At 47.0% G+C, this 144,179-nt stretch overlaps 1 protein-coding gene across 1 annotated transcript; it reads left to right on the top strand.

Moving 5' to 3' along the window:
* The first annotated feature begins 14,468 nt into the window (after positions 1–14,468).
* Positions 14,469–72,208, top strand: LOC129384730 (uncharacterized). Its single transcript, XM_055070337.2, has 4 exons — positions 14,469–14,660; positions 15,193–15,959; positions 17,754–17,910; positions 71,667–72,208. The coding sequence occupies exons 1-4, from the start codon at positions 14,524–14,526 to the stop codon at positions 72,061–72,063; spliced, it is 1,458 nt and encodes a 485-aa protein (XP_054926312.1). The 5' UTR covers positions 14,469–14,523; the 3' UTR covers positions 72,064–72,208.
* Positions 72,209–144,179: the final 71,971 nt, after the last annotated feature.

Below are 144,179 nucleotides of genomic sequence, written 5' to 3' on the forward strand. Positions count from 1 at the left end.
ACGGTAAGCAATATCCGAGTCCTGGGCATGACGATCAAATCGCTCGGCACGAACGGAGACATCGTCACCCGCATCACGGGTAGGACGGCCAACGCGACCAGACTGCTCAAGCGCGTTACCACCAGAAAGGGAGGCATGAAGGAGGAAAACCTCATCAGACTTATACACTCCTTCGTACTCTGCCAGTGTACGTGGCAGCCTTCCACAAGTGGGTGAAAAGCGAAAAGAACAAGCTAGACATCCTAATCCGGAGGGCTTACAAGACACCCCTCGGTCTACCTGCAACTACCAACACGAAACTTCTCCTCCATCTGGGCATACACAGCACGCTCGACGAGATCGCCGAAACGCAAAGAGCCGCTCAGTTGGAAAGATTGTCATCAACAAAGGCCGGCAGAAAGATCCTGTGCAGTCTAGGCATCGCTTATCACGAACAGCAGGGACCAAAATGCCCCGTCCCCGACCACGTACGATGGAACGTGCGGGTTGACCCCTTGCCGAGGAACATGCACCCGGAATTCAACGAAGGCAGAAGACGCGCTAGAGCCAAGGCACTGACGGGTCTGCACGCGGAAGACACCGATGCCAGATACGTGGATGCAGCCGAATATGCCAGCCGCAACTGCTTCGCGATCGCGGTGGTCAACTCAGGAGGCAACGTGCGGGCGACCGCTGTCGCACCTCAGGGCGATCCCTCCGTTAGCAACCAGTTTGTTGCAGCTGTAGGCGATCCCACTGCTAGCGATCTGTCTCTCAAAGCTCCACCGACATTACTTATTGGGTAGCGTGGCGTTGTCGGCGAGCTGCAGGCATCCGGTGGACCATGGCGACCGAGCAAGGGCGAGACGATTTGCTAGTGCGAAACTTGCACTTTTTAATCAAAGGTAGTTGAAAGAAAATAAGAAGAGAATAAAGTATGAAGTATGAAGTATATTTCGGAGCCCCTTATATAGGCTCTCTACAATCGTGTGGGCGGGATCTTGCTTTCGTCGATGACACGTGACAGGCACAGAGAGAAGGCCCCTCCTCCTGCAATACCAAGCGCGGGAAGGAGAAGTCGATCCTCTTTTCGACGAATCTGGGGGGAGCGTCGGGTGAGTGACCTCTCCGGTAGCGTGGGGATGAGGCAGCACCCACAGGCCCCGAGCAAGTTGAGAGGGGAAGGGGATGTCGATCCTCTTTTCGACGGATCCGGGGAGAGGGTTCGGGTGAATGATCTCTCTTCGACGAATCCGGGGAGTGCGTCGGGTGAGTGCGTCTCTCTTCGACGAATCCGGGGAGAGCATCGGGTGAGTGACCTCTCCGGTAGCGTGGGGATGACGCAGCACCCACGGGCCCCGACCATGAGAGGGGAAGGGGATGACGTAGCACGCACGGGGCCCTTGGCGTCCGGCCATACCTAACACCGCCAGCACATCGAGCAAGCAAGGGGAGGAAGCAGAAGAAATAGCCATCGCCCTGGCCATCGTAGACCGAGAATGCCACATGATCCTCAGCGACTCCAGACAAGCGGTGAGAAACTACGCCAAAGGAAGAATTGCCCCAATGGCCTCACGCGTCCTGCTCCGACAGGCATACCGCGACAAGAGGACTCGAATCAAGTGGTTCCCGGCGCACGCAGGACAAGCGTCGGAGAAGCATGCCAATCGCAACGAAACGGTACACGCCAGAGCACGAGGATTAGCCGACCGCGCCCAAGGCAACGGCTTCCCGCTGTGTTTCAGCGCCAAAGACCGGATGACCACCTATAACGAACTGACCAAGGCTTTCGGCTGGCTCGCAGTCTTCTCCCGCCGCCCTGCCAAGGGCTGAGCAGGTCGCAGGCCGTGCTGTTCGGGCAACTACAAAGAGAACGCTTCCAAGCCCGGCGCTATTGCACAGGATGTACCCAGAATCGCCCCCCCCCATGACAAGTGCAGAGTGTGCTGCAGGGAGAAGGCCACATTCGACACATGCTATAGGATTGCTCCAAACATCCAAGCCAAGCTAACTCAGGACGTATACCGCCGCAGCTTGAGGAAGCATCGTGGAGCGAAGACCAAGAAAAACAACTACAGGCTGTCCAGCAGGTCACCGAGGCGCTGGCTAGGCAGGAGCCTGGAGAGCCGGCAACGGCGAGCGGGGATCCTCGCAGAGCACCCGCCACGATGACGACGTAGGCCACGTCCGAAGCGCGCCTTCGCGCTTTACTGCAGGCTCAATAAACGTTTTCCCAATCCAATCCAGTTACTTATCCGCGTTTGTCCTGCATGCGTGTGCGATAGAAACAAGAAGCAGGTATGCATAGAAAATCGGAGGTGGCGGCGGCAGGTCGTAGCGCAGAAGTTAGCATGCCCAGCCCCTCCACGTACTTACATCTGCATTGACATGGGTTCGTGGTAGTGATAGCGACCACAGCTCTACTTTTTCTGCGCGCGCTAGCCATTGTGAAACTAAGGATGTAGTTAGCATGCCCAGCCACTTAATGCAAATTGCAGCAGTTACGAGTGGTGGAACCCCGCTGGAGCTCATTGTGAAGAAAGCTTCCTTTCTCTGTCCACTCTCGCGATGGTGAAGCTAAAATGAGGAGGAAGCCTGACGGACACAACGTTGTTGGCCACCATAACAGAATGGATGGACAACCTGCGGAAAGGACGAAGCACACCAAGTTTTTAGCACTTGGCCTAGAGTAAAGCGCTACAATGGCTAGTATGGCCTCATGGGGATGATATAGACCGAATTGCTCCTCACTGCTAACACTGGACTGATAGTAATACTCCGTTCGCAGATACCACGCTACACTGAAATTAGCAAAACAATATCACTTTATAAACTCATAGTGTCAATTATCTGGTGTCCTTCTTGTGTGTGTGAAGGGCATGAAGGTCCTCGCAATGAAATGGTAGTATCTTTGTTTTTGCATCAGTTGCACACAAACAAAATTTGTTGAAGTGATCGGACAGCGATCTACCAGCAGAGAAGACCAACCCGCAAATTAAAAATAATTGCTGGTTTCAGATGTTAAAATGTACTTTGCGCTCATCTGCTATCTGTAATATTTTTTTTTTCTTTTTGTGCTCTTATGAAGAGGAAAACTCCACATTACTACAATATCAACAACAGTACACAAAATGGACTGGCTTTGAAGCTGTGACCACGAACCGCACTTTTGAACATTCAGCACATGTAGTATTGGGGCAACGCGTTTGAGCAAAATGATTAGGTTTTCAGTCAAAGCACTGTGACAGGCGGGAGGAAATCGTTGTCATGCCCGGTCGAAACAATATCATCTGAAATCTTATTTACCTATACATATTTTTTTGAAAAATCACTATAACTCTTTATACATTTCCTTCGTATGAGTAATATACTAGCTTGCCTCGTCAATCTCAATAATGCATTCTCTTTGTGGGAGAAGGCTTTCGTGAAAAACGACCCAACATAACAGTAAAACATCCAGCATGGTTCCTATCCAGATGATTGACGAAATTGTGCACTGAGAACGTGTCGACTAGCGTGCGATTGAAAGTTGAATTATGATCGTTGTAAGCTTGTGTTCCGTCTAGCACGAGCGAGTAGTGTTAACGATGACATTGGTGTGAAAATGGTCAGCTCTGTCTGCGATTTGTTTTTGTTGATCTACACATTGAACGTCGCAGTCGTCACGATGAGAGCACTCCTGTGACATTATTAGCTCAGTGGGCTGGGAAGGCTCGAGTGGTAGCTCACTTTGAGGGGTATTGGCTAACAATTATTAATGTACGTACTTTTGCGATCATGAAAAAGATGCAGAAACACCGCTGGTGTTGTCTAACTATTCGTAAACAGGCCCCCAAATTTCAATTGGCCCACCCCAAACATTAAGTAGGCTCACCCCCAAATTTCAAGTTGGCACACCCTCAAATTTAAATTGGCCCACCCCCCAAATTTAAATTCGGCCACGCCCGATTTTCTTTTCGCCCAGCCTTAAACTCAAATCCCAATCCCAAATTTCAATTGGGCCACCCCTAATTTTCAAGTTGGTGCATGCACGCACGAATTTCCATAAATTGACGTCCAAATTTCGAGTCGGCGCACCCCAAAATTTAGGCTGGCCCACCCCCATATCGCCCCCAAATTCAGATTGGCCGACCCCGAGGTTGCCCCTACATTTAGGTAGGACCAACCCCATATCATCCCCGAATACAAATTGGGCTGCCTCCACAACACCACAAAATTTAGGTTGGCCCACTCCAATACCACCTGCAAATCGAGGTTGGCTCACCCCCATATCCGCCCCAAACTAGCGCTGGCCCACCCCTCGATCACCTCAAATTTAGGATGGCCCACTGCAAATCACACACCAATTAATGTTAGTCCATTCATATATCACCCCCCCCCCCCCAATTCAGCTTGGCGCAGCCGCACATCACCCCCATGGTTAGGTTAGCCCGTCCCAATGTCACCCCAAATTTAGGTTGGCCCACCCCATATCATCCCCAAATCCAGGTTGGCCCACTCCCATATCAGCCCCAAACTTAGCCTGGCCCACCCCTCTACCACCTCAAATTTAGGATGGCCCACCTCAAATCACTCCCACATTTAGGTTAGCCCATCCCCATTACACCCCCGATTCAGCTTCGCCCAGCCCCATGTAACCCCCATGCTTAGGGTGTCCCACTACCCATATCCCACCAAATTTAGGTTCTCCCACCCCCGTATCATCCCCAAATCCAGGGTGGCCCACCCCCCATATTCCCAAAAAATTAGGCTTACCCACCCATATATCACCTCAAATTTAGGTTGGGCCACCCCCATATCACTACCAAATTCAGCTTGGCCCATCCCTGTATCACGCCCAAATTTATGCTGATGGCACTTCCAATTTCAGGTTGGCCACCCCAACCCTTATTATGAAGACCTATGTATTCATATGGGAAATGCGTCAAGTTTTTTGGCGTTACAGACACGATTTTGCACGATTTTGCTACCAAATTGCTGGGGTACTCGCCAACGAATGCTGCGCAATAAAAGCAACTGCACCGAACGAGCGACGCCATGTGTTGATCCTAAATACTGACGGCTAGCCAAGCTAGCTTCTCTGTAGAGCGACCGGGGCAGCCACAGCACGGGACATTTATTTAAATGGATTTTTTACGGGCACACCTACAGATTCATACCACTTGGCTGTAGGGAACACATTAGCAGTAGCTATTAATCCACACGCTGCACGTCTTCTCCTAGCTGGTGCATTTCTTATTTGGATGAATATTTAGAAATAGTTAACGTTCGGGCAGCGACTCAGCTTAGCAGACCCTTTGTTCCGCACGAATGTTGCATAGGAATAGCACTGGCCACCGGGTGGCATTGTGGCCCACGTGGACCTGATTCGCTCGGAGTATCTGCCATTAAGGACAGGCGAAAGTCGTGAAAACGGACCTTCCAGAAGAACGTAATAAGAATAGCCATTTTGTTCTCCCAGGTTCCACGCTACAAAGCACTAAACAATTTTTTTTTGCATAACACAAAGCTATGCGCAAGCTTCTAGTTATGATGTCCAATGAATAAAATATTCATAAATGCGATGACCTAACTAATGAACACGACACTGCTATGTTTTAGGAAGGAAAAATAGAAAACATAATATTTCAATAGAACCACTGCAAAACCAGAACCGAAAGCAAATCATCAGTTTTGTGTTTCTGCCATCTGGTGGGAGGCTGTGAAACTATGTCCTATGCGGCTTCTAAAAAAAAAAAAAAGAACTGCGCCGCTGCAAAACCAGAACCGAAAGCAAATATCGGATTTTGTGTTTCTGCCATCTAGTGACAGACTGTAAAACTACGCCCTATACGGCTTAAAAAAAAAGTGCGAAGCGGGAATCGAACCGCGGCAACCGCGACGGGAGACGAAAGGTGCGCGCGATTCTACCACTCCGCCACGGCTTCCGAGGCTCCGCCCAGGGGTACGTTTATGTTTTTATAGATACCACGTGAATTTTCACGACAGTGTTACAAAAAACGCTTTTGGGAACAGTGTTGCGCCATGTGTGGAGAGTCGAGATAGGCATCAATGGAAAGCTGAGTCTCCGGACTACATACGCTGCACTGCGTATTACGATAGACGTCGTAGGTTAATTACAGGCACCGTTCGTGCCTCGAAAATCGAGTACAAATTTTCGTCGTTTCCATAGGCTTCCATCGCTAAACCTTTAACCGCTGTGGGAACAAAATTCTTACGTGCCATAGCGTGATCACTGCATTTGGATCGTGTGAATTGTCTTCCAGAACACGTCTGTCGCCTGCGTTTTTCGATAATCGACCTGCAGCTTTTGTTATTCGCGAAAAACTCGCTCGTTCCATTGAAAACGCGCTAGCTTCGTGCCGGGGCCGCTTGGGGGCGCTAGTTGGTACGTGTCCAGGAAAGCTGGATATGATCCGCCAATGCTGCCGTAATCCTTTCATTCGCAAGCACATCGGGTTTTTCGTATGCCGACTGCGATGTGGGCGGCGGGCATACCTTTTGTGGGGATGGGTTTGGAGGAGCAGAGGTCTTATCCGGCATTGGAGGAGTAGAAGGGCTGGTCAGGGGGTTCTCGGCCCAGAATCTAGCTGATGCCTTCTGAAACTTCTCTGCGCTTTCAACTTTTTTCTTTTCTTCTAGTAACTCATTGAAAGCACGTTGTGTCGTAATCATCAAGGACCGTGCCTTCTCTAGATCGGCTTGCGCTTTGGCTATAGCTTGGTGAAGCTTAGATAGTGACTGGCGAGGTTGCTTCGGTTGACTTGACGGGCTGCGGGGCCTACTCGGTGTTTTGTGTGGATGGTGCTTGGATTGACCGCTTGCTTCCTGTTGTGGTGCTGGTGACTTCGATTCCTGTCTGTGCATAGCTGGGGTGATTGACCTTTTGTTATTACGTCTAGCGGCCTCATATCGTCGCGTTGGGCTTCTTGACCGTACTGATCGAGGCGAAGGCGCCTGGGATGCTCTGTACGGACACGTGGGGCTTGTTGCCATATGGCCTTCTTCTTGGCATCTGACACAAAAAGGCACTCCGCACTAGGCGTCTTGGTCATGGTCGACTCCACACTGGGAACACACCGGTTGATTTGGACAAAATGTTTGCATGTGGCCACTTTTGTGACAAGAAAGGCATAATACTGGCCTGTTCTTGAATGGGTGGGTCTTGAGCGGGCAGTTATAATAATAGACCCTTTGCGGAATGCTAGGTGCCTCTAACGTGACGAGGGCTGTGCTGGTTTTGCCTAACATCCTCGCTGTAAGAACTGTGCCATGTGGGGAGAAAATGTGTTCCATGAGATCCCGGTTGGTGCTACCAGGCTCAACCTGGTGTATTACAAACCGCACGGTGTTCTTTAGAGGTGCCATGTAGCTAGTGACATTGACAGTACCCCACTGCGGGTCGGATTGCGTCTTGACTTGCCTCTAAATGTTCACAGCATGCTGCTGTGCTTTCACAATAGCCGTGATCGTGTTGCTTCTGCTGTCAGGTTTGTAGACCGCTAGCTTAGCTAAATGTGCGTCAACCGCAAGTTTGTTCACTGCAGTGGCTAGTGTGGCGCGGGGAAATGACGAAATGTTGCGCCTCTCCGTGGGCCTAAGGACTACTACATGGTATGGTAATTCTTTAAGGTACTTGAAGTTTTCTGCCTTCCGTTCCTTAATAGCCTGCTGCTTGCCTGGTACAGTTTGCCATTGGGTCGCATTGACTGCCTGCGTCTCGGCTGCGTCTGGGGTCTCGGTGTCATTTGCTACTTGCGTCTCGGGTGCCGCCGTGGTGTCTCTGGCCAACGCTGCTCCGGCGCTGGCTGCCTGCGTCTCGGCTGCGTCCGCGCCTGGGGCGAGTTTCGCTTGCTTAGCTTGCGGCTGGTCAACACAAGAAACGGTGGGGTCATCTTCTCTTTGCGCGGCCTTGCTTTTCAGAACGTCAATTTCCATGCGTTCTAAGGATGCGTCGACTTGCGATGGTGGCCCCATGACGACGGTGTCACGTCGAGCAGCCAAGGCCAAGATTAGGCCTAGCGTTAGACCTATCGCTAGGCCCAGCTCTAATAATCACGTGTATAGTGAAGGCGGCGTTGAAATCACAATGTGAAAAGGGCGTAGAACTTACAACTTGCTGTCGAAGTACGCATGAGGTGACAGTCACCGCGTTTGGGTTGGTCAGGTCGAAAGTAGATGCCGTGGGAAGCCGCACTGTCAAGAAGTCTTCGCGCGCGCCGGCGCGTGAGTCCCTTCTGGCGTGGTGCCAGCGACAGTCGGTCTGCTTGAAGCGCAGTACGAGAGATGGCGCGAGTGTTGCCCTGCTAACGCCACCTAACGGCGGAGTTACTTAAGCGCAAAAAGGAGAAGGCTCTTCTCTTTGGCTCGGGCTCGGAAAGAGGCGCGGACGTTCTACGCGTGCGCCGATCCATGCTTCTGCGAGACCGTCTGGCGAGGCCAACCCCGGAATGGACGAACACGATCGTTCGAACGCGCCACCATTCGCGTGACCATACGCACGAACGACCAGGCGTTGGTGTACAGCATGGGGCAAACATATTCGCTCATTATCCGGTCGCGGCGAGTTGGACTTCCGCGATTTGTCGCGCGCCCATCGGCATATTTTGTAGATAGCAACTCGGCTAGCAGGCCTTAGTCATAAAGTGCAATAAATGCCCTTGTGATTGTTTGCACTACTGTGTTGTCGTTCCTTTGTCCCAAGAGCACGGGTGAGAAGCCCACAACATGAACACATCTCGCTCGATGAGCGTGGAAACTCGCTGTCAAAATGCTGGAGTAAGGAATCGCGGCAGCAGCAAGCGAATTGACCTTCATGCATCTATCGCTTCAGCGCGAACGAAATGTTGAAAGCACAGCGCATACGAAGCTACTGGAACTGCGCGGACTCACGGCAGATCGCTTTGAAGATGAGGCCCGCGCGGGCGCGCACTTTGGCGACGTCCCAGATCGCTTTCAAGACACACGAGCGCTGACAACGCTTCCCTACGGCGTCCGCGAAAAGGTTTCACATGGCGCGACTGGGGCGAAAAAAAAAATCATTCTGTCGCGCACTTCGCAGAGCGCTTTCGCTGATAGCTTTCGCATGCCTTTGCGGCAGCGCGAATTCAGTCGCAGCAATGCGCAATGTTACCCCCTGTTCACGAAGTATCCATGTATGCATCGTTATACAAGAACAACATGGAAACTAGTCAAATATTAGAATTCTCCTATGATTATTCGATAACAGAATAAGTACACCATTTTTTAACATTTAAAAGCGTTGAGTCTTTATGACAGCTTACAGATCCGGTGAGTGAGACGCTGCATAACACTGGAAGTATGAGCGTGCGGCTTGTGCAGCGTCGGTCGGCTGGTTCCGTTTAGTACTCTAGTTTCATTGTTACTATGGAATCCACAACTTTTTCCTTGAGAAATATTTGCTTTGGCAGAAGAACAAGCTACTATTGCGTGTGCATGAAAAGCAGCTAGCACAATTCGTAGCGATGAAGAGGTTGACGACGGTGGCGATCAAGTGGATGGTGGAGATCAAGTGGTTACGAGCAGACGCTGCCTTATGTTGAGGTGGCGTCTGTTCCCGGCCCGAATAGCGTGCACCTTGTCATATGAAACGAATTGTGGAAGCGGAAGAAAAAATATATTGATGAAGTTTCTAAGCCACAGGCGCTGGTGGGTATGCCCTAATAAAACATAAGAGGTGCGCGACATTGCACCACAGAGCTACCAATGCATGGTAAAACAGCAAAGCGCCTATTTTGATGGCGCTTTGTTTCGTCATACACATTGCCTCTCCCACATCGCGCCAATCGCTGCGACTCAGCTACGGCGCGACCAACTTGTTGGAATCCAGTCGCGCAGAGCCCACTAAGTCACGGCGGTCGCCGAGGGACGGAATTCGCTGTGTCGCTGTGTAAAAATCGCACCGTGTGAAGCGGCCTGAAGGTGTCATCTGCGGCGTCCGCGATTCGCGTGGCCAACGCCGTAGTAGACGCCGCTCTTGTCTCTAGTCTGTACGGAGCAGCGGGCGAGGAGGACATCGAGGCACCCTAGCAGCCGCCCGAGAAGAACGCCCCTCCTCCCTTGCGTGACCCCCCAGCCTCGCGCGCGACAGGAGAGGGCACGCATCCGGGCCGCGTTTCTCTCTCGCGCACGCGAGACACTCATACGGAACCTCACACCGACGGCAGAAATGCGCCTGGAGTGTCCATATAACTGCTATCGCGATAAAAGTCTTTAAAGTTTCTTCGGTGCTGGGAAGAGTCGAACCTGCGCCACGGAGGTTCTTCAAGCACAACCCGACGCTTTATAGTGCACTGCGTCTCCAACGCAGAGCCGGCAGCAATGGAATAATTCTCGGCATTCCCATTCCCACGCACTGGTGCGCCACGCATCTTGGAAGACCCTCGTAACTTCGCACTGACACCGCTAGACGCCGTGGCGTGTCCAGAGGAATTAAACCCCCTCAATTTTTCAAAAGTAGCGCCATTTTCAGACCTTTCCGCCATCCCACTCTCCCCAGCTTTTCCTCCTCCACTCCTCCATTGGCCAGTCTCTGTCACGTGGAAGCACGCGACGCGCTTTTGTATAAAACAACGTTAAAGAACCCAGCTGGCGGAATCGCCCATTACGGCGTGCCTTATAATCAGATTGTGGTTTTGGCACCTAAACCCCAAGAATCATTTTTTTCTCTCTGTCTTGTGTGCTTTGAGTGTCCCAGTTAAAGCAACACTGCTTCCCTGCGAAAACTTACAACGCAAAAAATAGAGACGCACGTAGTATACACATAGAAAATTGGCGCTTCAACAAAAGTGTTACTGGTGCTAATGAGGGTGGAGGATAATTATTTTCGGAACCTCTGTCCATGTCGTCCGACGAAGTTCATTCTTGCTGTCAAATTCCAACCACTTGCACTGTAATAAATAAGTAAAAAACTAATTCATATGCTGGTACGATGTTCAAATTATCAATACTGTCTACATGCGCAAACATTTCTCATTGCTACCACAACCCGTGCATGAGCTACACACATCTGTAAAAGGCATGGAGCAGAAGCGACACTGTTGCTAGGCATTGCTGGTCCCAGACAGCTGGAATCTCTCACACGCCAGCCGAGGAAAAGTATCCTGCAGGTGCGTAAATGAACATACGAAATCACGTACACATACTTTGACGCAGTCAAAATCTGAAACTATGGTAGTTAGGCGCGTGTTTGAACCCACCGTGTGCATGAGTCGTGTTTTAGCAAACTCTCAATGTGCGGGCGCTTTACACCTTAAATAATGGTCCTTTTCTCTATTTTTTTGCGCAATTCCAACGCGACATTATTAAGGCCAGAAGAAGCGAAATCGCGCCTCAAAAACTGCTCCGCAGGGCTCGAACGAAGTTCTCGGCGGATTTCCTCCGGTAGCGTATTAGCTGTCGTCAGCTACGGCAGGGCCAGGATAGGCGGCGCAACTGTCGAGGCCGCACCGAACGCGGGAGTGGAGCGGTGGCGGAGCGGAGTGGTTGGCGCTACTTTTGCAGATTGAGGTGTTTTAAGAGGGACGCGCCAGAGAGGAGCCTGGGTGCTGTATATTTCTCATACATGATGCGTTTCTGCCGTGGCAATGTGGTGTGTCCCGGGTTCATCATCATCATCATCGTCAGCCGGGTTACTCCCACTGCAGGACAAAGGCCTCTCCCATACTTCTCCAACTACCCCGGTCATGTACTAATTGCGGCCATGTCGTCCCTGCAAACTTCTTAATCTCATCCGCCCATATAATTTTCTGCCGCCCCCTGCTACGCTTCCCTTCCCTTGGAATCCAGTCCGTAACCCTTAATGACCATCGGTTATCCCCTCCTCATTACATGTCCTGCCCGTGCCCATTTCTTTTTCTTGATTTCAACTAAGATGTCATTACCTCGCGTTTGTTCCCTCACCCAATCTGCTCTTTTCTTATCCCTTAACGTTACACCCATCGTTCTTCTTTCCATAGCTCGTTGCGTCGTCCTCAATTTAAGTAGAACCCTTTTCGTAAGCCTCCAGGTTTCTGCCCCGTACGTGAGCACTGGTAAAACACAGCTGTTCTACATTTTTCTCTTGAGGGATAATGGGAACCTGCTGTTCATGATCTGAGAATGCCTGCCAAACGCCCCCAGCCCATTCTTATTCTTCTGATTATTTCAGTCTCATGATCCGGATCCGCGGTCACTACCTGCCCTAAGTGGATGAATTCGCTTACCACTTCCAATGCCTCCCTACCTATCGTAAACTGCTGTTCTCTTCCGAGACTGTTAAACTTTACTTTAGTTCTCTGCAGATTCATTTTTAGACCCACCCTTCTGCTTTGCCTCTCCAGGTCAGTGAGCATGCATTGCAATTGGTCCCATGAGTTACTAAGCAAGGCAATATCATCAGCGAATCGCAAGTTACTAAGGTATTCTCCATTAACTCTTATCCCCAATTCTTCCCGATCCAGGTTTCTGAATACCTCCTGTAAACACGCTGTGAATAGCATTGGAGAGATCGTATTTCCCTGCCTGACGCCCTTCTTTATTGGGATTTTGTTGCTTTCTTTATGGATGACTACTGCGGCTGTGGAGCTTCCATATATATCTTTCAGTATTTTTACATACGGCTCGTCTACACCCTGATTGTGCAATGCCTCCATGACTGCTGAGGTTTAGACTGAATCAAACGCTTTCTCGTAATCAATGAGAGCTATATATAAGGGTTGGTTATATTCCACACATTTCTCTTATCACCTGATTGATAGTGTGAATGTGGTCTATTGTTGAGTAGCCTTTACGGAATCCTGCCTGCCCGTTTGGTTGACAGAAGTCTAAGGTGTTGATTTTATTTGCGATTACCTTAGTAAATACTTTGTAGGCAACGGGCAGTAAGCTGATCGGTCTATAATTTTTGAAGTCTTTGGCGTTCCCTTTCTATGAATTAGGAATATGTTAGCGTTCTTCCAAGATTCCGGTACGCTCGAGGTCATGAGGCATTGCATATACAGGGTGGCCAGTTTTTCTAGAACAATCTGCCCACCATCCTTCAACAAATCTGCCGTTACCTGATCCTCCCCAGCCAGATTCCCCCTTTTTTCACTGCTAATCGCATTAACGTCGATATTCATTGTGAGATCAGTTCTGTATTTTTTCCCTAGAAAGCAACACTGCCTCACGCAGTCAAAAGACAAAAGGCATCGGTGTGCAGCCGTTCGCTTTCCTTTAATTTGCCTTACACGAGCCCGTTCCCATGATGGCTACATCGTCACTCATTCAGTGATTCTGACTCGAGGTACCTAAGCTCCAGTGTTCCTGGCAACAAAGCTGAGAGAACCGTTAATTCCAAACTACACGTACGCGTCTCGGCGCGCGAAAGCACGCGCCTTGTGTTTGCCGCGCGTCGGGAGTAATGCCGGTTTGAACCTACAAAATGCGCGCCAGCGTGCGCCAAGTTGGCTCACTATTTTCGCCTTAGTAGACACCGTTTTGTACTTTTGTGAGGCAGCCAGAGTGCCGATACTTGTCTCGAGAAGATATCTGTGCTTGAGCCGCGCTTCGACGCGTGCTATCTGTCCTGCACTATCTACGCATGCATCGTGCGCAGTCGGAGGGCCAAGCAGCTTTTGTAAGTTCAGAGTGTCGCCCAGGGCTTCACAGCTGTTGAGAGTCCTAACACTGCCAAAGAGAAGAAGCCGCAAAGACGACGACAAAGTTGAGAATCTGTAACACCACGTGCCGTTGCGGACCGCTACAAGACTAGAAGAAGAAGATCTGCTTTGCAGCGCACACGCATCGCCGCAGGTAACGCCCAGTCTATATAGCTTCCGACCTGTTTAGGAGTGGACGAGCCGGCGCGACCTTTCGAAGCTCACGGACATGCACTCGAACGCTGATCCGCCGTCGCCGCGGCGCCGATGCGGCACCGACGTCCAGCGAGGTGGGCGCGAAGGCCGCGCACCGGCGGCATCCGACGGGAGCTCCGGTGTACGGCACAGCAAGACGCGCGTAGCCAGCACCATCTCTCGTGGACCGAGCAGACCACAAGAGCAGGTCTCAAGTCCAGATGGGTGAGTGGCGGAAACGAAGTTCGTTAGCACTCAAAATGATGCTGTGTTACGCACTGCGACAGCAGTATTCAATATTGCCCGCCCAAGCTTGCAGCAAACGTGTACTCCTCTTAGAAGGTTTACACAAATAATTACGGTCGGCGCACGATAAATACAATGTACTCCACCAGTATTCATGATATCAGTGGGAGGGGCCTAGAGGCAGCGATTTCAGATTGAAATTTCGCTTCATATGGCGAGGAGGGGGTTCCGGGTTGTTGGAGTCTATACGATAGCAGTGCTCCTACTCCCACTTGCTATGATAAAGTGGGAATACTCGGACGAACATGTAGTGAGTGATGATCTGTATTATGTTACAGGTTTACTGTATCTAACAGTCACCCGAATGCACTTTTTCTAAAACAGTGCTCCAGTCACCAGTCCCGGTCACGTATCACCTCGGCAACCGCATTCCCCCGGTCAGGCGACGGACAGAGGCCAGGTGATGGACGTCAACGACCAGCGCCACATGCAACTATCCGTGTCCAAATCAGGGCCGAAGAAGAGCGGCGCTAAACAGCGACATAAGCAGCGTAGGGTGGCCGCCAGTTCTCCGCGTCCAGATAGCACCCGCAACCACAGGTATTCGAACACACTGCGCAAACAGTTAGGCCCATTTTTGTCAGAATATCAGCGTACTCGCATAGAAAATAGGAATGCTCTCAACGCTGGCGAAGTTCAAGCTTTTAAATCTACTACGTGGAATGAATGTAAACGTCGACGCAGTAAGTAGTATAAGCAACAGACGTGTAAAAGCTTCAAATTGGCGTTAGTGACAAGTGACGTCATAAAAATTCTGTTTCATCACTAGATATTGTGTAAGCGTATAAAAGATAATGCGTTATTAGCCTTATTACTAGTTTTCCTTACCCTAAAATATTTGCGCTCATCCGCTGCTTGAGTTGTCGTAATTATATAGTAGCTCGCATAGGCCGCTGCCTAGAGAAGCATCAAGGAGCCACAAGGAAGGGCATTCACGCGATTCCCACCACTGTATATCATCCCAAACTTCTCGAGTTTACTGGCATGTGAGGCTCCAGTGATCGCATATTAATACATCGTCGCTGCCGTCACTAATGTGTGGCTCAATGGCAGCTGCATGAACATCTTCCAGGTCACCGCAGCCGATCACCGCAAACAAAGCTGCCGCGAACGAGCTTCTGTCCGACGCCAGCTCACCGCCACAAGCAGCACCAAGTGCCGGTGCTGTTCTCTCATCGCCGTCAGAGAATGTTGGAAGTTCTTCGCCTACCGAGTCGCCGCATCTCGCTGACACCCACGTGACATCACCTCCGGCACCTGCCGAGGATGTCGCCAGTCCCACCAAGCAGTCAGGCCGCCGCAGAAGGGGAAGCGACAAGGACCGCAATAAGCACGAGGTCAGGACATCGGCAGCACCGAGGTCCGGTCCGGCGTCAAGCTCAAAGGCTGCCAAAGCGACCGGAAGGTTTGCAGCGCCGGGGTTTTTTGAGGTTCCAGCGGCGAAGACGTCACAGGGAGCTGCAGAACAGATCACCTCTGCCCCTCTGTCCAGCGACGAGCGTCAGAGCCGAGACGAGCCAGAGAAACGCCGCAGAGCCGACGCGGGAAACGATCTGATGTCGCCGCCCACTCAAGGGTTGCCTGAGGCGATGGGAGAAACCGTGCCCACCAAGTCCACGCTTAAAGGCCCGGTGAGGCGCGTGTCAATTTGGGGCGGAGATTTCAGAAAGGAAAGCGGCTCGGGCCAAGAAGAAGCACGGAACGCTATGAAGAAGCGGCGATTGAGCCGGGCCTCTTTCAAGGACCCCATGGCCACCGAGGACATTGGCACCTCACGCACAACCCGCAGCTCGATGGCGTCGATTATCGCGAGAATGAATCGCAAGATGTCCATGCGCTGTAAGTAGTGGTGCGAGCTCCACAGATGTTACTGCAAAAGATTAGTGAAAGAAATTCTGGCACAGCGATCGTTCAACACCATGGGAATGAAGCTGAAGTTTATTCGAATGTGGCAGTTTACCACTTAGGAGGAGGACAAAGGGCGACTATGCCTGAGTAGACCTGCTCTTCCAATAAAATATGTGTTGCACTTGATAGTTTGCACATGAAATGTAATCCTCGCACTTCTCACTAGAATTTATTGACGTCCAATCAGCGTAGATGATGCACATTTGACAGCATGATTGACTGCGCACAAAACTTGAACCACACGAGGACACATTGAAAGGGCACGCGCTATCCTGTTAGTTATATTTTTGTGTTTTTGTAGCGCAGACAAATATGCTGTCGAATATTCGTGCATGGGGCTTAAAATGGTTCTGTCATGCCATGTTTTAAGCTTAGTCATTTTACGTTTCAACGCACTTGTAGTTTATTTACAAACAATGGAAAGCAGTTTAGTCTCCTGGCACGTTCGTAATCATTGTGAAATATTTCTTTTTCTAATGAAATGTGGAAAACAATTGGTTCGTAAAATTGCGAAGTCGTTTGAAGCCACGAAGAGCAAGTGTAGGCAAATGCATCGTTCCCATGCTGTCTGAAATGCTTTAATTGCAGCTCTTATAAACCCTAAAGCCAGGGGTCCGTCTAGTGAGTTTTGTAGGAAACTATATGGTCAGCTCGACATCGCTGTCCTTCTTGCTCATGTTTATAGGTTCGGAAGAGCGACCGCTAAGCTATGACAAGCTCATAACCAAATCTTACCTGTTGTTTAACGCTAATTAAACTTGTGAGGCATTGTGTTCGCCGAAGGATTACAGGTATCAGGCCGCGGCTTCTAGGTCTAGACATACTTAGTACTGTTTATGAGAAACGTAACTAAATTTTTCTGTTGATCAACTTGGTCTTTCGCCAAAATGTTCGTTTAAGTTATGTATCTAACTAGCGTTTAGTGTCACATAGTGAACTCCCAGATCAGTACCTTGGCTTGTAAGAGACGCACCACTCCTTATATATGATTATTTTCCTAAATCTTCGCCGTCAACATAATCATTAATGGTCGTCAAAGTAAAGAGCACAAAAAGCTTAGCTTACATTCATTCGGTCAGTGCTTGGGATTGGCATATATATATATATTTTTTAATGCGTCAATGCTCATTGATTTCAGTGCTCTAGATGTCAGGTAAAACTGTTTTTCCCGTCCCAATTACTTGGAGCTCCTGAGGTAAATGTTTACTCCTCAGTGTGATTTGCAAAGTTTGAATGTCATGCAGACTTATTAGCTAGGAAGCAATAAAATACGGAAACCGATCAACCAGCGTGATTGTTAAGGGGTTAGGGCGTTGCGTGTGTAAGCCGCTGTGTCCAGTTACGCACAAATGACGTAACAGCAACACATTACGGTTACAGTGACCAAGATATACACACCACCTTATGATCCATCACCATTATGATCCACGTTAATTTAATCAGTATATATATATATCATATATGCGAACAGTAGCAGGTGGCGACTTTCTCACGAGACAGTTGCCGTCTGGCACTCGAGTAGGCTTGTTATTCACCAATCATTTCCGTGTCTTCTGGATGGGTGTGCATGTTTTACGTGCAAATTCGAAGTGTTCTTTTAAGCTTATTCGAGTATAAGTGGGAGCCAACTCAACGATGGTCTTATGCCGTTTGAGTCGGTGTGTGCATCCTGTGCGATATTCAAGTGAGAGCCTAGGTTGTAAGCTGCCCTATTGTTCCTCACAGCTACCTTGGACACCACTGCGCGTTCGTTTATTCCGGAGGACAAGAGCACGCTGTTCATGGCCAGCGTCGTGTTCATGGCCATCCTGTGCAGCGTGACCGCTGCCGCCCTCCTGTTCTTCGTCACGCGCAGTGATCCTGCTGCCCAGGTTGCCTGCAGGTGCGACACTTACAAGGGGGGTCTAGGCTAGCACTTAGCACCGCGAACTCTCTAAATATGTGATAGCTATTGTGATGATTATGCCGCATCGACAGCTGCGCGCGCGTGCGTCAGGGTCGACTTTCAGGGTCGTTAGAGTCGATGCACACTTTTAGGTATCAGTCGTACCTGTGACTAAGTTACGATTACGTGTACAATGGGACGCGTTCGCATACGCTCAACATACCTCGAGTTTTCTTTTACTACCTCGTATATATATATATATGTGTGTGTGTATGTTGCATTGCGGATGTCGCTAAACAATATGGCTGTCGAGACCGATTGCACCTCTGCACACCAAATCATCGTCTTCTCACTGGCGTCACTCTTGCGCCATACCGTAACCCCCCGCCTGTAAAGGAGCTGTCTCGGCGGTAATTATAAGCGAAGTGAACTCGCGGCGAAGTAAGGCTTCAGCCAAGACACACGTAGAACGTCAGCGGCGACAGGCCAGTTCAGTGGAGCGATCTCGTAGTTAATATCGCCAAGCTGACGCAATAGAGCCCCGCGTAGCGCGGCAGCAGCTTTTCAGGCAAGCGGATGCGGCGACGTGGTTTCCATAGGAGGACAACGGAGCCTGGAGGAAATCGAACGTATCGATGTTGGCTGTCGTACCGGATCTTCTGCGCGGCCTGAGACTCAGTTAGCAAGAAGCCGGTAATATGGCGGGCCGTGCGGCCCCGGTCGAAGGCGTCTTGAGCCTATTCAGTGGGAATGTCTATCGAGGAAGGAATCAATGTGTCAAAGGGCAAAGAAAGGTGGCGGCCGGACAGAAGCTAAAGGATGAAAATCCAGCGCGCTTATGACAAGACGAATTATAGGCGAAGGTCACGAAGGGTGACATGCTGTCCCACTGTGGTTGTCAGAAACGTACACTTATTTATTTTTTATTGAGGTGTATCACAGGTTCCTGTTGAAACATTATGTGAAGGGGTATATACTAAAATCTGTAAGATCAATAACATCGAGCGAATGTTTTCGCGTTTTGCAATACAAGTAATCAGTACATTGTCAACACAACAAAATTATTGAATGCACTGGTCATGTTGGGTTAGTATTGATTAGGGCAGTAAATGCAGATACTAAAATTTTGCTCAGTGCGAGTGCTAAAGTAAGGCCAGCAAAAGCGAGACCTTTAGTGCCAATCAAACACGTTATCCAATGGCTATATAGTTCATTAGAAAAAAACGAGATAAGCTATGAAAACAGGGCGTGCAGTTCCTTCTTGAATGGGGTTGTTACGATCTCGACCGAGTGAGGTGGGCCTTCACCGCAAGAACCAGAAAACGACGACGAAGCCGGGCATAGTGATGATGAAAAAAAGTTAAAAAGATTGTATTCACTTCATTGGTACATGGATGTGACCCTAATCTGATCCTGAGCAGTTCTGATTAACACGGGGACCAGCACGGCATTAAATAACCCCTGGCGGTCCTGTGGTTGCTGATGTCTTTTTCGGGGGCCTATGGTAGTATTAGTGCTTTCGCCATCCATCCTTTTGCGTCATCTCGGGGACAACGGGGTGGCGCCTTTGCGATTTTATGGTCGGTGACCTCTTGATCTTCTCTTTGCCTTCCCTTCGACCAACGCCGTTTCGGAGACGAGGGCAATTATGTTGACAAGGCAACGCCCGCTTGAAGGTCTCTCACACGGGACATGTCGATAATAACAGCCCGTCTGCCGGCACAGGAGGTCTCGGAGGGGTTGCAGTATGCAAGCACGTCGAAGAGACCGGAAGACCTCGTGCCTCTTGCACGAGGTCTACCGTGCCGGTGTTTGACCGATCGTTCCAAGGCCTGCCTGGTGACACCTTCTGGAAATAAACCACGCCAAGCCCAAAGTACAACAAACAGAAAACACTCAACCAACCACGGGTTTGCCAACTTCATACGTTCTTCACCTAAAACCCTGTCGTAATCGTAGCTGCAGCCCTCATTCGAGATTTATGAAAACATAACAATGGAGAAAACGGGATTTCAGTGCGTACTTCAACCAGCCTAATGCCTAACGTTTTTTTCTTGTTTCGTTTTTCCGAGAAAGCCACGGTTGTCGAGGGACAGAGAATGTATTCACACCCAGCAATAATGGCGTTAATCATAAATTTACGATTGACAAACAAAACGAATTTGAAGAAAAACAAAGAACAAAAAGGTGACCCTCACAACAAACAAGAAACTTATGGATGCACCTAATTTGGCAATTATTAACTATTAATGCGCACTCGAATGGATCGCTGTCGGAAGGCTTTCGGGCCTCGCCGAAGGCAACAAAGGGCGCCAGGCATACGCTGCCCTCTGTCGTCGTCGGCTACTTTGTGTGCCCACGGCTTGCTTTTTTGTCCCTCAGAAGGAGGCCCTAAACGCGGGAAGAATTGCCCGCCTGCTTTCTTCACTTTGGCGGCGCATTCTACTGAAGTGATAGTCTGACTGGACCTGTTCGTACACGCATGTCTCCGCCCCGTTGAGCCTTTCAACCGCACCCATACTCGCAGAGGCGCTTTCTGATTTGTTGTTAGGTGACGCCTTCGCTTGCTCACCCGCCAGAACGAGCACTCTGAAGTTCTGCGTAATGGCCTGCTCCCTTGTCTTACGGGCTGTGATGTGGCGACTTTCTCTATTCTTCGTTGAGGCGAATACTTGGCCCGCTTGATCTTGCGCTGTTTAACAAACTTCTGCCATGCCAGGCGGTCGCCTAATGCGCCTCTGAAGTTCCTGAACGATGGGTTCCTGCCCTGCTGCACCACCCTGGCATTCTCCTCCCATTTTGACGATTCCGAAAGTCGCTCAAGTGCGGAGGTACGAGGGAGTTTTTCAGTGCCTCCTCGAACGTTTTGGAGCTGTTTAAACTTGTCTCGTCTCCGCAAGGAACGTTCTCCGGAATAGTCCTTGTTTCTACATTGGCGACGTAATTGCTCGCTTCTTCCGTCGCGATTCCTTCTTTAACAAAGTGCAGTAGGTTTAGAGAGCTTTCGGAATGTGTCAGTGCCAAATTAGTCTCTAATTCCTCTGCTAGCCCTTCCTGCGGTATTCTCACTGACCCGGACGCCTCCCCGCCAGCGCTTCTTTCACTGATTTCACTGGATATATGCTGTGCTTCATGAGTGTCTCTGTCACAAGGCATATTTATGGGTTCGTTGGTGCGATTTATCTCTGCCGCGATCTCTTGAGCGTTGAAGGCTTGATAGCTTCGAGCGTATGGCCGCCAAAGCTCCGGCCCTTTTTCTTCAAGATCATTTCCGAGTGATTAGAAAATAAGTATGGACTGGCTGTAGGCAAGCAAACACTGCTATTCTCGACTACCCGCCCGATCCACGCATATTCCCCGGCGAAATTCTCAGGTTTCACAAACGGAGGCTGGACAATGTCCACTGTCGCAGCCGAGTCCCTATGTACTGTATACGGCATTCATTGACTACTAGGTTTCAAAGGTAGGGTCCTAAGAGGGCCAAGTTGTCATCACCGTCTATCACAAAAGAATTGCTATCAATTGCTACGAACGGCGGGTGGATGTCTGATTTTCCCTTTAGTCATTACTTCTCTCCACCTTGCGGGTTTCCGCTGAGCTACTAAGTCAAACACTTGCCTTTGCTTCGTGTTGTCGACAAATTCGACTTCGCCCTGCCATCTGCTAGCCACCTCGTTAGCTCAGATGGTAGAGTGGCTGCCCCGGAAATGCGGTGGTCCCGCGTTCGCGTCCCGGACCAGGACGAATTTTTCTTCAACTCTGAGGCTTTTCCTTCCAGGAACCCGTATGGGTTTCCGTTGTATCAATTCCTACGAACGGGTGGATGTCTGATTTTCCCTTTATTCATTACTTCTCTCCACCTTGCGGGTTTCCGCACAACTACTAAGTCAAAAGAAAAACCAATTCTAGGCTTCAGACAGGCAATCGCAAGGTGTCCAGGCTCCTGGAAACGGAAACAGACGACCGATTTTCTAGCCTGAAATGTTTTTTCTATTTTTCTTTGGTCTTCTACTGCGGTATTATTCTCTCCTGAATTAACGGGCTGCACTTCCTTTGTCCCTCCTCCAGCCTTGTCGTGGTAAATAGGGCGCCTGTTTTCCTCTTTGCTAAGTTAATGAATGGCCAGACACGCGTTTTCTCGGATTCGCGACGTGCGGCGAGTTCATCTACTAGCGCTGCAGCATGTTCCAAGCCCTTTTCTCCCGACCTATCTTGAATCCACAGGCGCATCTCTTCGCTTAAGTACCTATAGAACTGCTCCATGCAGATTAACTCAACAACCTTCTCGTGACAACCGAACGCTTCTTCCTCTTTTAGCCACTCAGTTAACCCTCTATTGCATGGCGTCCCATATTTGGCACATACCGGTTACCATTTTTTTTCGCGTGTGTGAGATTCCCAGTTGAGAATGTGATACTGTTAGAGTAATTCTCATAGTTATGCGCACTTATTATGGGCAAGTGCTGCCACCTCTTGTGCGATACGCAAAACAGCGGTGAAGTAGATTTTGGGAAGCGACGTGAAACTCGGAGGGGGCAAACACGAGCAATTTGGTATTTTCTTTCTCTGAAAATTTCCACCGCAGAAACATAGAAAAATTATTCTGGCATATTTTTTGGTCTCACCAATTCAAGCCAGTTATTAGTTTTCTCAATTTCGTCTGCAATTACAGCAGAGAACCCGAAGTCGGTGTGTGCCATATTTGGCACAGTATGAAATTGAAAGACAAAATATGGTAACGTCCTGCCATCTGTTCAATAGCCCGAAGCTGCAGGTTACTCTATTACACGATGAAATTTTGTCAATCGGTACAGTGAGGGCGAATCGTCTACCAAACTGCCTCCTGAAAAGCGAAAAGGAACTGAAATGTAAAGGACGTGGTGCCTCAGAGGCACTCACAAGCGCGGTAGATGATGTGGAGTTATCGTGTGTGCGGTGGTACGATAGCCGCGCCGTGATATTTCTGTCGAGCTTTGTTGAGAGAGATCCAGTCCAAAAGACTAAGCGCTGGTTTACCTCCGCCAAGGAGTTTCGCGAAATTGATTGCCCCAGCGTAGTAAAGGTCCCCAAGAGGCACATGGGCGGAGTCGACCTGCTGGACTCACTGCTTGGACTTTGCCGCATACATATCAGGTCGAAGAAATGGCACTTTCGAATTTTTACGCATATGCTAGACTTATCCGTAGTAGCAGCATGGCTGTTGTACATGTACATGAGGGTGCAGGAGCAGCTTGGGAAGAAACAAGTACTACCGCTGGCTCAATTCAAAGCAGAAATTGCAGAATGCCTTACCTCGCATAACAAGTGCCTACCCAACAAGCGACCAAGAAGGCCTTCTAGTCAAGAGATCGAATTCCAGGTTCAACTCAAAAAAGCACAGGGACAAGTGGCCGCAATGCCATCCAAAGACGACCGATCTGACCAAGTCGGCCACTGGCCAGAATTTGATGAGAAGAAACAAAGATGTAAGCGGCCATCTTGCACAAGCAAGTCGTCGGTGAGATAGAGGAAGTGCAACATTCATCTCTGCCTGAACGCAGAAAACGACTGTTTCATTTCATTCCACACATCGCGATAAAAAGACCGCCGTCCGTAAAGCTTTGTTTTTCGCCCATGGCAGCAAGAGCGCTCGGCCATCTTCATGGTGGGCCATATTTGGCACAAAGCTTTATCTTTATTAATACAGTCGTTATAACTTTGAAACATTTTGTATATGTGTTTGTTCATTCAATCAATAATAAAAGCTGAAAAAATAATTGTTAAAATGACTTTTTCATAATTCATGCAAAAGAGGGTTAAACTGGCTTTCAGCTTGTAAGTGAAATCTTGAAAAAATTCACCCTTTGTTCTAGCTGCCTCACGAAAACGCCGACGGAAAGCCTCCGCTGAGAGCAGATATTTCCTTAGCAACGTAGCTTTGACTTTATGATAGTCATCTGCGTCATCTCTCGTCAGCCTTGCAATTATTTCGGTTGCTTCACCAGGAAGAACGGTCAGAATTTGTTGCGGCCAACTTTCTAGTGCGAACCCATTTTTCACGCAGGTTCATTCAAAAGTAATGCGAAACAATCCCATGTCATCGTTTACCTTGTACGATGGCATGAGATCCCTTATTTTTACTCCTGCTTCACCTGAACGTCTTTCATTTATTGAGATGTTAATTACAGATTGCATGGCCAGATCCCGCTGCACGTCTAGTTCTTTTAGCTTAGTTCGTGAGCTCTCTGTCTTTCTTTGGCAGCTCTCTGCTGCTCTTGTTCCTCTCTTTCTGCAGCTCTCTGCTCCTCTCGTTCCTTTCTTTCTGCAGCTTCCCTTTGATCAGCTCTGTCCTGCTCACTCACCGCTTCTCAGCTCGTTTCTCTATCTTCCTATGCTTCTCAAATTTCTTCCTCAAGAGTACTGCACTTCTCAATCGCCTCAATAAGCTGCGGCTTTCTCAGTCTTTACCTGACCTCAATTTCCACTTCTTCACATACTAATAACAACTCTGGGTTATTCCGTTTGCTTAAATCCATGGTCAATTCCGAACGAGGCCTTCCTTACTCTGCTGTGACATGAGTAAGCTTTCAACAGGAGCCTGCGCGTACAGAAACTACTTTGCAGTTTTAGAAAACGCACGAGCTAAAACTTGGCCAATTCTCAAAGAAAGTCAAGCGCTCACCATTATGCTGAAGCCAGGACGAAGCGCGGAGTATCCTGTCGCTGCGAGCCAGTTATGATCTCGACCGGGTGAGGTGGGTCTTCACCGCAAGAGTCAGGAAACGACGACGAAGTCGGGCATAGTGATGATGAAAAAAGTAGAGACGATTGTATTCACTTCATTGGTACACTGATGTGACTCTCATCTGAGTCTCGAGCGGTTCTGATTAACACGGGGGTGAGCACGGCTTTAAATAACCTCTGGCGGTCCTGTGCTTGCCGACGTCTTCTTCGGGAGCCTATGAAAGCATTAGTGCTTTCATCGTCTATCATTTGTGTCCGCTCGGGGGGAACGGGTGAAGCAGTCTTGACCTTCAGTTTGCCTTTCTTCGTCCATCCTTTTGTGTGCGCTCTGGGGAAACGGGGTGGCGTCCTTGCGGTCATGTGGTTGGCGATCTCCTGATCTTCTGTTGGCTTTCCCTTCGCCCATCCTTTTGTTTCAGCTGGAGGAATAAAAGGGTTCACGCCGATTCGGAGAAGAGGGCAATTATATCGACAACGGGACGCCCGCTTGAATGTCGCTCACACCCGACAGGTCAATCATAACAGTGTCAGGGTTTCGCATGTCGACCACTCTATTGGGAAGACCATTCCAATAGGAGACAGCATGTTGCAAAGCCGATAAATTGAATACCTTTGTTCGGCCGAACAGGCGTCGCAAGCTTTCCTGATTGCGGAGACGACGAGAAGTGCGATGGGCATGAGGAAGCGGCAGCGTAGAAATATGATGACCGTAAATTATTTAATGGAGGAGGCAGATGAGTGAAATGTTTCGACGCTATTCGAGAGACAGAAGTCACAGCTTTGATTTCATTTCGGTCGAGCTTGAGTGTCGTTTGTAATCGCCACCGACGAAATGCGCCACACGGTTTTTTATTACTTAAAAGACTGCATTAGGTATGCTTGATGAGGTGGCCATACGGATGATGCAAATTCAAGTTGAGGAGAGCGAATGCTATGCAGGCTAGCCTTCTGGTGGTTGACGGTGCACCTCGACGATATCGTTTTAAATAACCAAGCTTACATGATGCTCTCGTGGTTATTTTTTCGATATGGTTGGACCACGATAAGTCTGGCGTGAGATGGACACCTAGATATTTATATAAAATGTTTGATTTACATAATTGTTGTTAAGCGAGTAGGTAAATGTGGAGTTGATGAGTTTATGGCTGAAGGTAAATAATTTACATTTATCCATGTTCAGGGCCTTCTGCCAAGGTAAGCACCAATTAGCGATCCTGTCAAGGTCCTCTTGTAGGTTGATGTGGTCATTGTGGTCAGGTGAAGACATAACTTAGATCTTAGAAGGCTGTGGAATATGCGGTCGAATGCTTTTGAAAAGTCTATGAATATGCAGTCAGCCTGGAAGCCTTCGTCCGTTTTCCAAAGTAGTTCGTGAGTGAATTCTATGAACTGTGCCTCACATGAAAGGCCTTTCCTGAAAACCTGCTGCTTTGTAAAAAAGAAGCCATTATTTTCTAGAAACTGAGTGGTTTTTGAGGCGATAATGTGTTCGAGCATTTTGCATGGGACACTTGTTGTTATACAAGTATGTAGTTATTAGCTGAATGTTCCTCTCTGTTTTTAAATATAGGGATTATTTTTTCTAGCTTCCGATCATCTGTTATCTCACCGGTTGACAAGGACTGTTGGAAAATGTGACACAAGATGGTGCTGGAAATGCTGCCAGTGCTTTTCAGAATGTTCGTGTTAATGCCTTAAATCCCGGAACTTGTCGATATCTTAAGGTTGTTAATTATTGATAAAACTACTTGAGATGTAATGAGCATTTGTGCCAGGTATGGTAGTTTATTTCAGTAGGCTGGGCATATCGGAATGCTCTTCGTTAGTAAAAACAGCAGCAAAGTATTTATTCAGCATGCTTGAACAGTCCTCAGGTGCAACCGGGTTCCCACTGTCGTCTAACAATACCATGCCTGGGGCGACAACATGCGTTTATTACGGCGCAATGCTGTTGGCTGACTTTTGCGTGCACTAACATGTCTTTAAAGTTCTTGTTGCGGCGTTAGGTAACCCCAGGCGGAAAACCTGCAGGCACCTTCAAAGTGACATTAACATTAAAAGCACCGCAAATAGTTACACACCCGAAGGCAAATCTAGCTTCATTTGTACAAGTTCGTACGTGATTTATAGGCTTGAATGTTCCTTCTGTAAGAAACAATATATCGGTGAACCAGGACAATCAATGAACGTCAGATTAAACGAACATCGCGCGGACACAGCTAAAAAGCTTTCCAAAGCCGTCGCTGAGCATTTCAACCAACCAGGTCATAACTTTTATGAACTTAACCTCTACATCTCACAGTCAAATTTCCGTTCTGAACGAGAAAGAAAATACAGAGAATCATACCTTATCCATAAGTTCAAGGCATTGCAATCAATAGGCAGAAACGTTTAAAATGGAGCTTTAGAATCTATTCGCTATACTAAATTTGAAGCCATAGGCAACAGCACTTAGTTTGCTTTCTTAGCGTTCTTTTTTCATTTTCTCTCATGTTTTTTTCCAGCCGGCGTGTCAGACGACGTCGACACGCCGACTTACACGCGGGCGTTGACACGTGGTTGACAGACGGCTGGGTCCCTGGCTTTGTGCACAGCGCTCCTTTATTCTCAATTCGACACGCTAACACACCTTCACTCGTTGCCGCACCCACCCGCCTTACACGCTCTCCCTTTTGGACGAACCCCACCTTTATATACTGTGGCGAGAAAAGCATATGTCGCCTTAAAGAAAAGTCCACTTGTCGAAACATTGGCCCCTGCTTTCACCTTGTTCTCGTTTTGCTGATCGTCTTGAATTTCCGTCTCCCGCCTTCCACGCGTTTTTCCTGCAGTAGGGGGGTCATGCAACTGCTCAAGAACTGAAGTCCGGAGTTGGTGTGGTACAACGAGTAAAAATTCTTGTCCCTCAGGGCATAAGCTGCGACGGTAGAGGACGTCGACGCGGAGTACGAAGATGCGGAGCATGGGCTCGACGATCACAGTTATCACGCCGTTGTTCAGCGGGAATGTCACGCAGGTCATAAATTGTCAGGACGCAAGCGTCGCTGTCATGCACACCATATTCAGCGCGGTCTACAGGATGACAGGAGAGGCAGTCGGCGTTCCTATGCGAGGGGCCTGACTTGTATAAAACAGCGAATGAGTATTCTTGGAACCGTAGCACCCGCCCAATTGTGCAGTGGGGTCTTTAATTCACGAAAGCCAGCGCAAGGTGTGGCGATCGGTAGCCACGGAAAATGTACGGCCGCGCAAGTAAGGGCGGAATTTGGCTACTGCCCAAACGAACGCCAGGCACTCCTGTTCAGTAGTTAAAGATCCCTCTCGGTGAGTGACAGGAGGCGTCTGGCGTATGAAATCACGCGCTCTGCTTTACGCTGCCATTGGACGAGTACAGCCCCAATTCCATGGCCACTGGCATCCGTGTGGAGTTCAGTGGAGACACACAGATCATAATCAGCCAGTAATGAGGGAGCCACTAGCATGCATACGAGGGCGGAGAAGGCTTTGGTTTGAGCAATGCCACACATAAAAGCAACACCCTTCTTTACTAAGTTGGTGGGTGGGCGAGTGGTGTTGGCGAAATTCTTGATGAAACGACGGAAGTACGAGCATGGTCCAACGACGCTTCTCGCATATGTGGTGGAAGACGGAACAGGAAAGTTCTGGATAGCTTGAATCTTGTCATGGTAGGATTGAACGAGAGCGGCACTGACGAGATGGCCAAGAACGGTAATTCGATGTCATCCAAAGGGCACATGGATGAGTTTAATTGCAGGCCAGCGCGTTGGAAAACCACTATAACGGGCGACAGACGCGTAGATGACTCGCAAAAGTTCGTGAAAAGACAACCATGTTTCTAGATAACACAGACATGTAAACCTTTTATAGCCCGAAAGTAAGGAGTCCTTCGTTCTTTCTAAAGTTGGCGGCTATTAAAAAGAGCGAACTGCATAACCTTAAATTGGTAGTAGCCGTCAGGTGTTACGAAGACAGTTTCTCATGGTTTATGCCATCTACCGAGATTTACCAATAGCCTGATTGAAAGTCTATGATTGAAAAGTACCTGGCTCTTTGCAAGCAGTACAAAGCGTCAAAATGCGGTATGGGGTAGACATCATTGCGCGTGATTTAGTTGAGGTGTCGGTAATTGCACAAAATCGCCAACTACCGTCCTTCTTGACGAGGACAGCAGGGGATGCCCACGGACTTCACGACGGCTTGATAAGGTCTTTAGTCAACATCTTATGGACTTGTTGTATCGCTTGTCGTTCAGCATGTGAAACATGGTACGGCCGGCGGCGTTTCTGAGTGGTGTAAATACAATGCGGAGCCACTGATGTCTGGGTTAAAGGGGGACCGTCAAGGTAAAAAATATCACGGTAAGTTTCCGAGAGACCATGGAGGTTAGCAGCTTGTGCAGGCAGAAGGTCAGGTTAAATCATCTTGTTAAGTTCGTCTGTGGCTAGAGTAGGTGATTATGAATTCGGCTTCAAGAGCCGATACCTTGCTATTGTTGACAGGCAAGACGTCGCCCAAGGACATGCATCTGGGTACAATTTGAGTCGAGCAGCTAAAGTTACGGAAAGAGAGCGAAGTCTGATTGCCTGTAACGGTGAGCACGGCATGGGAAACGGCCAAATTCCTTTTAAGCAGTATGTCAGCGGTAGGATATAGCTCATAGACGCCGTCAGGAACAGATGGAAACGACATTACTGGGACGTATGTAGTGGCTTCGGGCGAGACGGATCTCTTCGGGAGAGCATAACCATGGTTGCGTGACTGGTGGATTTTAGCAGCTATGGGGCAGTTCAAGCTGAGGGACACTATAGACGCGCAGTCAAGGAGGGCTGAATGGGGCGATGAAAAGTCTAAATCGAGTATAACCTCGTAAGGGTATTGCACCAAAACGGCAAAAATAAAAAAAGAAACATTGGTTAGGGGCCCCGCGATGCCGATGGGAGCAGTGCACATACCAAGCACGGTAGGCTTTCCTCCGTCGGGGACTGGGAGGGTGCGTGATGCAGCGGGTATGAGAACTTGGTTCAGGCGTCGGCCCAATCGGGCACTCATCACAGATATGTACGCGCCAGTGGCAAGCAGTGCTGCGACACTGATGCCATCGACTAAAACGTCTATCAAGTTCTGTTAGGTCGCTAAAATTATCAGAGGCTTTTGCGGTCGAGTCGACAATGCAGCGTCTCCTCCGTGAGCTGCTTCGTTTAGTTTTCTGGAGACGGGAGTCGAGGCTACATCGGGGACGGTGGACGACGAGCCTGCGGCTATAGGGACGATGGTCAACGAGCTGGTGGCGAACAGGACTGACGACGTCGGCACGAGTGCCAGTGGGCCTGTTTGATTATCAGTCCCTGACAGTCCTGGACTGCTAGGGGATGCTGTCTTGCATTCGGTTTTCCCGAAGAGCTTCGTAAGCTCCGCCCACCGGTGCGAGAGCTGCCAGAATCGCGGTTTTTGACAGACCGGAAGTCGCGGACTGTCCGCGGACTCTCGGAGATGTCAGCAGATTTTTGCTCGCACAAGCGAAAGAAGCTAGCAGACTACGGCTGTGTCAAAAAGATGCGGTCAGCGTATGAAGCCATGCTGTGAATGACGGCGTAAGCTTCTGCGTAATTTGCGTGTTACAGACGGTAAACACTGCACATTCAGCTTTAGCTTCTGTTACATCAGTGCTTTGTGTGCCATCATGGGAGTTTCTGCCGAAAAGTCTAATTGCTGCAGCTTTTGTCTTAGTGTTCTTTAGGAGAGAAACATAGCTATCAAGCGCACATACTTGTTTTTTTTTATGTGTTTCGCGTAATCTGTAATGCTCATTGCTATAGGCGTTCTAAACAGCTAGATTTCGCTTTTCAGGTGGATGAAACTGCTGTGCGAGGAAGCTCATCATAGTGCATGCGGCTATTTCACGCCTGCAGCTGGGGCGGCATACAATGTGAGCTTCGCCGATAGCTGCTGACATATACGTTGATCCCTTCCGTTGCCAAGCTAGAGCGTTTGCTTTTTCACGAGCAAGATTAGTATATGGTGTACACGCGGTCTCTCCTATAGACACACGTCATACCATAAACCTTGTATAGTGTAATCGTGCCCGTTATCAGTGGGCGCTCTCTGCACCCACTGATATACAGCGGTTAACGGGCACGATTACACTATACAAGGTTTATGGTTGTGTTGGCGACATGGCCTCTACGACTGCACCACTTCGGAGGCCACGTTAATGAATTCGCTGGCAAAGGGGCTATCTACGAATAGCTAAGCAGCTACGACGGCAGCAAGTAGAGTGACCCGGTCACGGTGCTTTCGAACGAAACCTCGAGCAGTCCCCGGTAGGTGGATCAAGTGACTGTGACGCGCTTTTCTGTCAGAGAGAGAAAGAAGTTTAATGATACGCACTCTTCTGTCAGGGTTAGTCATACTGGAAGGCGCATCCGGTTGCGGACAGTTCGCAAATGCATAATCGAAGAGGCTGTTTGGCTGTTGCGGTTCAAATGGTGGTTGGTAATGACGCTGGCTCTGTTCGGGGTGATAATAACTCGCGAATGGCGGTCGTCGAGTGGAGGAGACAGTACGGTTGTTGCAATGGCGAGGAACGTGACCGATAGGCTGGCAGTCAAAACAGATTGACCGGTCGTCTACTCTTCGCCACTCGGTTAGATTTCGGTAGCGTGCAGGATGCTACTGACCAGTGGTTGGACAAGTAGCATTACAGAGCTGTTAAGTGGCAACGGCACATACAGAATGAACTCCAAAATTAACGAGTTCTTCGCGGACTACTGCCTGCAGAAATGGCACTGCAGGGAAAGTTGTTAGTACGCTGGGGCGGGAAGGAAGGGCTGCAGTAGCCATGGCTTCAAGTTCTAGCCGCACTATTCGCGTCAGGTCGTCTGACGATGATGGCCGCTGCATTCCTTGTCTGTCGTCACAAGACAATGTCGCAGCTGTGTTCGGCGGACGTGCGAATGGCGTTGCAATGCGGCGACTCTTGGCCTGCTCAAAGCGTTGGCACTCATTGATGATGACCTGTGCTGTTACAAATTTTTCGCTCATAAGCAGGTTGAAAGCATCGTCTTCGATTCCTCTCAGTACATGCCTAACCTTCTCTGACTCAGCCATACCGCTGTCGGCCTTGTGGCATATAGCTAGCACGTCCTGGATGCATTTTTACAATTGCTGGTAGGTGCAGCGGGGCGTGGCGTTTCTCGCGGCGCTTGACGTTTCTGCGCAGGCGCGAGTAAGAGCGGGTGTGAAAGAGAAAATCTGGGGGCCTTTGCTCATTGAATATGAGACTCTGCCTACGGAGAAGTTTTCTTAGCGCGTGTTGTATGCGTCTATCCCCTAGGCATACCGGCATTGCGGAGTGCGGTCCAGATTGTTTACGCTCCGCCGCTGGCTGCCCGCGCAGTGACGCAGTGGGTACGGACGCCCCATTTGGTGATCGCCGTGTCTGAAAGGCCAAGGTTCTGACTGGTGTTGTACAAGTCGCGGGTCGCTTTTGTCGTCGAGACGATAGATTGCGTTTTTTACTAGCACTGCTCCAGGAGGGCACATGTAATTGGCAAACGGAGGCCTCAGGAGAGCACCTGAGGCTATAATAAAGCAGGTGGTGCAGGAACTCTGGGGCACCCAAGGGGTAGTGGGGGGATCAAAGCTGGTAGCAGGGAGGCCCGTGGGTTGGGGTCGCGGAGGCCCAAGTATGTCTAGGGGTGTTCGCATTAAAAATTGGCTGTCTGCGATAGCGCACAGCCGCTCTTATGCACCCCTGGCACGCGCAGGCCTCGGCGAGTCCCAACCCACGGACAGTCCGGGTTGCAGCTTCGGTGTACTAGAGGCGCCGCCTATACTGCGAAATAATGGCACGTTGTTTCATTTAGTAAAAAATGCGATTGAATAAATATAATTACGTTCAGCCGCCAACTTGCGACTCTAAGTTCAGTACTAGCGCGCCCGGCGACTTCTCCCGGCACGCCTAGGGACAAACGCATACAACATGCGCTAAGAAACTCCTCCGTAGTGCCTAGGCCGAGTCATATATTCAAGGAGCAAAAATCCCCACATTTCCTCTCTCGCACCCACTCTCACTCGCGCATGCACGCACACGTGCGGCGTCTCCGCAAGTGCTACGCTCCGCTGTACCTACTAGGAATTGTAAGTACGCGTCCTGGATGTAAGAAACGTATAGTTCTGTGGACGTCTGGGCGTGCGTCGCTAATTCTCTCTTAGCGTTGCTCTTCCACTCGGCGGGACCGCCGAACAGGTCCCTCAGCTTGCACGTGTCCCAGTCCTTGCACGTGTCCCACTCGTGCTCTCTGAAGCGCCCAGTGCATGCGAAGAAACTACTTGTTTGCTGCTAATGCTTCATGTATTCTTTTAAAGACAGAAACTTCCTAACTTCGTAAATAAGAATTGTTGGTGAACATCCTTTTACATTAATTGCTATAATGGCTATCCATCATTGGAAAACTATTCGTGTCGATTTCAAAAATTAGTATTTGTGCACCCCTAGTAATGAGCTATGACAATGATGGCAGCTCACCTCGAGGGCGTGCAACTCTAAGCCGATGACCTGTTAGTCAGGTGTTGGCGATTCTTGAGTCACGTCACAGAGAGATACCAATCATAGCATGCTGTCCTCGGCGAGCCTCAGCGAGCTAAAGCCCCTTAAACTTCGTAAAGTAGCTACACTCTCCTCCTCCGCCTTCACTCCTCCTCGCTTCTCCTCTCTTTCACGCTCCCTCCTCAAGCGTGGCGCCGCCTACATTGCTCGAGCGTAGCAACGGCGCCAACATGGACTCCTCGCCACTCCGTAGACGCTTCTCGAGCAAAAAATGGCGTTGATGCACGGCGCGAGGGCCCACGTGATGCTATTAGGCCAATAGCGACGCGGCGACGGCCTCGTCCACAGCGCGCGAGGAGGAGGCGGCATTCTTCAAAACGTGGCACCACTTTACGAAATTTAAGGGGTTTTACAGCGAGCGTGCTCGACGCGGCATCTCGGAGCGGCCGCGTTATTTAGCTACGCTGAAGAAGCAGCTATAAATTTCTCAACATTGGCGAGGCGGCGCTACGGATGGATGGATGGATGTTATGAGCGTCCCCTTTGGAACGGGGCAGTGGGCTGCGCCACCAAGCTCTTGCCATTGTACTGCCTAATGTCCTACATAGGTTAGAAAAAATAAATAAACACGATGAACTCCCACAACCAAATTTCCTGACCCCTATTGCCAACTTTGCTTTTGTACGTCTCCGTTTTCTGTCGTTTCCCTACTTCCACCAATCTTCCAATCGCCTCCTACTAATCTTCATTGCGGACATGCTTACTTTTCCCGCGCTGTCGCTGAACCCAAGGGCTTGAAGGCCAGTGGTGCCTAAATCGACAGCTGAGTAGACGTCTTAACATTCTAATAAAACATGCTCCATAGTTTCCCTAGCTTTACCGCAGCAAGCACGTGCTTCTTCTTCCTTCTTATATCTCGCTTTATAGGTGCTTGTTCTAAGGCATCCTGATCTCGCTTCGAAAAGAAATGAGCTTCCCTTTGAGTTATCACAAATTGTTTATTTGCTGTTTCATGGTAAGTCTTTTTTTGCCATTGCCGCCAGCCGTGAGATTATCTTGGCCTCTCCGACTTTCCCCTTGACGTTCTTTTTTGCTGTGTTGCTCATCCGACAGGCCGCATACTTGCTGGTAAGCTTCATAGTACTTCTCCTCCATTGTAAATCAATGTTTTTCTTTTTGTACAAATACCTCAACACTGTACCAGCCCATTCACTTTCTTCCATATTCCTCAGTTGTTCTTCATAGCTTCCCTCACTTTAAATCTTGCCCAGCCCATATCACCCTATACAGCTTCACTTGTAGTCTTCCCGTTAGCGCCCACTGACCTTTGGTTGCCATCGAGTCCTGAGTGTACCCGATTTCAAGCAAGCCACCGCACTTCCAAAAGTAAGTCCTGGAACCATTACACCTTTCCACATATCCCGGAGAACCCCGTACCTATTGTATCGCCATAGCGCTCTGTGCTTCATTATGACTGCATTTCTCTTCCCCTTTACTGTTATGGTTTTTTCCTGTGCTTCCACATATCTAATGCCTTCGTTTACCCATATACCAAGGTATTTATAGTCTTTAACCCGAGGCATTTCCTGGCCCAGAATTGCCACTGTCTGTCTGTTCACTGTTTTCATTGAATGACACTAAATTTGACACTAAAATGACACTAACACCAAATTTCAAACCTAAATTCTCGCCTTCCTGTCCACAGATTTGCAAATCACTTTGCTTGTTAGCTGGCATAAACTGAACCTGGAAGCTTCTACTCTACTACTGTACCTGCCTGTTTGTATGTGAGATGAAACCCGATCTTACTTCCTTCCAGCGCCCTCTCCAGCTTCACCATGTACATCATAAACAGCAGTGGGGATAAAGGCACCCGTGCCTCAGTCCCTTGTTGATACCAACTTTCTCCTCGCTCCTCATTCCTTTCCATTCAACGCTAACGGTATTTTCCAGGTGTATCTCCCTCAAAAGCTGTAGATAATAGTCATCTGAGTCTTCCCCTTCCAGAATGTCCCACAATATGCTCCGGTCTATGTGGTCATACGCTCCTCTAATGGTTAAAAAGGTCACATATAACGGCCTGCTTTCTACTCTTGATATTTCAATACCCTGAGTGAGAACAAAAAGTTGTCATCCAAACGCCTACCTATACTGAAGCCATTCTGAAGTTCTCCCAAAATGCCATTATTCTCTGCCCATGCTTGTAGCTTTAATTTGATTGCCTGCATTGCTAGCCTGTGTATTACCGATGTAATGGTGAATGGTCTATACGAGCGAATTCTGTCTTTCTGCCCATTGCTTTTATAAATTAAATGCATTCTTCTTTGTCGCCAACTGTCTGGTATTCGCCTATCTTTTAAAATTTTTTTCACCGCTTTCACCGGAGCTTCCTTACTTTTCGGTCCTAGTTCATTAATCGACCTAACGGAACCTCGTCTAGCACCGTGGCTGTGCGCTTAAGAATTTTCGCTTTGGCTTTCTTCCAGTTGAAATTTGTCAGCACCAGCTCCTTTTCCATCTGGTTCTCTTTCATGCTCTTCTTGTTTTTTCAAAAACGACCTCTTCATTGCCTTGGATAGATTCGGCTGTTATTTTTCGGATGTAATTGATTGCTGCTTCCTCTTGCAGTGTGTTTCCATCTTAGTTTAGGATATGTTGTAGTGTTGTTGACTTCCTGCCCAATAATTTTATGTGGTTCCAAAATATTTTAGGTGTGGCCTTCTTTTTCTCACGTATTTCTGACAAGCAACGCTCACTCTCACCTTTTATCTTTGCTTGCACCAGTATTTGAACCATAGATTTTTCTCACGGTATTTTTATTTCCCGTTTACTGGCTACTTCATCCTGCGGCAACTGCTCCTTCTTTGCCTGCCTGTGCTCTCGGGATGCTTTCTGTCGTTCGGTGATTGCTTCTCGCATCTCACTGTTCCACCAGCTTTTCAGTTTCTTTTTTCTTTTCGAAGGAGCATGTTGTTTCTGTTTCCGTATTTCTGTCGTTATTACACTTAGACGCTCACTGTATTTCCACTCTTGGCCATTTGCCAAGTTATTCCTCGACTCTAGTGACTATATTTGCTATTTGTTCAGCGTTTAAATTTGGACTGGTCATTTCGCGCTCCTTGCTCTCTTTCGCGACAACATATCCCATTTTCAAAATGATGCGTTTATCGTCACTCCCAATGCTGCTACGCCCTTCGTCATCGATGACCATTTCTTTCAACTTATCATGAATTCCTTCTGTCATCAGACAGTAATCAATGCTCGAGTGCCGCGGTTACCCGCTTCCCACGTGATTTGCCCTTCACACTTAGGCCCTATATTCACGATAACGAGGTTATGTTGCTCGCAAAGGTCTAGCATTGACTTCCCGTTGTTGTCGGTATAGCCATCTAAATCCTGTGTGTGGGCATTCATGTCACCTAATAGGACAATTTCAGCACCATTCCCGAAACTCTTAATATCTTCGCTTATGCATTCCACTAACTCTTTATTCTTCTCTCTGCATTTATTTCCGGTCCACAAATACGTAACACCCAGCGAAGGTTCTTTCCCACTCATTGTACCTGATAACCAAAGATGCTCTTGACATTGTGAATTTACTCTTTTCCATTTGGCTCCCTGATGGATGAGCATTACGACTCCCCCTCCCTTTCTTTCCGGTTTAGTTCTGTCGCGCCCTTCCCAAACATAATTGTCAATCACTGGCGGCTCTTCTGAGTCTCTAAGGTGCGTTTCTGTTACCGCATACACCCCTATTTGTTGTATATTTAACTGCTCCTCAATCTCTGCCCACTTTTCCTTTCTTCTTACGCCCTGCATGTTTTTGTAGCCTATTGGATGGCGAGCTCAGTTTCTTGCTTTGCTCCTTTTTCTGCTATCTGCGGCGATGCTATTCTGAGGTTCCTTTATGAGACCTTTTTCATTACTACCTACTCTGGCCTCCTGAGCGCCCGTGGGCCCCCTAAAAAAGCAGCAGCGCAACCAGCAAGTTGCCAGGCCACTTCTCGTGCAATCCTGTAATTGAAAGGATCCCGTGTCATTCAAAACCACCACACCTTCTCACCTCCCTGTTTAATTCGGCAACATCGAAGCCTTTCTCTTGAGTCATTTTCCATATCGCCTCATTAGCAGCCACTACGGCTCTTTGTACGTGACTGTCACGTACAGGCACCTCGGGCACCATGCAGACCACGATCTGTACCTGTGGAGATAGTTCGCGCAAGTCGCCCACCCCCTTCGCCAAGCGCTGGGTACTCCTGTCCCTTTCCAGTTTAGGACGTCATTTAGCCCACTGCTACTATGACAAGGATGCGCACGTGGGCATTTTCCGCGAGCTTTGCTTTTGCTCGCTCCAGGACAGAACCCAGTGTCCGCCCTGGAAATGTCCCTACCGCCGCTCTTTTATCGCCTTTCACCCTCTGCACAATTGCTTGTGAGCGCGTAGCCAGGTTTGAGTCACCGGTGATAATCACCATTTCACTCTCTCCTACCTATCCCTGCTTCCCTTTGTCCTTTTCCGCGTGATTCGAACTCGACAAAGGGCACTGACCTCCGCGTTCTTGCTTTTTGTGTGTAGCGGCGTCAAGGTAGGTGCCGCTCTTTCCAGCTACTTCCTCTCCACGTTGCACGCATTCTACGTGCTTTCCTGACACTCCCTCACCTGTCACGCCGCCGGGCTGCGTTCCATTGTGACGACCACCCGTGTCCACAATGGCGGCTCTGTTCAGATTTTCCTCGGCTGCTTGCAGTCTTTCATCCACTACCTTCCATGCGTCACGTTCCCTGTTTAGTTCATTTTTGAGCTCTTTAACCTGTTTGACAAGCTCTTCCTTGAAAGCCTCCATTTTCTTCAGCCTAGCATCGACATCACAGTGTGTGCCGATTAACTCGATTCCCTCTACGTTCTCATCAGTTCTCTCCTCTGCCTTGAGGCACCCCATAGTGACTGCACGCTTTCGCGGCTTTCTCGCAATATATTGCGCGGATTTTTCTAATGAAAATACGATAGTGCTATAATACTATATTAATGCAGAGCACGTGCCTTCTAGCAAAAACCAATACGCACAGGATCTAAATCCTTAAAATGTCACAAATTAATTCCTACCAATGTTTTAAAAGCAACCGAAGCTGCACACACTTAAAGGGCCCCTCACCAGAGGCACTATAACGTAAAACTATTCCAAACTTTTCTACTCCAATTCTGCAATCAGCCCACCGTGATTGGTCAAAAACTTTTGTGGACCACCTCCACGTCACCCGTCTGTCACCTGACGTCACGAGAACCGCGATAGTTCCCCACCTAATATGACGTGTACACACTGATTATGGATAATTTTACCGAACAAAAAAAGTTATTTCTGATGCGACGCCTCTTTGCCATTAGCCCTCGGCTATTGGTCCAAAGTTTTCGGGCTGCAGCCACTTCACCTGCCTCTAACGCGACGTCACAAAACCGCAAAACCTCACCGTTCAAAGTGACGTGTACGAGTTAAAGCTGCATTATTATGCCGAACAAAACTGGATTTTCTTCTGATTAGCCGCAGGCTGCCCCGTTCCGAAAGGAATAAAAGATGGCTGCCGCCGATCGCTCCTGCACTGGCTACTCGCCCCTGCCGGAGCGCATGGGTTTATTTGCGTGTAATAAACCTTTTTGTGTGGCCATGTAACGTTTTCGACAACTTTCGGCACGTTTGCGACCCCGTTCTGCCAACTCTTCTTTGCTGAGGATCCGTTTTAGCGTCATGCTTAAGCTTCCGTAATGCCGCCGCGATTGTCGACGAGCCATCGCAAGCTAAGTAAGAAAAAGCGGAACAATCGCAGACGCCGGCACCACCCTCTTTATCCGTTTATCGATATTCAGTGCAGTATCTTGGCTCCATCGAATCCCTCTCCACTTGAGCATGGTCCTGGCCTCTTGTGAGCCAATTAAGATAAGCTCAGTGCTGGCAATGTTATTCGTTTTTCAAGTAAACAAAACTGACCTCCAATGAACGAAGGGAGCATTTGATTGGTTTGTTCAGACAACCCTGCGGGTGACCGCCCGATGCTTGCGTCGGCGGTTACGCAAGTTTGACGTCAGGAGATTGGAATAAAAACACATTGGAATAGTTTTACGTTATACGGCCCTTATATATAATTTGTTATACGCTGGAAGTTGTTATGCGTCCTCTAGGGAGCGTTCTGCCGCAAAAATTTCTCGAATTGGCTGATTAATAGCTGAGATAGAAATATTTCAGTGCCGCCAACCCATCATTTCAGCAGGCGTGCTCCACTGCCAAGCAAGACCTCTCTCCACTCGCCCCGTCTAGCCTCCGCAAGCGAAATTCCTTCCCTGCGTTCTCCTATGACAGACCTCGAAGATCGCGTGACACATACATCATGGGCCCTACCTTGACTTCTTCTTTTCTCCTCGCTTTTTTTTTTCGGCGATGCGCGCTTCCACCGGCGGTGTTGCGCGCGAGCTGTTATCGTTTCGCGCAGCGCACGATTTTGCGTGCTGTGCGCAAGAACACATGACTAGCAGTATAATTCAGTGCTACATGACCACTGAGGCAGAACAATCGGATCGTAGAGCATCATCACGCGCTGGAACATGGTAGAAAACGGCATAGTTTCGGTGCCTGCGCACGTGACCGCACCACCGTGGGAACAAGCAGACGAAGCGGAAGTACACCTCTCTTGCTTCGGTGCGAAGTAAAAGAAAGAAACACTCAGACATGCCTTTCTTGTGTTTTATTATTTCTTTAAACTTCAATTCGCCAATTCAAGCAATAAATCGCACGGATAACAGATGTCGCCTTGAATAATTCTGAAAGTCAGGTGTCACCACGAGCGATGGCACACTGCGCACTCGAGTACGTAGGCGCAGGGACGCGAGTACGTCATCCTCCTGCTTGGAGCGCGGCGGGCGCGAGAAAGAAGAACGGCGTTCGGTTTGCAATTTCAGATCTTTCCGTGGCGCGTAGTGATGTAATAATTTGCAGGCACGATTGTTATCGCTCAATGTGTGCTTTGCGCTTGTCAGCTCAAAATGGCCAGACCTGGTGAGGGGCCCTTTGAGGTATGACACGTTTTCGCACGTTTTCGCACGTGTTCAACAACGCGGCCACGCTCTCATTTTCCTATCAAAGCAATATCCCCGATATTAAAGCACACACCAAAACCACCAATAGTTATTAGTCTTGCCACTTTCAAGCTACTATTTGAAGGCTGTAAAGACTTAACGTCCCACCAGGTTGCACGTGTTGAAGCACGTGGCGCGGAATGACGCTTGGACTATCCTGCAAAACCAAATGCACTCGAAACACATCCGCGCACACGAAAAAGAGAGAGACGAAAAGAAAAGGAAAATGAACTGCGGACTATGCCGAGCAGCGCCGCTCGCGGAAGCAAATAAAAAAGCCGCCCGGCATCACGGTGGCGTAGGCGTGTTGTGCACGGTCACGCGTACGGGAGTGTGGTTTGCGAGACATTAGAGAGATTTAGATTTAGGGGACGCAAGCGTTGGGGCCCACTAGCGCTTGGGGCGACGGAGCTGCGCATGCGCAGCACCGCGGCTTTAACGCGTTTGTCTATCTAGTATTTCGCGTGCGTAAGTGAGCACAAGCATGTCATTCAGTGCCACAACAGCCTCGAAAACACGAAGGGCCAACGCTCGCCCTCGACATTCTGCATATTTCCTGGCAGGTAGTGCAAAAAAGAGAGAAGATAAGCATGGCCCACTGCTGTTGTTAGCAGAGTAGTAAGTCGTGCTTGCTCGCTTTCGCATGCCAATTGATTTAACATTTTCGCACGCGAAATATTTCTCCGTGTCGTGTAGTCAGTCGAGCGGACTCTCGCATGTAACTGAGGCCCTTTATTAAAGGGGACACTGGGGCTCGTAGCCTCCCCTAGGTGACACCACTGAGTCTAGCAAGGGACGACACATAGCTTGCGCGACGTGACCTCGACATACCTGAGGTGTCCAAACCTATGATGAGTTTACAACCCTGTAAGTCGGGCACTTTGAAACGTTGTCTAGTTCAATCCGGATCGAGTGCTTCTACATGGACGCTTTCGACCGTAGTTTGTCACGATCCGGAATCAGCAGACCGCGATCGCAGGCTGTCGTATGCGCCGTATGCGCCGTACGGGAGTGTGGTTTGCGAGACATTAGAGAGATTTAGATTTAGGGGACGCAAGCGTTGGGGCCCACTAGCGCTTGGGGCGACGGAGCTGCGCATGCGCAGCACCGCGGCTTTAACGCGTTTGTCTATCTAGTATTTCGCGTGCGTAAGTGAGCACAAGCATGTCATTCAGTGCCACAACAGCCTCGAAAACACGAAGGGCCAACGCTCGCCCTCGACATTCTGCATATTTCCTGGCAGGTAGTGCAAAAAAGAGAGAAGATAAGCATGGCCCACTGCTGTTGTTAGCAGAGTAGTAAGTCGTGCTTGCTCGCTTTCGCATGCCAATTGATTTAACATTTTCGCACGCGAAATATTTCTCCGTGTCGTGTAGTCAGTCGAGCGGACTCTCGCATGTAACTGAGGCCCTTTATTAAAGGGGACACTGGGGCTCGTAGCCTCCCCTAGGTGACACCACTGAGTCTAGCAAGGGACGACACATAGCTTGCGCGACGTGACCTCGACATACCTGAGGTGTCCAAACCTATGATGAGTTTACAACCCTGTAAGTCGGGCACTTTGAAACGTTGTCTAGTTCAATCCGGATCGAGTGCTTCTACATGGACGCTTTCGACCGTAGTTTGTCACGATCCGGAATCAGCAGACCGCGATCGCAGGCTGTCGTATGCGCCGTGATGCTGACCTCAACCAACTCGTCAATACTTCTTTGTGGGCGAGTTGGTTCATCTTGAGACATATGAGTTACAGGGCTAACAGACGACCACAAGAAGGAAGACATGTACATACCAGCGCTGTGTGCACGTCTCCCTTCTTGTGGTCGTCTGTTCGCACTGTTACCCATATGGATATCAACCAACTCGATCCGGATTGTTGGACCGTCCAACAGCCACGACTGTTGATCACGACCGAAAAAGTTGATCCGTATGCGGCTTGACTGCGATCGAAAGTCCCCCTGTTGTAGCGGTATTATAGAATTACTGAGTGCCAGAGCGATTCAAATCACCGCAGCCCTCTTCAGGCAACACAACTCACAGAGTCAAAGCGTCACACAGTACGGTCCGCACTCTTTTAGAAAACCTAACCTAATCAAACGCCTGTGCTAAAGCACTCAACTGCTTGTAAATTGCTGCTACAGAAATATTACCGATCAAGCGCGCGCTGTCAAACAAACACGAGAAGGCACAATATGCGTCGCACGCGCAGATCAGCTGACGCTCAACGCGTCACTCAAAGCTTGCAGACGTGATACTCTCATAATAACGAGAAAAATTTCATGACTGAGCTACAAAACGAAGCAAGAACGCTGCCGCGAATAATGCCTAATTATTTGTGCTTGAATTATGAATAATGGTTAAAAATGACAAGCTTTCTGATTCCGACTTACCCGATTCTGCGGACGGCGGTTATCCAGTCTGCCTGCGTTCCTTTTCATGCTATTTACCCGGGAAAGTGCGGAACGTGAGAGGCGGCTGCAAGCCCCGGATGTTTTTGTCACTGTTGTGGCAGTTCACCACGCAAGAGTACCGGGTACACCGGCTACCCGACCGCCGAACCATCGTGAAAGAACGGCGGCATGAGGAGCAACGTTGCAATGATTGCGGGCATCGCGAGCACCTCACGGTGCGGGACACGCGATACATAGAGACGCCGCTGTCCGCCAGGGGAAGGAGTGGCGCTGGCATCAGTCGCCAGACTTGAGGTTTGGAGCCCTACAACTTTAGTGGCTATATGCACAAGAGGGCTGGAGCGTGCGCTCGTGCTATTTGGTGCGGACCAGTTTGTCCTGCACCAGCTTGACCGACGTATAATTCTTGGTGTATACTCACTCATTTCCATATATCACGCATGAAAGTAAAGAAGCGCACAAGCCCTGGGTAAATAAGGAGTGCGTTAACATGATTAAAAAGAAAGATAAGCTTTTCAATTTGTTCCTGCAAACGCGTAACACTGCCGACAGGGACACATTTGGGGCACACAGAAACAAAATTAATGCGTTAGTACGGAATCTAAAGTGGAACAACCGCTACAGTTACTTCGATATGGGGAATTGAACATAATGTGGAGGAAAATTATCGACCTTATTAAATCAGGTATATTACACTAGAGAGATTCGTGAAATAAAGCTGAATAATCAAATTAAACAAGGAGCAGAATTAAATAAGAAATTTAATCATTACTTTGTAAATCTAGTGACTAGCTCTCATTCGTCATATCTGCGGAAATTCGACGAGCATATATATGGATCCCACAACTGAGAGTGAAATATACAACGTGTAAAAATCTCTTGGAACAGTTTAACGAGTGGCATTGACAGCATTCAAATCAGACCAGTAAAGTACGCTCTTGACATCGTACTACCACAGCTCATGCATATTTATAATCTTGCTTTCTCGAGAGGTATTTTTTCGAAGCAAATCACCGCAGGGGGCGTCTGCGTCAGGAGGCGCTTGGTGTGCTGCGACACTACTTACCCGAGCACATGGGCGTTGGCCCGTCCTGTATTTAACCATACATGGCTTTGCCTTGACCGCGGAAACGTGGATCTTGGGAGTTGAGCCGATGCCAGGAGCTTGGACCTTTACGGCCTGCCGGTAGCGGCAGCACACTTCTTTGTCCTCCACTTGACGTACACGGCAACCTCGGACTGACCCGCTCAGGGTACATCGGTAGTGCTTTTTCCTATCCTCCTCTCGAATCTGCGTCTTTCTCTTGCTTTCCATCTTTCCTGTCTTCTTTTGGCTTCCTTTTACTCCCGATTTTTCCAGGCAGCAAGGGTTAGCCTGTGTGGGATAGCCAACATTGGCTATAACCGATTTGGTTATAGTAGTGTCATAGAGCTGGCGCATGCAGGGCCTGTCTTTTCACGATCCTGCAGCACTCCCTCTTTGGGCTCCATGGTGGGTGGCTGGTGGTGCCGCTGAAAATTGCACGTATCTCTATGGCAACTTCGTTTCCCCCACATCCTGATCACTTTCATAAACGACGGCGCACTGAAGAGGTATTTGTGTTGTTTGGCTGTCAAAGCGAGAATTTTCCAAGATGTCATGTCGTACACTCCGTGAAAACCGAAAAGGCAGCGAGAATGATCACACCTCTTCTGATTTCGAAATAACTAATTGAAGTTATAGGCCAAGGCTATAAAGTTCCAAGCCAGCGAGTGGAGATCTCTTTCTGGAACTCCGAAATAAGAATCAATATGAAAGGCTGCCGAATCTTGTGTCGTTTGGGGGCGTTCCAGTGAATGTGTCCTGGCATCTTACCGGGAACACCAGCGTGGTATCATATCCGATAGTGATCTGACCAGTCCAACACAGGCTGAACTACTTGAAGGCTGGAGTGAGCAGAATGTGATCAGTGTAAAACTAAGCAAAATCAGGCGCGATGGTAAAGGAATGCAGACTAAATACCTTATTCTGACATTCGGCTCAAGTCTGCTGCCCGAAACAATCGAAGCAGGCAATGTGAAGATCAGGGTCAGAGCATACATCCAAAATCCCCTCCGATGCTTTAAATGCCAAAGGTTCGTCCACAGTTCTCAGAACTGGCGAGGCCGACTAACCTGCGCCAATTGTAGCGACCATGCGCATCAGTATGAATCATGCGAGTACGCTCCACACTGTGCGAATTGATATGGAGAGCACGTCCCGTGCTCGCGGTCCTGCCCATCTTTGAAGAAAGGAAAAATAGTGGCAATAAAGTCAAAGCGAATCATTTGATTAAGGAGGCACGCAGGCTGGTATCCTTCTTGCCAAAAATTGCTTTGGCGAGGTGGCGCATCAGGGTACAGCGCCACAACGGCCTCCGGTAGCTGTCCGGCCCACACACAGTGAACCGTCGGTGACATCATCCGCCCCCTCGGCGGCGGCGGCTAGCGTTGCTGCGCCATCCCAGAAGAAGGGACCATCGACCTCCGGGCTAGTCGCCTCAAGAACCTTATCCCTTGAAAAGAAGCCCTCTCAACAAACACACCGTTCACAAGAGCGGGTGGCCAACACCTCGCAGGAGTCGATTGACACCTCCTTGTCAAATGGCGCTGGTGACGCCTAAGTAGCGGCGAGATTCTCTCGTCCGCTCGAAAACAACAACAAAAAAACCATCACATTACGCGACCGGCAATTGGCCCCGCAACCTAACTTATTTTTAGTTTTTTTGGCTAGAGACACAGCACTGACTTCTTCCTCATTATGGATACGCAAATGTTACAATGAAACATGAGAGGACTTCTCCACAATCTTGACAATGTTTAAGAACTACTCCGAAAATTCAGTCCAAAGGTGCTGTGTCCAAAAAAAAAAAAAAAGAAAACACACCTATAGTTAATACAGACCAACTTTCTATGACAATATGCCACTTTCCGCAAAGACCGCGACGATGCCTTTGCCTCTTCGGGTGGTGTAGCCGTAATAGTCGATAAGGGTGTTGAATGTCAGCAAATAAATCTTCTAACTTTCCTCGGGGCAGCTGATGTCAGAGCGATGTTGCTTGGTAAGCTAGTCACAGTTAGTTCCATTTACGGTCCCCCTTGCTACAGCTTTCGAGTTTTCAGTTTCACTTGGCAAAAGTTTCAGAGTTTCATCGATGAACCTCCTCCGCCTTACACAGTCGTTGGTGATCTAAACGTTCATGGCTTCCTATGGGGCGACCCTTGCTGTGATACGCGAGGGCGCCTGATAGAAAATGTTATGTTCTCTTCAGGTGCATGTCTGTTGAATAAAAAAGAACCAACGTGCTACGCCGTTACACATAACACTTACTTTTTCATAGACCTATGCGTAGCGTCGACCGCACTAATGCTGTACCTGGGGTGGTCTGTTCTCACGAACCCCTTTAGGATCGCGACAACTTCCCAATTATGTTAAACATAACGAAACAAGATGCACGCTCACCACATTTTCCTCGCTGGAACGTCGAATCAGTGAACTGGGAACTGTTTCGGGAGCTCACATATTTAGGCGGAGATGACATTTCTGCTGTAGATGCAGACGATGCTGTGCAATACCTAACAGCTTTTTGTATTGACGCTACAACGAAATGCATTAAACTAACGGACTTGCTAATAAGCGTTGCATCCCCTGGTGGAAGGATGAAGGTTGGGAAGCGCGCAAAAATTAAAGCAAAGCTTGGGGATTGCTTCGCAATTCTCCAACAGCTGAAAACGTTATTAATTTCAAACAGGTCAAAACACAAGGCAGGAGAACACGTCGACGTGCAAAGAGAGAGAGCTGGGAGCAGCACACATCTGGGAGAAATTCTTACACAGAAGAGGCAAAGGTGTGGAATAGGGTGAATAAATGAAAAGGCCGGAACGCGAATCCCCTGTCCTTAGTAAGTGCCCGAGAAGATGGCCTGGAAGACCATGAAGACTGTCTAGGGGAACACTTTGAATATACCTCCAGTGTATCTCATTACACACAAACATTTCTGAGGTTGAAAGAGCGCGCAGAGCGACAGCCCCTTGATCGGAAATGTGACCACGGTTACAACCGCCCGTTCAGTTCAGCTGAGCTGAAAACTTTCCTTGCTTGTTGCGATAGCTCGGCACCAGGTGGTGATTGCATAATATATGAAATAATCCAGCACCTACACCCTGAAACACAGAAAACACCCTCTCTCTTTTTAGTATCATGTGGGCTGCTGGGTACATTCCATTTTCTCGGAAAGAAGCTATAGTCATCCCCATACTCAAACAAGGCAAGGACCCGTCCTTACCTAGTAGCGACAGACTTATTGCTCTGAAAAGCTGTCTGTGCAAGCTCTTTGAAAAGATGATAAACCGATGTCTAGTCTATCTCCTGGAAAGCAAGGGAATACTAGATTCTGACCAGTGTGGCTTCCGAGAAGGTAGGTCGATTACGGACCACCTTGTCCACATTGCGGTGAATATAAGGGATGCCTTCATACACAAAGTTTGTTCTCTGCGTATTTCTTGGTTTTGAGAAAGTATATGACACCACGCGGCGCTTCGGTGTTATGCGAGACGTTTCCTTATGGGTGTCCGCGGCAATATGTTGTGTACTACCGAAAGTTACCTTTCTAACCGCACCTTTCGTGTAAGGGTGGGCTATGCCTTGTCGATGTCTTCCACCCAGGAAATTGGTGTTCTGCAAAACGGTGTGCTAACGTACACTCTCTTTATTGTGAAAACAAATTCACTGTACACGGCTACCCCATGGACAATGTTCTACTCTGCATATGTAGGTGATGCGCAGATTGGTCTTAAATCGTGCAACCTTTCTATCTGCGAACATGTCTAGCATTGCTTAGAGTGGCTCAATGGGCTGATTAAAATGGTTTTAGGCTGAACCCACAGAAAAGTACATGCGTTCTTTCACATTTGAGACAGAAATAGTATCAGAAGCTGCTATACAGCTCTCTGGTAGCACATTACCTGCAAGCAGAATGCACAAGTTTGTAGGCATGTTATTGAACTCGAAATTCGCATTCTTCCTGTGCGTGAAATAATTGAAGGCTAAATGCCTGAAAACAATAAACCTATTAAAGCTCTTATGAAGTACAACATGGAGAAGTGATAGGAAATGCCTTTTGAACTTGAACAGGTTTCTTGCCGGCTCACGCCATGACTACAGCGCGATGCACCAAGTGCTTTAAATACGTTGGATCCTGTCCACCATTTATGAATCCGCCTCGTGACAAGCCCTTTCAGGACAAGCCCCGTACAAAGTCTTTATACAGAAGCGAACGTGTGGTCGCTCCATTTTCAGAGATCATGTAGCAGTTTACATATGTTTTATAAATAAATACAAACCGTGAACATCCGTCTCATTCAACCATAAACGAAATGACCGCTGTGACACTTTTCATAATCGACCTGCTGACAGAAAGCCGTTGTCTTTGCGTGTGAGGAAATCTTAGTGAGGAAAAAAGTGTTCCAGTGCTTGAACATCGTCTTGGCTCCAACGAAACTATTGCCGCCGCAGCAGTGGCAGCTGATAGTGTGACACATCCTTTGTAGAGGTCACTAAACACGCGCCAGAAGCAGATATTAGAATGCATTTCCTAGAAGTCCGGTACAAGTCAGGCCTGTACCCAGGATATTTTTTTTCTGGGGAGGCCCATCCCAAGGTATCTTTTCTATGCAAATGAGGGGGGTACATTTTCTAGTACAAATGTGAATAATGCCCACCATTGCCCAAAAGACGCGTAAACCTGCAAAAGAGAAATGAAATAAGGTGATCTCACAGGTACGCCTGTTATATACACCTCTCCTTTACTCAAGCAACCACATCAAATGGACTCGCGCAGGAAAGAAGCGCATGAACACTGCCAAGAACAAGTAACCAAGCGAAAAGGTAAAAAAAAAAGATTTCTAGTAGCGTTTTTTGAGTTAGCTCTGGAAGTATTATAGTGACATATATATTTGCGGAACAATGGCAGTTGTTTTGGATCCTTCATTTGCTGTTTTGCCAAATTAAGTGCAAAAACCGACTCGTGTTGTTATTTGGGAAGTTGCGTAAGGCAACTTAGGGGACAAAATTGATATGTCGATTTGTATTTTACGTGAACTTGTTACATTGTTTAGAAGCGTTTCGCGAAAGATCGACTCACAAATTAGTGGTATTTTTGAGAGTCATGTATAATTTATCTATATTGTGCGCTTTAGATGTACTTTTAGGTGCCCAATTGACAAAATTCTGATATCCTTTTTTGATTGCTGAGTTGCATATAGTTTCGCTTTGTGAAATTATGCAATGTTCGCGTATTTTTATTAGAAATGACGACCCAACTCAGAAGTTTACAACCAACAATAACCATATTTAAAATTTTTCTTTTAAATGCAACGAACTTATCAGATTTGACGCTGTTATTGCCGAGAAAAACGATTTCTCACTTTCCATGTATTTAGATGCGAGGCCAGAGCCGAAGCCTTTTCAGCGTCGCGTATCCTCTACGACGGACGCCATTGTGGACGGCTTTTGATTTTCACCTATCGGTTTCGTTAGGGTACCTCCTATTATTTGCCTAGCAATTTTGCTTTCCGCATTGAAGGCCTACCGCAGCAGCTGCAAATCGAGAGATCATCATCATCATCATCAGCCTGATTACGCCCACTGCAGGGCAAAGGCCTCTCCCATACTTCTCCAACTACCCCGGTCATGTACTAATTGTGGCCATGTTGACCCTCCAAACTTCCTTATCTCATCTGCCCACCTAACTTTCTGTCGCCCCCTGCTACGCTTCCCTTCCCTCGGAGAGATGTGCTTAGGTAAATCAATGGAGGTGGCTAGTTGGTGGACGTTCATGATTATATTGTGCTTAGTGTTGCACTGACTATTTTAAGTGAAGGGTGCAAGTGAGTGATGTATGCCTGGCCCAAAATATGATCACATGTCGTCACCTTGTCATATCTTTTTATATCCCCCCACCCGCGAAATATCTCCTTGTGTATAAGCGCGCTCTTTAACAGTAATACACAGTTGGTAGTTTGCGCTACGTACGTCCACGTCCTGTCCTTCACTTAAAATCATCAGTGTAACACTAAGCGCAATATAATCATGAATGTGCGTAGGTATTAAGACGGACGCATGAACTTTAAGACGGATGCATGCAGATTTTGCGGCATTGGGTAAAAAATCTTGCCTTATCTTCTCTTCCGAGCACTGGCGCATATCCACGATGGGGGATTGGCCAAGAAGCAGGTGGTTTCCAGTATATATAGAAATAAAACAAAGCTGAATTCGAATGGTAGAGCGTGGGAGTAAATTAATGTGATTGAGAAGTTTAAAAAAATACATTGTTAAGAATTTTGAGATTAGATGATTTAACAGTCAGAAAGGAAATAACAGTGATAATTGATAATTTTAGAAATCCAGCAAAGTACTCTATTCGTCTCATAAAATAGTGAACTGCAAGGAATGCATACCTGTGGCTGGATCCCAGTGAAGTCGCCCCAAAGGAAAGAATGGTAGGCGAGGTAGGTGATGGCATTATGCAATAGTACGGACGTAGGGCCCGTCACATCGCGCGCTAGAGAGAGTGTCACGTTACATTACGTAACTTTCGCCAGGATCCTGGGTCATTCCCAAACATGCTGACATGGATATCGTCGAGAACGATGTACACCAGACGACGGCAGCCAGTCCAAATCCCTACGGAGTCCCCGTGTTCTCCGGTTTATTCCGTTCCCTCAAGCCTCCGACACTACATCCCCCTTTTCAAGACGCGACGTGACACATGGGGATGAACACACGATCTGATCACAAGTTTAGTCTCCTTGGCGGTTTTATGACGCGACCAAACTTAGACCTCCTTTCAAGGCGATCTGAAGTTGGTTGTCTTGTCTCTGAAGCATTCTCGTAGGACTCAGGCAGCCTCGCAATTGGCGTCGATAGTATAGCTATCTTGTCCGCATCTTGTCTCCCATTCTCTGGCGTTGTCACCAGAACCGGCGTACTTATTTGGCTATCTTCTGTAGACTTGTTCTGACGGCCCTGGTACATTGCCATTTGAGCCTGATTCGAGAAACATGACCATCTAGAGGCCTTCCAGTTCTTAGGACAAGGTGTTTTCGGTTGCGTTTAATGACGCCTTTCGCAGTTTCAACCACATATGAGCGGGGACATTGAGCGGGTGTCAGCACAATAGCAGGACATTTCATGTCACTGACCAAAACTTCTTCGCCCGCCTCCATTTGGCGAAGGGCAGAAGCTGCATGTCTTCTGTTATAGTCTTTCCCTTCTTTCTTGCGTGCGGCTTCATTGCATTGGTCACACACTGAGGCTGCTGTACAAGCAGGTTGGAGCTGCTTTTCAGTCTTTGAGACACGTGTGCGGAAGCGCCTGCCTAGGAAAAGCTGCGCAGGGCTCACACCATTGATGCACGGAGTGTCCCAATAAGACAACAAGGCCAATTAGGGATCTTCAGCCTTCTTTAAAAGGTGTTTGACTGTTCACACCATACTTTCCACTTCACCGTTCGATTGCTGAAATCCGGGACTGCTAGTAACGTGACGGAAGCCATGGGACAGAGAAACGTCAGCAAATTTTCTGGCTGCGACTTGTGGCTCGTTGTAACTGCGAACCTCCCTTGGGATACCGTAACGTGCGAGCACGCTTTTAATGGCCAATATTGCCGCTAGTGCTCTCGTAGAGCGTAGGCTTATGACCTCTGGGTAACGCGACTTGTAGTCTACGATAGGTACGTAGTCCTCACTATTGAGATGAAACAGGTCATTGCAGATGACCTAATAAGGCTCTCTTGGTGTTTCAGAAACGAGCATAGGTTTAGCAAGCTGAACTCTCATTTCGGCACATTTGGAAGAGTTCATCACATGCGTTTCAACTAGGAATTTATGCCTGGCCGCCACACAGATTCCTTAGCAAGGGATTTGCAATGGCCTATCCCTTGATGGCCGTCACGAAGAAGCTGCAATATCTGTTGCTGGAATGACGCCGGAACCACGACGCGAACGCCCTTCACAAGGAGATCTTCACCGATACTAAAGTCGCTCCGGTACTGCCAGTATTTCCTTACATGTCTCGACACACGGGATTTCCTTGGCCTGCCTTTCTTGCAGTACTGGATGAGTAAATGGCATTCCGCATCGCTCGCTTGCGCCTGAAAAAGCTCTTGAACCTTTGTCGACAGTATATGTGGCAGGGCGCGAATGGTCCCCTGGGCAAATAGCTCAATGTTGTCAGCTTGTTTTGGCCTTGTTTCTGGGTTTGAAACTTGTCTTGTCGGATCATGCGACAGCATATCAGCCTTGGCCAATTGTTTCCCCGCTAAATAGAGTACTTGGTAGCAGAAGCGCATGAGCTTCAAGCGAAAACTCTGAATTCCAGACGGCAACATATCCACATCCATACAGCCGTGTAATGGCACAAGAGGCTGATGGTCCATTTCAATGTAGAATTGTAAACCACGGACGAACCCCTCGAATCGCTGCGCCGCCCAGGTGACAGCTACGCCTCTTTCTCAGCCTGGCTGTAACGTTGTTTTGCAGACGTCAGCGACCTTGAAGTAAAGGCAACTGCTCAGCGTTGACCAGAAGGTTGCTCCTCCAGCAATACGGCTCCCAAGCCGAAAGAGCTTGCGTCTGCAGACACCGTTGTCTTGTAGGTGGTATAGTAGCGCGCAACGCAAAAATCTGAACATAGCCACCATTTGAGACTTTCGAAAGCGGTCTGCTGATCAGGTCCCCATGTCCTGTGGGAATCTTTGCATAGCAGAGCGCGAATCGAACCGGTTGTCTCGGCAACGTCTTGCAGGAAGCGGCAACATGGTACACAAGCCTTAGTAGACGACGAACTGCGGAGATATCTTCGGGACGGGGCATATGCTGAATTGCCGCAATCTTGCCTTGGTCTGGTGAGATACCCTGAGCGTTGACGATCACGCCCAAAAACAAAAGCGACACTTCTATCGATTGAGCATGATGCCTGCCTTTGTTAGCCGAGCAAGAACTTGCTGCGAACGCTGGTTGTGTTCTTTGCGTGTCTTTACGAAGACAAGGATATCGTCAGTCATACTGACAACTCCCGCTTGGCCTTCAAAGATCCAAAACATCTGTCATTGGAAGAACTCAGGCGCAGACGCAATCCCGAATGCCAGACGGAGCAAGCAGTAACGTCCAAACGGAGTTATAAACGTTGTGGACTCTTGCGACTCCGCGAAAAGCTTTACTTGATGAAAACTTGAGGTGGCGTCTAGCTTCGAGAAAACTGTAGCCTCACTAAGCATTCGAAGGCATTGTTCGACCGTAGGCAAGATATGGCGTTCACAAAGGATCACCTTGTTGAGACGCGTCAAGTCAACGCAGAGCGTGTACTTGCCTTACGCCTTGGGTACGACGACCAATCCCGAACGCCACTTGGTTGGGATGTCAATGCAGCGGATTACTCCATCAGCTTCCAATTTGTCCAACTCTGCTTTCACTTAATCGTGCAAAGGTCGAGGTAGACGGAGAGTGACGCTCTATGAAAATGGTGTAGCATCCAGTTTAAGCCAAATTGTGTACTCCTCTGGCAGCGTCCCAAGCTCATGGAAAAGGCTAGGGTCTAGATGCAGATTGTTGGAGGCTTCTCGTTCGTCGGAAACGCAATGCAAGAGCTTGCAGTCGTCCAAGGCTTGAATTGCCGGAAAAACAAGTAGCAGCACAGTTTTGGCTGAGAGAACATAAAGTAGGTGTTTGGTAGACCGCTCCTTCCAGGAAAAAGTCGCACGGAATGTACCCAAAACAGACATAGGATGGTTTCCGGGGCCTTTGAGCTCTCCCTCCGGTTCTCGTAAACTTGTGGGACGCTGCTTAAATGGTGTCAAGATCATCACAATCCCACTCCTGACCCCGTGTCGAGACCGATGTACACCCGACGACGGCAGCCAGTCCAAATCCCTGCTCCAGTTTATTCCTTTCCCTCAAGCCCCCGACTCTCGCCCCGTATTTATCACGTAGCGGACACTACAGATATCGCACTAACTGCCTTCGAAGAAGCTCTGCGGTGGTACCCACGAAGCGCACGTCAGATCACGTGAAAAGGAGTGTCACGGATCTAGGTCACGTGACCTAAATCCGTTAGCTAACGGAAGTTTCTCCATGCATTGGGTGGTTCACGAACGGGTGGTACTGTCTTGCTTACTAAACGAACTGGGATGAAAGAGCCAGTGCGATCGCTACCACGTAACACCACGGAAACGCAGGAGAAAGTGCGTCACGTGACTTCACGTAACTCTGCATTGAACATGACAGATTGCTGAGCCTATCGACGTGGTTATCACAGCGAGAGGAATTAACCTTGAAAACAATGTGACAATGATAGAAGAACTGAATCGGAAAAGCTTGCCATATTTTTTCTCTTTCCTCGCCCACGTGCAGTAAGACTGAAATACTTGCAAAATCTGGCTTCGGCAGTTGCTCGTCACATATGAACTGCTCGGGATGCTGTGCTGCTTCGTGCGTAAATAGTGCACGAAATTTCGTTATGAAAAAGAGGTACGTGCATTTCCGAACCCTGGGCGAGCAGTAACATGACTAGGCGCCTTATACAATAGCGGTCATTTATACATTTTCTTAAATCTTCGCCGTGTGACCTTGCAGAGCTTCCAAGGTCCATCTAGAGCTTCTTCGAGTCCATTTCGCATGATATCGATGTCGATATGGTAGGGAGGCACCCATGGGCCTGCGAAAGTTATGTGAGGCCACATGATACCCTTTTCCACGTGGTATGACGTTCGCTACTTGGGTTCCACCGGATTGAATCTTCGATTCCCGTTCGTTTGATATCCGCGTCTATATGGTTGGCAATCAGATACAGGCGGTTGAATTTTACATGAGATAACTTGACACCCTTTTCCATGTGACCTTAGATGCGCTACGTGGTAAATTCGCAGAGTCTGTTCCAAGCTGTTTCATTTGATATCCATGTCAACGGGGCCTGTAGAAAAAAAATGATGAGATCTTACGTGACTCTCTTTTCAGCCTGTTTTGATTAACTTTAGAAATGAACGGCTTCTTTCAGGATGCCTCTTTGTTTCAATGCATGTAAGCAAAGCCATCAAATAGCTGCATTTTGCATGACCTGTTCATGGCAATAATATAATGTCCATAACAGGGCCTTATTTTGATGATCTATCGTGCTAGAAAGCATCTTTGTTTTCGCATGACAACGTTTTTCAAGAAGGCTCTTCAGCTATTTTTGGTCAGCGCATAATTAGAACACTTCGCCGTTGTTTTGTGCTTCCTAGATCACCGCGAGAAATGCATCTTTACTTTGAATTAAATTCACTGCCGTTAGGATTAAAATACGTGGCGTGCAGAATGAATAATATGGCACTGGGAATAAATGTGTGGCACCTGGATTAATTTGACTGGCGATTGGACTAAAATAGCTGGTGCTAGGATTAATTTGAACGGTGAATCCTGTAGTTGTTGTGCCATTTATTGTCTGTCGCTGTTGATACGGGAGCCATAGTAGGGGGTGCGTTAAAACGACAGATAATTTTTCGCGTATGGAGCAGCACGACATCGCAGTTATGTATCGTCCGTATACTTAAGGCGTCAGTGCGGCGCAAGATTGTATTGCCACGCGTCGTTGATTTGACTTTTTGCCTATGTTATCTGCGTATGACCTCAGTTATCCTTTTTCGTTTCGATGCACTCACTGCACGGCTGCAGTATCCGACATTTCTTGAACTTTTCTCGGAGTGTCCATAGCATATCGGAGGCATGTCTGATCAGATTGTGCGATCATCGCTAATTGTGTTGTACATTCCGGAAGCTAGGCTACGAAATCAAATACATTGGACGACCTGTCATGCCGCAACTGCACAATGGGTAACGATGAACGCTGCAATGGGGCGCTGCCATTAATTTCTCTGGTTCCTTAATGTATACCAAAAGCACGGTAGTCGAATATATTGCATTTCGCCTCCGTCAGAGTGCGCTCGGCGTGGCCGGCATCGAACCCAAGGCATCGTGCTCAGCTGCGCACTGCCATAGCCTAAGAGCATTGCAACGCCAGCTTCGTAAGTTGCTTCGTAATATGTTGCAACAGAACTGCTTGTTGGCTTAGTTGGTGCTTGCTAAAAGACATGTTTTTTGCCGCAAGTTGAAACACACACAAAAGGAAGGCACATAAAGACAACACGGGCGGCACTTTCAACTGATTTAATTTGGGCTGTGACCCATGAAAACACATACACGCGTGCGCAGGCTGTTCACAAATCTACGTTATCCAGCGGTCAAACAATATCGTTTCCGATTTTTAGAGCACAATAGATTTATCGTTAATGCAACTTGAACCTTTCTTTTTTATATATTAAGCTTCCATTAGCTTATTAAATCAGTTGTAAGTGCCGCCCGTGTTGTCTTTATGTGTCTGCCTTGTGTGTGTGTTTAACTTGCGGCAAAAACATGTCTTTTGCTTCGTAAGTTTCTACATATTGTCTGAAGGCTTGAGCATGTTCTCAAGATCCTCGCCGGCTACGTTTACATCAAGGGACTCGCGCAGGCAATGTTCTGGCTATGAAAGGTATGACTGGCTTCCAGAGAAAAGTATTAGTACTAAATCATCGCCGACGCAACGAGTCCACGGATGAAAGTACGATGACTAACGCACAAAACGAATCGGCAAAATGAACCGCACATAACCCAAGGGCAAAAGCAGAACACGTACGTCAAGTGAGCAGTACATTAACGTGGCTATAGTACTGTCGCTGTCGCCAATTCAGTTTCGAGTTGCTTTACAAGACGCTTGCTCCTTCAAGCACCGTGTGAAGGCCCTATTGTGCGTGTTCTCGATTGTTCATTTTCTGTGTCAATTTCGTTCTTCGCGTGTATTCGCATGGCCTTCCACCACACGCGTCGGGTTTCTTCGACGACAGCATTTCAGATACGCAGAAAGCTGTCCAGTGATGAATGCGATGCGTCAGGTGGGTAGTTTACGTGCAAATGAGATTATGCTTGGCAACAAGTATAATGAATACCGCCTGCAACCATTGCATAAAAAGCCCACACGTAGGGTGAAGAAACAGCAGAAAGAGACTCGGCAGATAGTCGTAGAGATGTTAGTCCGCCTCCACCGCCTTTTAATTAGGGGGGTGAACGTTGAGGGGGTGAACGTTCCAATACGACACGGCGCAAAATGTTGCCAATTCACTTGTTTCGCCCACCTGACGCTCTGTTCGATCGCATCCACATCGACATGGTTGGCGCGCCCCCACCACCCCGAATTGCTCGCTACGTACTCACGTGTGTAGACCGTTATACATGCTGGCCTGAAGCATTTCCTCTCGCTAGGATAACGACACTTACAGTGTCTTCCGCGTTTGTTAGTGACTGGATCTCACGCTTCGGATGTCCCAGCGTTGTTGCGACCGATCGCGGCCGATAGTTCGAATGTGATCTCTTCCGCGAGCTCACATGCCTGCTTGCCGTCCACCATATCCATACTACCGCCTGTCACCCGTCGGCAGGTGGAATGCTTGAACGTCTTCACTGCCAACTTAAAGCCGCCTTGAAGGCCGTCGCTCTTCTTGGGCTGAACACCTCTCTCTCGTCGGGCTAGGTGTGCAGTCCTTTTTCCAGGAAGACCTCGCCTGCACGGCTGTGGAGCTGGTCTGAGGAACATCGTTGCGGTTGTCCGGTGAATTTTTTTACACCAGCTATTGTTTACACGACCGATCCGGACAGCTATGTGGAGCAGCTCCACTTCCTGTTTGAACGTTTGCGTCCTTGCTCTGGTAACTTTGCGTACTCAAGTAATGTTTTTGTCAGCAAAGACGTGCCGACAGCGAGCCACGCTTTGGTACGACGTCAAGACATCTGATCATCCCTCAAGCCTCCATATAAGGGCCCTTTCAAGGTACTCGGGCGGACAGAAAAACTCGTACCATCGACGTCAACGGACGTCAAGAGACCGCGATGAACGGTTCCCAGCTCTTTCGCTCGCAGCCTGACACATTGTAGGACCTAACCTCTGTCCCTATAAGATCTGATGGGTTAGCCTTACGGTAAGTGCTATGTATCTTCGGTAGGCTTGCAGCTTGCTCAATGGATGTTTTCTCAGCGCATCCTATTTGGAGACTGATGTTTACAACCACTACAAGAACTGAAAAATTTCGAGTAAACGAAAATAGAGCGAGCGATAAATGTCAATTAAGAGAGTATAAGGGCGGCAGTTTGAGTACCGCTGCTTCATGCCTGGTGATACAAGCTCAGTGCATGTATAAGGTGTCATGCATATGGAGTATCACGTATAGAAGTGTACGCTGCATACGACTGGCTTAGGTCGGCAGCAGGTTAGGACAGACTCGTCTACAATCGCCACAGTGTCGGATCTATTTAGCAAATCAGACGGCGTCCCTTTGGCTGAATGGTTTTTAGTATCTCTATGTCTCCAGCGGACTCCTATTCACGGTTGGTTCAATTTCATGCGTAACTTTGGAGCGTGTTCGAATTATCATGCATCGGGTTTTTAAAAAAGTCGGGCCATCCTACACGAATATTACCAAGTGCATATAGAAATTATTTTGTTAACACCGTCCAGTTTATTATTTAATTGTAATTAGTAAAAACCAAGCGCCATAAGATCACGACCACGTGACGTATGCCGCAAGTGGAAGAGAAAGCATGCGAGGGTGAGTCGAAAGGTATGGTGGCTTGATGCGTCGGTGGCAGGCTTCTCGCGCCCGCAATGGCGAAGGGGGGGGGGGGGGGGGGGCTGGGGGGCCTTACTGGTTGATGTGAGCGCGCTAGGAGGGAGGAGTTAAGTGGGTCAGGTTAGCGCATACCTCCTCTTCGACTCCGGTCGCGACACCTGAAGGTAATCTGCCGTGGGAGCAAACGGTAGGCGCCCCAGATAGGTAATTGCTTTATGGGCGCTATGTTCTCGCAGGCCTAGCTTGCTTTGAAGTGAGAGGCAACAGAAATTGGAATTCGCTAGGCGCTGCTTCTGCTCTTCATCATACCAGTGCTATGACAGCGAATGTTCGCGGTGTCCTCGAGTGAAATGTGCTGACGTTTGCCTGTGCAGGCTTGACACTATGCTTGTTAATTTAATTAGTAAGCGAGTGTCTGCAGCACTTTATATGGCCGATAAAACTACCACCCTTGCTTCGTATATCGCAATCAATTCCTCGCTCTTCCGGCGGAACTGCTACTTTTTTTAGTGAGTTATACAAAATGAAGCATGGGCTGACTCGCCGGGACGGCTCTATGTTTATGGAAGATGAATAAAAACATAGCTTTTCTTTCGTCTAATACTAGAGCGTTTTATGAAATTAAGCTTTGAGCGTTTATAAGTGTAATTACAATACGTCAATTAATACGCGCGACTAAAGGGGCAGCCATGGTAACCGTAATGCAATTCCGCTGTACTGGGCGCAGAAGTACACTTATGCGACGACCCGGTGCTTTGCAGCAGTTAGCCACGCACGAGGCAACCTTCCGGGAAAAAAAAAAACTCGTATTTGGAAACGTTGTGGTAAAGGACATTCGCTTTCAAGCTTAGGAAAAAGAACCGCTTTATCGATCAATGCGCTTAGAGAAAAATTAATAGAATGATTGAAAAAATTCTACGTAGTAATCCAGTGACTGTACGAAGGTCGCACAATATGGGACGTGTTCATAGCACCTTGTGGGAATATTGATTATGAATTATCAATGACTTGAAAGATCAACCGATGTCCATTTCCTTGTGTAGACACACACATGAGTTTCAAAATATGAGGAGCGGCTGTAGCTTGAATAGGCCCTTCGTGGCTTCCGGTTTTGGGCACTGACGCAGCCCGCGAGATGTAGCCTGCAAGAAAGGCATTGGCTGGGATGTCGAGTAGCAGCTAGGAGTGCGTTAAAATCCAAGGCCCGCATATTTTCAACACTTTTCCTCTTTACGTGCCGACAATCTTACAATTCAAGGTGGGAGTACGTTATACGAAAAATTTTATGCATTAGCCTTAATGCTTAATGCCCATGTCTTTTATCTCAAAACGCAAAAACAGACTTTCCGCAGAGTAGAACATAAAAGCGCGCTCTGTGTTACGGCGCAGTAGAGTGACATAAGGCCCGTGATCATAAGTTTCTTGGGGCGGCACTATCGCTGCGGTTATCACGTGGGCAAGACCGCTTATAGAACTGAATTCTGGGGGTTGTGCGTGCGAAAACGACGATTTGATTATGCGGCACGGCATAGTGGGGAATTCCTTAATGATTTCGACCGCCAGGGGATTTTTAACGTGCCCCAAATGCACGTCACAAGGGCGTTTTTGCATTTCGGCCCCATCGAAATGCGGCCGCCGCGGCCGGCATTCGATCCCGCCGCCTTGGGCTTAGCCGCGGAACACCACAGCCGCCAAGCCACCGCGGCGGGTGCAAACATCATTTTATGCACTGAAACACAGACGTAAATTGGACGGCACTGTATCTCCTCGCCAACTTTGGGTATTATTCTTTCGAGACTGGCGTCATCCTCAAAATTTGTTCCAAGTGGTATGCCATGTGAACTCACCGGCTATTATTCGTAAATTGCAGTATGAGTCATAAAATAATCATTGACCAGTTAGTGAACTTTCAATAATTACAAGATTAGGCATTTCGATTTCTCGTGCAATTACTGCCCGCCTCCTTGATTAATCTTGCTCAATAATTAACCATAAGCTATTTGCCAAACGCTATACTTAAAAAATTTTATATAATGTAGAAAGAAGCACCCGCATATTGCTAAATGCTAAACGCACAGTAGAGCCTCTCTTGCGTAGCGTGTTTTTTTTTATTTTTCAGAGCAAAATTCGGAAAATTGCAAGAAATCAAAAATTTTAGTTTTCCGTCGTGAATAACAATGATAAAAAACGAGCTGCTGACTTGAGAGACCCAACAAAATCGCAAACCAATTTCCAGCGAAGCCGTTCCTTTCAAGCAGTTCCAATAAAAGTTTCAGCTTCCTCTCACTAAATCGCAAACTTTAAAACGTTGCCCCAATATGACTGGTACATTTGAAATTTTCCAGCATATAACGCCATCCGTGCAATTGCTTCAAGTGCCGTAATTCATCCACAGACATCGTCATTTGTTTCTAGGGTTTTACGTGCCGAAGCCACGATGTGCTTATAAGGTGCGCCGGTGAATCCGGAAATTTTGACCACATGGGATTTTCCACGTGCACCCAATGTACGGCACACGGTCGTTTTTGCGCTTTTTCCCCCATCGAAATGCGGCCGCCGTGGCCGGGATTTGATCCCGCGACCTCGTGCTTAGCAGCCTGACACCGTAGCGGCTAAGCTACCACGGTGGGTACATGTGTTTTACTCGTAAGAATATTTGCCATAATATTGTCATGTGGTGGTGACGCTGAAGAACACAGTAGCAATACATGGCAATACTGTGAAGGACAAAACTAACTTTTATTGGGCGAACCTGTGTCCACAAAAACAGGCCACACTTATAGCACAACGATAGCGGCGAACACGGTCGGCGATCGTCGAAAATCTGATCAGCGGGTCAAGCGCGTCGGCTTTTATACAGCAGTCGTCGAATGTTCCAGACTAATCGCTGGGACCCGCGTGCCTTCCACAAAGTTCTACACCATTCGCGTCACGCGATAAAATCAGATAACACAAGGTTCGGCGACAACAGACAGCGGATAGAAGCATCGATAACTTTCCAGAAACTTCGGATACATGCAGGCGCATACCGCGCTGTGCGATAAGATTTGTTAGGCGGCGAAACGTGGTCACCCTATAAATATAAATGCACGTGTCAATATGCCCCCCCCCCCCCCCCCCCCCCAATTTTTGCCACATGTGGTGATGTTGTAGTTCACAGTTCCGCTAGGGCCGCAAGTTAAATGCTGCGTTGTTCCTAAACCGAAGTAATAGCGCTCCATACACCATGAATAAGTAATTTACTACAAATGCCTCATGATTTGTCCGCACCATGTAACCTTTGTTTGCACATTACCTATAACATTCTTCTCAATTTAAACAAATATAAACAATGCGCACTTTGCAGGACACTGTAGAAACCCACGAGGAACCTTGTGGTGGAAAAATAGGCGTAAGAGAAATTCAATAATAATTTGCAACGCTTCTAATTTGGTCAGGAAAGTTAGCTTGTCACACAGTGCAATGAACATGAGTCTCGCTTCCAGTAAATGTATATTTGGTGTAAAATATTTGTCTCGGGTTATGGGGAAGCATAGCCAAAAACGGCAGGATGACACTTTCGAACACTTGCTTATATTTTAAGCAAGGGCAGCATTTATTTCACACGCATTTACCTTGGTGCAAGAATTTGTCACATCCTTCCAAGCACTTTCGTTAAATTTAATGTCGCTGGCATTTGTTTTGTCTCAAAGAAATGGCCTAAATTCAGCGCGCTCGTAAAACACTCGTAATGCTCTGGAGTGCTTGCATACGTAGTTTATTGCAAAAGCTGCAATAAACCCGTCCACTTTAAGCTTCGCTTGCGCATTACCCATTACCTTGCTCTTATATTCACCAAGCAGAAATGAGGTTCCCCCTTTTGTTCACCAGAACAGTGGGCGAATCTCGGAGGGTTTATGATTTTTTTAAATATAGTAATTACGCAGGTAGCGCCAAAATTTTGGGACGCGTCGTACATAAAAATGCGCTTCATTTGTCTTAAATATGAAGAATGTGTACCACAGATTTCCTTCCAAGCATTGGAAAACGTAGCTAATGAGGCAGCGCGACATTTAAAAACACTTTTTCAGAAAATATATTTATTAAAGGCCAAGTGCAACCAAATTATGGACCGCGTAAAAAAGCCCCGTTTGAGATAATCTAGACGTACAGTAGGCTCTGTGGAAAGTTTAACGCCTGAAATGCGAATAGGCGTTTCAGAAAGCGCTCGCAAGAGTCGATGTTTGTCATAGCGAAAACGAAAAAAAAAATTGGCAGTGGCTTAGCTCGGCTATGCCAGGATATACGTAGCGAAAGCTAAGGCAAAGCATGGTTAGCCTTGGTTAAACTTGATTGCAAATCCAGGTTAGTCTGGTTGTCTAGCTATGTTGCGGCGTTTAGCCAGTCGTTCGGCGCGCTGTTCCTCTGTTTCAGGGCGATTTGTTTCCTCTTCATCTCGTTCAAATGCCGACTCCAGGGCTCCTCCTGCTTATCAGAATTGTCTCCTTCCATACTGCTGTGGTTGCTGCGCACGCGAGCTCTCAATTCTCCGACATGTTATCAGGCATGCGACGCAGCTGGCGAAGCGAGCGGAGGCGAGCGCAACGATGAAGAACGCGGTATGACGTCATACCAAACGGCGGAAGGAGAAAGGCGCGGCGCTGCGCAGCGGCGGAACACCTGTGGCTCGGTGCTACTAGTGGCGCATGCGCAGTAGTGACTAGGGAGCGAGAGAGATAAATATCCTCGGCGAGGCGTGCGTTGTGACGTCATGTGCCTCCTCGGAGCACCGCCACGGCGAAATCCCAAGTTCGCGGCCACTAAAGCTTTCGCTGTAAAAACCGCTGCCATTACCAGTCGACCGAAGTGGCGTACAATGCAGACTGTAGGGAACCGGCGTCCGGATCGTCTGCTTCCATTGCTTGCATTGCTTGCAACGCCGTGGCGCGCTGTTGCACAGGCGGCTTGCGACAATGCGGGTGTATCAGGCAAGACTAGAGTCACTGGAAAAAATTTCATAGTACCGCAAAGGTCGGGATTTGACTGGCAACACTGAGCGGCCACCGCCATATACCTTCCAAGCCAACTGCGCCGCGGGAAGGCCGCCATGTTGGAAGACCTTGATATTCGGCGACACATCGGGTTGAGTGTTTACTGAAGTACAATAATTTGTGCCCGGAGATAATGGTTGCTAAGAACGAAAATAAAATGTTATGTTGTGCGAAGTATTGCAGCCGGTGGTTGTTTTGCACGCCGATCGTGTTTACTGCTGGAACTGTGCTACGATTGTGAGCAGCAGCTTACCGCTGCTATCGGGAGCTTATGCACGCGTTTTTTTTTCCTTCCGTGGAACGAGCTACGAAGGAAACATTTCGTCACTTCGAGCCAGAATGAGGCAAGGCTGTGCTTTTGGGCATGCACATCGTGGACCGCCGTCGGCTTCTATTGAATGTTTCCAAGCAGGACGAAACTAACAGCTGACAGTGTCGCATGCACGTACGTTCGTTGTATAATTTCACAAGCTAAATCGGATACATCTAATTTAGTTTGTAAACGGATACCGCGCGTTCTCGATTCTGCAGGGCGACTTTGTCCGCCGTATACGCACGACACACTGCGACTTCCGCGTGCGCACCGGAGTTTGGCCGTGGTCGTAAGACGATCTGTGCACAGCAGGCGTAAAAACCAACTTCGATGACCATTTTGCGCACTAAATATTGTGGAAGGCCAATATGAGCCTTTTGCGTGATAACAGCAACGTATATGCACTTCTGTACACTGATAATAAGCGAGAGTTTGCTACATTGCGATTTATGAAGGCGGCTGTCTAGTGCGTTCATGAGCGGCTACTCTTCTCAACTTAGTTATGACTGTTTTCTTAGACTGCCAAGATTTGCTGCCTGTGTAAAAAAAAAAAAAAAAGCAGGAACGCCCGCTCGTGACGCAGCACTTTTTTTTCTAAGTTACATAGGCGATGTATGAACTTCTTGTGCTTTTAGAGCGGCTTATGTAACATGCATAGTGACAGAGTGAAACTAAAGCTACTGGGTGTTCTGTTGTTTTGTATTTCTTGTTATGCATCAAGAACAACATTATTTGGGTATGCGCCGTAGCATTTCAACATAAAACATAATATGTATGCTGACTTCAGTTCATTGCATGTGCTCGGCTTACAAGCTGTGTCGTGAATGTCACCTGGCCATTGGTTTCAAGCTCGAAATGCGTATGTATAAATGAGCAAAGGATAAGTGGAAGAAAGGAAGTATCATGGGCCTCGTATTGACCATGTTTTTATTGACTGCGATCGTCACGATCAGCGAAAAACAAGTGCCATATGGGTCGAGTGACTCGAGGCCAGAGCGCGCTCACGTGCACGTGAGGACGCGGAATTCTCGCGCGACAAGTGTGCCTTCGCGTGCCACGAGCACGGAATAACCACGTGTGTTGAGCAACAAACGCGTACACTTGTACCCGCGTCAAGCGTGCAAGACGCGAAAGATCCCTGCAATGAACTCCTATTTTCGTAGCATCGCTAACACCGCGTGCACTTCGCCTAACTATCTTCTAAAACAGTGCCGAAAAGCACAAGCAAGGTGTACTTATACCTCGCACACGCGGGTGTTTTCTGTAGGCTTGAAGTTCTCCCGGCCAATTCTGTGTAACCACGCAGAACGACGCTCTCGGTCATTTTTCCCGGTCGGAATCTAGAAAAAAGTCTTTCCAGACTCAGCACCCGAAGGCGCAGCAGCCAGGCATGATTTCCTTGCAGTCAAATGCGAGCCCGACAATCAAAACACACACACACACACACGCACACACGCACACGCACGCACGCAAAAAAAAAACAAAAAAAAAACGTAGGGAACCTGCGCTGCCTGCGCTCTAACTAACTCAGCCGGCCCGCCCGGCGCTTGGAAGGTATATGGCACCCCAGAGATCACATGGTACGGTTGGGCCAATGAACGCGTCGGCGGCGCGGGGAAAACGAATGCGGTACTCTGAAATTTTTTCCAGTGACTCTAAGGCAAGACGGCATAGCTTCGAAACTCCAGAATAACACCCATACGCGTGCGCGTATAACCTGCGTTCGCGAGCTAGGTGTCACTCATTTGTCTTATTGGTGGCGTTCATTCTCACCTGTATTTATGACATTTATCAAGCTCTCTCTTGACGCAAGACGCGCATACGTAAATTATCCAAAATTTCTTGACCATTCTCGTGAACTATATAGACTAGGAAGCGTATCTGAGCAGATTGTGCGCTCGTAGCTAATTGTGCCGTATGCTCCCGAATCTGCGCAACCAAAGTAAATTGTGGGCTTCCCCGTCCCGGAACACCATAGTGGTTCACGAGGGACGCCTCAGCGAAGGGCTGCCGATTGTTTCTGAGAATCTTGAGCACTTAACTGCGCACACAAAGGCTTTACAGTGCACCTAAGTTTCCCCCACCTAGAGTTTAATGTGCATACACTACTAATTGCACGAGCCTTCTTGCCTTCCGCCTCTATCGGAATGGGCCGCCGTGGCCCGCATCAAACCCGAGACCTCGTGCTAAGCTGCGCAATGCCATGGCCATTAAGCCAACGCGGCTTCGTAAGATGCTTCGTAAGTTATTGCTACATATTCTTTGAGGGCTGGAGCCCGTTATGAACATCCCCAGCTTCCTTTCACGTCAGGAGACTCGCGGTGGCACTCTTCTGGATTTTAAATGCACGACGGGCATCCAGAAAAAATATATATTGATACTACTGCATCGTAAATGCAAGCATTCCGTTCTTCTGGGTATGCATGGTGACTTCATTTAAATCGGGAAGCGGTAAAATGTGCGGCACCAACCCACGGAAGAGCAAAACAAGCATGGGAAGTGAGCAGGGAATTAACTTAGTTAGCACTGTCGCAGTCGCTATTTCTACTTGTTCAATGCAACACTTGCTCGTTCAAGCGCTGTGAAGGGGGACAAGTCTGGATATTCCAGATTGCTTATTTCTTGAGTTACAGTCAATGTTCGGGATGCCTTTGCACCTGTCGTCTCGAGTTTCTTGGCCAACGGCATTTTCTCATACACGTAATTCATTGCAATGATAACTGTGATGCCTTGGGTGGCAGTTTACGCAATAATGAAGTTATACCGGGCAAAAAAGTACAATGAATACCGCCATCAGACATTTCATACAGGACGGGATAACACGGATAGTGAGAATAAATCATCGCACGAGTGTTCGTTCCGACCGCGAAATGATCGCGTATTTACAATGTATGTCGCGCATTCATTGGTTCCGAGTGCCTCTATCTTTCGGAAATGTGGATACTTGGACCTTCTTGTGAGATAATTCATAGGAACACTTGGCATAGAATAGTTGTTGGACGTCTCCCCTTCAAGTGTTTATAGTACACAGAAAAACCGCGAGGGAGGGCACGGGCCTAGTCAATTTTCAGTGTGAACACGAACGAATGAAACCTGGTCGGATCACTGTCTGGAGGCTTCCGCAAATGATAGGCGCACCAGAAGTGACGTCACAAGTTTCGCATACGCTAGAAGCTGAGCTGACATGCAAAGTTGAGCTTCCGGCTAGTTAGCGCTTCATAATCGATGTTTTTGATAGCATTAGACACGGGCAACAGCATGGACACGCAGGGCTGAAATAGGAACTCAACATGCTTTTTCTGAGTGGAGATATAAATATGCTTTGTAGCAAGAAAGCAGGGAAAGACTGCAGCAGCGAGGCACGCACAAATGCAATTTCAGAAAAGACAGGTCCGGCTGGGCGTTTCTTGCAGATTGCATGTTTTGTGCATCGATTCTGCGGCCGTTTCCTGTTTACCTTACGCAAAGCATACTTAATCCGGCGCTCAGTTAAGTAAACTTAGTCTTTAGTTCAGCACTGTTGTACACGCTTATGCGAGCTGCAAGCCTAGCGAAGAAACAGAACACATCGCGTATCGCTCAAAAAGTCGAATCTTAATGACGTTGAAGCATTCGCCGGAAGAAGCACGATGTCCTAACGTCGCTTCCGCGTTCGGAAGTTACGACATATATTTGTTCTTGATATTCCGAGTGTTTGCGACTACGTCATTTTATTTTTGCGGTAAAGTGACGCAGCGATGATATTATACGAATCTGTCCGAACCTGCTGCTACTAGACCTACACGCATGCAATGTATACCCCTATGCTTGCCGCTCCTTTAGCATGAAACCTTATGAATTCAATGTGTTTTAGCTAAATATTCATGAGGCAGCGCTGCTCATATTTTCGCTCTGTTATTCTCTTATCATTTATGGCTAGCTCAACTTGCAATTGCTTTAAATGTTGACTTATTGTGAGAATATTATGCGTCTGTTTCGAAAGGTGCAATGAACACTCTTGCCTCTTAGTATGAGCAAAGTTGCAAGGCACATAGAACCTTACTTCATGTAGCAAAGTATTCTCTATATAAATAATAATGTCCGATACTGAACTTCAATTAGAGTAGAAAAAAGAGTCGGGAAACGCCGTAAGATTCTTATCTCACACTTAATCCTCAATTTAATCATTCGGCTACCGAAACCCACACCGCTCCATCCACAAAGTTGCCAACGCTTTTTCACGCTACCAGGACTGCATTCTTTGCAATAGGGCAATGAGATGCGCTCTCAGTTCTTCTAAATGTCAAAATTCTTTGTTTTGTTTGCTGTCTTTCTTCTACAGAGTAATCATAAAGGATGCTGTTTTCATCATATATACATCATGAAGCAAGGATATGGAAACTTGACTGTCGGCATCCTGCACATCCGCCTGTTTAGGCAACGTTCGTGGTAACCGCGCCTCTCAGCCTTTGCAGAGGAGGCGAACAACTGCGTGAATAACTGAGATGTGTCTACAACTGACGTACATTCTGCAACACACACGCAAGGCTGAAATCACGTAGGCGAGCGAGAGGGTTACGAGGGGGCGGTGTCGTGGTTTGGTTGTAGTGACACGAGATATACCTATCACTTCCCGGGACCGCATTCCAAAGCAGTATGACTTATTTTCAACCGTGCCAATGTGTGATTTCACATTTCGGCTATGCACAGTAATTCGGCCACTCTACACGAGTGACTGTTATGAGGGGGACGTACTGATTTGCTAGCGCACACAATTTGTCTCGGTAAAACACGTAGATATATATCATTGATGAGACGACTGTCGAAGGATGGTAGGAATGTGTCAGTGTAGAAGGTTTGGAGTCCGGTGTTAATTTTGCTGTAGTTGGCTCTACTGTAATCGTGAATTTTTTCGCTGTCCGTGCCGGAGAACGGTGGCGGAATGTTAAGGGAAATTTGACGGAGTTTGTGATCGCTAAATCTATCCATGTGTAGTACGGTACTTATGGTGACAGGATCCGTCGTAAGAGTTAGGTCGAGGATGCTTGAGCCGCGTGTGGGTTGATTCACTATTTGAAATAAGTTAAAATCTAAGGTTAGGTAGATAAATTCTCTGGACATGCAGCAGGAGGAAGACAACTGATTCCAGTCTATTGTGGGAAAATTAAAATTGCCAAAGACGTAAATGGCATCGGTGCGACATAACTTGATGGCCTCAGTGATGCCATTGCGCAGTTCGTTCAGAAATGAATGGCTACAGTCCGGACGTCGGTAAAAATTACCCATCATTCCCATGGTGGCCGAACGACAGGTGCACCACAGTTCCCTCTAGTAATTATACTAGAAAACTGTAGGCCTTTAATAATACATGGAGGCGACATGGGGCGAAGCAGCTTCCGAGATAACCACTTCTGCGCAGTCGGAACAGCGTCCTGGCACATGCGAGGCGTGTCAGAGTAGGGCTACTTTTTTTAACCCGCACTGGCTACATGAGGGCAGCTAGTGTAGGAAGTCGACATTTTCTTACTTGGTATAGAACAGTGTAGCTCCACTCGCCTACAAGAACCCACCATCCTTTTCTAATTGTAGTGTAGCATAGAAACGGCACTACACTGTGGTTTGGAGGAGTGTGTAGACAGCAGACGACAAACAAGCGGGCTGGCGTTGCAGACGCGTGGCTCCATTTTGTCTGACTGCCAGCGCTAGTATAGCAGCGACAGTGAATATTCGCTGCAAGGGCGGTACTGAAATGCTGGCTTGACCATGTGTCACGCAGGAAGGTGAGCTAATCTTTCAAGAACAATAATTGACCTTACTGACTGATGGCGTGAGCTGTTTCAAACTTTGCGCTGTATTATGCGCATTGAGAAGTTGTCTTCGTGCACTGCGCATTCGCTATGTATTTCGCTGCAATTTGCCTGATTTGTTGATGAAACAAAACACATACATTGGCGTTTAGTTTCAGGCAGGAGCATATGCGCACTCAGTAAGTGCAAAGTCAGGCGGAATGCGTAATCAGGCGCCTTTTGTCTGCTGATACAGAAGACGAAGCACTGTCTGCTCTGATTGGCTACAACCCAGCCATGGGGAAGGTACAGGGCTACTTACCCAAAAGGAAGCACGAATCTCCCCCAAGGTGTGTTCATCCGCACCGCGCCGTCTGCTCAGCGTCTGCTAGCCATCCTGCCAATACATGCTTCGCGGTTGGTGTAGGGACGCAACCAATGTTTTAGAGTGATAGCGTTAGGGGTCTTGTGTCGCAGAAAATCAGGCGTGGCCGTCCCGCGTGGACCATCGTTTCGTCAAAAATAATTTTCGAACCACGCACACCCAACCACGCAGGCCCTCCGTGTGGCGGAAAGAAGTTGCTGAAGTAATTCATTTCCTCAAAGTAAGATAAGCCAGAAAATTTTTAAAGTACGACTTACACACAATCTACCGACACGATAGCATGGGACTATAATTTGAAGGTACGAGAAAGCACAATTCTGTTACGCGGGAACTCAAACACAAACGCCTTTTCCAGCGTTTATATCATGCATAGACCGGCCACAGCGTCCTAGATTTGCATGTGCCAGCGCACGCGAATCTCGGAAAGCTGCGCGCCGATTCCTTGCAACACCTACAAATAGCGCTCACCTCCGTCGATTCGCGGCCCACGCAAGAGGCTGCTTTTCTACCAGAAAGCTTGCCTTCGTGCGTATAGCGTTCACCGCAAGCGTTTTGCAGTAAACATTACATAAGATGCAGCTGCCGGGAAGCGCGAGAAGCAGTCAGGCTTCTTTGAATGCTATCGGCATCCAACTGTTGAAGGCGAAGCTTAAGCATGCTTCAAGTTCTTCGTGTTGTAACCATTGGATGCGTTTGCGTGAATGCCACAGCTGGACTTCGCTTGATCGATACGCTTTCTCGGCACTTCTGCAGTCTCCTTAGCCAGTTTCAGTATAAGCGAATGCTCTGATAACTGTACACCCGCGCCGCATAGTCTGTTCGGGGTGTATTTCTCGTTTACTTGCCACTGTCATCGCATACCATACTAGAGTGGAGTAGTGAATTAATGATGCAGTGTATAGATACGCCGTCGTAGCCTTCCGCATCGTCAACGCATCACCAGCGCTATTATTGTGGCACCATCTACTAATGAAAATCAAACCACTTTTACTGCTCGGCGATGCCTCTGTAGTCCTAGCAGCGTCAAAACAAAAAGTAATAACAGTAATCTCAGTAATACCGACAAAACATACCTAATGCTTTGTCTGCAGCGTGAGATGAAAGAAAACGATAATGGATTTTGCCATTTATTTGTTGCTGTTAGGGCGCAGAGCCATTAACAAGCACGAATTAGGATCGAAGCGGGCGATACGCGCTGCCACGTTGCTGCGTGATCGCGGTTACGGCGGCTGTTAAGGTTACCGGTGGTAGCCAACACAGTAATTCGCTGTATTAACGAGTCGTGTATTAAGGAAAAATAAAACTATCTCATCCGGCCAGTAATCACACGACGGAGACTGGAACTTTGTTTGTGCAAAGACATTCCCTGTGTACACCTCGTGCCTTCGGCAGTGCTGCAAGTCACTTTTGAGAGAGAGTTGTTGCACACTGCGCATCTTTGGAAGCCTTCTAAGCCTCCTTGCAAAGGTCGCACCTGTGCCCTCGATTCCGCGACAACACGGCGGCGGGGATGGCGATGGCGCGATTGTGTCTCAAGTGTGCATATAATTCTATCGCAAGAATAAACCAAATAAGAAACGCAGCTCCTTCTTTCGATAAAAGTAACTTCTGTGTTGCTTAGGAGTGTAATCTGCTCGTTCAATTCAATTGCTTTCTTTCAGACGTCACTTAATTACCGATTTCGAGCTCTGTGCACGGTTCTAACCGAAAAACCCTCTCTTCCACAGGTCTCGCAAGTGCATACAGATCATGGAGCAGCTTCGCGCCATCGTCAACGACAGCGAAGACCCATGCCTAGACTTCTACCGCTACGTGTGCGGCCAGTGGATGGATAGCGGTGGCAGCTTCTTCCAAGACAACGCGAACACCTCGCTCGTCAGCCTCGCACGCGCGATGGCCTTGTCCGGGAACAAGTCCGTTGACGACCGGGAAGGCACGAGCGTGCTGCTTCACGTGTTCGATGCGTGCCAGGAGTACGTGTTAGGTGAATGGACCCTGGAGGCGATGCTCGAAGAAGTCGACAAGCAGCTCGCCCTGTCAGCCCTGCGTCGCACCTCGACCTTCAACGATGTCGCCCGCTGGTTCATCAAGTACTATGCTTTATACCATTACGGCGTTTTGTAACTATGCTTACAGAACGCTCGGCCGAGCTATAAGTGCAGTTAAAGAAAGTATTAAGCGGGTAGTTGGGTAGCTACATGCAATTTTCTGTGCTTATTTCGAACATGGTACCCATTTTCGTTTACTTCAGTCTGTTCAAATTTTATTGAAGTTTCGTTATTTATTTTTAGAGCGCAGGCTCTTAGGCGCCCGTTCCTGGGGCGAGCCTCGGCGTAACCGAGCGAGCGAGCAGAGCGAAGGATGAAGGAGTGAACGCGGAGCGCAGCGAGGCGTGAAAGACGCGAGAAGGGAAGCCGCGGAGGAGGGTGCGTCATAACCATGAGATGGAAAGCGGAGGGGGGGCTATCGCAAACGCGTGAGAAAAGCGTAGTGCGGCGACGATGGCTACGAGATGGCACTAGAGTAGCTCCCGTTGTCTGGGAGGGTTAGCACCGGCGGCTCCTGTGAGTCGCATCCACGCGTTACCCACGCCCTGCCTCTAGAGATCTTCAGATAAGCGAGGCAGTCACGCCACACTTCGCACTGTTTGCAGTGCGCCGCACGAGACCGATTGTCCGCGCCAGTCAATATATAGCGGAATGAAAACACGTATAGAGCGGCGCTGAAATTTCGCATTAGAGAGTGTCGTAATTGTTGAATTTCCCGGAAAAATTCGCAAATCTTCATTTCCTAAAATATGGTATCCACAGCTTCTGTATAGATCGAATATATTCAATAAGACAAAGTTTATTGCTCTGTTGACGCTGGAACAAGGTTTGCGGCCATACTATAAGAAAACCACTCCTGGAAATCCGTTTGCGGAAAAACGCATCAGCGCTGGCATGGCCGCAGCAGTCGTCGTCTCCGCCTCAGCTGCATGGACGTGACAGCCTTTCTCTCCGCCCGAACCTTGCTGGAGTGATTGTAACCTGACATTGCCGCCGAGATTAGCGATGGTTCGAGGCGGAGCGAAGACGATTCCTCACGATCGAAGATTGTTCGAGGTAAAGCGGTGGTCCCTTCCGCGACTAGCCCGCGTCGGCTACTTCTCGACTTCTCGCTGGTCTCCCTTACTGGTAGCGCGCGGGGCACGCCGCAGAAAGGAGCAACGAGACCCATTCTTTGTGCAGCACTAGAAGGCTGCCGCGCGGCAGAATTATCGTGTTTCGCTGCCACCTATGCTGTGCGCGGGTTTTTGAGCTAATGTTGTCGTACTTTTACACTATAGAGATGGAGGGGCCAGTCAGTCGGTAGATGCCGACGCAACAGCTGAAGCTGATTTAGCAAAAATACGAAAAGCTCGACGGGGGCGAGGAAGGGCTGAGACAGTCGCAGAAATATAAGGTTCGTTCCCTTCGGCTGACATCTTCGATAGCGTTTTCTTGTATCTTTTAAAAGGTGCACAATATAAATGCGACTCACCTAAAATGCCCCTCAACAGTTTTGAAAATGCAAACAGGCGAGTGCAGCGTGTAGATCGCGCCGGGACAATCATATGTGGAAAATACCAATGTCTGCGCTGCTGAAATTTCTGAAACAGCTGAAATTTCAAACATGAGACCGCGAGCCCTTCCTTCATAGGACGCTCCGGTTTCATTGAGGAGCGCGAAGGTCAAACGCCCAAATGCATCTATGTATTAAATTCGTAAGCATTGCTATGCCTACCCAATGAGGAAACCAGTCCGTCTGTCACACTAAACATTTTTGGTAATTTTACGGTCAAACCTACCATAAAAATTACGTAGACCGTTCTGTTTCATGAAAAACGGAGGCATTCTACATAAAAAAAGCAACAACAACGGATGTGAGCTCTGTTTTTGAAATACGGAGAGCCGTCCGTAATTTCATGTGGAGGGCAACTGAGCATGTTAAGAGCGAAAAATAAACACGCGAAGAATATAAGCAAAAGACACGGCCCACGCTAACCAGCAGTTATATAATCTCTGCATAAGTAAAGTGGTTTGAACATTATTCATAGGTGAATCGTAGATGCACCCACACAAACGGAAGACGTGTTAGCGGTGGCGCTGCTTACCACCCTTCATCGCTCCTACACGACGGGTTGGATTTTTTCCTTCACAACAGTATGGAGTGGACAGCGGCTGCAGATAGCGGTGTGCGGAGCTGGTATACCTGTTGTATTAGGGATCTCACTCGTGTGTATTGGAAGGAGTCGACGATGGATTGTTACGCAGGTAAGTGATTTAAGTTTCCTTTTTTCGTTGTTAGTGCACGTCACGCGTGCGAAATGCACCCCATATGGCCGGTGACGGGCTCAATTGTGTTCTACGAGCACGCCCAGTAAAATCATAACAAGCCAACACTGACACCAAGGACTACATAGGGGAAATTACTTGTGCCTAATAAATGAAATAAAGAAACGGTAAATAAATGGAAATAAAAGTGGATGAAAAAGACAACTTGCCGCAGGTGGGGAACGATCCCACAACGTTCGCATTTCGCGTGTGATGCTCTACCAATTGAGCTAGCGCGGCGCCGTTTCGTCATTCACTTTCTTGGGTACTATTTACGTTTTCTAGTAGAACCCTGGGAGTGTTAGTCAGCGCCACCACTCACAGACCTTGGCGGTGGATGTGGAACTTCATTCCTGCAGCAGGCGTCACGAGAACCGTAATTCCCCCTATGTTGTCCATGGTGCCAGTGTTTGCTGGCTTATGATATGATTAATACAAATGGGGCCCCTCGGTTAACCCCCTTCTCGTTTATTACGCCCTGTAACGACATTCCCACATGAACATGAGGATTGATAAAGCCGCGACATTGCGAGTCTGTGGTAAAGGGTGCAGCGTTTGTTGCTGATTTCACATAGAGTACATCGAGACGCGTAGGCAATATCAGCGTCGACGACGTCTGTAGCAGTCCGTTGTCGGCTGTGTGTGGCAGCTGATTTACTGACATTGCCATTCTAGTTTGCACTGTGTTGTGCTGTGTTCTTGGCATTCCAAAATATAATAAAGTCAGTGTTCCCTTTAGCAAACTTTCACGACGCGGTGTAACACTATGTTAGCCCTATTCGGCTACGCATTGCATCACAGCGAAATTCTTAGCCGTTATTTTTCCTTAAGCTTAGGACGCAGTGTCCTGGTTGGTTGGGCATAATAGCTGTGTTCATATCCGTAATTGAAAGATTGTATGTGCTGAATTGAAAGTTTGCTTCTGTATGAAGACCTCATAGAGCATGTTGGGTGCGGTGCCTCCACATTACGATGCAAAGACGGTGTAGCGTGCTTGCTGCCGTAACCTTGGTCGATATGCAGTGTTACGTAACACTGGTGTCACACGGTGCCCATTACTTTGGTATCGAGCCCGAGCAATCGTGGTTGATCGCAACTGAGAGTTTCCACGTGATACCCATTAAGGGTATCTGCAGGAGAAAGGGATTATTTTGCTAGCTGGTAATCTGCATCAGATGTTTCTCGAATTTTTAAAGCGAAGCTTTCTTTGCCTCTTCTTTCCACTTTCTCACTGCTGCTGCTGCTGCTGCTGCTGCTGCTGCTGCTGCTGCTGTGGGCTGCTGTCGCGCACACCGCGTCTGGGGCTAGTTTAGAGCCTGTATGTATATGACAGCGCGAGTAAGAGAGAAAAAGCGACGGGGAGAAACTCGTTTTCACCTCATCTGGTCTAGTGTGCACAATTCCCTCTTGAGCTCCTTGGCCGTCGCCACATTAGCCGCTTGACAGCTGTAATTATCCGCGACTCAACTCAGAAGCATTGCAGAAACTGCAGTGCTTCCCCTTCTACTAACGTGCGAGGCCAGAGGGGACGCACATAGAACTGTAGAGAGGAGAAGGAGCAGAGGCAGAAGAGAGCAGTTCCAATATAAGAGCGGGGGAGGTGACGTGAGAAGGCAAGCAAACCCCTCTACTATACGACAGCGGTTGGGGAAACACGTTCAAGATACGGTACAGCACGTTGCTGCTATTTCTGAAAAGTAACCGACATGCAAATATGTCAAGCGGGCAACTTACGCAGGGAGTGCGGAAGCAGAGCCGCATTAATTAAAGCTCACCGCCGGGTCCAGGAGACAGTGCAGAAGCGGTTGACCGTCCGATGAACACTTCTGTGGCCGCCGCATAAGCTTTGCGGCTATGGCATCGCTAGAGGTCGTGGATTTGATCGCAATCGCGGCAGCCGCATTTCGATGGGGACGAAATAGAAAACGTGCGTGCACTTGGATTTGCGACGTCACAGAAATTCATCATCATCGTAAAAGAACATCACGCTGTCAAAATTAATCCGGAGTCCGCCACAACGGCTTGCCTCATAATCCGAGTGTAGCTTTGTAACGTACAGCCCTACAATCCAATTCAACTTTAATACTTCTGCCACAATGCGATGTGCCATGTGAGGAAATGACAACGCTCAACACTCTTAGAAGTTATAAAATGTGGCGCGCAACAACGCCTTAAGCAAACACCTCTCCCTGTGTGTTCTGTGTACTACGCGAACAAACAGCAGTGGTGCACGCAAGGTAATGTTTAACATCAACTCTCCACTCTCGTGTTAGCCTGAGCGTCGAATAAATTAAGCTTTAGCCGTCAACATGACCGCTAATTATCGTCAATCAAAGCATCCAGCACGGAAAGCTTCGCTTATATCGATTCCCATAGTGCGTGGGATCTGCATAATTTTGTATCTTTTGTTTTTACTTCTGATAGCGGCCAGGCTGACGATGAATGTTCTGACACTATACTTCAGCATTTCGCGTATTCTGGGAGTGGATTGCCACGTAACTTTTGCCCATATGCGGCCGTAATTGTAAAGCAAATGCATGTGATAAGTAATTTTTAACGTAACCTTGACACAAAATAGCGGTGGCCAAAAGTATGTAAAGGACATTCCAAAGTTACAAGTGTTTCAAACTAGTATAAAAACAAATTAAAAGATGTGTTAACACTGATGTTAAAGGCTGGTTCTAATACTGACTGTTTCTGGTTGCGTAGACAAATTTTCAGCATATACGCTTCACTACAATAATTATTCTAAAATGCATGTTGTGAGTCACGTAGAGAAATATGGCTGCTGTTATGCCGAATAGAAGGTGCTTCATGAAGTCTTTTTTTAAAATTAGTTAAACGATGCCATAGAAGGTACCAAACGATACCACAGCAATCAGTAATTCGGTGACAAACTTATGTGCAACTGTGTAATTGTATATGAAAATGTTTTCGCTTTACTGTGAACGACTTTTCTGAATATACCTATTAGTATTTCGATTGCAGCTATTGCACCATGAAGGATGTCAGTGTGGCGGTATGCGCTCAGTTTAGCCATGGGGGCCTGCCTGCAATACCAGTGTGCCACAGCCCTCTGTCGAGTTGTGCTCTTTGTTCTGGTAAACTGTGCCATCCTATCGTATATCGATCTTGCAAATGCAGTCTTAATGGACAATGACTGCAAATGTTGGTGGAATGACGAGGCCTATACAAGTGGAGTAATTTTTGCACATGCATTTGAAAGATAATTGATTATTTGTTTTTCTGTGGCAACAAATTCGTTCAGCATGAGAACATCGGCTTTAAAGTGATATTGTTTCATACCTGACTTGAGTGCACATGTGAGTGGTGTTTGAAAAACACTAATAGTGCCGAATTTAGGATTTGAGGCAAGAGATAAAACATGCACCAATAAAATAATTTTGTCTTGTGTTGCCTTAATGAGTATGCAAAGACACTGCACACTGATCACTGGCGCTGTCATGTATGGGCTCCATGGTAACTAAATTTAGCCACTGGTAACGTCACTGTGAGCTAGTGTTGGGCTAACTATAATAGGTCAATATGCGACGACGTAATTACGTAAGTGCGACATTGGAAGGCAACGTAACAATGCAAAATTATAGCCTGAGCTGGCAGCTGTGTCGCGTGGTCAGGCGACAAAAATATATGAATATTTCAAAGTAAATGAACAGTGATAGTGCCAGTACGAAATGATGGCGGCAGACGCAGCAATATATTCCCTTTGTCCTGTCTGTAGCCCTGTTCGATTCCCTTTTAAACATACACCAAGCAGCCAAGTTCAGAACGCTCCTGCAGTTCGATCTGAATACTTCAATTTGACAAGCAGGTTAAGTGATGACACGCTAGCATAGTGGGAGATATTCTGCAAGTTGTCTATGCTTTGAAAATGTGTCATGAAGATACTTCACTACTAAAAATTTCGTGTACAACTGCACAAAGCAGCATCACTAGCTACGTTGCTGCCCCATGATGCGTCAAGAGTCTCTGCATGTTTCGTGAGATAATCGTTTAATCAGCCAATTTGTCCTAAATAATTGCTGCTGCGGGACAATGGGTCGTTGTAAACAGCACCAACCGTACTTCGTATGAACTCCTCCACATACTTTTTGATGCAAATTTCACGCCTTGGCCTGGTCCGGTTAACATTTTGTACGTGCCCAGATTGCTTGGCGCCGGAAATAAAAATGTAGTTCCAATTCTCCGAGCAATTTGCTTGGATTGACGGCTGCCTTTGTGTACAGATTGCATAAAAGTCCTAGGCCTTGGCTTCCTCGAAGTTGTGTGACTTGAGACGTCAGCTACGCTCCACTCCATTAAATGTTTCTTGGCGATGCATCCCAAAAGGCAGTGCGAACGCAGTGTTAAAAGCAAACAGTGTGCTTGGTTAAAGCTCCCCTTTTATTTGGGATGGTACCAAATGTTAACCGTGCCCTCTGGTGTTCCTGTAGCAACAACATGCCTCAGTGTTCAAGTGCACTAATAGGAAAGGCCGAAATACCTTCGAATGCGGGGAATAGCTCCAGCTCGATGCGCACCACAGAAAATCTCCAGGCCCAGATAGCGGAGATTGCCTTTCAGTAGTAGTTTTGCTTACTTGAACATGCGTGGCACTTTGTAAGAGACATTAAAAAGTTGCTCAACCCCTTTATTAGCGACTTTTCACCGCCGAGAACACCGTCAACTAGTCGTAAAACACTAGCTGCTGTGAGAACCTGTGTAGTAAAGGTATTCTGCTTCATTGGAAACCTTCTACCCTACATGACGTGAAGTAAGGCTGCTAAATGGATAGACTGATTTGTTTTCTGTCTTCCCTACAGTGCTAGATCAGCTCACGGAAGGGGGAAAACTACCCTTCAAAAGATGAAGCGCCAACAGAGACCGCACACTAAGAAAGAAGACAGGAAAAGGCGCAACTTGCGAGTGTTTATTGAGGTCAAAAGCAGCTGAATATATAGCCATGGGGATAGAGGGAAGAAAAAAAGAGAAGCACTGATTATATGAATGCGCATGTGCGAGAACACAGAACATGTACATGAAGGGAATCACAAGACCAAGCAAAATATTAAACTTATCTAAAAACATGCATTCATTTGTGTAAGTATGCAGAAGTATGCATATTTTTAGACAAGTTTTAGGTTTCGGTTAATCTTGATTCCCTTCATATACATCTTCTATCTTCTCGCACGTGCGCATTCGCATAATCAGCAGCCGCTTCTTATTACCTCAGTAAATAGTTGCAAGTAGCGCCTTGTCCTGTCTTTGTTCGTTCTTAGTGTGCTGTCACTGCTGGCGCTTCATCTTCTGAAAGCTATGAACCAACTAGCCCCATGACGTTTTCTACTGGAAAACTACGACTAGACAGTAATCTTCCATTTCTGGACCTCAGTGCTTTCTTTGGCGAGTGTCATGTGCACTGGACCTATGCCCCATGTTTCAAGGAGGGTATTCTGCCTTTCGCATCAGCGAACTCTTTGGCGTATAATCTTCTGTGCATAACCGCTGTCACAGGAGCACAAAATAACGTCCTCAACAACTCGAGGCATCACCAAGTGGAGAACTTCTAGACCCAGGTCTAAGACCAGCCTACAGTGGGGTGACCACTGTTAGATAACATTCACAAGATCAGGCATAGTCTCAAAAAGACTGTTGGGAGAGCCAAAACTTTTATTTGTCACGTCAAGCAATCATGGTGCGAAAAGGTGAATCAGACCAGGCCTTGACGCTAAGTGTAGCAAGAGGCACATGCGGCAGTTCAACTGTCTGGTTTTTGTTTAAACATTCCGCTGTAGCCCAGCTGAAACTAGGCAGGACGTATAGGCCTAATATTTATGTATGTGTGCGTGTGTGTGTGTATGTACGTGCTTAAAAAAAATCTTAGCCTGCGCTCGTATTGTCTGGCCTTCTCCCGTCTTTTGGTGCTGTCCCCAAATAATCAGTAGGTATTGCATTCTTGAAAAATTGCGATTATGAGATTCATGCTTTGGAACCTAATCAGAAGCTACCAAACAGATGGCATAATCCATCTACATGTGTTTGTGTAGATAGAAGTGACTGTGCAGTCGGGGTAGGGCATCATATGTGCTTGTTTAGCACCTACGCGCTTTTGTTTCCAAAGCTCGTGACACAATGATTCAAACTATGTCTGTGAAAACAGTGCTTCACGTTGCAAGAAAAGGTTCCAACCTTTGTAGGCAAAGCTCTGTGATGTGAGAGGTTATAGAAACTTGCATTCGACTTGCTGTCTGCAAGATTCTACAACATTTTATAAAGTTGCTTCTTTAACTCCCGCGTGCATCGTGTTCATGACTCACTATGAAAGTGTCAACAAATACATCCTTTATGCCATCCGTTTCAGCAAAGATTACATGAATATAATTAAGGAGACACGCTCCTTGAAACAATTTCTAAGAAAAAATACAGTGCGAATACCGCTTGAGGGTCTCCATCTCATAAATCTGATGTCTTGCACATCACAATTGTAATAAAACTGCATTTAGTAGTTGCGCAGCAAAGGCTCCATTTTGTTTTATCACACTTCTTTGTCTTTTCTCCCCCAGCCCCTTGTCTTGTTTCAACAACTTCTATCTGCAGGCCGTCATAAAACTGCTTCAACAATGTTGACCGATTGCAATATTTTTTCGAACCATTCTCTCATGTGATCTAAAGAAAACTAACTTGATTAGCCTGACATGAAGATTAATTCGAGATAATTTATTTATTGTACTTACTTGATAGCACAGAACTGTTTCTTTAATCAATATAGTACTTGCAATGCACCTTTCTATGGCTGGGTAACGGTAGAGATATGCTTAGTTATTCACCAAAAATGATCCCGAATTTTCCACCCTCTGAATGTAGGTTCGACAGTCACTTGTTGCACTTCACAAGGATTCACCTGTGGTCGCTAGGTAATATAGTTTTACTGAGAATTTTCATACACGCAGTTTGTTTCTGTGTGCTAGCATGTTTGTATTCCAGCATGAATTTCATAGAATTGAGGCTCCATGAAAGCACATTCTGTTATTGAATGTCTGTGACATGGTTAAGCAAGTTGACCGTGTCTAATTAGAACTTCTTATGTTCTGGGGCACTTGTCTGCAACTTAAGCTCGTGTGGTTTGGTACTGCTAGTGTAAGTCTAACGTTGTTTTTTGTTCTCCCAGGAAGGATGCAAGCATTGCTTAGGAGTCATTTGACTTGCAGCCACACTAATGATGTGTTTGGTAAGTTCTATTACAGGTTTTATTTTGTGTAATACGTGCTACAATCTTGTGCAGTGTGTTCAAAACTTCAGTGATTAGGCTGTTCGACAACAGGTGTTTACAAATGAATAATTATTAAAGATGTTCAAGGTCTTTAGTGATAAAATTGCTGCTCACTGCTCTATTTTTCTGCAACTTAAATGACGAGCCATCTGGCAAGTGCGGCTCTCCTGCCTAATTGTATAAACCTTCAAATACGGTCAATCCTTTACCACAAGTGTACAGCAGTCAGGGACAACTGTTCACAGTGACAATTTCATAATATTTACTTACATGCAAAAGTTAGTCAAAGGTCAGGTATACTTATTAAGTTTTATGAAACAAGTGCATCGTCATATTGCATACTGCATTGAACAGTTTGTCGCGAAATTCTCACTTCTAGAAACAGATCAACAATTGTCGAACGACGGTGATCTCTAGAACCAATGTTTGGGTAAAAAATTCATGCCACTGGCTGTAGGTTATAACGGAAACTTGATTGAATAGGACACAATGCAAAGCCTTCAAGAAATACGTCAGCTTAGTCATCTTCACCAAGAAGCTTGAGCTGATCAGTACGAAGATATTACGTAGGATACGAAGACAAAGCATCAGTGGGCCTCTTCGATTATCAGTCCCTGACAGTCCTGGACTGCTTAGGACTGCTGTCCTGCATTCGAATTTCAATCAGCTTCGGAGGCTCCGCCCACCTGTCCGAGAGCTGCCAGAATCGCATTCGTTTTACCAGAAGTCAAACTCTCTGAGGACTCTCAGAGCTGTCAGCAGATATTTGCTTGGACATATGCAAGTAGCTGCAGACGACGGCTGCCTTAAAAAATGCGTGCGGGCTTGACACCATGTTTTAAAAGACGCTGTGTGTTTATGTGTACATTGTGCGTTCCAGACGGCAAATATCGTGCACTCAGCTATCGCTCCCGTTACATCGGTGCTTCGTGTGCCATCATGCGAGTTTTTCACGAGTGCTCTGATTGCGGCAGCTTTAGTGCTTGTATTTTTTATGAGCCAATCACAGTGATCAGGCGCAAATGCTTGCTTTTCTTGATGTGTTTCGTGAACTCTGTCATGCTCATTGCTATATGCCTAGTAAACAGGTAGATTTTGCTTTTCAGGTGAGTGAAACTGGCGTGCGAGGAAACATATCACATTGCTTGTGGGTATTTAAGGCTGGTAGGAGGGTGTTATATCGGGTGTCTCACGTAACTTGAGCCAAACATTAAAAATATGCAAACACCACGTAGCTGGACAGAAGCAAGGTAATATTGTTTGTCGTCGCTTGGAGATAGTGAGATTATATTTTTTCATTCCGCGTAATTGGATAATTACCCTTAATTATTTAATAAACAAGGAGAATGACTTTTGATACGGTGCTTTCAAGCAAAACCTCGGCCAGTCCCCGATAGCTGGATCACGTGACCATGATGCGCTTTTCTGTCAGTGCTAGCCAGACCGGAAGCCACTGATGGTTTGCGGACAGTGTGGGGCTACATAATAGAAGAAGCCCAGTGCTCTCACCTACATTATGTCCATTACGGGACGACGGCCTTTCCTAGTAATCTGCAAGTATATTTGGCTTGCGTCAACCGACTCTATCCTATGCTTGCATATTTACAAATTTCGTCATTGTGCCTAGTTCTTTACTGTCCTCAACAGCACCTTTTTTATTTATCATGCATATCATTTTTTGTCGTTCCATTGCTTGTTGAGCAAGCCTTCACTATTCAAGCTTCATTTCTATCGTGCCACGTTTCAGTCTCTTAGGTTAGCTTTAGTACAAGGCAATGATGTCACTTTTTAAGAATAATGGCAAGCTGTAGATCGTGACTCAGTAGTGTGTGGCATAAGTGTTCCGACCATCTGTTGAAAACACGGGGAAGGCAGGATAGGGAAATTCAGGACGATGAGCAAAACGAGAACAAGATGAAAGCAGGAGCCAACGTTTCGACAATTACTCTACTTGTCGAAACGTTGGCTCCTGCTTTCACCTTGTTCTCGTATTGCTCACTGACCAACTGTTAGCCTGTAAATTTTCTTCTACTGATCCATGACTTCAGTGACTAATTGCCTTAAGTAACATATTTCATTGCCTTCTTGCCCTAGAAAGTATAACTGGTGCATTCGTGCAGTCCTTTAAAGTGGTAACATGGGCACTGCAGACAGTAAACAGTGTCCAGATAAATTCAACAAGGACATGCCTGGCGATTTTGGTAAAAAAAATTATTTTGCTGCCTGAGCCTGACGACAATAAAATCAACTTTAGTATCGCGAGAAAAAAAGCTGTCTTGCAAAAAAAATATAGAATCACCTGTTTAGTGAGAAGCATTTTCTCTGGATTTTACCGAATCTGTATTTTGGAAAGATCCTAAAGAAGCAGTGTTGTTGCTGCGGCTCTAAAAATACTTTGTCCCAGACTGCAGGCCAATGGCGTTAATCCCAACTAATTACCACAGAATAACCCCATTACGCTACAAAGAAGAAGAAATTTGTGCACTGTACATATTATCCAAAGTTTTTTCTTTGCAGTTTTTAACAGCACAGAATTTGGCCATCCTGTTGCCATGAAAGTCATAGAAATTTGAGCAAATAGCTCCGTCCTCATTGGCTCTCAAAATCCACGGGAAGTGCTCATGTTTGGGCATGTTAATGAATTACTCTACTTTAAAATGTTTTAGGAGAGGCTTGATTCATTTCTGAAATTTCCCGAAGTAAGCGCATTCACATTGGAAAAACATTTGGAAAATTTGAAAAAAACATTATGCGCATTATTTATCTGGTTGCATTATTGGCTTATTGCTAGATTCATTATTTGTTTGGTTGCGGAATTGCAAGTCAAGAAACGTACAGAATAAACAGCACTGCGTGCAGGAGCTAGGTATGGGGTGCAGGCATAGTTGCAGGTTCCTTTACGTCACGAAAGTGCTACAGGTTGCTTCGAAAAGCACACACTAACAAAAGGGATAATTTTTCTGTGAACACAGTCGAATACTTTAACTTTTTAATGAGAGGCGGCGGGATGTGTTGATGCATTCACGACCATAATTTTCAATTTTCACTGCTTGAGTGAAAGTTCTTTGGCGTCAAAACAAATCATATCTGAAAGGGGCTGACACCTGTTGTGACTCAGTTCTGGTACAAGCATGGTTTCTTTGTATTGTTGCTATTCTATGAGCATGTCAGCTGGACAGTAACTTTGGTTTGCACGTTCTGCGTCGGAAGTAAACAAGATGCATGGTTAGAGCTTGTTTCGAGAGTGCTTCATTGCTTTGGGAAACAGTAAAATCTGCAAGGTTGTTTAATGAAGCAGTAAAAGTAGAAAACTATGGTCCGCAGTATGTGGCCATGACAGCTCTACCAAAATGTGAGAAATGTAATCTCTGAATGTCATAATGTCCATGACATCTTTGCCTGTTCCAAGTAAATCATCAATTGACTTGGGTCTTTCCATCCGAAGCTTTCTATGCTATAATTCTACAAATGAATATATACCAACATGGCTGAGTCTTAACTATTTCTTTGGACAAGAGCACTTATAGTGACAGTTGTGAATTAATCATTTACTGTTTATATAAGTAACAATGGTGCTGCTGATGGTAATAATAGAAAATCGTTAATTGATTGGTGTCTTTCTTTTCAGGCAAAGCTGAAGGCATCTGCAAGGAGGCAGACATTCCAATTCTTAACCAATCCTTCCTCTAGTCAGTCCATTTGTAGTGTCTATGCTGAAGTGACTAGCGCAAGAGTGGACACGGGACACTAAAAAGGCGACAAGGGCAAGCGCAAACTTCCAACTGGTGTTTATTACAAAAAGGTATGCATATATACTCTCGCGCACTTGATCATAATCAATTACGATCGTGGAAGTCGGCATGGTCATCACAAATGAGCAAGAGCGCACCAAGGCCGCGCCAAGGCCTAAGGCGGCCGCCCACATACAGACCCCTGGTATGCACATTCTTCAACAGTCAATGCTAGGGATGGCTTGCTAACGCAGTTGCCTTCTGGAATAGCCGCCGCCTTAACGAAGAGTCTACTATTTTCTTGCGCGTTGCTTGCTATTATTTGTTGTTTCAAAGAGTCGATGACATTTCCATTGGGAGCAATGTATTCCAAGGAAACCCTCTCTCCCTTTTTCTACTTTCTGATTATGTTCCTGTAGTTACACGTTTAGGCACCTTCCCGTTTGTCCCACGTACATAACGCTGCCCACAGGAAAGATGTATGCTATACACTACTCCTCTTTAGCATTCGACGAAACCCTGCGTTAGCGAACCGTCCCTAGCATTGAATGTTAAAGAATTTGCATATCTGGGGTCCGTATGTGGGAGGCCGCCTTAGGCCTTGGCGTGGCCTTGGTGCGCTCTTGTTTATTTGTGATGACCATGCTGACTTCCACGATCGCAATTAATTATGATCAAGTGCGCGAGAGTATATATGCATGCCTTTTTGTAATAAACACCAGTTGGAAGTTTGCACTTGTCCTTGTCGCCTTTTTAGTATCCCGTGTCCACTCTTGCGCTAGTCACTTCAGCATGGAATGCCAACTAGCCCGGTCTCACACCCTGCTCTAGTGTGTAGTCATGCAAGTTCTTTTTTTCACTAAAGCAGAATAAACACAGGTTTGTTCAGATTCAAGTGGCTTGTTGTTTCTCGGAAATGGATTTGTAAGTATGCTGTGTGCATGTCGTGTGCAGAAACCAAGTGCGACATGACAACACTGTCACGAAGAATAAGCTGTGTAGAAGACAATGACACTGGGAGGAAACGTGCAAACACAGCACATTCGGTGTGGTGTATGTCCTGTATGATTTGATTTCTGCCCCGTTTCCAGCTACATCTTAAATGTTGCGAGTTATCCACGTGGTAATGTACGACTTGCTTGGTTCATCACCCAAAATAGGTTATTCCAATGAATGAAACAATTTGGCTAGAGATATACACCATCATTACCATTTACAAAATATATAAATTTTCCAAACAGCATTTGCACCTGTCAGTACGAAGCAGCAAAATGTTGAGCAAGTTCATATGGATTCATGGTATGGAAATGCCAGTATAGAAAACATGGACACAAGAAGAATGAAAAGAATCGTGTTTCCGTTCTTCTTTTCGTTCTTTTTGTGTCTTTTATGTGCATACCTTTCCTTCCACGGGCTGTCCGCTTTTCAAGTCCCCATTTTTTCATTACCGAAGTACAGGAATGTACTGTAATCACAACTACGGGGCTCAATTTGAAGAATTTACGTTTTACAGAACTCACCGTTTTTGTTATTTGCAAAATACGGGCAATTCCATGATCACAACTACGGAGCCCACCGTTTTCCATTTAACAAAAAATATCTTTATGGGCTGTCCGTTTTACAGGAACCCCGTTCTTCCACTTACGGAAAAGGGTCCGGCAAGGTTTTACCTTCAACTTTCACCGTAAACTGAAGAAATTTGTTTTAACAGTCCACGTAAGACGAATTGCTACGAGGAAATTAATGTGTTAGAAAAATTCGAAAGGAAAAACGTCTGAATTAGTGAGTTTTGACCTTACGACCCTGCACTCAGAAGCCGAGTGTCTTACCCAATAAGCTAAACGCCCACGGTTGGAGAAGGTGAGTATATCTGAACCATATGAATGCGTTGTACCGGTGGTACAAAACACATCAAGGGAGAAGGGCTTTTATGAAGGCTTTGTTGAAAATTTTGGTCCTGGTTGAACAAAAGCAATCTCTAGGACCGTATGTAGGGCCGACTTGCAGCATTGCAGGCATCAGGAAAAGTGCAACTTTGCGAAAATATAATGCCAAACAGGCCACATCCCTGATGCGTTTCCGTGGTCGCGGGAAGGACCGTCCGTGGGGGCGTTCCTTCACCGACGGAAGTGCCACCGATCTCTGAGGCAACATGCCCTTCACATAGCACAGCACTCAATGAGCGGTTAAGCATGATAATGAGCAAAACGAGAACAAGGTAAAAGTGGGAGACAACGTTTCGATAAGTATGATAAGCAGTGATGAGGTGCCACGCGACTTTCAACTCGGAGTGTAAAAGAAGCCCGCAAATGCACGCGAAATTTCCGCGCGACTGGCAATTTTGCGTGCATTTGCGGGTTTTTTTCACGCTGGGAAAAATAATTTTGTGTAGCACGTATTGAGCAACAGAAACCTGTATCGGGAGCTTTTCATGTGGCTCTACAATTTCCTTATTGACACTTTTCATCTAATTATAATATTTGAGAAGTTGATCAAAAAGACTAGTTATCTAATTAGGCGAAACGAAAAATAATTTGGCTATCTCCAAGTGACGGCAAGCAACATTACCTTGGTTCTGTCCAACTACGTGGCATTCGCGTATTTTTAAACTCTGGCTAAAGTTAGGTGGGCCACCATGTGCATTTATTTATATATACATGTTGTCCCAGCAGCGGCACTTTCACAGGGATAATACATATTCACTGCATGCTCACATGGCAACGTTATTAACAACGCTCTTTCGCGGAATGCGCCGGTGAAATCGAAACCGAAATCTCGCGCGAAATGGTTGGACTACTTGGCGTAGTAACACACGTGCATAGGCTCGGCCCCCGCAGCCTTGGCTGGGCTGCCACAGAAAGTTGTCACCAGGTGTAGACAACTCCCAGAAGAGCTTCTGCATGAATTTTTTTCGTGTTAGTCCTCCTATGTGTACCACCTTTGCAGCGCACCATAACCATAGTCATACGTATGGCGCATTCTGTGCAACGTCACCGATTACGGCATATGACTTAGGTAAATCATATAAAGCAGATCGCGCAATATCGCCATTATAAGTGCTCAGGGCAGAAAAAAAGGGGGGAGGAAGCTATCAGATTTATAAATAACGAATAACCTGTTCAATTTTCCCACTGAACTCTCGGAAAAATCTGGTCTATCTGCAGCCAGTGAGCGAGTTCTTACTCTTAAAGCACGCCTGAAATATTGTCAGCAATCGCTATTTATCTTCGTCTAACAGTAGACGCATGCTCGACCTAAACACGCTAGACACCTTAGAATACAGACTTTATTGTGGTACTTTCGTGTATTTATTTATTCTTTTCGTGAATACAGTCAGTTAATGTAACACGGGGCCGTATAACGTAAAACTATCCCAATATGTTTTTATTCCAACCTCCTGAGTCAAATTTTGCGTAACCGCCGACGCAAGCATTGGGCGGTCACCCGCAGGGTTGTCTGAACAAACCAATCAAATGGTCCCCTCGTTCATAGGAGGTCACTTTTGTTTGCTTGAAAAACGAATAACATTTGCCTGCACTGAGCGGCTTGTCTTATCTAATTGGCTCACAAGAGGCGAGGAGCATACTCAAGTGGAGAGGAATTCGATGGGGCCGAGCCACTGCACTGAATATCGATAACCGGATGAAGAGGGTGGTGCCAGCCTCTGCAATTGATCCGCTTTCTCTTACTTAGCTAGCTCGTCGACAATCGCGGCGGCATGCAACGGAAGCTTAAGAATGCGCTAAAACTGATCCTCAGCAAAGAAGAGTTGGCAGAACGAGGTCGTGAACGTGCCGAAAGTTGTCGAAAACGTTACACGGCCACAAAAAAGGTTTTCTTACACGCAAATAAACCCATGCTCTCCGGCAGGGGCGAGTCGCCAGTGCCGGAGCGATCGGCGGCAGCCATCTTTTATTCCTTTCGGAACGGGGCATCCTGCGGCTATTCAGAAGAAAATTCAGTTTTGTTCGGCATATTAATGCATCTTTAACGCGTACACGTCACTTTGACGCGGTGAGTTTTTGCGGTTTTGTGACGTAGCGTAACAGGCAGGTAAAAGCGGGCGCAGCCCGAAAACTTTTGACCAATAGCAGAGGACTAATGGCAAAAAGGCGTCGAATCAGAAATAACTAGTTTGGCGTTGTTCGGTCAAATTATGCATAATCAGTGCGTACACGCCTTATCAGATGGGGAGCTATCGCGGTTTTCGTGACGCCGGGTGACAGACAGGTGAAGTGGAGGGGGCCCAAAAAAGTTTTTGACCAATCGCGGTGGGCTGATTGCAGAATTGGAATAGCAAAGTTTGGAATAGTTTTACGTTATAGCACCCATGCTCTTAGACGACATTGTAGATAACCCGCACGCCGAAAATGTGCTCTTTGGCCTACCTGAATAAATTTACCATTCCTGAAATGCATAACTGCAAGATAACTTTAACGCTTACTTCCTCTTTAGGTTCTGGTTACCTTATTCTTGTAAAATGTTCGGTCAAATTTTTGGTTGTAATGAATTACTATTTTTCTTGTGTGTGTGTTTATTCCTGTGGTTCATTCCACAGTGCTGGATTGTTTTCAGCCATGATTGTTTAGCACGTATGTAGTGTTCCGCTGTGACTACCTGCGACACCATATAGTACGTTTCAAAGTTCTCATTTTATTGTGTAGTAATGTAACAACCATTGGTGCCTTCAAGTGCGAGTTGCATGTATATTTTGTGAAAGTGTGTGCTTATATAGCATCCCATTTTCTGCTACAGCCTGCATCAAAGGCCTAGTGCAGAGCGCTTAAATAAAATATAAAAAAAAGTAGCCGGGGCCCTTAACGCTAACGTGACGTCCCTCTGCTCCGATATGCGAGAAGGAAGGAAAGGAACGTCGCTTGCGGACGATAACCGATGCAACGCGAGAGTCTATATCGACAGTAAAGCTGAGCTGCTGGCAGCACTGCATTTAAATTTCCCCTATCTCCTATGATAATGAGACCCGCCATGGTTGCTCAGTGGCTATGGTGTTAGGCTGCTGAGCACGAGGTCGCAGGATCGAATCCCGGCCACGGCGGCCGCATTTCGATGGGGCGAAATGCGAGAACACCCGTGTACTTAGATTTAGGTGCACGTTAAAGAACCCCAGGTGGTCGAAATTTCCGGAGTCCTCCACTACGGCGTGCCTCATAATCAGAAAGTGGTTTTGGCACGTAAAACCCCATAATTAATTAATTAATGATAATGAGCCAATTTGAAGAATTCTTGCGATAAAGCACTCCCTCGAAGGTGCCTTACAAATTCCAATGTATAACTCAAATTTCCAATGGAGACTGGTGATCTTTGAGATTGGCCCACGGTTTTCGATCTACCGTCATCGATCCGCTGGAAACTAGCCATCTACAGCTTTGCTGTAAAAATACGCGGCATCTATCGCTCAGCAGTTCCCGAGGTAGACTATGACGAAGGATGAAGCGATCGATCAGAAATGATACGTCACTGGATGTGGCTGCAAGTAAAGCGGTAGTTTTATTAAGTATACTGTGTAAAGCGATCAAATGCCACAATGATCCATCGTTTGCTAGAGGGTGTTAGTGGTAGCGGCCTGTACAGGTCAATTCAGACACTGTCGAAAGCACGAGCAGTGCCGGATGCAGGGCCGGATGCGGCGTTGGCAATGCGGGCTCGAGTGGAATTTTTTTTGGCAAATGTAAACATTCCTCGCCACTGTGAAGGGATTTATTCGGGTCGCAGAGCAGCAGCGACAAACACAGCACCAGCAGGTAGGGCTCAGCCAGTGAGCGAACTGGGTACGAGCCATGCGATGACAATGGGGCTTTTCAGTGTGCCGGTCTTCGTCACAATCACCCCAGGAATTGAAAAGTAGCCATCCTGGCGACCTAGGAAGAGGTGAGAGGATCGTAACACGGCTTCGGCTGGTCAATGTGCGCAGTCTCGCCCGCGACGACGTAGATCGGGAGATGGCGATACGGGTTTGACCACGTAATTAACTGGTGAAGGTTGCGCAACCACGCGGTAGGACCCGTGGTACTTCGGGAGGAGCTTGGACGAAAGGCCAGGAGCAGCAACAGGCGGGACCTAAAGCCACAAGAGTGAGCCGGTGGGGAAAGGGAGAAGAGGTGGGCTGAGCTCATGATGCTCTTTTTGGCGGCACTGTTGAGCAGACGTCAAATAACGGGCCAATTATCGGCATTTTTCGGCGTGCTGTGCTACCGTAGAAGCACGTGAACATTCAGCAGGGTACGGCCGGTACGAGAGAACCGTACCAATGGGGCTGGAGGGACGGCGGCCGTAAAGCAGAAAGAATGGTGAGAATCCGATAGTGGGCATGCAGTGTTGCATGCGTATGTGACGAATGGGAGTACAAGATACCAGTTGGAGTGGTCAGACGCGACTGAAATTGATAGCATGTCACCAAGAGTTCTGTTGAATCATTCTGTTAAGCCATTGGTCGGTAGATGATAAGCAGTAGTAGTACGGTGAGTAATTTGGGATTCCGATAGGAGCTACTGTAGGACGTCTGAGAGGAATACGCGAGCCCGATCGCTCAACAGTTCACGAGGTGCGCCATGGCGGAGAACAAATTTGTTTTGAATGAATGAGGCGACATCTTTTGCTGATGCGGCAGACAAGGCGGTGGTTTCAGCATATCGTATCTAATGATCTACGGCGACAATAATCCATCGGTTGCTAGCGCCAGTAGATGGAAGAGGCCCGTATAAATCAATGCCGACACGGTCAAATGGCTGAGTTGGGCAAGGAAGTAGCTGGAGAGGTGCGGTGGAGCGATGCGGGACACATTTGTGTGGCTGGCAGGCAATGCAGGAGCGTGCGTATTTGTGGAAGAAGTTGTACATCCCTCGCCAATAATATCGTAGGCGAAGCCGTGTGTAGGTTTTTGACACTCCGCCGTGACTACACTGCGGGTCAGAGTGAAAAGCGTAGCATATATCTTGTCTAAGGTGGCGGAACACAACTATGAGCCATGTGCGGCCGTCATTGTGGTAGTGACGGCGGTATAAAAATCTGTCGCGGATGGTGAAATGCTGCGCTTGTCGGCGTAACGCTTGAGGTGCTGAAGCTGCCGGAGGATTTGACAAAAAGTCGAATATCATGACGATCCTTGGGTCCTTTAGTTGCTCCGAGGCCATGTCCAGGATATCAAGTGGTGAGATATGTCTGTAGGTAGAAGTACTGCTGTCTGAAGTAACTGGGAAGCGCCAGAGGGCATCAACGTCAGAGTGTCTGCGTCCAGAGCGATAGACCACGCGGTTATCATATACCTGGATGCGGAGGGCCCATCGAGCGAGGCGGCCCGACGGGTCTTTGAGGTTAGACAACCAGCAAAGAGCGTGATGACTCGTCACCACGTCAAAGTGTCGACCGTAGAGATATGGACAAAATTTCTGAAGAGCCCATACGATAGCTATGAACTCTTTTCCTGTTACTGAGTAATTGGCCTCAGGTTTTGTGAAGGCACGACTGGCATAAGCGACTACGTGTTCGGCCTTAGCGTTCTTACGTTGTGCGAGCACGCACGGCACCAAGGCCGGCACCACTGACGTCAGTGTGAAGTTCTGTAGGTGCGCTTGAATCAAAATGGCGCAAGATTGGCGGAGACGTGAGTAAGCAACGAATAGTCGTAAAGGCATCACCAGAGGCTTCCGACCAAGTAGAAAGTTCATTGTCGCCTTGAAGAAGTTGGTTTAATGATCACTGTAACAAAATAGCGTACGAAACGTCGAAAATGGGAGCATAGGCCAATGAAGCTCCGTAGTGCTTTCAAGCTAGTGGGCTTCGGGAATTCGGATACGGCGCGAAGTTTAGCAGGATCAGGAAGAATCCCTTATTTGGAGACAACGCGGCCAATGTAGTCAGTTTTCGAGCTGTAAATAGGCACTATATTTAGGTTAAGCAGGAGACCAGGATTCCGGAGGCAGGTCAAAACTTGAGGTAAACGGCGAAGCCGGGTCGGTAAATCAGGGGAAAAGACGACAAAGTCGTCGACGTAGCAGAGACAAGTATGCCACTTCAAGCCGCGCAGGATGCCGTCCATCATGCGTTCAAAAGTGGCGGGCGCGGTGCAGAGACCGAGCGCAATTACAGTGAATTCATACAAGCCATCTGGTGTTAAAAACGCGGTTGTAGAACAGTCAGCGTCAGCCATGGGCACCTGCCAGCAGCCAGAGTGAAGATCTAAGGAGGGAAAAAGCTCCGCTCCTTGCAAACAGTCAAGTGCGTCGTCGATACGAAGCAATGGGTGCACATCCTTTCGGGTAATCTTGTTAAACCTTCGATAAACAACGCAAAATCCTATGGCGCCGCCTTTTTTTAACTAGGACGACTGGTGATGCCCAGCGGCTACTAGAAGGCTGGATGACACTGCCTTTCAGCGTATCGTTCACCTGGTAATTGAAAACGCGTCTTTCAGTCGCCGATATTCGGTAGGGACGCTGTCGAACGGGTGCATGGCTCCCAGTGTCCATAGTGTGCGAAACAGTCGTTGTGCTGCCGGCTGATGTTGCTTGGCAGTCAAAAGAAGAAGAGAAGCCTTGGAGCAAATGAAGTTCGTCACGCTGCGTCGTCGTAAGGTCACTGGCAATAGTTGGCGCAAGAGAACGCGGCAGTGACTGAGGAGGCGGTGCCTTGAGAGCAGCAAGATAATTGGAGTCGTCCATCGTGTCAAATATTGAAGATGCAGCCTGTGGCTCTGCTCTGCCATGGCTTTCTCAGCGGCGTAATGTAATTGGTTGGGCTGATGGGTTGGAGACACACATGAGAGACGCCAGTTTTTAACTCAAGAATGGTGAACATCAGTGGTAGTGAACGGTGGTGAACTAAGTTCAGATGGAGCGAAGAGTACTGTGCCGTCATCTACAGAGTCACAAGAAATACTGACAAGAGCGGAATACCAGGCGGGTATTACAGTGTCTTCTGACATGGCGATATTGCCACAAGGGTCCTTGTGGTCAGTGATAATATCGGTGCAAATCTGAAAGAGATCGATTTCGGCGCGTGCGCAGTCAATGATCGCATGATGTGTGGAGAGAAAGTCGTAAGTCCCAACTTAATATGACGTCGTGTGAACATGATGGCAACACGATGAAAAAAAAATTATGGGGTTTTACGTGCCAAAACCACTTTCTGGTTATGAGGCACGCCGTAGTGGAGGACTCCGGAAATTTCGACCACCTGGGGTTCCTTAAAGGGAAGCTGAAGAGTCTGTCGAATTCAATACGACGCTCATATACAGATGCGGGAACCTTATAAACCATGTAGGTAAAATTTGTTTTTTTTTTCAATTAGGAGCGACGTAATCGTCGGTTAAAATTGCGCTGTAGCTCCGCCCCCGTCGAATGCCGCGCGCTGCTGCTGACGCTGACGATGCGAGCGGAGAATGGAAACCGCGGTGTTGTGACGTCAACACTAGTGTTTTGTTGCTCCGCAGACCCCGCGACCGTGCCTGACCGTGCTTGTTTCTGCGTGCGTGCCATCGTAATCTGCTTCGATAGACCGTGCATTCCTTTGTTGGTGCGTCTGCGTGTATGTGGAGTGGTAGTCTACGTGCGTGGTAGTCAACGTGAGTGGTAATCAACGTGAGTGGTAGTCAACGTGGTAGTCAACAGATGAAGGTCACTACACGTACTGCATGAACCGGGAAGCTTTTCACGCGTTTAAACTGTCTTTGTAGATTGCCGGCAGCTTTGGACAGCGCACAAATGCCGACGATCGCATCCCCGCTTACGTTCCACGAGGAGGCATGCAGGAACACAACACTACAGTTGTTTGACCGGAAACGAGCTGACTAGATCGGCGAAAGATCGGCGAGATCACTAGATCGCTTTGCAAAAAACATACTCACCAAAGAGCATTTCCAACACGAGGAGATCCCAAGACTTTGCTTTCGTTCGCGTCGAAAGCACTGCTCGCACCAGCATCGTTTGCTTCTTCGAGAGGCCGGCTCTTCGCAATCGGCTCGTACATGTAGGGAGTAACGCCGAACTCCTCAGAAAAACGCAGTCTCTCTAAATTTTCCATTACCATCTCAGAAAAACAGCACCAAACTACCTGGCACCGCGCTTCATGCGTAGCGGCAGTGGTCGGTTACTAGCGTTGACGTCACGAGGCGCCCGACCAATCACAGGCGGAAACGAGACGCGCGAGCTCGGCGTGTCCGCTGCTGCGCTTTTCGTCGAAATAAAATATATTTGCGCTTTCTTTCGCTCAATTTCGATACGATATTCGAACTCGGAGGGTTGAAAACCATTATGTACAGATGTTCACTCATTTTTTCTGGAAAACCTTTCAGCGTCCCTTTAACGTGTACCTAAATCTAAGTACACGGGCGTTTTCGCATTTCGCCCCCATCGAAATGCGGCCGCCGCGGCCGGGATTCGATCCCGCGACCTTGTGCTCAGTGGCAACACGATGAATTCTATGATATAGAGGAACTCCTGAATTAAGACACGAGCAGTGCAGGCGCCGGATGGCTCGACGTGCTGCGCGTTGGCAGTCCGAAGGGACAGTCCAGAAAGCGGCGTCGTCCCTTTTCCTATCTTGCGGCAAATACGGGCATCTATCGCTGAAAGTGCAGCGCCGGTGTCGACAAGTGCTAGCGTCAATGTTCCTTCTATTGCGACTTCAATAACGTTTTTCGGGAAAGTGTGAGGCCTTATACATTTCGCAGACACCGCAGTTCTCGCCTCCTGAACTGCGATTTGTAGTTTTCCTGGCGCAGAGGGCTCCGGGGCGGACGGTGCATCGGGGAAAGGGCGCGGCGGCGAGGAGAAGGTGAACGGCGAGCGGAGAATGCGGTCTCGACGGCACGAGGATATTCAAAGGTGTCTGAATAGTTGCGGCGTTGTTGGAAACGTGGTGCATATGGACGCACATTGTTGAGGACGTTCAGTGTAAGGAGCCGACAGTGACGTACCACGTGTCCAGCATGGCCACAATAAAAACAAATGGGACGATTGTCTTCCGTGCGCTAACGACCTTGAGGTCGGGAATACTGCACCAGTGGCCGGACTGGAGCGGATACGGGCGGGCGCAAAGGTCGGCGAAGGGGACCGTAGGGCTCTGGTGCGGGCCTCGTAGCGACTTCGGCATAGGTCAGGGGAGCGGCAGTCGGAGCCTGCTGGAAAGAAACGAAGTGTGGTCGGCTACCTGCTCCTTGATGACAGATTGGAGAGCGGGGGCCAACGGAGAACTCGACTGGCCGTGTGTAAGTGGAATGAGAGCAAGCTGACGAGCCGCCTCTTCAAGGACAAATTCCTTGATCTGTAGCAGCAGCGAAGTGCTATCCGGGGCAACAGGCAAGCTTGTCATTGAAGTGGCCTAAGGAGGAGATTGGCGGGTGGCTATGCGTTCTTTGCGTAGTTCGTCGAAGCTTTGACAGAGACTGACGAGTTCAGAGACTGTCGGCGGATTTTTCGCCAACAACATCTGGAAGGCATCGTCGTCAATGCATTTTAAGATATGGCGGACCTTCTCGGCATCAGCCATTGTGACGTCAACGCGGTTACAGAGGTCGACAACATCTTCGATATAGCAGGTAAATGTCTCCCTGCACTGTTGTGCACGACCACGCAAACGTTGCTCGGCGCGAAGGTTGCGAACGGCGGACACGCAAAACGCAACATGCAAGTTCGCAAGCTTGTGAGCTTGCGTGTTGTACATTTTTCGCCCGGCACCCTCGTTTTTCTTCGGTGACCTTCTCGTAAAGTTGGTCTTTTTGAAAAGCTACTATCCTGTTATACAGGCCCATATCGCTTGCTCCGACGAGTGACCCATGTGTCATATGGATCGTTACAACCACACCCCCTGCGGCCTTCGTTATAACAACACGTGACATTGTTCACGTCGCCAGACTTAAGCCTTACAAATCTCCACTCGTCTTAGATATTTAACAGCACCGTGACGGCGCTTTTACCGCCGGGGGATAGTATTACGATACCCTCGACAGATGCACAGGACAGGAGCCGCCGAGAGAAAGCCGATAGTCTCTTGCCTTCTGGGGCGAGTGAGCGTCTGCCTGGTGATTTAGCTCCACCGTAAATACCGCGTAGTTTCTCTTGTCTGTGTCTTTTCACACCTTACAATATTAATGTCTCAACAATGCACGGCACCAGCTGTGGTTGCTCAGTGGCTATGATGTTGGACTGCTGAGCACGAGGTCGCGGGATAGAATCCCGGCCACGGCGGCCGCATTTCGATGGTTGCGAAATGCGAAAATACCCGTGTATTTAGATTTAGGTGCACATTAAAGAACCCCAGGTGGTCGAAATTTTCGGTGCCCTTCACTACGGCGTGCCTCATAATCAGATAGTGGTTTTGGCACGTAAAGCTCATAATTTAATTTTTTGACGATGCACGAAATAGCTAGAATAAAGTCATAACGATTGTCCGTGTTCGTGCAAAACAATGTTTAGAAGTACTCAGGAGCTCCACTTGAGTTCTCTAAGTATGCGTAGGCATACCCCGAATATCAAGTTGACAGACCCGCAAATTTACGTTGGCCCAGACCCAGATTTCAAGCTGGCCCACTCCTAAATATAGATGGCCCACTCCTACTATAATCTTCGCCATGCATTTTATATTGATGCCTAATATCCCTATGGGTATTACCTCTGATCATTCTTTTCGTTTCAGTTGTTCCTTATAGATATAAAGCTACCAATCTTCTACATTTACACTATTATAAATATTAACTCTCTGAACCGCTGGCTTCCCCAAGCCGATGTCCGTTCATGTTTAAAAAATACGTAATCGCCCCTTCCAGTCTATGAAATCGCCCTTTCCAGCCCGTAACAGGAAAGCTGTGTTAGTTACGCCGAGTGCTACACCATGCAAGTCAAATTTCGCGAGCAGTCTATATTTTAAATCTTTTGTTTCGCCATTCTTTCACCTCATTTTCTATGTTGCGTGCTTCGAGTGCTGAGCATGCTTTAGGAGTGCTTTTTTTTGCTTCTCCCAATGTTCTTATTTTGAGCGTGAGGCAAGCCATCCGACCACAAGCTCGTTCACGAGCCAACTCGCGCTGACGCTCGCGGTAGGCAGCTTATTCCTCAATTCAGGCATTACTCGTGGTTTTCCCATCGTTGTGGCTGTGATGGAATGTACGGAAGCACTAATCCAAATCTTCGTATATTAGGCACAAGGCGCACCACTGGAGATGCGGGCGCTGAAGTAGTTTTGACGATTCGGTGAACTGGTTTGACGGTTGATGTGGCTGCCGTCATTTCTTGCTGGCGCAAGAAGTGCCGGCAGCCACGCCCTCCTGGTATCGCGTTTCAACCGCTGGGCACTGCTCGTTGGCCGCAGACCTTCAGCATAATGTTTGTTTCTTTCGCGCCAGGGTGAAATCAATCGTCGACAAATGCGATGCTGATCTCACTTGATCGCCGAAAATACACCGTGTGACAACAGTATAAGAGTCGAGTACAATATAGAATTCTCACAGGGTCGGAGAGGTCACTCCAACTCCTTTCTCCGTGTTGAGCTCTTCTTTTCCTCTCCCGGTAGGTTACGGGGGCACTTTTTAGCGAATCCGGACAACGACGGCTCAGGGCCTGCGTAAACTGCTTCACTATAAAAAAACTAGGAGTGAAACGAGTTCTGGAGTTGTCGTAAGCGGCAAATCTAGTACATTAGCAGAATGAGGTGAGCAACGGGTAGGCTGATTGATGGGCGAGTTGTCCGTGTCTGTCAGTGTTCCTTTATTTTTTGTGTGTTTTTCTGACGCTGCTGTTATGCCTGTAATAAGTGACCAACTCGCCCAAGAACGCGTTTTACTGGAGTTGCCTAAGGTTGAAATCCAGACATATATTTAAAAATGACAAACATTTCATCGAGTTTGCCGATAGGCTTGGCGGGTCAATAGTGCAATTAGTAGCAGGTAAATTAAAGTCTTCAAAAAGAAATAAAGGGCAGTTAGGAAATTGCGCAGTTAGCTTATTTAGAACAGGCACATAGCCATAATTTTTTTTCAGGGGAGTGGGGCCCATCCAAGGTAACTTCTTTATGCAAATGAGGGGGGAGGTACCTTTAATTGTAAAAATGTAATAATGCCCACCATTCGGAATAAAGATGCGCAAACCCGCAAAAGAGAAATGAAATAAGGTGTACCTCACAGGTACGCCTGTGAGATACACCTCTCCATTACTTGGCAAACAAGGAACCACATCAAATGGACTCGCGCATGGCAGAAGGGCGGGAAGAGCACTGCCAAGAAGTAAACAAGCGAAAGTGTAAAATAAAGGTTTGTAGTAGCGTCGTTTGAACGATATATATATATATATATATATATATATATATATATATATATATATATATATATATATATATATATATATATATATAGAGAGAGAGAGAGAGAGAGAGAGAGAGAGAGAGCCGGTTAACCCGGCGCTCTGACTGTTCGCAGGGCTTTGACTACCGCACCGAGTTCGACCTCTCACTCTTTGCGTACCCTGTCAATAAACACCTTGACATTTGGTGGAGAGTGCGGGATACGACTCCATCAACGCTGGCACTTCGAAGCCGAACCCTTCAGCCATCTCGGCCCATACCGGACGATACTGCCCAGCCTTCTCGAACCATGCCTGGCGATCCAGCTCAACAAAATGCAGTCACGGCACCAATTGTCATCTGTCCTGGCGTGCAGCGTCAGCGGGATCCGACTATTTTTGCGGGTACCGGTGATCAGGACGTCAAGGACTGGCTCGCCTCTAACGACATGGTCAGCTCGCACAACCACTGGTACGATACGGCAAAGATCAACAACGTCATTTTCTACTTGATCAACGTTGCACATTTGTGGTACCGTAACCACGAATCCGACATCCCGACATGGTCGGCGTTCAAGACCAGCTTCACGGAAGTCTTTGGTCATCCTGCTGTCCCCAAACTTCAGGCCGAACAACGCCTGCGCGGACGCGCCCAGCAACCAGGTGAGAATTTCCCCAGCTACATCGAAGACGTCGTTAATCTGTGCAACAGAGTCGACGCAACAATGCCAGAAGCCGACAAGATCAGGCATATCCTCAAGGGAATCGGGGACGACGCCTTTCAAATGTTGGTCGCCCGAAAGCCGACCACAGTGTCTGTCGTCATTGCGCTGTGTCAGGGTTACGACGAACTTCGAAGGCAGCGAGTAGTCACACGACATCCGTCCTCAGAATTCACCGTTGTCTCAGGTCTGACGCTAGATGTTGACGAGTCGCCTCTAACGCACCAGATAAAGGAATTCGCACGAGAAGAAGTTGCTCGGCAGCTTTCTCTGGCGCCCTTTACGAACGCGCAACCATACTCTCCATTGACACCGGGGTTACAGAGCGTCGTCAAGGAGCAAGTCGCCGAGTGCCTGCCAGCTGTTATTCAGTCGCCTACTGTCGCGGCGCCCCTGACGTACGCTGACGTCGCTGCAAGGCCGCCCTTCGCTTCACGTCCACCTCTCCAACCTGTTGCGCGATCGCCCCAGATTCCCTTCTCACTGCCTGCACCACAGCTACCACGTCAGTCAAATCCTTTGTGCACCGCGAACAACAGCCCAATTCGTTACCATTGCGGTATTCCGGGATACGTTGCCCGCTTTTGTCGACGCCGTATGCTGCATATTTATGATAACCGCCGACCCATGACCAGCTACAATCTCCTGTGCCGCAGGATGGAACCCCTGTTCTCAACCATGCTCGTCGTTCCCCATCCCCCCGCCGCCGCTCCATCTCACCGATGAGACGCCGGCCAAACCCCTTACCTCAGGAAAACTAAGTGTCACAGTTCCCGAGGCGAGAACTGCACCCAGTTCGATTTGCGAAAGGCCTCGAAATAACCCCTGCAACGTCATTAAGGTATACATCGAAGGGATTCGAACATTCGCACTCGTCGATACGGGAGCAGCAATTTCGGTGTTACGCGCAGGACCTTTCCAACGAATAGGAAAAATACCAACGTCACTTTCCGGAGTGTATTTGAGTACTGCGAGCGCACAGCCTGTCGAACCATTGGGAGCCTGCACTGCACGTGTTGTCATCGAGGAGTCGCTTCATGTCATTGAATTCGTGTTGCTGCCGTCTTGCTACCACGATGTTAATCCTAGGCTGGGATTTCCTTTCATGAAACAATGCCACCATTGACTGTGCCCGCGTGGAGGTGGAGTTGTCTTGCCGATGCAGCCATGGACCAAGATCCTGTGACGTCTACAAAAATGCTTGTGGCCGAAGTTACTGATATCCCTCCTCAGTCAGTCGCCGTCGTCTCCGTATCTTGCGCATCAGCACGTGACACCACCGTGCTATTCACGCAATGTGACTTCGTCGTCCGTCGCCGTTCCCTTCCGTTGCCCTTTGCCGTCATCGCCCTCAGTGCTGGCCGTGGTGTCATGTGTGTGTGCAATGTGAAATTACTTTGCATCGCGGAGAGTGCCTCGGTTACGTGCAAACTGTGGATTCTTCAATGCTCTTCGATGCTCCCGACAACTCACATTCCACGTCCTTCGCCACTCTCGACAATGCCAATCGACCGCCGTTGGAGTGCTTCCATCCGTCAAATCTCCGGCGATCTGACAACCACATAACGTGCGCAACTTATCAGCTTGCTACGCAAATTTATCGCCTCCTTCGACTGCCATCGACATTATCTCGGCCGCACCAACTCAGTATCGCAGAGCATCGACACCGGTTCGCACGCCCCACTCCGGCAGCGTACTTACCGTGTCTCAGCTTCTGAATGCTGTGTAATCGACGAACAAGTGAACGATATGCTTCGGTGGGGCATGATTCAACCGTCCCATAGCCCGTGGGCGTCGCCAATGGTGCTCGTAAAAAAGAAAGGTAGTTCTGTTCGCTTCTGCGTAGATTACAGACGCCTTACGAAAATTACGCGCTAAGATGTGTATCCCCTACCACGGATAGACGATGATCTTGACAGTTTGCAAGGTGCCGAGTCTTTTCCTCTTTGGATTTGCGGTCTGGATATTTACCGCTCGATAACCGCCATCGTCACACCGGGCAGATTATACGAATTTAATGTCATGCCATTCGGTTTATGTAATGCGCCCGCTACTTTCAAGCGCGTGATGGACAGCATCTTGCGCGGTATCAAGTGGCACACGTGTTCGTGCTACCTAGATGATGTCGTTGTCTTCTCACCTGATTTCCCGACTCACCTCAAACAACTAAGATAGGTATTAAGCTGCCTTACTAAGGCTGGCCTCTAGCTTAACATCAAAAAATGCTTCTTTGCTGCCCGTAAGCTTACCATCTTAGGCCACGTCGTATCCAAAGAAGGCTTGCTTCCGGATCCTGCGAAACTCCGTGCAGTTGCGGAGCTTGCCAAACCCACCAACCTGAAGACACTACGCAGTTTCGTTGCCTCTGCTCCTATTTTCGCCGCTTTGTGAAGAACTTCGCTATGATCATCGCCCCTTTGAACCAACTGCTGGCTGGAGACAACGCCCTATCCGCCTGGTCGAAAGCATGCGATGACGCGTTCATGACCCTTCGTCATCTGCTCACCTCTCCTCGTATTTTGCGACATTTTGACCCCGCTGCCCTCACTGAGGTCCATACATATGCTGGTGGAGTCGGCCTTGGGGCGGTTCTTGCCCAACGCAAACGTAGTCTTGAGGAATACGTCGTTGCGTATGTTATCCGCAGGCTGACAAAGTCGGAGCTAATCTTCTCTGTTACAGAAAAGGAGTGTTTATCCATACTCTGGGCCCTTGCGAAATGCATAATGCGCTGTGCTGGATCTCCTCATTGAAAGACCCCTCTGGCTGCCTCGCACGCTGGGCGCTCCGCTTGCAGGAGTACGACATCCGGGTCGCGTACCGCTCTGGACGCAAGCATACCGATGACGACGCTCTCTCCCGCTCGCCCATTTGACCTGACGTGCACAGTCTTTGCCCACTCAACTTTGTCCTGTCAGCACTTGCCATCGATGACATGCGCCCTGAGCAGAACATAGACCCGTGGATTTCTTCGCTTTTGGAGTTTCTCGCTGATCATGCCACTGTTACATCATCTAGGACGCTACAGCAGCAGGCGCATCACTTTGTTGTTCGGGACCAACTTCTTTAGCGTCGCAACTATCTCCCCGAGGGTCGTGAATGACTCCTCGTAATACCGCGTCATCTTCGGGCTGATTTATGCGGATCGCTTCACACTGATCCCCAATGTGTACGCGGTGGCGTGTTAAAGACCTACACCGGCCTTAGGTTCTGGTATTACTGGCCAAGTTCGTTCGCAAATACGTCCGCTGCTGCCTCGAGTGCCAGCGCCGAAAGTCGGTCCCTACTTCCACTGCCGCATCTTTGCAACCGCTTCCTTGTTCCTCCCGTCCTTTTGATGGCGTCGGAATCGACCTTCACGGTCACTTCCTTGTACCGGGACTGGCAACCGCTGGATTATCGTTGCAGTGGATCATGTTACAGACTATGAAGAAACCTCTGCACTCCCATCTGCCACTACCCAAGACGTTGGATCATTCATACTGCGGCATTTTGTTCGTCACGCAGCCCCTCGGGAATTTCTTCGTGATCGAGGTCCCGCTTTTCTATTTGAAGTCGCAACGTCGCTTCTGAAGGAGTGTAACATCATCCACAGGACGACTAGCGCATACCATCCGCAAACGCACGCGTCGACGAAGCGTTTTAACCGTACTCTTGGCGACATGCTAGCCATGTACGTCGCGCCCGATCATTTCAATTGGGACGCTGTGCTCCCGTTCGTCACGTTCGCCCATAATACTGCCACTCAAGCCGCCCCTGGTTTTTGTCCGTTTTTCTTACTCTACGGCCGCGAACCTTCCTGCACCATCGAGACCATTATACCCTACCAGCCTGATTCATCAGAATGTGTTCCTGTCTCTCAAGTGGCGCAGCATGCTGAAGAATGCAGACAACTCGCCCGCTCTCTTGCCACCGCAGATCAGACACACCAGAAACTTCGTCGTGGTGGCTCTGACCCCCCAAGCTTACATTCCAATTCATTGGTTTGGCTGTGGGTTCTACCTTTAGCTGCCGGCCTTTCTTCTAAGCTGCTCCTGCGATATCATGGACCTTACCGTGTTATTGCAAAAACTTCCCCCGTTAACTATGTCATCGAGCCTGTGTCGCCGTCTTCTGATCAGTGCCGTCGCGGTCGCGAAACTGTTTTGGTAGATCGGCTCAAGCCCTTCTAGGAACCTTCTATGCTATAATATGCTCAGATCGCCAGGATGGCGCCTATTTCTGCGGGCGACAAATGTAACGAAGAAGAAGCGCCGGTTAGCCCGGCGCATCTCCAGCGCATGAAATGTAATGAAGTGCCGGTCAGTCAGGCGCATCACCAGCGCTTTACGCACGGGGCCGGTTCTGACTGCTGGCAAGGCTTTGACTACCGCACCGAGTTCAACCTCTCACTCCTTGCGTACCCTGTCAATAAGCACCTTGACATCATATATATATATATATATATATATATATATATATATATATGTTACGTGTGGAAATACACCGATGAAAGAGGCTATATACAGGCTAGTTACACTGGAGCCAGACCGTCCGGCCGACGCTCGCTCGCGCCAAGGGCACAGACCCACTTCGTTGTCGTTCTCGCGGCGGCTCGTCCCTTGAGCATCGCTCGATGATATATATATATATATATATATATATACACACACACACATCTGGGGCATAGCCAGTGGGGGGTCTTATGAGGCTTCAGCCCCCCCCCCCCTCCTCGAATTTTTTCGTACTGTCATGCCCCGCCGACCAAGAGAACCCCCGGCTACGGAAATCACGCTGGATTTTGTCCAGAATGTCCTTCTCACGTTCGAAACGACATTTTAGCGTGAACATTGCGAAATCGGGCTGGATTTCGCGGCAACACCCATGCACCGGGAGTCACATATCGTAACGCAAGGAGCCCCATCCGAGCACAAAGTTTCAAGGGCGTTTAGATGGCGAGCGGGCTCATCGTGGCATCTCGCGGAGGCCGCGGAAGCTTGGGAGCGCATGGATTTCAATTCTGAAACTTTATGGGTATGAAGTTCTCAGACTTTTTGATGCGAAAGGTACATTTACATTTCCAAAGTCGTGCTTTAGTTTTCAATTTCGGATCCTTGTGGGTTTAATGTTGTTATAACTTTTGATGCCAAAGGTGCATTGACTTTTGTAAAGTGGTACATCGGACCGTACAACGAGACAAGCCAAATCAACACACTATCAGACAACTTGAAAAAAAAAAAACACGAAGCGAGCTCCCATGAGACGAAGCGTTGTGTTGGTTCATTTGTGCTGTCAGGTAGGAAAAAACAATATCAACATTTTTTTTTTCACCAGCGCCAAAGTATCTATGTCAAGACACTAAAGCCAGCAAAGGTAACGACGTTCTTATTTATTTTTATATTCTGACTTTTATTCGCCAAGACACATTAATTCTTTTCAATTTTTTTTGTTCACGCTACCCGCGGGCTGTCGGAACTAGCCAGAGGGCATGCGTTTTCCTCGTGTTAGCCCGACCGCCGTGCGGCGCACTTCGATGCGCATTCGTTTTTCTCTGGCCGAGGGGATTTTCGAGTGACAGAGTTTTGGACGCTTTCTGGGTAACAGCCGAGAAAAAGAAACAATGCATTGTCGCTCGCCGCCGTCACAGCGGGGACTCGACGGATTGAAACGCGTTCGCTTGAGCGCAACCTCTCTGGAAAGTTTTGTCTCGCCGGTATAGGATGCCGAGCACTATACCAAGCGTCTCACGTTTTCTTCGATATTCCTTCGGTAGCCAAATTAGGTGCCTACAGTAGCCATGCGGTTGTGGCCAACCTACTTTCATATGCGTTTTTTCATTTCCGTGTCCCCGCCCCATGAAAGAAGAAAAAGAGATTGTTGCGGCGCAGTAAATTGTCGCATGGTGAATGTTCGATTTTATTACTTCTTTTGCGGAAACTAATGGGCCACGGGACGCTTGAATTGGGGGATACTGTTATTATTATATTGCGGTAGCAACTACATGGGCACTCCAGGCCCATTGCTGCCGTCGCCGTCGCCCTCATGCTCCGTATAAAGTCAAAGGGCGATAGCATCATCATTGCGTGCCGCATGCTGTATGTGCGAGTGAAAGCATAGGAAGGGGGGGCGGTGGCATGGGTGAGCCGACAATGGTGGCTCAGTCTTGTGTGCACGAGTACAGTGTACTGGAATAGTACACTATTCTAGTACTTTGTAGCACAAGGGAGGAAAGCGGGGAGGAAGGCGCTGCGCCTCCTGTCGCGCGCGATACGTCAGGAGGAATGGAGGAAGGGGGTACTGTTATCTGTGAATCTGTGGTTGCGCAACATGCTTATATGCGTTGTTTGACGCATTATCTACAGCGACTTTTTCTTATATACATAGATTTATTGGAGACCTATACGTATATTTAACTATCTTAAAAACCTTTAGCTAGGTTTTCTGTACACCTGCAGTGAACTTTGTTTCCAGCGACACTTTTTTTGTCCTTCAGCAAGGTGTATTTTCGCATTTGTAGATCCCATTGTATCTTCGCATTTCTAATGTACGAGGGCAAGTCAAATGAAAGTGGCCCAACCCACCCCGCGCAATAATAGTTCGGTTCATTATGTGCGAAGCATGCGCGTAGCACAGAGGCATCTCTCATCTACAAAAGTGACATGCAGGTGGGAGGATAAAGGTTCTTTAATGCTCACATACACTGGATTGAACATGGTTGCGTGACATAATGGGCACTTCAAACGTTGAAGAGCGTGGTTTTTTGAGGTTTTTGATAGTTGAAGATGTTTCCCAAAAAGAAATTGGTCGCCATATGGCTGCCGTGTACGGTGAACATTGCATTTCTTTGGACACTGTGAAGCGTTGGAGGAAACGGTTCAAAGAAGGACGTGATAGTCGCAAAGACGATTCAAGACCGTGCCAAAGCCACCGTGCAATCACCCCCAACACAACGGCAAAGGCTGATTAGGCAACAACGGAGGATAAGCACCCATGATTTGGCAGGGCGTGTGAACATTAGTCATGGTTCTGGTCGCATCATAATTCATGAACATCTCAGTTATCGTCTATTGTGTGCGCAATGGATATCTAAGACATCGAAGCACATCCAGAAGACGGAGAGGTTCGGCGCTGCCTTGACTCATCTAATCCGGTATCACAATGAGGATGACTTCTTGTGTGCAGTTGTGACCGGGAACGAATCATGATGCCGCTACTACGAGCCTGAAACACGACGGCAAAGCTTACAGTGGAAACATTTCAATTCACCGGCCCAAGAAAAGCAAAAGCCGTCATTTCTGCCGGAAAGGTGTTGTTGACTTCTTTGCGATGGTCAGGGGCCATTATTGATCGAATTTGCTAAACCTGGAGAGACTATCAATCGTTTCCGATATTGTGAAACCTGGTATCGGCTGCGTGTCGCAATCAAGAACAAACGGCGTGGAAATTTTAGGAATGGGGTCACCTTGCTCCACGACCGTGCCCGTCTCCTCGTCGCTGATGTGGCTAATACAAAACTGGCAAATTTCAAGTGGCAAACGTTGCAACATCCGCCATACAACCCAAACATGTCGCCTTGAGACTCACATTTTGGGGCAATTCAAGAAACAGCTCAAGGGAACCAGATTCGTGTCGGACGATAACGTGAAAGAGTCAGTTACAGACTTCTTGAAGACTTTTTGAGTTTTATGAGAGAGGAATCACGCGACTCGTTAGTCAGTGGGACAAGTTTCTAAATGCTCATGGAGACTACGTTTTCATAAAGTACGCTGTTTTTCATATATTCGCTTCGGCTCACTTTTATTTGACTCGCGCTCGTATATTTTACAGAACTCCTGCTTGTTAACGTACGATGAAATCACCAAGCACTTTTACTTGGGACGACGTCTCTTTCCGCCCCCACACCCCTGACTAAACAGGCCGCAGGCGCTAACGCTACGTTTGTTACAAACACATACCTATCCAAACCCCGCCACCTTACACATCATGCACCCGGACGTCTACCCCGACGATTCGTGCCCCTCGTGCGGGGTCACGGCGGCACTCGCGCACGTACTCTGGGAGTGTAGAAACGCTCCGCCCGACTCTACCTCCGACAAGTGGGAGAAGACTCTACGAAGCCCGCTCCTACAAGACCAGCAATCCAGCAATCCAGCAGGCTCGCGCAGCCGCCGCCAGGTGCTCCCTGTCGGTCCCTGCGTGGGAGACGCCCACTGCGCGCCGACGTGCGTCCTGCAGGACTTTAATTTATTAAAGTTTGTACAATCCAATCCTGCTTGTTATATGTGCTCTCTGATGCAACTATAATTTCGGTGCAATTACTCACCATACACGACCGGTGAAGCTGCTCCTGCGCAATACATTGTAACAAGGAACAGCGACATTGAGATTTTTCTCTGGTTGTTGCATATGTACAAACATGTAAACTAAGTTATTTAATGACAAAGAGAGAGAGAGAGAGAGAAATAGATGCAAATGAGAGAAACGCAGGGAGGTTAACAAAGTTTCATAAAAATATTTGTCCTCAACTTGCTCTTTTTATGCCCTTTACACTTTTCATATCAGCGACGGCATGGACTGCTGTGCTGGTTTCAAACTGATATAGTTCTAGAGCTCGTGCGATAATTTCTTTACTTATTAAACAGACAGAAAACATGGAAGCATTAATATCAGTTATTTCGGGGACAATTTTAGAGACATACAGTATATTCTTTAAGAAAAAATAAATATTTTACCTGTCTTGACAGTGCGTAGCGTTCAAGAATTCGTTTGCAGCATCTTCGGCAATGGCAATGCAGTTATTATTAATGTATTTGGCCCCTCGACAAATTCTATGAGGAGGAGGCCGAGCTGCAACGTGAGCCCCCCCCCCCCTCCCCCGAAAGAAATTTCAGGCTACGCCACTGATATATATTGTGTGGAACAGTCACAGTTCATTTGAATCCCTCGTTTACTGCTCTACCAATTTAACTGCCAAAACTGACTCGTGTTGTTATTCCGGAAGTTGCGTAACAATGCGTGGTCACCAGTCCCGCACAACCGCGTAGCGCGCAGGACGCTGCGGTTCTAGACGTACTGCGCCGACCAAGGAAGGTTAGAAAAACGCCCGCGTAAGCACAGCAGAGAAGTGGAGACGTCAGGCGGCTCTACTGATAACTGAAGAAGCGTCGTTCAATACACACGGAATCATTCTGCACTTCCGGCCGCGTTTCCTCTACTTTCTTTTCTTTAAAAAAATATGTTGATCCTTAGAAAGTGTTGTTCCATGAATATTTTCACAAACATTGGGTAAAAAAATTTTCGCTTTTGCTTCTTGTTTGGCTGTTGCCTTGGCTCTCTCTCAATTAGTAGCTCGTTTAATTTCTCAACTCCTTGCGACTCTTGTTGCCAGTTGCCAATTTTTCACGAAAAGTGCTGTACAATTAGGGATAAGCCAGACGAGGTAAAGGGTGACAGTCATATTGCTTATGGGTTTAACGGTTATTGCAAGGTTTGATGATGGACGCTGTTTCACATTGTTTTATTTCCCACCTTATCTAAACCATATGAAATCAAATCAGATCAGCTTATTATTATTACATCGTATGTTAATTACACTATATAAGTATACAAACGAGGGTATATAGTTCCGAGGATCTGCCAGCGTCGCGCCGAACCGTCACTCGAGGAAATAATGAAACAAAAGTAAAACTTAAACGCAAATGGCGTTTTCTCCGGCCGCAGCTTGTTCCACGAGCATACAGACCAGCTTACTACGAACCAAATTCCTTTCCTGGTACATGGATCAGTCTAAAGAAAGAAAATTGAACTAACGAAGCACAAGTGATGCTCGTGATTGTTGATAGATGGTGACAACTGAACTAATGTCGAAATAATCGCGTGGGCACTGAATCGATGAGAAAACTGGCGTTCACACCCCAGGAGACACCGATACCTGCCGCCATCCAAAAAGAGTGAAAAAATTTGCAACCATTTTGCTCCGTGAAGGAATGGCAGGGAGAGCTGACGACAGTCAAAGCTCTCAAACCTAAAGCAGAGTCCTTCACCTCCGCCGCGGGTCAGCCCGAAGATAGTGCAATGCCGGGCCGACCCGCGGCGGAGGTGAAGCAGGCGTTAAGCACTCCCCATACGTGGGCCCATCCCAAAGATTTCGAAGGGTGTGTTACAGGTTTACGAGCCCACAGGGATATCTGCCATCGAGCTTGGACACTTTCTGCACTATCACCAGTATCGACCCACATGATAATTTTTTCTGTGGACAGACGCCGAAAAAACTACGGAAGGTTAGCCATATACAGCTTTCGCTTTAAAAGGCAGCAAAATGTTGACCGCCGAATAAATTGATTTGTCGGCGCTTTAGGAATGTATGTGAGGAGTGGTGGCATGGGCGGGGAGGGTAGGGTTAGGCCGATTAATTTCGGGGGGGTCGTTGGTTACTCTTGGGTTCGGAGGAGCATCAGAGTTTTAGAAGTGGAACAAGTACAGCGTTAAGTTGCGCGCTGGGGACGCTGCAATGGCAAAAGTAGAAGACGCTTGAAAGAAAAAAGAAAAAAAAAGAAAAAAAACAACAATAACAAAAGAAGCAGAGTTTTTTTTTTTACAAACGAGCCGAATAGAATTCATTTTTAAAATTAAGAATAGGCATGGAGTGAGGTTTGTAATAATAATAATGACTATGTAATTATATGTACGGCTTGTTCCTTCCTTTTCTAAGCAAGGGGGGGGGGGGGGTCAAACGACGTTAACCCGACCCCAGCTAGCGTGTTCTTCCGTTGCGCTGCGTCTCTTGCCTCTAAATATGTCTCAATTCCCCCGGAACACGCCAAGGGTGTTTGCAACCAACTGTTGCGTGCCGATGTAAGTTGTAGTGAAGGGCGACCGTGCATACGAAGCTCTGTGACCAGTCGTGCTTGGCGCCATAACTTGTCTGAGCGATCGAGTTCTGAAACGCCGCGGCTCGTATGTATCTCTTGGCTATCACGTGACTGCTTGTCGCCTGCACGATCGGCCCAAGGCGGCTTGGGAACCCACGCTATTTTTCGAGTTTAGGGTATTTGGGATAACCCTAACGTAAAGGCTGCCTTGCGTTGTGCGCTTGCTCAGTTGTGGCCCGCTATCTTGGGGCCCGAAGGCGTTTGGGGCCCCAATTTAAAACTCTGTAATATATCATTTGTTTATGCGTAGCGAGAACGGCTGTCCAGAGTTTTTACCAAATTTAAGCAGCATTTCCCGGGAGTTGCGAGTTGTCCTCGAAAAGGGTTCGCTAACGGAAACCTTTGAAGACGGAAACTTCTTCTGAGAACTTCTGAGAAACATAGGTGCCGAGGGTTTGGGCGCGTTGCATCGCCTCGTCTGATAGGTTAAAGTAAAACTTGAGAGATATAGTGTCTCTGATTATTTTTGCACTTTGCCATTTTTCGGAAGCACTGTCGGCAATCCGGTAGAAGACATTGCCGCAGCGTTGGATAAATCTGGTCAGGTTGACATCATATTCCTTGACTTCGAGAAAGCTTTTGACCGTGTATCGCATCCTAAACTTCTATTGAAACTAAGACCTCCATATTTAAAAACGATTCTCTCCTCGCATGGATCGAAGCATATTTGTCTGGCACCAGTGTCCATCGACGATGTCAGTTCAGATTCTGCCTACGTTCATTCAGGTATCCTCCAAGGTTCTGTTCTTGGGCCGTTGTTCTTTTTGATCTTTATAAACGACATTGCTCAAGTCATACCGGTAAAAATCCGCTTATTTGTGGACGATTGCATCCTATATAACGAAATCCATAGTTCTGATGACCAGGTTTATCTTAACAAATCTTTAGCCCAGATTACAAATAGGTGTACTTCGTGGCAGATGCAAATATACAACAGCCAAACGGTAGCAATGAGACTTGCGCGTAAGATGAATCCACTCACTTTCACTTATAGTATCAGCGGTAACAATCTGTCTGTAGTTTCAAGTTACAAATGCCTAGGGGTAAGTATTACATCTGATCTTCGATGGAATGATCACGTCACATACATACACAAGAAAGCCATGAGACAACTAGGCTACTTACGGCGAACACTTCCCAAAGCTTCAAGCGATGTAAACCTTTTGGCCTATAAAGCGTACGTAAGGCCAACACTCGAATACGCTGCGACAGTATGAGATCCGCACACAAATACAAATATAAGGAAGCTAGAAAACATTCAGCGAAAGGCAGCTAGAGATTCATTTTTAATTCGTACAGTAACAAAACATCGCCAACTGCTCTATTAATTTCTGCAAATCTAGAATCCCTACAAACAAGACGGTACCGCGAAAGGCTGAAAACATTCCACGTAATACACAATGACAACCTTGGAATCGACAAAAGCACGTAATTGAAACCTCTTACACAGCGTCCTACTCGTTTCTTCCAGTCAAAAAAAAAAAAAAGTTTGCCAAATTTATTGCAGAACTAACACTTACATGAATTCTTCCTTTCCCCGTATCATCCGTGATTGGAATCGTTTGCCCAGAGAAGTAATCGAGAGCTCTTCTGTTGCCGCTTTCACATGCCGCACTTCAAAATGTCAAATAATAGTGTCTTATCACCAATGGTCTAGCAACGTTTCATGAAAGCGTCGCACTTATATCGCGCTTTTCTTTATTTTTTTTAAAAATGTTTTTACAGTTATGTTTTCTTTATATTGCGTATCGCATTGACATGTCTAACGCATCGAACCAAATACTTTCTTGTTTTCTTCACATTGCCAATTGTTGAGCAACGCTCTTGTGTAATGTGTCTTAATGTGTGTTCATATATCTCCTATTGCTATATGATGTGTGTTCATATATCTACTATTTCACCAATTGAAATTATATAATTCAGTGCCGTACTTGACACACCAGTCGCTTTTCTCCAGTTCCATCTGTTTGAATATGTGGTCTTTTTGTTGTTCAGGTACATTTGTACCGAAGTGTAACCCCCTCCTGCTTAAGGCCTGGAATTCAGGCTAGCAGTACTTAATAAATAAATAATAAAAGATCAAATTATATTGACGCGACCTGTCTTCCAACTCGTCTAGTCCGGAATTAAGTGCAGCCGTCTCGCTTCTTACAACCGTACTTGCTATTTGCGCAAAATCGGGAATATGCTGGACTGAATTCAGTGACTCTACCATCGACGGAATTGCGGCTGGCGTGGTAGAAAGATCGTTTAGTTTCTGAATTCATGAAGTTTGATTGGTTTGAACTTGGTTTAGCACACCAAGAAGCTCCGCATGACGACAGTCTAGCATAAAGGCTGGAAATCGTTGCCAGCACCTTCTCGTCCGCACCTGGGTTTAGTTTGACGTGACCGGAAAGCAACAACTTATAGACATAAATGCGCTCGGAAACATTTTAATGGACAACACTTGGGCTAGCGACGAGCCGCAGGTACACATTTCTGGAACACTTTGAGTACAAAGACGTGCGGTTACCAACCTGCACAACGAAGCAGAAAAAAAAAAAAATAACAGCCGGTCCCGTGTCTAATGACGGCCGGGAGTTTAAATCGGCCGTGAGTGCTGACGTCGAAGATGGTACCGCCTGGTCCAAGAGCTGAAACAGCAGCTTCCAAACGGTTGCGGCTAGAGAAGAGGGCTCAACAGCGGGAGCGGTGATAAAGTGGATCTTGACGCAGTCCTATTCGTTGGTGGCGTAGAAGCAGCGTATGACCACGCGCAGAAGACAGGCGAAATCTGCACAATGACGCAAAAGAAATTCACAGGTCTAGAACCTCTTCGATATAATGGTAATGTTTCATCCAGTTGTTGCGCTCACTCTCTCAACCACTGCTCGCCGCGCAACATGCGGACGGCGGGTTGACCGAAAACTTCATCAAAACTGGTCTTGAACACTGACCAGGACTGAAAGTTCACTTCGTGATATTCATACCATAGGTGAACCACTCCCGCATCGTAAAAGATGACGTGATTTAACTTGGAGATATCGTCCCATCCATTGTGCAAGCACACCTGGTCGTATGAAGGCAGCCAGTCGTTGACATGCTCAACTGTACCGCTAAACACTGCGGAATTTCTGCAGCGAAGAGTACCAGACCAGGTCGTGGACGGTGTCGGCGACGTCTGCTGCATAGACTCAGGCATGGCTGTAGGCTGACTATGAGGAGTTTTTCAAGTCCCAGAACTTCCGCCAATTGTACAGCAGGTAGCGTTAACATTGACAGTCAAGCGAGACAGCAGGAACAGCTGGAAGCCCGAGCAGTTCACACTCGCGCCAAGCACTGGCGATCCGGCTGGCTCAGTGGCGGCACTGCAGGCATCGAATAGACGATTCGCCTGGCGTTTCCCGTGCTTCATTTAATTAGCGGAAGCGCTTTTCCGCTCACGCTACCCACTCGAACAAGCGACTGACAGTGCCTGCTACAGGCACAATTATAAAGAATGGTTGAGCAACGTTACTTATTAAGTGCAAGGACTGCGAATAACGTGCCATGCTGGAAACGTCTAGCTTGTCAAAATCAAAACGTTTTCTCTTTTGGCAACGTTCCTTTTTGCACCGTGGCGGGTGACGGAATGGGGTGTTTTTGTTATTTCAAATTTAACATTGCATTCTATACTTAGCTGAATAAAATACAAGGTGCCAGAGCGAGTCAACGACTATTCTCTTCATTTAAAACGGAACAAGAAAATAGGCACCAATTTACGAACTCGTATTGCATAAAGCACCTGCTCCCTTTCAATCTTTGTCATCCTGTAGTTGTTTCACAAAGAGACAAGTTGCAGCTGATTCACCAGAAATAAATATCTGAAATGACATTTCTACAATGTGCGCACAAGTAGCTCCTTGTGGAATCGAGCGCTCTGTTGAGCAAGGCATTGCGTAATCTGTTTTCCATTCGCACCTTAATTCATCATGGAGTTTTGTAGTATTATTCATGGCATTAGGGTTCACTATGCTAAACCGCTTCTCTATACCTGTTATTTCGTTTTTCTCGCTGCAATTTTTGCAAGGACGGCACTGGAGACAGGATGGGAGAGCGTGGTCGTAGTCAGCGTGGTGCACGAAGAGAGCGAAGCTCTGCTGCACCTGTCTTCGGGCAAGTCGCTGATCGCCAGGTTCCAGATGTTGCACACGCGCCACGAGTTGAAGGACCTTGTAATAGCAGTGCTCAAGGCGTTTCCGGATGTCAGCAGTCACGCGAGAACAGCAGAGGTGCTCTTCAAGATGGATTTCGACGTTTCTGTTATCGTCGACGACAACCAGAGATATCTTGAAGCCAAGGTATCGTTCTCGGATGTGTTCGAGAATGCCGTCGAGGGCGTAGACGTCCAGGATTGGCTGGAGTACTTCAACGAGATCCTTCCACCTTCGAGGCAGCTCAACAGTTCTTCCGAACTCGTGCTTACCACTGGGTTAGATCAGGTAATTGTGGACAAGATCAACGCGCGTTTCATTTTACAGCAAGGCTGCAGTACTTAGTGGTGTGTTACACTGCCAAAAGTTGAAGCATAAAGCTCGCGTTTTCTCATATCAGCACCTGTCTCTCGGATGCAAACAAGCTCCTGTCCTAGTGGCTGCGGAAGTTCCTATGCGCAGCGGCTTCACAAGTGGTATATACTGGGTGTCCTAGCTAACTCTAACCAAGTTTAAGTATACTCGCACCTTATATTCTGGCGCCCTATTCTTTCGTTTGAACGTATTCTTGGCCGTGCTACGGAGCAAATCATGCATTTTTGCATTGTGTTCAGTTGTACAGAAATTCGAGGCCGTCTAATTTCCTAGGTCCTAGTATATAGACGAAAGCATCCAGAGGGAATATGTAGAGTGTTCTGCAAAAAGTTTGATTCGGGAGCACATTACTTCCCAACTATGACGCAATTGTGTGATTGCGAAAAGAATTATCGCATAATAGGCCGAAATTATATTCTGCTAAGTTGGATGTTTGCTACAACCCTCTAGAACTACGTTCTTGAAATTTGCCCCTTAATTTCACTTGCTGAATTAACGATACTCTTGCATAATTTTACATTAAACAAGATGAGACAGTGCGTGATTTGCAAATATGTTAGTCAACAACAACTTTTAATGCGTGCCCTAATATTGCCCACCCGAATTCTTTCAGAGGGCTCCTGAAGCGCTACAAACTCGAAGGCGAGCTAGTCTTTTTTCTCTCTCGCCTTAACTAACTACCTTCCCTACGGGCGCCGCATACTTTAGAAGACACGTGGCGACTACGTCAGCATCGAAGGTTTCCTGTGCGCTCTTTTATTGTAGGAAGATATGGGCTAATTCCGCTTATCAGATTTCCGAGTTTTACAGCTACAAGCTTTTGCCAGTGTTGCCGCTGCACGTGAAGTGTGAAACACAACAAATAAGGTCAAATCAGTTGACTGCTCACGACAGGCAAGGAAGCAGACGAGGAACAGCGGGCGTGCGACTACGTGGTCAAGACTCGCCATAACAGACGAATATTAACTGACGTTCCTCCGACATGGGACAATCGGCAGGTTTTACCTTGGTCGTGTGAGGTGCACGAATGACCCTGCTGGCGGCAAGATTTGCGCAGAAGGAACAGTAAACGTCCGGAGGAAGCGTCGCGTCTTGAGTTGAGAGGTGGTTTAGGGCCGGGTGTCGAAGCCAACCAAACTGTAGTTTTCCCGCCGTCTCGGAACCGAACCAGAACCTGTTGGAGAAATTGTTCCCAACCGGTCGACAAACGATTCCGAAGGCCCTGTAGGACATCGTTTGCTACAATAATTACAAATGGGACCAAGAAATGAAATTTCGTATGCCTCACAAGTTCAAAAGAAGCCACACGAGCATGGTGCACCGGATTCGCCCTGGTGTCGCATTCACCAACCGTTATAGACATATGATAGGTGCCAGGGATACTAGCCCAAACGGTGAATACTGTGAGGTGCCAGAAACACTTGAACATATATTTTGCGTGTGTCCCGTGTACGTGCAAGAACGACAGCAACTTGTCTCTTCCATTGCAAAGATCCATAAGAGGCCGCTATCAGACGAGTTTCTTTTAGGTCCTTAGCCTAATGCAAACAGCGCAGCCCTGGTAACAAGTGCCGCTATAGCTTTTCTCCAAGCCACTGGGCTGTACGCACTGCTTTAGAGATGCCACAACTCTGTGACTTTGTATATACGCATCTCTTGCTTATACCATCATCATTCATCAGCCCTTTCCCTCCCCGTCCCTTTTTCCCAGTGTAGAGTAGCAGGCCAGAGCAAGTTATAGCTCAGGCCGACCTCTCTGCCTTTCTGTAAATAAATTTCTCTCTCTCTCTCATAATTACTTGAAGGAACTCTGGCGCCGCAATCGTTCAGCCACCATGGGAGTGATGAAAACTACATAGATTTGCGTGATCTCCGTACTTGGCAATTTAGACTGCTTTGTGGATTACTTTATTACGCTTTACCTACCTTCATTGTGCTAACTTTCAAGGCAATCTATACTTTTATAAGTGCAAGACTCTGGAAACATACACAATCGCTATTAATTACAGCGGTCCAGCCTGTACTTGCGACCAAATAGAAACGGGCCAAGCGTCTCATGCGCTGACTCCCCCAGGAGAAATTTATAAGGGTCTTCTGAGCCAATTCTCAATGTATGTGTCCGTGGCGTAATGGCTGCAACATCGGCAGTCTGTGCTAGAGGTCCTGTGTCTTTATTGAAATGAGTAGAACAAAGTAGCTTCTTTAAAATGAGCAGTTTACAAAGTCACGAATCCGTTTGAAGCCAGAAGGTCGAAGTTTAGGCAAATCCACGTACGGCCCACCATTTCCACGCTATAGCTGAACCGACCCGCTTGCAGCTCGCGTACACACTAGCGCCAGAGTTCGCTCTAGTAATTATTGTGTGAAATATGCATGACACTCTATGCTGTGGGACCATCTGCTAGATAAAGTAAGATAGGAAACGTTCAAAAGTTCAAACCCTCACTTAGGCGGCAAGCTAGCGATTCTCACACTACAGGCAGGACTCAAATGAACTCAACTCAGTCCTGATACTCATTATGTTGCTACTTCTCGTCCAACCAAGGGCGCCCTTTGTGCGATCGAAAATGCGGGCGCTTTACCAGTGCTCGCGTATCTCGCTGCATAAAAGGGACCAGAATTGGATTCTGAGGTTTTACGTGACGATTTGATTATGAGGCACGCCATAGTGAGGGACTTCGGATTAACTTTGACCAACGCAGGGCGTCTTTAACTCTAAATGCACGGCGCACGGGCGTTTTTGCATTTCGCGCCCGTCGAGATGTGGCTGCCCCGGCCGTGACTTGATCCCGCGACCTCGTGCGTAGCGGCGCAACACCGTTGCCGCGATGCCACCGCGGCGGCTAAAGGCATATTGTATCAGGCATATTGTATCAGGCATATTGTGTTCAACTTTCTGATCCTATTTATTGGTCTGTGTGGTACACTGTACTGAAACGGTAATCCCGCAACTCCCGAGAAACTTATAGCGTCGAAACTCCCCACGTTCTTTCCACCTTCGCTTGACGTCACGTGTGACGTGACAATGCTTCACGAGACAATGACGGTGAAAGAAAGAGGGAAGGAGAGCCTCCTGCTGAATCTATAGATCAGATGCGCGCTTCATTAAGAAATATATATGTTTAGAACTAGTGGCAATCTGAAAATGTTCAGTGTAGCATAGCTCGCTCTCCTTGGCAAAATTATTTTGGCAAAAGTACCCCAGTGACCTGGTGTAGGTGAAACTTTACTGTATACTACAACTAACCTAGCAGACACAACTACGGCAGCTGCTTTTTAGGTGCAGTACCGAGTGGCCATAAACTCATTATCTCCACCAATGGTACAGCAAATTGCAAGAAAGACGCGAAAGCCCGCAACATGATAGGCGGGTTAATTAAAACACGCAAAGATGATGACAGCGTCTAAGTTTCAACCCTAAGAAATAATGGAGTATAAAGGAATATAGTAGATTCCCACTCGGGGCTGCTATTGGTCAATAGATGACATCAATCAATGAGGGTATTTGGATCATTGCGTTTCGTCCTACTGGTACTGCGTGTACTGACGCAGTTTATTTAATAAACAGCCTGAAGTAAGCGTAAATATACTTTCGGATTCTAACAAGAATTTCGCACTTCCGGAAGAAACAGTATATCGTCTGTTGACGCTCGGCCGTGGCACCCTGCGTTGGAATTAAAGTTTGGCCACCCCGCTTTTCGGTGTCATAGCCGTAGGGTGTCGCTAATTTAGACTAGCTTGGGACAGTCAACTAGCCTCGAACCACGTGAGGTTTCAGGTCAGACCACATGCACGCTTGCCAGCGGGCGCTCGCTCCTGGCAGCTCCTGGTTGGACACCTTGGCAGACTCACTTCGTATTGAGTTATTGATTGCGCTTCAACATGTGTAATCTTGGTGTGGCTGCTATCCGTCGATGAAGCTGGTGCAGGACAAAGCTGGTCCGTACCACGTAGCCCAGCCAGACAGAAGCGCATGAGCGCGAGTGTGCACTCTAGCCCTGTCGTGTGCAAAGCAAACGATGTAGTTGCATGCCGATGCGGTCTTCTACGTAGCGTGTATTGACCCGTTTCGCGGCGATCCCGTGGGCGCTGCCATGTTTGATCGCGTGGTGACGCGGCCATTGCTTGCCTCAACTGGCTTCGTTGCTTCCATGTTTACAATGAATGTGCATGTCGCCGTTGCGGCTTAGGAAACCTCTGTTTGTGAATGTGCATGTCGCTAGTAGAATTCCCGGCTGCATCGGCCACATTTCAGTGGGGGCGAAATGAAAGAACGCTCGTGTACTTAAAGTGCACGCCCAAAGACCACAGGCGGTGAGAATTAATCCGGAGCCCTCCATAATGGTGTCCGGCCTAGCCCACCGTGCATTTTCGGGGCGTTCAACCTCACCGTTCAAATTTATTATCGTTCCAGATCCGGAAATCCTTGAGCGTGATCACCGGCTACGGAGTGCACAAAGCGGCGCTGTATCTGTCTGCCTACCTGGCCATGCACGGCGCCTGGATGCAGAGCGTCCGTCTGCAGGTCAGGCACGACGAACTGCGGACGGCGCTCTTCTGCCTGAACATGACCAAGGGCGTGCTGAGCCAGAGCTGGCCGCAGCTCACAGCCAAGCTGCTTCCGGTGCCCCGTGAATCGGCCGTTGTGGTCGACGCGGTTTTCGATAGCGTCAAGAAGGCTTCTGCGGGAGTCGGGGCGTTCACGTGGACCGGTCACAAGGAGCGACTGGCGATCATCGAGTCGATCGGCAACACGTCTGTGGTGGCGCGGCTCGCCTTTGAAGAAGGGGTCGACTACAGCGGCCTCTACGGCGACGAAGCCAACGCGACAGCAAATGGCAAGCCATTTATTCCGACACCCACGTTTGTTGCCTTTATTTTGGAAGAAACAAACTTTTTTCTTTCCCTTCAAGAAGCAGAGCACATTCTATTAGCCTTCCGGCAGCACGTAGAACGCGCTTCCGTTCTTTGTGGAACATTAGTTAGCAGAATTTGCTTCCCGGCCATTGTTTTCTTTCACGTGCTGCAATTGCGATGAAAAGCTGCGAAAACATTCAACCCATTCATATTTTCTTCGCAACCCTAAAGGCGGTGTGAAGCACATCAGGACGGAATCCTATAGGACACTTTGTGCGAAATGGGACGCGGTGAAGCGACAAGGAAACAACGGGCAGGTGCATAGACGCTGACATATACCAGCAGACAGACAGACATTCGTTAAGTGCGTAAAAGATAATAATTGAAAGAGATTAAACTAAAATAAAATGACCCCTTCCCGCGCTGCTAACTATAAGGAAGCAGACATACAGACAGGGCAGGCAGAGCGACACAGATATATATTAACGAGAAGAACGGGAGTTAACCGAGGGGCCCGAGTTTTATTATTCATATCATGTGAAGCCAACAAACAAAGACACGAAGGAAACCATCGGGCAAATTACTTGTACTTACTGAATGAATTAAAGAAATCATAAATTACTGGCAATGAAACTCGATGAAAAAACTACTTGCCGCGAGTGGGGAACGATCCCACGTCTCCGCATTACGCGTGCGATGCTCTAACCAATTCAGCTACCACGGCGCGGTTTCCCGTCCCCTTTCTTGGACATTTATGAGTTACTACTAGAACTACCCTTGGGAGTGTTAGCCAGCGTCACTCCTCACAAACCTTGGCGGCGGATGTGAAACATCCTTTCTGCCGCAGGCGTCACGAGTATCCACTTTTCTTGCTCTTGATCTGTCAGCTCAACAGTTATACAAAGACTAAAAAAAAGAATACTAACTATCACAGGCACTATCTATGAACTGAAGGTGTAATGCAAACAAGTGGTAGTAATACGATGCATATTGCACCAAAGCGGGAAAAAGAAGCAGCAAAACGAGCACGTTGTACACCACCACCACGCACCTCACGTCTGACTATACTTGATCAAATTCGTCCTGTGTTACAGTGATGGAGGGCTCACTTACGCCTTACGCTCTTTTATACTGGTTTATATCTTTGCCTGCTTGTTGCACTAACAGATCGTGAACAGACTCCAACTCGCCCACTTCTCACTACCGATGCGGATAGCGCTCTTGAACGCTTTAGCTGCATACGATACACGAAATTACAAGGCTTTACGGAAGCAGTCTAGCAGGGCCACAGTGGGATGCGACAATGCGATCTTGCCTAAAATAAGATTGTGTGTCATTAATTTTCGTACACGAGAAGCAATTAGACTTCATATTTGACATTATGCGTATGCAGAGCACGTCAACGGACAACACAGGGAAAAAAAGAAAGGCCACGTACAAGCTTCCCCGTGTTGCTATCACTGGACTTGCCCAGATCATCCAATGTACTGACAGCGTATCGTGACAGGATCTCCACTCTACTGTCTCACGCATTCCTTTCATTTTCTCAATTTTTTTGCCGTGTTGATAGGCATTCACCTAACGTACCATAATTGCGGGTTAGATTCCTCGTACTGCGTATATTTTCTTAATTTTCGCTACGTGGTAATCGTATTGAGGCCACTTGACAGACCAAAGTGGGGTAGGGTAGCATGCCAGAGGATGTAGAATTGGCAAAAGTAAGACGACTGGCAGCAGGCTGACGTGTCTCGTTGACGTCGCCAGGCACATTCCATCGGAGCACATGCAGGATCGCAGTTGCACGCTGCAAGCCATGCATGCAACGCTGACAGCCTTTAGTTTTGCAGGTTTCGTTTCTTATTTAGGGAAGCTACAGACATAAATACTGCTTGAGTTCAGGGTTGGTGCAATGTATACGAATTCTTTTAGATTCTTTCGCTCGACCATTTTCCTTTCTTTTTTCGTCCATCATTCACGACCTGCCGGTCCCGCTAACAAAGTGGGCGGAGCGCCACTCGAACCTCTGGCGAACACCGAAAAAAAATAGCCATTACAACAAAACCGTTGTATACAATATGTTTGCCCAAGAGCGGTATTCTCGATATCCCAACATACACCCCAAACACGGCAACTACTTTAGTATACGTTTACCATGTTTTTTTTACCGCCCTCGCAAACTTTCTCCTCGTCCCGTCCTGTTCGCGCAGTATGGCATCGTTCTTCTCTGGCTGGTAATGATCCATTTCAAGGAAGTGATCACGTCTTCGGGACTTCACGTAACTCGGCACCAGACGGGCCGGCGCCTGTGGGCAACAACGCTTCTGGCATTGTGTCAATACAACGTGCTCGGCCATGTAGGAGAAAAGTCGTCTCCAGAAAAGGCCGACTGGTCTGGTGCCGAGTCAGGGGGAAATGTGGCGAAAGTTATACTCGAAATGAAGCTATCGAAAATATGGCCCCATGCACGTTCAAAAGGTGAACGTGCAAATCACTCGTGCATTAAAAAATAGGCACCGATTTCTCGCACTTTACAAAGGTGCTTCGTATATTACACGGACGCACAATATACTAATGTACGCTGATTGAGCGCCGAACAAAGCATCCATGTTTATTAATAACGATGAGCTGTGCGAGTTGCAATTGCCAATCCGCATTAGTTAACCTGCCCAGCAGCTCCACGTTGACACGAGGACAAAAACATAACTTGCTTAGCGCCGACACCAGAGGCGCCCGACCGCAATCAAATATTACACTTGGAGCCGTGACTCTGTAAAGTGTCCGAGAGGGCAGATACTAATGCTTTACCAACAACTACCCAAATGCAGCTGCCGACACTCCGGCGAGGGGCATGAAATATTTCGTGGCCACCTACTTCCGGGCAATGCGACACGACCGACGAGTGGTGTTCTCCCATCCGCCGTCGAGGCTGCAGACGCTGCTCTGGCGACTGGGACACACGGGCAAAGTGCGGTACGTGCCGGCCGTCCGCGCCGTGCTCGTGCCGGGCATCTACCAGATGGAGCCGTACGTGTACCTTTCCTCCCTGGCCGACGGGTACATGCCGGAGTACATTAACTACGTTACCATGGGCGCCCTGCTATCCTGGGAACTCGCGACGATCGTGACCCGAGGCCGGGGCGCCTCTCGTGTCCACTCCGCCGCGCTGGAGACTAGGGTCGCCAGACGGCGCCAAGGAAGAAGGGACACCGAAGACAGCTACCTGGACAGGCTCTACTGCCTTCTGGACTTGCACTCCAGCCTCGGGTGAGTTTGGCATATTCGGCGTTGCACTTGTGCCAAGAAACTGGCGAACTTAACAGCGTAAGCATGACACACGCGTTGTTGGCGGATGGCACGCTCTTCGCTGAAAACGCTCGCAAACACATTGCCTTTTCGCGTCTCCTGTGCTGTTTAGCTGCGCTTTACCATCTACTGCAGTTTGCGGTGCCACTATCATATGTAGCGTCAAGGAAAATCATGTTTTTTCACGACGGTAAGCTGGTGCTCTTCCTAGAATTTGTGCTCACACTCATGCTACAATTATTGCGTGCGTTTTCATTGTTCACAGGCGTGTGGCAATTGGATTTTTTTTTTGCAGCTTCATGCTACTGTCGGTAGCCACAGTGCGTGGTGTACGCAGATTTTCACTTTGAAATAAATTCTAAAGCTGCTTTGTGGTCGCTATGATACACACAAGCTTTCCGTTGTTACTTGAGAAATATTTTTGGTCAAAGTTAGATGTTATGCATGACCGTGTACGGTAGCTGGTTGAATTGGATCGTTGAAGAAACCGAGGCCAAGATCTTTCACGAAGTGTAAGAACCACTACTTTGTGTCCGGTTTTGAAATGTCTACGTTAAAGTGTCCGACAACTGCGTTCGCGAGGGATTGACGGCAACGTGCTCGTACGTTGATCAGCGCGGAAATACGCCCGTCAATTGCATCGTCGTGTGGCTTGACGGCTGTTTTAACGCGAGAGCGTTAAGGAGCTCGTGTAGCAGAAAAGTCGGCGTCGGTGTCCGCGGCGTTGGCCGCGAGCGAAAAATCCCGGAAGGCAATTTATAAATAAAAACAACTTGCAAGATGGGCTGGGTGGGAACCGAACCAAGGTCTCCGGAGTGTGAGACGGAGACGCTACCACTCAGCCATGAGTTCGATGGTTTAAAGCCGGACAAAAGCGCCTCTAGTGAATGCGGTGTTGCCTTAGAAACGTGCCGCAGAAAGTTATACTGCGGAGTATATCGGTAATTATGAGCATGTAAATTACAGAAATCGCAGTTAAACGAGTAGCGAAGTATGTTTGCGCTATATTTCTGCGCTTGGCGCACATACAGAGCAATCTTGCGCAAACACAGGAGACCGCCTCCTCGCAATGTACGGCGCTGCCCCGACAGCTGGCGCGCCACTCGCCCGCTTCTCCCCTTCGTCTAATTTTAGCGCATTTGGGCCGTGCGGGGACCGGTGCGAGGATGCCTAATACCCTTGCGTTTAATAAGTTTTCTCACTCTCTCCCCTTCCAACTTCCAGCGTGCGTCACTCGAACCCTCGTGTTTAGGCGACGCGGCGCCTCTTTCCGCTCACAGCGCGATTCCTACACTGTAAACAGGTTTGACCCTTTTAGGGAGTTTTGGCCTCGTTGCATAACTTCAGCCCTTAAGGGAGGACAATATCCTCCATTCGAACGGAGTTTTTTTTAACACCCTTGTGTTTGGTGGTGTTACGGGGAATTATGGGAGTTTTTTAATTCTCCTTTGAACACCAACCCCTGAGTGGTTGCAGGAGTCTATATGGGGAATTATGGGAGTTTTTTAATTCTCCTTTGAACACCAACCCCCGAGTGGTTGCAGGAGTCTATATGGAGAATTATGGGAGGTTTTTAATTCTCCTTTGAACACCAACCCCCGAGTGGTTGCAGGAGTCTATATGGGGAACGTTGGGAGTTTTTCATTCCTCTTTTGAACACCAGAACTATGGAAGTTCTTATGAGGAGCTTTGGGAGCTTTTAAAAGTTGACATGGGTATATTATTTTGCTTCTTATGGGAATTTATAGGAGAAGCGATGGGAGTTCTTACGTACATATTTTCGCAAACGTTTGGCTTCTTAAGGGCGTTTTGAAGGATACCTTTGGGAAATTATTTTACCTCCTTGTAGGAGTGCTTAGGTGTAAACCTGGGAGCAACCGTTCCCATATTTTGGGAGCTCTGCTTAAGGGAGCACTTATGGATAGTTTTGAGAGTTCGATTTTTGCTTTTTATGGGAACATATAGGAGAATGCTTGGGAGTGAATTTTTACAGCTTTAGGGAGCTGTTTTACTAAGGGAGTTTTAAACAGATGTTTTGGGAATGCATTTTAGCTCCTTATTAGAGCTTTTACAGGTAGGTCTGGGAGTTTATTATGCACTTTATGGGAATTTTACGAGGTTGAAGGGAGTTCTTTTTGTGTGTGTTTAGTAGATTGTGTCTGACGAGTGCAAAAACCATGACAAATGAATAAAATGTCTGGAAATTTATTGCAGTTCCAGAATCAAATGTGCCAGCATGATAGTACAATCAATGACTATTAGCATAATGAAAGTGAAATAATTCAATAAATGGATACAAACAAGCAAACCAGTTTGACAGGAAATTCAAGCATATTGCAAGCTTCAGTACAGTTGAAAATCCACAAGTGCAGCCAAGACTGAAATTCAGCAGCTCAAAACATCATGAGCTATTGGGCAGTCCTTGCATGCATTAGAACAGGCCACATTTGTTTTTGCATGTAAAAAGCATGCTACAAAAAATGATGCAAAGGAGGCCAGACAGCACCAATGACCTAGAACATAATGAAAGTACCTTTGAATACCTATGCTATTTCTAATAGACATCTACGTACAACTTATTCTCTCATGTAACACACAGCTGCAAAGAAAAAGCAGAGGTGGTACCACCCACTCTGAATCAATTTCCTTAGCGTGCAGTACCTGAAATTCAAGCTTGCCAGCTAGAGAACATGACAAGTTCACAGCAAAATGGGCATAATGTGATAACAGTAGACAAACAGGTGATATCTCAGGCTGAAGTTAATTCAAGAAGGGGACTAGTCGTCGTCAGGGAAAGAAAATCCAAGCAGAGAACTCCAGCTCACACTTACTTGCATACACAGATGTCGCTACATAGGTTTGTGTTGTGATGCCCCATGACCTAAGTCAGCATCAAAGAGGTTCATTAAAGAGTGGCACATATGCAGTGGCACACACCCAGTATACATACAGAAGTTTGTGTCAAAAAAGTTCATTGGAGAGCTGCATCTACCCAGTGGCCCCAAGTGCTCGTAGTAGCCCCAGGGGCACATACTGAATTTCCACAAATATAAGGAGTTTTTTTTCAATATTTCTGGCCTCAGAAGATGCCTCGTATTATATAACTGACATAGACACAAACAACAAGATCACTCATAGAAATTGGTGCCAGCAACCTGCCAAACTCCCATACTTCTACGCACCTTGCTACCCCAACTAAACCCCCATGGTGAGCATTTAAACTTACCTCACCTTCTCTATGCACTCACTCATTTTGCTGGATATCCATGGAGTGGAGAAAAGTGAACTATATAAATACTGCCAAGGAAAACGGTTGTTACCCTAACGAAGAAGTCCACTTCTCAAAAAAATTTCTCCACCTGATATAACACTTGTTCGACCTCTGCTGATCACCTTCAGCTGAATATTGCATATCACACAAAGCAGCAATTCAACTATAATTTTTAGTTTTATAATGAAACAAAAATTTCTTAGGATGTGAAAGAAAATATGATACAGGAACCCTTAACAGTATCCATAAGTGTGAAATTTTTACACAGGCAAAGAGGCAAACACTTTGCCACCAGGGCACACATAAGGCGTCATTACATTTTCTCTGCAAAAAGCCTTAACACCCCGACAACAGGTGGTGTTGCATGGAGCCATGCATGCATTTCAAAAAATAGGCATTTTGTATTTTCTTCTTCCGCAAGATCAAGGCAGGCAGGCTGTGATGCTGTGCAAACAGTGGTGGCCTTCAAAAGGGAAGGAATCCACACAAAAAGCCATGGTACTGTTGAGATGGCAGTGCATGATAGGGAGCATTCTGGAAAACCAAACGTAAATAGATTATGTACTATTGTATTGCAAACAGACACCGCATGAATATTTAAACATAGCATCACCAATTATTCAACAGTGCTGGGCCATTCAATGCTACCACTCCAAGTGCATCTTGGCCACCTCAGATTTTAGGAAAAATTACAGCCCATTGTACAGTTGCAGACTGGATGAAGTGGAGAGTATGACGAAAGCCCGTCTGGTCGGGATGATGCATACTAAAAGGAAGAGGTCCAGACACCGACCAAAATGTTTAAAATAGTTTTTTACGTTTTCAAATTCAAATAAATTCAAATAACTTCAAAAATTCAAATAATTACTTTAAACCATTTTGGTCAGTGTCCGGACCTCTTCCTTTTAAGTCGCAGAATGCACAAACAGAATACTTAGCGAAAATTTTACATGGTGTGAGTATCGTTATCTTGTAGGCTAAGGTTGAAACATCACGGCACTGACAAAGCTACAAACAAGTGTTTCGACGAATGACCACAAGGCCTTCCAGAATGTTTCATTATGTGAGATAGACCATTAATGTTTTTTATCTGCAAAGAGTATCTTCTTAATCTGACTTAAGTATAATAGACCTTCGAGCAATTTCTGAAAAGTATTTTCATCCAGCTTGGGTGGTTCATAGGCACAAATAACCAATTTAGGAACCCCCATTTTGCAGTGAAGAAAGCTTATATTAAAAAAATCTATAGCTGCGGTGATTAAAAGTTTCTGAAATTTTGAATCAACTCTTTATATCTGCAGAAGCTCTTTAATTAGGTATTAGGACGCCTTGCAGCACTGACAAAGAAAGGAAATCATGACAACATATTACAAAAACTAATAAAATGAATGTGTTCTTGATAATATATGTTGTTGTATTATACACAGATTATACAAAACACCAGCAGTAATGTGCATATCTTCAGAGTGCACACACAGTTCACCAACGTAATAATAAATACAGGTCAACATCATAAAGCAACACATAGGTACTGGCGTTTTTCTTTCACATTGGCCTAAAAACCAATCACATGAGCATTCAGCCATCATATAAGCAGCACCTGCTTGCATGAATTCAAGGAACTTTCAGATGTGCAAAATCGTTTAGGAGCTTTTAAGCAATAGGCATGACACTACTATTATGGTTAATTTGTTGCCTGTAAGTGGTAAATCAAGTGAACTGCTAGTTGTCCTTCCGGTGAAGGATATTGCAGAAAATGTGAGGACAAAAAGATTATAGTAGCTATTTGGAACTCATGAATGTTAAGAAGATAATATGCAATGTTACCATGCTGACAGACAGTCAGATAAAAGATGATACAAAGAAAATATTATATATACATTACACAGATGCAAGCATTCTGCTTCTTTATTGCTGCAAAACTCTGTAGTTATAGAAGTGCTTCATCCCCTGAAAAATATTTTTAGCAATACATTCACTATGGAGTTCTATTGAGGATGCATCAGATTTGCATGCTACAAGTGGTTTGAGCTGTTCAGAGACAGACATCTGGCTTGTAAACGCAAGAGCATGACGAAATACTGCAAGTGCTCCAGAAAAATGCTTGCATGGTAAGGGAAATGACAAAAACAAGAATGTGGATGAAAAGACCAAACTGCCCCAAAGTCTAATTTTAGCAATGTAAGGTTTTATGAAACATAATTACAGTTCTAAGACAAAACAAAATACCAACATGATATGCAGAGAATGGGTGCTGGACATCAAGCAACCTCACTAAATAATGATTACATACATAAAAACGACACATTCGCAGGAAATTTCACAATACACGACATATAAACTATGTGATTCATGATGCACCCATGTCATACATCATATTGTTCAAGTAACCAACTTCTTTATTCAAGACCCCTGTAGAAGGTTTGTTAATGCAGTTATTGGTTTCTTGGATGGAAAAGACCTAGTATACAAATCTGCGCTTCCCTGCCTTATATTTGCAAACTGCATGTGTACAGTCACAGTTTGGCATGTTTTGCAATGTTTTGTGAGATATCCAGATGCTGTTACCACCTACATCTGTGCACAATGCTCCTGCAGCCTGCCATTACCACAAATCCTGGTCTATCCTACATAATACCCCAGTCACACGGGCACTTTCAAAGTCCTTTGAACCAAAGATCCGTTACTTCAAGGGAGAATGTGCACTGTCACACAGGCACAGCAAAGGAGCCCTACTGGAAGGTGGCTTTGAGTCAAAGGAGTGCGCGTTCGTCCTTTGAAACCTCAAGGGAATACTCCCAAGCCTAGAGGGCGTCTGACAGTAGAAAAAATAATCTAAAGATATGGAAGTTCAATTTTTACCTCTTCAGAACGAGCTTATAAGTACTGAATACTGTTACTAAAGTACTAAACACTTTCGGGACACCCGCAATCTCCATCATGAAAGCGCCGGTACAGCAACACCGGCACGGCCTGTCGTCAGCAGCAACCTCGACACAACACGGTTGCCATGTGCGATTTGGTTCTTTGGTTAGTGGCTGCTAGGCATCCCAGTCTCCTTGGCTTTTTTCTGCACATCTTTCCTTGTCACTTTTGTTTTTTAGTTTTTACAGCGTTTACGTGTACCTACCGCTACCTAGCCACAACGAACGAAACAAAGCAGCTGAAGCAAAGGCAACAATGAATAATCGACGCCAATGTGCGGTGTACGAAGCGGTACACATGGTGGCCATCATTACAATAAATACATCTGTTTGTGATAAAGTAATGCCTTTACTACGTGTGCATTTTGTTTTGATGTTTCTATGTATTAGGAAAAATAAATGTTGCTGAAAAAAATGTGATAAATTTATTATAAGACGCATTGGGCCATATTTTTTTATTACTTTCAAGGTGATGGTAGCGCTAAGGATACATTGCGGTTTCTGTTAAAAGCTTCAACGGAGACTACCTGGAGACCATGTAGCACCGACATATATCCGTTGAACTAATGTCTTTGAATGCTCAATGCTCCTTAACTTCAAAGGACCTTTGGCATGCTCGTGTGACGGGTATAACACTTGCTGCTGAAGGCATTAAAGGCACTCAAAGGTGCCTCAAAGACAGGCTGAGCATTCTGCGCAGGTTAGCGTGTTAGCAAGGCCTGAAACACTTGCAGGACATTGTAAAAGATGTCAATACATGGCAAAATACAACAGCACAACATACTCAGAAAATGTAAGGCTAAAATTGCACACTGATATATAAGGGCCTTCCCAGACAAACCGATAAATGCAATAGCACACCTTCTATTGAAATCTCGAATATAAAAATTGATTACTTGAAAAAGATGTACGGTACATGCAAAATAGAATGAGTGATGTATGTTATATGTCACGTATAGTCAAATTTTGCTGCAAATTTGAGCATTTCATGCATGCATATAATCGCACTCATGTACTAAAACAAGTTCATGTGTAGTGCTCATCCTGTGCATTTCATGTGTTTCATCTTATAGTGTAGTAACTATGTTTCCTAATGCCAGTAACCAACTCTCCCAGCTTTCAGCAATAGTATACAAGATTATTTATTCTTAGAAGTATGATAGCAGGAAGAAACAAGGATAAAGACCTGTCAACAGGACTAGCATCAACTACAAGCTGATTTGGCTCCTGGATGGAAATGAGTATTAGTAACCGTAATCATTATCAATGTTTCAATGAGGGAGTGGGTGAACCCAGAACTTGCACAAATAACTACAGTAGCCACATGGCTGAACATATGAGCCGTGGGTGTTTCCCTATCTTCCAGCACATGAGGTTAGTTGCAGAGCCCTGAGAGAGCTGAGAGGGAAGTGATTGTGGTTTTCCACATTAGCAAATAAAGATCGACATGTGTCTGAAAATAATCACCATCTCTCATCGAAAACATGTAATTTTTTATAGAGCACTTATCCTCAATTCATTACACAGATTGCGTTAGGTGACTAATTTGTTTTACTACTGTTCTTAGTGCCCCATACAAGATTAACCTTTTCCAAGCCAATTTTATTTTCAGAAAACCACTGAAATTTCTAAAATATCTTTATTAGCTATTCTTTGTGAAGAGTTTTTATTACTGCAATATCAGCAGTTCGTTTAAAATTTTCTGCTGCCTTTTACTAGCTGTTTTTCATGTTTTTAGGTTGCAAACAGACAAGGACGCAGAAACTGTGTACATGAAGCATATTTTTTTAAAGAAAGTCACGCGTGCTTTTGTTATCCTCCATGAAACATGTTATTGCAGGAGGAAAGGTGGTTAACCGAGGGCCCCTATTTTTATTAGTCATATCATAAGAAGCCAACAAACACTGACACCAAGGACAACATAGGGGAAATTACTTGAGCTTAATAAATGAAATAATGAAACGATAAATTAATGGAAATGAAAGTGGATGAAAAAACAACCTGCCACAGGTGGGGAACGATCCCACAACCTCCGCATTTCGCATGCGATGCTTTACCAATTGAGCAGCGCGGCGCCATTTACCGATCCACTTTCTTGGGTATTTATGTTTCCTTGTAGAACCCTGGGAGTGTTAGCCAGCGTTACCACTCACAGACCTTGGCGGCGGACATGGAACATCCTTTCTGCCGCAGGCGTCATGAGAACGTGATCTTTTTTTAGTGAAGGCAACCGGTCAATAAACCCACACATGCTACCTGAAGGCATCAATGTTGCCTGATTCGAGACACTCGTTATGTAATAAATGAGAAGAAAGAGGGTTAACCGAGGGCCCAATTTTTACTAGTAATATCATAAGAAGCCAACAAACACCAAGGAAAACATAGGGGAAATAACGAAATGATAAATTAATCGAAATGAAAGTGGATGAAAAAACAACTTGCCACAGGTGGAGAACGATCCCACAAGTTCACTTTCTTTTTTTGGGGTGGGGGCAAAAACTGAACACAACTAATCACTGATCTATCATGCAAGTGGTGTTTGCCTATCTCAATAGTCTATATAAAGACAGAAAACTAGGCTCAGGTGTTTTTATCTCTAAAAGAAAAGACAAGCTTTTATACGGCAACCTATCAACTTGAAGCCCACGGTAGTAGTTCTCTTCTATGGCATCTAGCTGTTGAGCACGAGTCAAATAAAAATTAATGCAAATGTATTAGTGTTCCATGCTTTTAATGCATGGAAAAGGAACACTAAAGGAAATTAATGAGTAAAGTTAGATTAAAGGTTAGCCTTTTGTAATAACAAATTCATCATTTATACCAAGAACAGAGCTTTTATAAGCAAGAAAATTAGAGAACTGGAACATCAAAGGGCACCAACTAATATATTGAACCAAATTCTGTAGTTTTATTTGCCAAAACCACAATATCATTATGAGGCATGAAGTACGAGGGATTCTGGAATAATTTTGACCCCCTTGGTTACTCTACTGTGCATACAGTGCAAAACACACATGCATTTTTGCATTTCACACCTATCAAAATGCAGCCGCCACAGCTACAATTTGATTATCCACCATCAGGCTTGGCAGCGCAACACCAAACAGCCCAACTCAGAGCCCATGCTTGTCAGCAACCTTCTGCAGTGAGTGCATCACTTGGTGCTCATGAGGCAGTACTTCCAGCTGCTTCAGCTGCTTTAAAGTGCGCGCACTGCTGGCTTTTGCTGTTTTACAGCCCTTAAAGCCCAACTACAACAAAAGTTAGGGCTGCATAAAAAAATGATTCAAACAGTGTAAATACAAAACAGCATTCTAGCAATCTTGATACCGAGACTGAAATGAATGCCACAATTACCAGTAACTGGCAGTGAGGCATGACTCAGATTGCAGGGCACCTTAGTGTGGCCTACGAGATAAGGGACCACCTGCAGCTGCCTGCAGTGATAAAAACCTGGAGGCGATGTGGACTCTCGTCATAGCCACTAACCACCAGGTTCATGTGTCGTCTGCTAACACAGTATTAAAAGAATATCAAAAAGAAAATTAGATACCAGCCCCGCAGCTTTGCCAGGATCACTACAGTAGTATTTACTACTAATTTATTACCAATATAGCCAAAGTGAAATTTCATTGCATTTGGAATTTAAGCTTTTGCAGTAGGGGTTTTGAGATGTGATAATCGCAATGCTCCTGTGCTTTGTGACATTACATCACTAGATATTTGACAACGCCGTGGTTCTAAGTGTTTTTACATACATCGATATCTTGATTCTTTTACAACCTAACTCTAATATGACACATGAGAATACGGTAGATAACATTTGAAATGTCTTTAATGGGCACGGAAAAGGACTAACCTTTACACATGAGACACGCATGGTGAAAGCATTGTACGCAAGGCTCCCACGTGTCTTTAAATAATTTTTCACTTTGGTCGGTGTCAGTTCCGTTTTTTCCTTTGACTCTTCCTAACCGGACAAGACTTCGTCAGACTCAACTTCATTAACCCATTGACAATATGCTGCATATCTTAGGTAAACATTTGATGCTCACCCTAACGCATGTTTCCTGAAGTTACCAACTAAGAGCAAAGAAAGGTTAGCTACTGTATGAACCAGCCTAAATCCATGTTAAGCCCACAATTGCCCAATGTGCCTTGAATAGGCTCTAAAAATGTGTATTAACACAAGGCGCAATAGGTTTTGTGCTCACGTTGGCATGTTCATAACAGCTGGCCTCCCTCACTCTCATGATCGGAATCTCAGAATCCCTACTGCGAGAACTTCAGGAGTGGAAAGCAGCAAAGGTAACAGTGCGCAGTTTGAAGCAGCCAGAGGCACTGCCTCATGAGCACAGCAGTTGCACTCACTGAAGAAGGTTAATGACAAATATGGGGCCCCATTCGTGCTGCTGGTTCCGAAGAAGCCATCTAAGCTTTTTTCCCACGCTTGAGTGTAAAAATACAGCTGCTTTTAACAAAAGGCATGCAACACCGTTCATGAATTGTGCCATTGGAATGGTTTACCAAATAACCTCTTACTTCTGGTAAGCTCTACACAAGCCAAATTGGACACTGCACTGATGAAAGGGCAAGAGAACATTTGCAGAATATAAAAACAAAGTAAGACCAATGTAGGTGAGCATTGTAACACATGCACTTGTCATCCACAACTTGAAATATATTCTTGGCAGAAGTAGAAACATGAATTCACAACTGATATCAGAAGCTCTTTTAATATCAAAGAATGACTGTGTAATTATTCTTTTTTTCTTCTATTTCTTACAAGTATGTGTATGAATTTTTTGCTTTCGGTTTACACAGGTTGCTACACCTCAATTTGTTTGACCCTGTTCCCTTCTTTGCAATCTTTCCTCCCTCCCCCTCTTTTATGAACTTCCAGAGAGATTATATGAATAGTTCCTGCTTTCTTAGAAAACATGGCACACACGCGGTGGATGTGGAACATCCTTTCTGCTGCAGGCATCACAAGTACGTGATCTTTTTGGGTGAAGGCAACTGGTCAATAAAGCCCCACATGCCAACTGAAGGCATCAATGTTGCCAGAATCGAGACCCTTGTTATGTAATGAACGAGAAGAAAGCAGGTTAACCGAGGGGCCCGATTTTTATTAATCATAAGACGCCAACAAACAAAGGCACCAAGGACAACACAGGGAAAATTACTTGTACTTACTAATTGAAATAAAGAAATTATAACTTAATGGAACTGAAAGTGGATGAAGAAACAACTTCCCGCAGGTGGGGAACGATTCCACATCTACGCATTACGTGTGTGATGCTCTACCGATCGAGCTAACATAGCACCGTCTTCCCATCTATTTTCTGGGGTATTTATGTTACTACTAGAATTAACCCTGGGATTGTTAGCCAGTGCCACCACTCACAAACCTTGGCGATATGTAGAGCATCCTTTCTGTCGCAGGCATCACGAGTATGTGATCTTTTTGGGTGAAGGCAACTGGTCAATAAACCCACACGTAGTACCTGAAGGCACCAATGTTGCCAGATTCGAGACCCTCGTTATGTAATGAACAAGAAGGGGGTTAACCAAGGGGCCCGATTTTTTACTGCTGGTGTAGTACACACTTTCCTGCGTTTAGGGTGATGCCAGCTTCTTGCAGGTGCTGAAGTACAGTGCTCACGAATTGAAATAGGACACGGAGCATTTAGTACAACCCTACATATGTGCAAAGTACGCGAGAGCACAATGTCATGTCGCTAGGAATTTGGTCACCAAAGGTGACGAGGGCTCCGATGTAAGTGTACGCGCCAGAATTACGTCGATGTGACACGAACTGCAGCCGGTTGAAGCGAAAGTATGCGCATTACTTAGCCCTAAATTGACGCGTTTCATTCCGTGAGCACTGTACTTTGTGCAGTCGTGCATCATGTTCTGCATTCGTGCGGCCAAACACTATTATGTCGTCTTGCAGACATGCTTGGCCGTCCAGGCCTTCTAGCAGTCTTAGCATTTCCCTGTGGAAAAATTCAGTTGCTGTGGAAATTCTGAAGGACAATCGGAGGAACTTAAAATGGCCAATTGGCTTCAGGAAAGTGTTGTACCTCTGGGACTCGGGTAACCAGTAACCAATATCCGGCTATAGCATCAAGTTTGCTAAACCAGGCAGCTCCGGTGAGTTTGGCCAGGCAATCATTGATGGTGGGCACTAAGACTCATTCTCACAGAATGTTCTATTTTAACCCTCCAAAGTCACTGCAGATTTGAAGCTCGCCTCCTTCATTTTTAGCCACTACCATAGGTGCATGCCACTCTGTGGTTTCTTCGACCTTTATGATGACACCCAGGCTCTCCGTTCTCTCCAACTCACATTTGGACACTCGGCAACATGGGCAGAGGTACTCGCCCCGAGTACATAATAGCACACCGCTTGGCATCAGGGAGTAGCGATATATTGTAATCGGTCCTGAGAAGGTAGGTCCAGGTCTGTAGCCAGGTAGAGGTAGTGGCATAAAATGTTGGCTGGGTCGCTGACCTTGCCTTTTGACTCCGCTACTTCTAGGAGATTTGGTTGGACATTGAAGGATTTGATTGCGGGGGGACGTCAAAAAGTGCGTCATGCAGCTTGTCTATTACATAAATTTATTCTTGACACAACCAGCCATTTCAGCACACGGTAGCAGTCTAACCGTTGCTTTTTTTTGGTCCTGCCGGGTCCGAGCAACTGTTCTTTTGCTTGCTTCAGGTTTCCCGTGACTTGTTCGTCGTAGAGGCTTGTTGGCATGGCAGTCACATCTGCACCAGTGTCTACCTTGAAGCCATTGACCATCACATTGATTTTTCATGGCCCAGGATCCTGTTGGTCAGTTAATTGTCCAAGTAAACCTCTTCCAAAACAGCTTGGTATGTGCATTTTGTTCTGCTTTTTGGAAGCGGAAAAGCATATGGCAGCTGTGTTCCTTTTTACTGCAGGCACTGCATGTTTTGCCATTCGCTGTGCACATAGCGTGTGATGGTGAACCATAGGTGTCTTGTTGAGCCATACCACTTGCATGTCAGCGCAGTTTGGTCACGCTGGTTTTTACGAGAATTATTTGACTTTCCTTTGCTCTTCGAGAAGCTGTGCATGGTGTCTACAGCTTCAAGTGATTGTAGCTGTGGCGTAGGTCCTTTTGCTGCTGTTTGATTGTTGCCATGTTGCGAGCAGCGTTGACAGCGGCTTCCAGAGTAAGCTCAGCATTAAGTTGCAGCTTCTCACTTACCTACGCGTCTGTGGGACCGACCACGAGTCTATCACAGATCAGTTCCTCTTTCCGGGCGCTGTACTCAGAGGCTTCAGCTAGCCTGAAGAGTTCGGTGATGAACATATCGGCTGTCTCATGCACGTCTTGCTTCTGGCTGTTGAACTTTGCACACTCGTATATCATGTTCATCCGTGTCAGGAAATTTTTTATGAACAGTTGCATTACTGTGTTGTAGTCTAGTTTCTCAGCATCACAGAGCCTGAGCAAGGCTAGGACGTCTTTGGCTTCACGACCCATGGCATAAATGAGTGTGTTCACCTGCGTCTCGTCGTCGTCTTTAGTCTGGAGATAGCTCTATAGCACTCCCTTCTCGTGAGCCACCGTTTCTACTCCTCGGGCTGCCGAAAATCAAGTTTTTCCGGCAGTTTGACGACGAACGAGTTTAGTGGAGCTGCGTGCTGGGCTGTGGACACTGTAGGTGAAGCCATGGGTAGCAAAGTTTCGTATTCACCGCAGTGCGCTGTAGGTGTAGACTTCTACTTGCGTGGTGCATTTCTAACAGCGTTGTCGAGTATCCCACCGTTGCCTCCATGTCAAGGTCGGGTGACGAGCATACGTGATTGACAAAACGTAAGTGTTAACTGGAACTGTTTACTAGGTTGTGTATGCAAAACAAGCACGGCTACATGCCGGCTCGGCTTACACGGTCTGGTCCGCTCTCCCAGAGACGTTGTTCCGCATCTTACATGACCGTGTACATAGCGCCATCTCGTTGCGGTAGCTCGCATGACACGGTGCACCAGTGTAACTCAATGGACAGCAACTTCAAAAAAAGTATATTTCGGAAGGCTGCCCAAGTTTAAGCAACTCTCAGTTAACGTTAAGGCGATTTGCCCTCTTATTAACATGCACATTTACGCCACTAGACCATAACCTCTTTGCTACACTATAGCACAGTTTTGGTCCGAATTAAAACACTGATATAACACAGCGGAAAAGTTACGAATAAGTGCCATAAATACGAAGAATATTAGAAGGGCATACACTATCATTCTTGCTAACTGCTCATTTGTTGAAATTCTGGCAGTCTTCTGAATTATAATTTTTAAACGTGCTGCCCATTGAGTTATGATAATGCATTGCGGTGAAATTTGATAGATGGCCGCAGAGCCAATTCAACATTTCAGTTTCAACCACAGCTAGTTACCCCTATGCTTTTCTTGGCTTCATTGCCTGCTGGCTTTATATGGTCGTGATTTTAAAAAAATGAAGCCCGTTTTCCTTCTCATTCATTCATGCGAGGGTTTGAAACCTCATAGCTTTGATGCCTTTAGGTAGCATGCATGGGTTTATTAGCCACATGCCCGCTCTCTTCAGTTCAGGTGTTACGCGACACCATCGTGCAAAAAAAGATGTTCCACATCTGCCCACCATGGCTCTAAATGGTGCTGGCTAACACTCCCAGGGCATAAATACCATAAATACCCAAGTTAGCACAATTGGTAGTGCATCGCGTGTGTACTGCAAAGGTTGTGGGTTCAGTCACCACCAGAGACAAGGTCCTTTCGTCTGCTTTCATGACTTTCTTTCAATATTTTCTACATTTCAATTTCAACCACAGCTAATTACACCAACGCTTCTCTTGGCTTAATTGCCTGCGACCTTTATATAATCAGCAAAAATAACGTAACAAGAAAATTAAAATAAATAAGTGGAGGACAGGGTCATCGGTGTTCAAAGAAGCACCTTCCTTTTTGTATCGTTAACCAACATGTGCGCCCAATAGGTAACTCCTCTACCTGCACATCGAATGACAATGCAAGAGATGCAGCTGGAACCCACAGTCAAATATATGTACAGCATACCAATGCATCTCTCCTCCGAAGGTAGTGAAGAGCACAGGTGCCTGTAGAGTTGCGTGCCACGGTTCCTCTTGCCAACCCATGGAAAGGAGCATAAGTGATGCTGTAGAGCTTGCTCCTTCAAGCAGTGTTCAGGTATCCATTCATAATCCTGCATGTAGTGTCCAATGTATTGTAGATATCAAGACAGCTTCAGTCCTGCAGCAAATAAAGTGATCAGTTCTAACCAAAATGTTGAGATGTAGGCACTTTGGCAGGCGGATGTTAAATGTTGAAGTTTCTGGGATGCCAGTGATAATTTCATTAAACATTATATGGGCCACTCATACAGGGATGGAAGCAGTCAAAGAAGTTTTGGAGCAGCTCTGGGAGGTGGCAAATTTGACACACTGGAGCATGAATTGCCCGTTTTCGAGCAGTAAATACATGTTTACATGAGCAGCTTGGTAAAGGTCAATGAGTGAAATACAGGTATATGAAGAAAAGGTGTTCCTTATTTTACTTTACAGAGCACTATTTGATTATGGCAGATCAGTTCTGTGGAAGCCTGCAAGGCAAGTAAAATTCATGACAGGAAAAATTTTCACCCACCCTACTTTAGCATGAAGCTACGAAGGAGACCTGTGCAGGTTTCTCGGAAACCACCATTAAATTACATACTGGATGTGACAACTAACTGTGGCCAAGAAAAAAATTAATGAGTGCTTTCCGTGAACATCACCCACTCTATGTTGATAGGTTTATGTTTGTGCTACTCAAGTTGTTTTTTTTTCCATTGTGAACAAGCAATTAATATGTACTTGTAATGAATGTTTATTTCCTTACTTATCGAATATGGTGCCAATGCAAAGGTTGTGGAATACGCCGAGAAATGACCGATAACAGCGTTACAACGACCTAGTTCATGTGTGGTCTTTTTTTTTTTTCCGACAAAAAACAAACAAGCGAATTTTTCTTTAGAAATTCACGTGGCAATGCGCTCCGCATCAGTAATATAAGTGGTCTCAGACAGAAACAGTGTCATCAGTGCACTGCATATATTATGAATGTGCAAACCTGGGGCACAGTCTTGTAAAGGTTCGCAAAGCGAACTGTTACCAAGATCGCGCTACTTCGCATTTGGTAGGGACTGTACTTGCACGCCAAAAACTGCTGACATGTCGAGAAAAAACTGCAGCTGCTCTTTCCCAGTGCCCCTATTTGACAAAGTTTTTGTAAAGATTGATGCAATAGTGCGCAGAAGCATTGTCATGGTAAGGGCAGTTTATTTTCACCTTTTATTTATTTCACGGGCTTTCATTCTCGTGCCTTCACAAATCCTAGGCTGTCTTAAATGCTGTTACCGGCCATTTGTAACCATCATACAAAGCTTTTCACTGACATCTCATCGATTAGGTAAATCAAGACACTCATCAGATACAGTGAACACCATTCAAGTAGTGCACTCTGGTAATTTTTCATTCTTGGCAACCTGCAGTTGAGATAGCAGAATATCGCAGAATAAATGTGAAGTGACGTAGCGGTCATTGCATGTTTGCGAGTATTTTATATCTGTTTTGACACACTGGTTGGAAAAAGGACATGAACGGGCATGTTAATTGCACTTGAGCTATGGTATACAAGTTTCCCTTGTTGTGCAAGGGCGTCTACATTAGACAGACGGGAAGGGGTATCAATGATTCATAATAAGGTTCGTTACAGCGCAAACTAAGACAAGGACAACAGAAGGTACAAAATGATGACACGGCGCTGTTTTGTACCTTCTGTTGTCCTTGTCTTAGGTTGCGCTGTAACAAACCTTAGTATGAATCCCAACCAACTGGCCCAACTTGCCGTTCTGATGCAGTATCAACGATTGCTTGGGCGAGCATAGTTACAACCTTCATAAAAGTTAACGAAGTAGGCCCCTTGCCATGCATTGCAAGACTTGTGGATGCAAACTAGTTTTTTTAAAGAATGTGTCATCATAGGATGCAGTAACATTCAACTGATGCACGAGATTACTGATCAGGCTAATGCCATTGCCAAATACGTTAGGGTGTGCGTGAGTACACCCTCCTTATCTTTATCAGGCAAGGAACTTTACTTTCTAAGTTGGTCGGCACGTTTTCAGTGAACTGCAGCCGTCTGCTTCTTGTAAGGTTGTTGTTTCAGTTGTTTTTCTCATGTGTGCTATGAGCGGCGCATATAATGTGCAGTAGGGTCGTGGAATAAGACCAGTTAGAAGTTAGTGCTCATCCTGTCACCTGTACTTTTTCTTCCATACTCAAACTGAGTTATGCTAAAGCAAGACAAGAATCCATTCAGTCAGTTTGTGCCTTCGAACCAGTTCACCTCCACAGTGCACAATGATGCTATTATAAAGGGACATTGAAAATATTGTTTATTTTCTTTGAATAAATAAAGTTTAGTATGAAGTTTCACACTGCATTTTGCAAGTTTTAATTACCCTAGCATAAATTTGTATTCTACTATGTGAAGGATGAAAACAAGCATTTCCAACCTTACACATTTCCAATGACATCTAATCACTACAACTTAGAGGAAAGGCGTTACGATCTCAAACAGTCGCAACTTCTATCCGCGGTTGTTGTATATAAAGGCATTACGCACCGAGAGAATATGGTCAAATCTTAAAGCTAAAACTACGGTAAAGGCTTGTACCAACACGCTTAAACAAGGGAACATTTCAAAACACATAGTGCGGAGGTAAAAAAATAGATCATGGAGTTTTACTTGCCAAAACTACAATCTGATTATGAGGCACGCCATAGTGGGGGGACTCCGAAATAATTTTGACCACCTGAGGTTCTTTAACGTGCACCTAAATCAAAGTACACGGGTGTTTCCGCATTCTGCCCCCATCAAAATGCGGCCGCCGTGGCCGGGAATCGATCCCACGACCTCGTGCTTAGCAGCCCAAAACCATAACCCCTAAGCAACCACGGTGGGTACAGTGCACAGCTGTGAAAATTTTTCCTATACCAGAAATAAGTTTTTGGCCAGGGGCTCAAGAACCGGGTGAATCGCGCCCTGTCTGGCGCTGTTCACAGTGCCACCTCAGCCAACTGGGACATTTGCACGCGAGAACGAGAGCACCAAGTCCGGCCATGGCTGGTAAACCCATATGACGATACATTACCAAAATATACAGTAACTAAAACAAAAGGACGCGTACAAACGAGATGTGTTCTTTTTATTCAACTGACATATTATCTTCGCGCCTTCTCCCCCTTGTACGATAAAGAGGTTACACAGTTCTGCTTATTCTATCGTCTTACATCATGCATGCGCACTGAGCACATCAATACGTTCTGGATATCGCAGAAGCCGTTGTTCACGGCGTGAGACTCACGATAGCGAAGTCAAATGCGATCCTTCTAGAAATAAAGAAATTGTTTGCCTGCGACAAACTTTGCAAACAAGAAATAAAATACGAGCTTACCAAAATGCTTCGTCCAGGTTGGTGGCGGCACGCAGTTCGTTGGCGTTCACCGTTGCGCATTACGCTGTGTTGTTAATCATGCCGCCCTCGCTTGTAGGCGTGAGAAGAGCATCAAAGTATTATTCTTTTCTGTCAAATACTGCTGCTTCGTAAGTACAAATAGAAAATTTTGAGTTGTCAAGCCTACCCCAGCATACTGGCACATAACAGCTTCCCGCGCTCAAATCTCGCTGTGGATTCGAATTCGCGCTGCGTGCATTTCGATGAGCTGTTGGGGCGCCACCTAGAAGAGTTTGAATATGGACAAAACGAAACAAAGTTCTAACATATGTCCGTCTAGATTATTTTATATTTATTTATTTAAGATATAAGGCACATGCTGTTTAGAAAATACTCACGGCAAACAATGTTTTAGTTTAGTTTCTTTGGCCCCTCGGCCCCTCCGATTTATGTCCATTGTCAGCTGGCCTGCGGCCTTTAAACGATATTCCTTACATATTGTGGCTCAATGTCGAGGACATTAAACCTGGTTGAATGGGGTTTAAATGGAGGGACAATATTTCGTTTTGTAGAGTATTGCTGCTAGGGATAAAGCGAGAAATAGGCTGCTTCTCGTCGGCAAAAGGAGCCGGACGAGCAAGTCACGAAATGCAAGAAAACGAACGGCTTGCATGATTACTAGTACAGTCTCGCTTGGTTGACCAGTGAGAAACAGCATAATTAACAACCTAACAAATACAATGGACAGCCGCCAAATCGTTGGTCAATTAGACATGTTAATGATGAGTCAGAGTGGTTGTTATTTCGTGTTTGTCCGTTTGTAAACGTGTTGTGCAAAGCTTCGTTTATACGATGTTGTGCCCCATTTCCACCAGAAAAAGAAAGAAAGAAAAGCGGCGTGTTTCTGTTGACGCGGCACGCGCAAGTGAAACGGATTTACGGGCAAGCCGCGCGTGTCACGTTCACACATATATCGCTCAATAAAGCATTCCGGCGGTATCGATCGACATACCGGCCGCACCACTGGTGGTAACGGCTATAGTGGTACCGGTGGTAATAAGGGGAGCCGAAAGGACCTAGAACCTCAGGGCACTACAAGAATATATTTCATGGTTTCACACCTGCTTACTGCAAAAGTGTATACAAAGTACAGTACATGCATGGTATATAGCACTGTACTCGTAATGCAAAAATAAACGAATTAAAATTAATTTGTAAACTAAGAAACCAAGGTGAACCTTCAATAATTCACGAACAGGTAGGTTCACACTCAACTGACTCATGAAACAGTATGCTAGCTGTGCCAAGAATCTTAATTAGTCGAGCAATTAAGGGTGGTGACTGTCATGTGCAATGCCTTGGGGAAATGCATGCAGAAGTAGGACAATAGCTGTTGCTCTGTCTTTGCTCATGCCCTATCAACTGATTAATCACTTATTTATTTATTTATTTTTATTTTCACATACTGTAGTCCAATTGGGCTATCGCAGGAGTGGGTTTGTACATTGCATATAACAAAATATTTT

Source organism: Dermacentor andersoni, chromosome 4 (genome assembly GCF_023375885.2).
Source record: "Dermacentor andersoni chromosome 4, qqDerAnde1_hic_scaffold, whole genome shotgun sequence".
Classification (NCBI taxonomy): domain Eukaryota; kingdom Metazoa; phylum Arthropoda; class Arachnida; order Ixodida; family Ixodidae; genus Dermacentor; species Dermacentor andersoni.

Excerpts from the sequence above, each read along its gene's own strand:
- LOC129384730 (XM_055070337.2), top strand. The coding sequence starts at position 14,524 with ATGGACGTCAACGACCAGCGCCACATGCAACTATCCGTGTCCAAATCA. Across the intron at positions 14,661-15,192 it reads GATAGCACCCGCAACCACAG|GTCACCGCAGCCGATCACCG; the intron begins GTATTCGAACAC and ends AACATCTTCCAG. Across the intron at positions 15,960-17,753 it reads TCGCAAGATGTCCATGCGCT|CTACCTTGGACACCACTGCG; the intron begins GTAAGTAGTGGT and ends TGTTCCTCACAG.